The sequence below is a fragment of the Anopheles coustani genome, chromosome 3, assembly GCF_943734705.1.
Source record: "Anopheles coustani chromosome 3, idAnoCousDA_361_x.2, whole genome shotgun sequence".
Lineage (NCBI taxonomy): Eukaryota > Metazoa > Arthropoda > Insecta > Diptera > Culicidae > Anopheles > Anopheles coustani.
Genome location: NC_071288.1, coordinates 13396021 through 13540199, shown reverse-complemented (window position 1 = coordinate 13540199; position 144179 = coordinate 13396021). Strand labels below are relative to the sequence as shown.

The following is a 144179-nucleotide window of genomic DNA, read 5'->3' as shown; positions in this document are numbered from 1 at the left end:
TAGTCGTCCTTGGTACAACCGGGGCACACACAGCCACACGCACCCATACGCTCGGCGAGGGCAATTGAGTTCAGCGAGCGAATGTCACCGCGCCGCAAGGGATGTAACTTACCGCATTACGCTTAAGTAGAAAATAAATTACTTTTTTCATAATCGTTAAAGTCCGGGGCCGGGAGAAGGGACGTACGGGTCGCGCCGGTCGGCGTTATGCAGTAAAACTGTCATCCATCATCCGAAAACAAATATGTATCTAAAAATGTAATTTATATTTTTATTTGCACCCGTCGCTCTCGAGAGCCGGGGGCTAGGTGAAAGAAAAAAGCCGGCCAGACCGATTTGTTCGGGTCTTTTCGGTGGGATTTAGAAATGTGTGAAACGTGCGAAATGATCTGTGGCTGTGCCTGGTCTCTCTTTGTTAGTGTCATTGAAATGCATAGATTGGAAAACGACGAAACGGTCGGTTCGTGTTGGGTGTTTTTTAACCCCTCCGGCAAACAACAACCGAAGCGGGTTGTTCATAAGATGATGGCAAATAAACAGCTCACGATGATGGAGAAAATATATTCCTTGCCCTGCAGACGACAAAACACAATCGTAACGCTATTAAATGCTGATGAAGTTATGCTCCTTATTTTATGATATTGGCAATGAAACCGTCCATTTCATGTTTAGCACCATAGTGAATAAACAGAAAGAAATGATTTATGAAATAACCCGTTCGTTAAAAGGATACTAAATAAAATAATAAGGAAAACTATATAAACATATAAGAAACAATAGCACATGCGGGTAGTAATTATATGATAATAATAACATTCAATTTTTCTTGAATGATTGTTCTTTTTAGTCAAACATTGAGGAAAACTTGATTGTCAAATGAATTGTGTTCTTTCTAATAACACATCATTTTATTGTATTCATAGCAATTTGAATTAAGTGATATTTCTCTAAGGCGTCTTGAATTTGCTAGTATGGGATGTCTTAAGCGTTTCATCTGTATCGTTGTAGCGTTAGTCATACTTACAATTCTGCTAAAACATAACCATTTACTCTCAACCGTTCGTCGTAAAATCAATTATCACCTTCCAATTATCGAAGCGAGCTGCTCCGCGGGCATGTTTTGCGCAAACGAGAGGTGCTTCATAAAACGAGCAAAAAGGACGTCCAACGCATCCTCACCGTGGCGCAATTACCGATCGCGTTTTCCCCCCCTAGGAATGGACCGGCGACAATTAACACCGACGAGCGAAGGTCGTCCACATTCCCGCCCAACCCCGGGCACCAACCATTTTCATTTGCATTCGTGACGCTCACAAAACGACGGGTGTTTATTTTATTGCACTTTCATTCCGCCATTTACCACCCGCGGACCGACCGGTGGGGAAGCGGGGTCGGGGAAGGTGGTTTTTGGAAATCCGGGACGACGCTTGGGCAATCAAGTCGTCGGAGTGGATCGTTCACCCACAGCAAACCTCGCGCAAATGGAGCGGAGAGTAATCCTGTCGATTGATCGATTTTATTTTATTTCATTTTTTTCCCGCAGACAAAGATGGTGGAAAAACGAAAAGAAAACCCACCCTATATAAAGCAACGCCGGCATAAAGCGGTTATGAAAGGTGCCCGGCCAGATACGATGCCATCGGCCGGAACACGTAGTGCAGTAAAATTCAAATTTCCTGACTGCCATCTTCTGCCTTCCGGGATCGGATTTTTATTTCTTTCCTCCCCTTGATATTTTCACAAATCCCTCGGATCCGCTGGCGCCCTTTACAACCCCTCCGGATGCTGCTTTCCGGAGCCGAGGTACGGTCGAGATTGCGTCGCATCGAAATAAAAATGGAAGCCCGTCGAGGGACAAAGCGGGCCGGGCTGTGGAAAACAGGACCCGGGGGAATTTATTTGGGAGTTCCACGAACAATCAACTAAATTCGCTCGGAAACCCTAGGGGTCGGTTTGGTGCGATAATCGGTGCTACCAACCCTAGGCACCGGTTTGCTGGTGTATATGTGTGTGTGTTGGTGCAACGGGGTGGTGTGTGATTTGCATTATTCATGCCATTTGAACTAAGTGGCACAAACCAGTCCCTGGAGGCAACACCGGCACGAGGAGGGATTTCGGGCGACAATCAAGCAAGCAAGAACGGGACGCTTGAATGTAATGGAGCGGTTTAATGTCGGCCAGATGGTTGCTAATCAGAACTCGGTTACGAGCACTGATAGGCGTAATCGATCATCATGGTAGCAGTCGGGTTCGGAACCCTTGTCCGCACCGTTGTTTTAGGGGTTGTTTTTTGCGCAAAACCTTCGTCCAAGTAGAGAAGGTAAATTGAGTCACCGAAGTGAGGAAGATAATCGATAGGTTGCTCAATCGTGGGCTTGAACAAAGTCCATGAGAGACATGTTGTATGACGAGGATGAGAAGAATTTTATCTTTAATTCAAGAGATTGATTTTTAATTCGAAATATACCATACAAGTTTCGATCATATTGTAGAATTAACTGTTTTTTTATCGTTTTATTGAGCACATCCCTATTACATATTCATCTTCATCATCTTAAAATGATGACGAAAACCAACCAACGTTTAAGAACAAATGCTAAATGTGCCGCTCTCCACACTAGCGACAAAATCTATGTTTTTTCTTGTTCTCTGTAGGTTTACCGTCAGTGAAGGAGATGCTGTTAACCCTTCCGAATTAAGTCGAAACGTTGGTGGATTTGATTTGCTTTAATTCTCCGCCGATCCGCGCGGCGTTTTTGGTCAGGCCCTGGATTTCCGTGTCAAAGGAAACAAGATCCGCTCTGAATGATAGCCCGGAACGAGGGAACAGGCGGAAGAATTCGTTACGAAACAATCTGCCTCCAGTGCCGGTCCGTTCTTGATGATCCTTCTGTTTTTCTGCCCAAGCACTCGCCGAAGACATCCATCCATCCGTCGTTTGCGTGGTTCGAAACGGGCGGCGATGGAAGCGGTGCAAGAAACCACACAAAACACCGCGGACATGTGTTCTTTCGCACTAATGTCCCCACCGCACGATGGAGCGAAGCCGGGATAAAAATCAAAAATTCATTTTTGGATTTCAGAAAAAAGAGACATGTTTTCTTAAACTACAAGATGAAACTAAGAAATGACCCAAAAACTAGAGCCTCTGCTCTTCCAGGTTCTGAGAAACAGCCTCTCAAAGTCAAGATTTGTGAAAATATTGCGTGAAAAATTGAAAAAAATCCATCAACTTTGAAGGTCTGTAACTCCTATAATAATGGTCGGAATCGGATTCCAAGCACAGTTTTGGAAAGGTTTATTATCAAGCTTTAAAATTATTGACAGTTTAAGCTAATTGAAATTGAATGTCACAAAATATTAAGCATTGTTTCGCAAAACTCCCGGAAAATTTTTCAATTTTCTGTTTTTAACCTTATGCCATCGCTAAGGATTGCGAAAGATTGTAATATGATGCATACCCACTTATAGCCTAGAATGTTTTGTAACAATAAATGATAGTTTTTTTTGCGCATACGCGCGCATCTTTACGTTATTCTGTACTTTAGATGTGAAGCTTATAGTTTATCAGCTACTAGGCGCCTCCATCATGCCATATGCAGCATCATGTGTGGTAAGAAATATGAATTCTCATTCAATGCATTCAAATTTGAAATTCTCATTCAATGAAAAATGTGAAGCAGGGTAGTGATTGAACATCACATAAAAGGGGAAAGACAAGCCAAGTCACTGGCAAAGAATGAAACTTGGTTTGGTTTGCTTTGAATGTATCAGGTCGCTTTTACTTGTTCTACAGCTCACAAACCCATTTTTTTATACCCAAAATTCCTCGGAATAATGTACCCTACACTAAAATAATAAATAATAATAAATGTACCCTACACTAACACTTTGTTCTGTTTGTACCCTTACCTGTAAAAGCCGTGAATTTTGGGTAGATATACCTGTCACTCTTTTTCTACCCTAATGGTAAAACGCCGCTAATTGTGGGTGGATAACTCATAGAAGTGAACACAAATATTTGATAATATTTGCTTTTGAAAACAATATACCCTAACCATACAGTAACAGCTAAGGTAGATGTTAAAATTTTGACCTTCGAACGGCATACCATAGCGGTATGCATTTGAAAAGATACATATATAACATACGTTCGTTTATAAAAACATCATTCAAGCTTTACCTTGAACAGCATAAACACCAATTGTCAGAAAGCTCCTTGGAGAACGAACAACGTTTTTTTAGTTTTCAAGTAAATAATCTATCTGAGATTGATTTAATAATTTCACGATGGGTTCCTTTATAATCAATGATATCATAAACGTTTTGAAAAACAATGCTTCTTGCAAGGAAAACATTGGGTATGCTTTACAGTTCATTGAAAGTAAAGTAAGCATCAAACCGTGTGATAAATTGAAAGTGACTAATAAGTTGATGATACTGGAAAAAAGTTTCAAGGCTAGATTGAAGAAATGTGCTAGAAACTCGAAGAATTTTCAAAAGGATTCGAAAATCTGGTTGAACAAACCATTTGACATTAGTGCCTATACGGAAAACAAAAGTCGTGGACGGCCAAAAAAAGAGTTTAATGATCTCTGCGTGAGGAATAAACGTCGAAGTGTGGCCAAAGAGACAGATATCAACGGCAATCTCGAAAAGGAATTATACTCAGTGAGGTTGTTAGCTTTTAAAGAAAAGCAGTTAAGGCTGATGAGTATGATAGACATGTTTTTGAAAAATCCTTCAAGTGTTATGCCAATGACAACCAAAAGTGATGTTTTAGTATCTGCCGAAGAAGCGTTGGCATGTTTTATAGACAATAGTTTCTCAAAATCCCAGTATAATGATTTGCATAAAGTATCAAAAAAAGTTTTTCCGTCATATTACCAAATCAACAAACTTAAAAAAACCTGCGCACCAAGTGAAGATTTTATTTCTATTAGTGAAACAAAAGCTGAAGTTAATCTACAAGAGTTGGTTAATCACACTGCGTGTAGAATAATTGAAATACAAAAGGCAGAAATCTTGCGACACCTTTCATCTTCTTTGTGTGATTCACTAAGCGTCGTATTATTGTGCTCGTGGGGCATTGACGGATCTAGTGGACACAGCATTTACAATCAACCGCTTCATGGTTCCGGAGAAAATACTGCATCAGACAGTGATTTATTAGTATCGGCATTAACGCCTATCCGTCTTTCGTTCATCAGTGACGATTCAGATATCATCTGGATAAACTTGATGCCTCAAAGTGTTAGGTTTTGCAGGCCAATTGTGATCGAGTTTGCGAAAGAGTCAAAAGAAAAAGTTTTACAAACAGTAGACGAAATCAAAAGCCAAATAACCAGGTTAGTTCCTTATACAATTCAGCTAAATGAAACAAGTAATGTGACGGTAAACTATTCATTTTACATGAGTTTAATTGATGGAAAAATTTTGGCATATTTAACGGACACTCTATCTATGCAAACATGTTGTATATGTGGTGCAAAACCAACCGAAATGAACAGTGTAGAGCACTTAGAAAATGGATTTATTCCAACTCCTGAGAATTTATCTTATGGAATATCTCCACTGCACTGTTGGATCAGATTTTTCGAATGCTTGCTTCACATTTCGTACAGAATTGAATTTAAAAAATGGAAGGTTACTAAAAATTTTAAAAGCATGTACAATGATCGAAAAAAAATTGTATTGGAAAAGATGTACAAGGAATTTGGTGTAAAAGTAGATGAACCAAGGCAAATGGGTGGAAATAGTACGACGGGAAATGTTTGTCGTCGGGCTTTTTCAAACATAGAAAAATTGAGCGATATTTTGCAAATAGAAACAGAACTCATAGAAAGGTTTCGAAATATTTTAATAGCCATCAACTGTTCACAGCCTTTAAATCCAAAAACTATTAGTCTATATTGCAAAGATACATACAAGTTTTACATACATCATTACAATTGGTACAAAATGCCTTCCACTGTCCATAAAGTTCTTGCGCATGTAGGTGAAATCATTGTAAATGCCCCAGCTCCATTGGGATCCTTAGGAGAGGAAGCAGCAGAAGGTAGAAATAAAATATACAGAAGGGATAGAAGAGAACACGCCCGTAAAATGTCACGAGAATTCAATATTAAAGACATTTTTATGAGAGCATTACAATCATCCGATCCATACATTTCAACAATATCTCTGGCTAAATCGTTGAAAAATAAAAAACAAATTCCATACCCAGACGCAGTAAAAACATTCTTCGTAGATTACAGCTCCTCAAATAGTAACAGTCCCTTGCCAATTCAAACCCAAGAAGATGATGGTACAAGTTCAGAATATTCAGATAGTAGCTCTTCGTTAGGAGACGTTATGTCCGCGTTAGATGCTTTGAATATCAATTATATTCCAGATGACAATATTTTGAATGGAAGTTTGTAGTAAATTTAGTTTGTTTTATATCAAACTTTAAAAAATCTTTAAGTTAGTATAAAAAAAAAATTAAAAAATAATGCACCCATAGAAAATTCCAAAAATATGAGGTTTTTGCAGCGCCACCTGGCGAGATTGTCCCGAAACATCATAATTTCGTGTAATATAATAGTATTACACGATATTACAATGAAAAAATTGCAAAACATTTGATTCTGAATTTTATCCCGGCAATTTGCTCTTTTCGCTCCATAGTGCACCGGCCCAAATAGACTTTCAAATTCGCTCATCATCCGGTTTCGCCGGCGAATCCACCGGAAAGGCGGACCGCCGTTGGCAGCCATAATTGAATAAAAACTTTTATTGTTCTCCACCCTGGACGATAACTGTAAACGAATATTATCCGGCCCCAGAAACGATCCACTTCCGCAGATGCGAAAGGAATGCCTTTGTCCGGGCTCGGAAAAATCCTTTAAATGGGCAAACACACATGTGGCGATTCAGTGCTGTTTTGCCCAATTTTTCTGTTTTTTACGGATTATTTTTTCGCCCTTCCGTCTGTTTGCTGTTCGCACCTTTGGCCGAAGTTATTTTTATTCCTTAAAGTTACACTTTTTAAGATAATCAAAACGGAAAACGGGGAAGGGATGGTGAGAAAATTGGGGGAAGGCATAAGGGTCCACCGGCCTGTCACTTTGACAGAAGGACACGTCCGTCATGTTTCCTTCCGATCATTTGATTCGTGTTTTGGATGTGTTGCTCGCGGTTTGTGGTTGCTTGGAGTGTTATTATATATAATTTGCCTTTTTCAAAATAATCCTCACAGTTGCTACATCGTACAAAAAGTATTTTGCACGCTATCAAAGACACATTTGTTCAAGAATTATTCACACTGTTGTGAAACCGACGAAGATCGCCCGAAAACAAGGCATCGAATGGTACGAACTATTTCCTCAATAATTCAGCAAACCTGTCGATGGCTTTAACACGAACGAACAAACCAAACTGTCGCGTGTTCCCAAAACAGAGGAATTAATTTATTCTCATTTTGGAAGAAATTATCACCAACCGTGGATTAAGGTGACCACGGGAACGTTAACGTGGCGAGCACACCATATGCCACTCGCTGTCCAGTCGAAACCCAGAACTTGGTGTGCTTGAATTTCAATCCTTCGAATTTCGTTCACCGTTGGATTTTGTTTTCCCACGAGCCAAAAAGCACGACAGGGACTTGCGCACGCCCACCTAGCTCGGGTCCTGTGAGATCCTGTTGGAGTGACATACGAAGTCGAGCGATAAATTACCGGGGGTAGGCCAGGACTGTGGACAAGCGCATGTACGTTGAGACAATGGCGGGATACAACGTCGATTGCATTGCTGGCAACAAGGACTTCCACTGCCAAGGGTCTCTTTCGCCGGGACACATGTTGCTTTCGGGACCTCTCGGGTGCCTCGTGAAATTGAAACCTCAGACCTCCCAGGCCGTCGGCTGGCCAACCGACTTGTTGACTAGTGTTTCCCTTCCCTCAGCACCCCCGAATCTGCCTATCGTTTGTCGTTCACTTCCATTCGAACGATTGCATCTATCCTGTGCGTGTGTGTGTGCGGTTGATGCAGCACTTTGTTTAGTGGCCTGCCTGTTGATTCAACAGCATTTCCTTAACAAAGCATGTTATGTTTCAATCTTTTCTGATTTTCATTTTTCACTGTTTCCTTTTTTTTTTTGGCCATTGCATGCACGCTGAACGAAGGCACCAATTTTACCTGTGTTTATGTAATGAATCGTTCGAGCTGCAATGGTTTTCATGGCATGTTGTTGTGGTTTTAAGTTTCAACCATTTCGGATTGGTAGGCTTTCGGGTGCGAACGTCCTACGCACAGCTCTCCGGGATCAAACGGTTGCCTTTTACAATCACTCCCTGCGTTAGGCCGAATGAGAACTAAATTAAATTGGCAGCTTCCGTCCGGGGAACAATACAAGCTTGTTAGAGGACGCTCGCCCTTGGACGCATGGATTGATGGAAGGGCTTACCTTCCACGGCGGGGTGGACAAATGGAACGGAACGTCACACACCCCAACAGGACGACATGATGGATCGCTTTCGGGCGTTGGGCTCCCGCAAAAGCCACACGGCCGTTCCCCAAAACGGCATCGTGGTGGTTATGGAAGCGTGTTATCCTCTGCACGACATCTGCAAACGAACACTGCTGGGGTGCGAATGGCTCCCGGGCGCTTCTTTAAATTGATCTAATTAGCTCGCATTAGCACCAGATGTTCGGCTCACGAAACTCCCTGTCGAAGTTCGGTTGGTTGGACCAAGTTTGGAACCGGCACTGATTGAGTGTATCGCTGTAGTTGGACAGTTTCCGGGAATCACTGAGGAAAATTTCCGGTTGCTCGGTTGATAATAGCAGATCCCGGAGTACCTTTTTCTGATCATTGTTGCTACTGTTCCGGTCGGGGAACGTGAAGATCTTCAAATTTAAAATCCTATTCATCTCTGTCAACTTCAAATTAAATAAAAATGGTTCCTGAGAGGATAAAGCCGAAAACATGATACTCGAATTATAGTTTTCTAGCAGTGAATAATTTTATTCAACTTCGATTTTAAAACCAACTAAGTATAAAACCAGGTTTTATAAAAATTAACTTGTAGACGGGCCTTGAGCTATAACTCAAAATGAACCGTACTGTATGGACATAAAGCAAGGTTAAAATAAAAATATAATGTCTAATTAATTTGCTTGATTTTTATAATAGCTGAACAGAACTGTAAAAAAAAGTACGTCGCTAGAGTCGTTTTAAAAGTTGAGAAGTTTAGACCTGAAAGGCCATTCTTTCGCTTTTTCTTCACTCGCAAAGTGTTGGTTTCTTTTTATACGTGTTTCTGACAAGATGCGTCTTGAAAGACCTCTTTATTTCGGAATGGCCTTGCATTATGGCAGACGACGAAAACTGGTGGTTGCGTGAATGATTTGTCCCTTAAGAAAAATCTTTTTCCTATGCACCAGTAAAGGTAGTTACAAAATCTAGGTGGTCTTAAACTAAAGTCAAGTGACCGCTACGAGACTCTCTGCCAAAGCCCTGCATTTGAGAATCTCTCAATTCCGTTAATTTTTGTAATATTCAAGATTTTACAATAAAATAGATCTGTACGCATGCATTACCGAAATTCCTTATTACTAGTGTATTGGTTGTAAATATATTTTCCTGCCATATACAAATGACCTATTCGGATTCAGAAATAATTTGTTTGGTGATCTTCATCATGGAAACGACCGAACCACAATTACGAGAGCGGAAACGAACCCAAGCTCAGCAAAAACGGTAATTGATTGTTTTTACATTTATGCACGGAATGCCGCGAAGCCGGGACCGCATCTTCGGACGATGGTCCCGACCGCATGCGACGGTGACACCACGATCGTGGCCATAAATTCAAACGCTTCCCTTCCGACACGCCAAGAGGACACCGCCAGATTGCGATCATTCGGGTTTTTAAAGAGGATTTATTTTTTGTTTCACCACACCACTCCGTCCCGCGGTCTCGCTCTTGGTTGCAATGTTCCCGCTTGTTTTTGATGTCGTCTCCCAAGTGTCTGGTGTGGCGAAAACAAAGGGTCCGCGCTGTCTACATCATCAGCAGAACATCAGTCACTATCACGCATCACGTCTGATTTCGTGATTTTTTGATCGTCTTTCTTTTCGCCTTTGCTCGCCGAAGACATCCCGATCCGTCTCACGGTGGGCCCGGATGAGGGGGCGGACTTTTCTTCCGTCCCTTCGATACAACCGGGCGGGAACGGAAGAACAAATGTTTAACAAATTCTTAACATTAATTCTATTGTTCTCGCACTAATGGATTCAAAATTATTGATTTTTTTGCTCCTAAGATCTGTCCTTCTCGCCTGCGCTCGTTTTACTTTGCTCACCTCACCTTCTCAATCCGTTTTACTCTTGCCCTCCTCAGGAACCAGGTTCTACAAATCATCGGGTTGTGGTTTTTGTTCGTTTGTATTCCACTGCCAAATGTACGTCCCCACCATCGAATCAACCATCAACGAAGCCGCCGCGGTACGCTTCATCACCGTCAGCATCAGCAGCACGTCAAAGGCTTGAAGGATTGCACCGGATGCTGACGAAAACGGGCGGGAGAGCACGCGTAGCGAAACGGCGACCCTTGCTTGCAATTCGCTTCATCTCTATTGTTGTCTTTAAGTGGCCGTCCAGTTTATGTGCATTTATTTTCGTTTCGGTCAAGATTATTTTCACAATGCTGAAAAGGAAAAGTTTGATTCGACACGAATAAACTTGTAATCAGCTGGTGAAACAAGTGTTTACTAGAATGTCGTTGTTTGGTTTAGTTTTCTAAACTATGAAACATTTTGTACAGAAGGCAAATTTAATTTAATAAATACAGTTACTTTCCATTTCCATTTCTTCATTATTTTTGTTTAATTATGCTACTTACTTGAATTATAACTTTCTTTTTGAAAGAGGCTTTCTGTTAAAGGTTAAATCAGACTTCTTCTTAATTTTGAGCATAATTTATTATCTATATCGTTAATTTCAATGACGTTATAGTATAACTTTTTAAGGTAAATATTGAATGCAGTTAAGTAAGTTTAAATGCAGACCTATCTTAGTTGTCTTAAAAAGATAAGTTTTAAATTTTTCCACTCGTAGGCTGCTCATGCCTTTATATGTTTTTGTACTGCTATCCTTCAACTGTATTTATACTATACTACATGTTCTCACGGACTGAGATGTACAAAATCCAGGCTTAGTTTAAGTTGTTTGAAACAAATGTGGATTGATGTTCGTCTGCAACTCAAATCTACGGGAGGCATTTATATTTAACGAGCTATAAGATTTCATTGAACCTGCTTCCAGAGGTCATTGTAATCGCATCTCATGCAAATGGGTCATTGAGGTAGCGATTGAAACACTCCTTAGTGCGACAGAGAATTGACAAAGATTAGCACTTGACATGCAACGGCAACCATTAAAAAGTGTGTATAAGGTAAAACGAAATGCATTGTCGTTTATCTGTTCACCTCGCCCCCCGTCGTTTCCCCAAATCGCCTGGTTCCAGAGACAACATCCTCCTTACCCTTAATCAGCGCAGTGAAGGCAACGGAAGGCTGATCTAGCGACTTTTCGCGCCCAGCCAAACGTCAGTCAGCCCCGCGAGTAGATGTTAATCGGCCTAATGGAACGAATTATGCTAAACTATCTGTCCCCCGTCCGCGGGCTAGAGAACCCGTCTGCCCATCTTCAGACAACGGGCGTCATCATCAACACCATTAAGTGCAACTTGATCAGCTCGCTCTGGTCGGAGTGTTTTCGCCATAAACGGATCGCGCGACTCCTTCTCGAGGGCGAAACGCGAGTGTGCTGTAAATCGCAACATCTCTTTCTGTCCTAACCTTCACCGGGTTGATGCAATCATGGTGCTGCTGGAGGAGCTGCAACGGTGCGATGGTGACGATCAGTGTAGCTGCCAATAGATTCGTCCTACGGACGAGGCTGCCAAGATGGACGCTGGCAATGATCACGTCAACGAACGCGACGCGTGCAACACGATACCGGTGCGTTCGGTGCGGTGGGCAGGAATGTGTATTATTCAGGGTGTAAATCCGATCCCATCTCTCCGGCCTAGAATGTTGCTTCGACGACAAGTGAGATGAATAAAACAATTAACAGAAAGACGAAGAAGTTACACGTCTTGATACGTCGCTGCATCGACGGACATGATTGAGTCAACTGCGTGGCTCACGCCGTCCTTTCCTTGATCGCTGGTCATTAGGATAGGGAGGAACAACACACAAACACACGTACACACACCAAAACTCCCATAATACCTCAACATATCTTCGATGAGCTCCTAATCACCAATTTATTCACACATTTCGTCCTTTTCAACAGTCGAAGGGAACGGGACCGAAGCCCGCCGTTCGTCGAGTCAAATAATTTTAATGAACCGTATCTATCATCCGGCAGTTAAGCCTATCGCGGTCCGCTGATGACTCTTTACACTGCCCAAAATAAAACTCACCCCGGTGCTCCGATGCCCGTGGGCAAGAAATATCGGGACCTTTCCGCTCCTAATTCCTTCGGGGCCTTTAACCGCTCATTTATATTTCTTTATTTCTTCGGCTCGCGAACGTCGCCCGCGAGGATTATGCAGGCGACTTACCGGCCTTCGCCGAGGGAGGCCGAGAGCAGATTTCAAAATATTTTCCACCCCTTGCCGCAAGCCGTAGGACCATTATTATTGTTCGAGCGGTAAAGACGCCCGGCGACGTCCGCTTCTGGCCACGGATAGGTACAGCCGTCATTTATCATGGCTGTTAATCATCGCCATTTTCTAATTATCTTCAATCCATTTGGAGGATTTTGGGGGATTCCTTATTTATTCTCTCTCTCTCTCTCTCTCTCTCTGCCTCGTGCATCGATCTAGCCCGATCGGACAACCTTAAGCCCCCTTGAAGCTGCAGGCTAAACCTTCACATTCCGTGCTCGATTGAGTCGTTTTATTCGCTTTTCGGATCGAACGGCGAAGAACATTATTTCGGACGTTTCTGTTGCAACAAACATACACCGAAGGCACCGCACAACGCCTCTCAATGGTGTGGTATCGATCGTTTTTTAAAATGAGGTTTAAATAATCGACCAACCTAGCAAAGACTGGAGGAAAGGCTGAAACGAAATGTGTCTTTATTTCGCTGATCGTAACAGCACTCTCGGAGGAACCATTAGATGAAATCAATGCTGGTATCAAATTACCACTTCCCGGCTCGACAAGGGGCTTTATTATTGCTGCGGCCCGGTAAATGATAAAACCCCTTGCATCAACAAAATAAAACCCTTCCGGGTGGAAACGCCGGAGCGGTCTTGTAATTTAGGCTCGAGTGGTTTGCAGAATCGGAATGCGTTTGGGTATCAATTTTCAACACCTCCCTTTGCGCAACCAGCGAAGGCCGATATCGATTAGAAAAGCTTCAGCTTCCTACCGTGCGGTTTAACGCCAATCGGCAATGTTTATTTTATGCTACCCGAGGTTTGGCAAGGTTTCAAACCGATTGGAATGAGCTTCTTTTGCTTCTCAGTATCCTCTCGGAATCGCTTCGGAGTTAAATAGGAAAAAACAAATTCCAACAAGCGCCACAGGGGACAGCGGAGGAAATCAAATTGGATTTGTTCTATTTATTGAAATGCCGAGATTTGGGCTGAAGAGGGAGCCACTCTGACGCTTGGATCGGTCCCCCCGGTTTTAAGCGTAGGCTCGAATTTCCGTAGCAATTTCGATCAAAAAAGGGCCGGCGAAATGGATTGTGCATGTGGTTTGTCAATTGATTCGGTTCGATGGTTCCCTGCTTCGTTTAACCTCCGAACAGTGTCCTGGCGATCAGGTCAAGGCTGTTCGAAACTCCATTAAGCTTCGCATTTGCAGCTCAGAGGAATTGAAATTGGTTTTTCCTAGCTTTTCGTTCTTAGGGAGAGTGACAAAATGGTTGACCGATTATTTGATTTTTATTGGAACCTTTTATTGATAAGGTGGCGAGCGTGGTAGCGGATGGAAACAAGATTTTAAAATACCCATAGGCAGCGGAATCACACTCCTGGGAACCATTGGATGGCGCTTACAGCAACATCCGATTGCCGTTAAATTGACCTGTCCAATTATATTTTTATCACCGTCAAATAATACAAACAAAACTCATGACTAAAAACTAAACTAGTTTCAAAACGTTTCAAATTTAGTGCAAACTTCCCCACTAGGACAGTTAAAATTTAAGATTAATCTAAATGGTGCAGTCTATTAATATAATAAAAACGTCAATCAGTTAATCATATAAAAATGCTGCAATCATGTTCAAATATCACATAGGAACTAGATAAATTTAGTGATAGAATTAAAAAACAGCAACGGAAACAAATGCAGCAGAAATAAACGAGTTGCTAAAGATAACACCAACCAAACAGTAAAAACAAAATGTTATTTTAAACACGCATCGGTTTCTTAAATCGCGATTTGAAGTCTGAAGAAGGAAACTCATTGTGGAAAGTTCAAAAACTTGAACCATGTAACGTAAACATTATCAGGCCTATGTATTTGACTAATTCATTCATAAAATAATGTTCACATCAAATAATCTATACCATTTCATTTCTAAAATAACTGCAATCGGCCTGAACTTATCTTGAGTTTGCTAACTTGTATGTGATTTTTAATATTTGATTTCCATAGTTAACCACTATGAAAAGTTTGGATAGTAATTATGATATTTGAAGGCAAGAAAGTAATAACGAAACAGTTTTTCACAGACACATAAACTTGTACAAATCACTCAATGGAATGGTTTCTTCGTAACGCAGCGTGCACGCGGGGCGAAGTGTCTGATATTGCATTTAAATTCTACCTGAATGGAGATCATAAAGTTTCCCCCGTCGCCAGCCCTTCCCCGTGGGATGAACGCACCGTCGATCGGTTCCGTCCCGGCTCACAATCAATCCATCCGATCGCATCGATTCATTAGCATATATCCCGCACCCAGCTTCTTCCTACCCATGGGCCGCCATTCACACCAAAATCTCACCTCGTTCCCGGGCGTCCTGTCGAGGTTCCGAGCATCCTCTTGGCCATTCAAATTAGGGCCTCCCTAAATCCGAAACAGATGTAATCGAGCGTGTAATTTCCGGTGTACCATTTCGGGCACCTCATAACTCGGCCTCGGCTCGAGCGCCCGCGTTGATGCTGCCGGATGATAGTGTCGAAACTTTGCCATCCATTTTCCTCCCCAGCCTCGTCCACCCGTCTACCCTCCACCCATCCCTGACAAGTGGATTGTGTTTGTTCATCAATTTCGTTTAACGCCTTATCTACGCCATTCGATCTTTATTATTCTTTCCGAGCGCGTTTCACCCCGGTTCCACCCCGGCTTCCCTCTGCGCACCCCTTCGCCGCGGACCACGACCGTGTCACGCTAGTTAATCAAAATGTTTTGATATCTGGGACTTTCTGGGACACCCGGGAACCCGGCACGGTCCGATCCGTGTCAAAACCGAGGCGAGCGGAAACGATCGGGAAGGCTATATTATTCCCTATTGGCGGGCGCTTCCGCTTCGGGCTTGACTTGGTTTTCTTTTGTTTGTTTTTTTTTTCAAGTTAAACTTTACAACGATCCGTTTTCTGGGACGGATTAGTCGATCGTAATACCCTCCCGTTTTCCCCCGAGCAAATGAAAAACAAACAACGAAAGCAATCGATCATCACGCGCTGATCACCTGATTGACGGTGGAGGTGAAAAGAACGGAATGGGGGAGGACCGTTAAAGCCTCCCGTGTGTCGGTTTGGTTCGTTTTTTGAAAATAAGGACCTCTTGCTTTTACGGAGGAACCAAACCCCGCGGGCAACAGTCCGTTCTGTTGATTATTGGTGCAATTAGCGGGTCGTCCCTTTCGGTGAAAGCAAGAAAGTATGGAAAAGTGCAAATGAACCCCCCGGAGATGAGGTAGGACTCCAGGGAGAAGTTTAAAAAAAAACACACACACACACACAATCTTCACATTCCTGCGGACAGCTCAATTGCGCTTGTTTGCTTGCGCTTGCGCGCCGTTCCACCGAAACCATAATCGAGCGTAGCTAATTTGACCCGAGCATAATTAATTACCGGTCGGCCGCCAGCCGGACCCGCGTTCTCGACGCCGTCGGTATCGAAATCTAACCAGAACGTCCCTGGACCACAATCCGTCCGTGGCGAGGACGGGCTGTGGGCGGAAGAGCTGATTGAATGAAGAAACAAACACACACGGGGGAACGCGCGGTGCTTGCTGATGGCCACTCACTCACCTCAGCAACCATTTAGCAGCGGAGCCCGCGAACGTTGGTCGATCGCCTGGCGCACACTCGGATGAAGGCATAAAAATTAGCTTAAATACCAAACAGCATCCGGGCAGATGGAAAGGGATGGATGTATGGGGGTGATGGGTGGGTAGCAGCAGCAGCAGCAGCAGCAGCGAGGGAGAAAAATTGAACGATCATTAATATTGAACGTGAGACTTAGGGAAGATTATAGGTACCGTACACGCGGGAAGAGACGAACAAGAAGAACGCGGAACGGAGCAACGCTACATTTAACAACATAATTTCCCTCGGTGCGGGATGGAGGCGGCGGAAGGAATTCGTAATGAAGATACTCTCCACTGATCAAAAAAAAAAGAGAATACCCTCAGACACACACACACACAACATAAATCCACATGAACGAACCCTCCATCCGGCGGGGTCTCGAAGAATAGTTTAAAACAAAGCCCACGGCGTCAGCCACGAAGCGCAGGAATCGAACATGTGAAGAAATAACACCAACCGAAATCGGACTCGAAAACTAGGCAAGAGATTAATGATCGCGGGTTCGTGGCCTAGCCGTGCGCCCAAATCAGTGCGCCGCTCCGAGCGCGTCCCGGGCTCCCCTTGGTCCGATGGCCCGAGGGGCTCGTTTTGTCTTCTCTCCTTATGCCCAACCCGTCCGGATCCGGACCGAAACGGAGCTACACTCATTTTGCTCAATGTTTTCTCACCCTAATGATCGTTTGATTGATGATCGTTTATTTATTTATTGTTATTAATTTCCTATCGATTTTACGCCCGCTGATCGCGTTAAACTCGATTTAATTGAGCGCAAAAGGAAACGGCTTGGACTCGGGCTCGGCCCGTGCGAGTCTGTTGTTTTGTAGAGATTTCGGGCCTTTCGAACCGGAATTTCCTGCCCAACCTTCCCCCCAAACCACCAACAACAAGGCGGACCACGCTTTCAAGCTCGAGGCCCGAGTGCGATCATTAATTTTTATTAATTCCTGAATGGCGCTGAACTAATCTTCAGTGTTCCGGCGAGCAGTGTGTGTTTTCTTTGCCACAACCTTTATTAATTTCCACTTCCCCGCCCCTGGCACCGGCAGGGGCAGGAAAGTTTCGCGCAGCAATGGAATCCCCGAATGGAATGGCGTTCTTCACTCGTCGAACGGTGCGAAACGCTGTCGGAGGTGGTATAATTCGGAGTGAAAATGAAGTTGTTACGTTCGATCGGGCTGGGAAAATGATCGGAAACCACTTTGGCATTTTGGCTGCGGTTCGGTAGTTTTTCCAGTCACGGTCGAAACCGGGCTAATGATCCATTTGAATTCATTATGATGGGAATCGTTTAAGGGGGAGACTGCAACAGCGCGAAATAGAAACTGGCGCTCCGAACGGGGCGTGATTGTGCAACATTTTGGAGGAATTTCATCGAACCGTTTTGATTTAATTCAATCGATTTCACTCCTGGTTGTCACTCGATTTCATAGAAAATTTTTCCCATTTTTGTGATTTCATAATTGAATATAAAATTAAAAAGCAGCTGCATTTTACCTTCTGCAGCAAGTAAAGCGAACCACGGAGCAGAATAATTCCATGATCCGCATCAATGCTAACCGACACCCGAAAACATTCCATACTTTCACGACAATAAGCTGGCAAATCAAACAAACAAACCACACGAACCGAACCGCTCCTAATCCCGATCCTCATCACCTTTGCTTGGGTTGCCAAAAGAACAACGGCATCATCGAAACGGGAGGCCAAACCAACAGCGAGGATGCAATCGAGGGCACGTATCAAATTAATAACGAGAAGATCGTTAGCCCGCTCGAAAACCCTTTCCGGTTCGAGAAAGGGGTTCGTGGGCTGCCGGGCGCACAAGTCACCCCGTGCCGTGATCGCCCGGTGCCTCGTTTTTTGGCGTTATATTATTGTTATACACGTTTTCCGGTAAGTTCTTGCTTTTGCCGCGGCTGCCTTTTCTACTCAGTGTTTTTTTCTCAATTCTCCATCCCACTTTGAAATGTACACCATCATAATTTTCCCTTTTGAAGGCTATTATTAATTTTGACAGATCGCTTTTCGACAGTGTGCTCCGGTTCCGATCCTCCCGCCCGCTGGGGTGCGTTAGCGAGATTTGTTGACTGGTCCGCGCCTGCATCTCGCGCTTCTACGACGTCGACGAGGATGATGATGGTGATGATGATGATGAAGATTCGTGAGTGAGAGGGGCTCCTCCAAAAGCGGGGCTAAAAGTGGCTCCATTTCGGTGCGAGGCTAAAGGCCGACCAATACCAGCACACACACACCCCGCGGTACAAAACCGTTTCAACGGAATGCTATTGCCCACAAAAGTGAAGGAAAGCACGCCTTTCTCGACGGTTTGTGCGTGGTTGGTATTGCGGGTTATTCGGGAGAAAAATACTCGGAGCTTATTATGCCCACCCTTCGGATGGTGTATGATCCTTTAAGGGTTATACACTCTTTTTCTTACGAGTTCGATTCGACAAAGCAATAAATGTTTCTTGTTTGCAAACAATCAAACAATCGATGCTATCTGATTCCAGCAGATTTGATGATGGTTGTTTTCAATCGAAATGAATAATATGGCAAAAATATACCCAACTCCGACGAATAAACAAGGTTTAATTAAAAAAAGTGAATCAATTATCTCGAGAAAAGCCCATCCAACCACCAGACCATTCACGCACCTTAATCCCACTTTTACCCATCATTTCCCGTGGCGAAGGATCGATGTCATGTGACGATCCGATCGATCAAGGACGAATCAACACGTTGCATCTACGCCAGCTTTCCTATCCTCCGAAATGTCAACACATTGCCTTCCATCACGGGAGGTTTCAGCGCCACACAGAAGTAGACGTGATCTCGTTTGGCAGTCAAATCGATCGCCCAAAAAATAAAAATAAAAACACACACACATGGACCTACGATCACCGATTGGATGGGAAATATTATGACAGCTGAGCTGAAGCGAACCCAACTGAAAACGGTGGTAGCCGAAAGTCGGGAGAAGAAATGTCATCACGGCTAATCCAAATTCATAACAAAGGATTAGAAATGGATACGGTGTTGTTGTACAGGCGAATAGGAGGCCGGAGCAGCGAGGAGGGCGAAGGACATGAACAGGCTGTGAAAGAAAACATCGTTCGAGACGATGATGGACACATGAGACACGGACCCAATCCTTGTGTTTGAATGACGTTTGCAAGGGGTCTTGGAAGGATCAGCCTCGGTGGACAGAAGTGCCATCGTTATGAGCTTAGAACTATCATCATCACTGCCATCACCACCACCACCACCACCACCACCGTTGCACCTACCCAAACCGAGCTTCCCAGAAGGCAATTCCGGCCTAATCCTGCCTGCCCTTTTTTCCTTTCTTTTTCATTTGCACTGATGAAGCCCATAATTGGCTGCGATTCATTCTCTCGGCTGCTATTCAGCTCATCTCTGCTAGGAGGGAAGGATTTTTGTGTTTTCTCTCCATGGAACACCAGAATCCGGGAACCATCCGCTCGGGGATCTTGATTTATGACATCAATCACCCATGCCTTGGTTTTTATATGTTGGCCATGTTATTTTCTGCTTTCTCCCGCCCGCCACGATTGCACGATCGTTCTAGGTGTAATCGAGCGGCTGCCCGAAACCGTAGCCCGATTTAATTTCCTAGCGCTACGATCGCCCCGCACCTGATCTGCGTCATCCGGCGGGACGCAAGCGGATACCCAGGCATTAGAACAGGAAGGTGTAAAAACAACAACCAAGGGGGAACGGGAAGCGAGGGGAGGGGAGGGCGCAAACAGAAATATGATCAGCGCAGTAGATATCACATTAATTTCCTAAAGCCAACCGGAGCCCCGGAGTTGAGCGCGTGAAGGAAAGAAATCTGTACCAAATTTGTAGCCATAAATTTGTAACCGGCTGGCGGACCACCATCTTCTCTCATTCTCTCTCCCTCCCCTCAAGAGTTGGGCCCCGGAAGAGTTGGGCCCCGTCCAGCTTTATAGGGGGACTCGTTTCTGGGGTCCTAAATGGTTGGAAACATCGGCATAAATTAATTCCAACGGCCCCAATTAAAACGCATTGTGTCATTCGCCTCATTATCGCTGATCGACAACTTTCGACAACAGGAACGCGAACGCTTAGTTCCTGCAAAATGAAGCGAACAACGAGAGCACCTTTGCTTACGCTATGCTGCCTATTGTAGGGTCGTTTCCCGTTCGCCCGAAGTGTCCCGAACCGATGCCGATAAATCGAGATAAACGGAAGGAATCCAACGGCCGGCAATGGACACTCCGGCACGCCATAATTAAGTCATCTTCTCCTAATTCCAATCAATTATTGGAACTAAATAACACACAAACAAATGTCTGCTCCGCGGGCCGGAGACCGTGGCGTTGGCTCTGGCGACAGTATCCCATAAGTATCACTTTACCAGCTAGTTGTGGTAGGACTCCGAAGTCCCCCCCTGCTTTCTGCCACTCCTTTGCCCGCCAGTGGTGGGAACAACGAAATTGGACGCAAAAGACCATAGTGATCGTTTGTCCCTTTTATTTCGAACACACCAAAATGACCCATAAAGAAAAGGAACAAATCTACATACAAGTGCGACACACGGGGGAGGGTGTGAGGAAGCAACCGGTGAGGTGGCAGCCCGGACATCCAACATATTCGACACGGGCGCGCTGATCTCGCCTAATCAGTGACAACACATAAATGTCGAATTATAATAATGCACATAAATTAGATGAGTCGCGCGCAGGACTCGACTTCCAGCGACCCGAAATGAAGTATAATAAAGAAATAACCGAGTGAAGAGGTGGAGAGGAAAAAAAACAACATCCACCAACGACACGATCTTTAACTCGTCGTCGAGGTGCTTGACTGGATTGGCTTTGGCGATTGGGCGTTTCGGTTGTTTTTTTCTTCCTGCCTCCTTTCTTTCTGTCTTTAGCTTCCTCGTGCCTTCGCTTCTCCTGTCGTTATTCAACCGATCAACCGATGATCACAACCTTTTCGTGATTTGGCCACATTCAGCAAACGCGCTGGGAACGCAACAGGCCACGGACGGGCCGGGGAAGGCGGGAAAGCCGGGGGGAAAAATAAACGACCACAAACAGGCGAGGAAACATCATAACTAATGTCTATGAGAAAATTAATAGGTTTATAATTGAATAAATTATTTCCACTATTTTATAGTCACACGAGAAGGATGGGAAGCGAACGCGCGCGATGCAGCAAAAACGGGACGGAAAGCGAAATCTGCCATCCGCAGAGCGCAGATCCACACTTCACGCACCATTCGGATTCCATTTGAAAGTTTGAGCCATTACGCTGCAGCAAAACTCGGTTATGGAAGGCTCGCTGGGAGCATGCAGCATTTGAAACGGATGGTGAAGAAAGCGGCTGGTGCGGAGAAAAATCAAATTAATTGAATGATGAGTTGATTGAAGCCGGAGAAACATTTACAGACAATATCGCAGCACTCGATGGCTACGACGAATGGCGCAACGATTTGCTTCCTCGGGGAATTTTATTTTTTCCATCGGGTTGGGAATCTCTTTCCGGAACCGTTGGACGCGTTACAGTTCGATCCGGTTTGTTCAAGTGGGCAACAGTGAGTATGTATCAATATGATACTTCGATCGTTAATTTTCTCCGTGAGAAAAAGGTGGTATTTCTTAGTCCAGTGTTATTAACAACCGTACTGTATTCACTTTGGCTGTAATTAAAAATATGGCATAACTGTAGCGTATAATATCGTTATAAACTAGAAAGTGTTCAAAGCAAATATCTAAGGGAAATTGGATATTATGTATGAAGAAAAACAAGTTGGAACAACTAGTTTACTAGCAACAGCGTTTAATTTTTGTCATCGATTTCAAATAACAAATCAACAAAATAAATTAGTTAAATTCATTTCAAAATGTAGAAGTTTTCTTCTGTAAACGGGAAATTACGGCAAAATCGGACTTTAAGGTTCATGATATATTAGCTAAGGTGGGAAAACAACAATTTACAACATGAATAAATGAGCATTTTTTGACATTAAAGAAAAATTACTCTCACTCTTTCGATTAAAATTATCAAAATAAATGTCAATGCAAAGAAAACTAGTCAAAACTTCCACGCTATGTGTAAAATAACAATCAGCCAAGTTCAAGACATTTCAAGGATTGATAATTCAATTATAACTGATAATAATTGTTTGTTTTTAAGGGAAACTATAAATAAATCCGTGTTCTCGCGTATATAATTCTAAACATTACGCGACATTATTCCTCACAGTGTGTGAATTTTCTCTTGCATACCTGTGCAACATTTTAGTTCCAATGCAAATTCCACCCTGTTCCCATAGGAATAATTCATTTCGTCAGTTTTGAGCCCAACCAACGATCTTAATAGTAATTTTATGCGAAATCAACGTTTGATGGTGTAGTCATATTTATGCCAAAATCAATGTTCCACCCAGCGTTACGATTCTAAGACCGCATCGACGTTGAATCACAAATCAGGCGGTTCGCTTTAAAGACCGATCCCCCCCTAGGGTTCTAATATGTTTCGCGGTTTCAGGCAGCCTACAAATGGCAATGTTGCTCCAAATCGCACCGAAGTACACCCCGCGTTCGATCTGCCTACCGATCCGGGCAGCGCCATCGATTCCGCCTTCGATGACCCGGTTCGGTTTAAGGGAGCGTTTGTCGTTTATGCTCCCGGCATCGGCTCAATGTGGAATAATTACGGTGCATTAAATTATAAACGATCGGTCCCGCACGGAATCAACAAGTGATCGCGTACTGCGGTGCGAGCGAGGTACAGCCAGCTCCGACGAAAGCCAGCGACGCTGTCCGCCCTTTTCGGGTCGATGGAAGAAAAAGGCTCCGGACAGGCCGTACCACAACTTGGTCATTTACCGGTGGTGGAGTATGTTTTGTTTTTAATATTCATCACCATTTAAACCCCCTCCCCCACACCAGCGTCCCAGCGGAGCTCAATCGAACTCGCATCAGGCGACGTTTAGTGTCGTTATTTGGAATTCATGATATGACATCCTAAGCGCGCGGCCACCGCCAGAGGGAAGCTGACCCCTTCGCTGCGGTTCGGTTTCACATTAATGGACGTGCGTTGAAATCACTTGTCCGGCGCGTCGAGTAGGCCAGCCAGTCTGCTACGCGCGCATTCGGGACGTGAACACCGTCCATCCGTCTGAGCTAAGGAAAAAAATTTCAGGTAAAAAAGTGTCATATTTTAAATGCCAGCTAATGTCCACTTTAAATCAGTATCGAGCGTCCCCGGCTGCCCACTCGGGTCCCGATGCCGTGAGAATGAGTAAATGACCGTCCGTCAGCCTGCCCCGTGACCGAAACCCGCGGGTACTTCAACTTTGTCACCGGCTTGAGTAGGAGTTTGAGACGGGAGGTGGACAACACAGGCACGAAGATAAAAAAGAAAACCTAACAACCAACAAAACCACCACTTTTCGCTCGTAAAACACCGGCCAACCTGTCCGCGAGGCGACTTAATCGGACCCGCTTGCGCACGCCCTTACCCTCCCTCGCCACAAAAAAAAAACGGTGCGCAATGGACGGATCCATTAAAACGGTCGAACATAAATCTTATGCTCGAGCAGTTGTTAACAATCGCTTAATTGTTTGTTTATGTTTATTTCGCGCGCTCCACTGTTGTGCCTTTTTTTTGTTGTTGCCCTCTTCCTCTGCTGCTCGCACATTGATGGTAATTGTGGAACCAATTCGAACGCAGCCAGAATTTTGTCGATTTCGAAGACGATCATCAAGACGAGACGAGACGAAAATTGCTCACGAGACGGCTCGATAAAAAATAACCCCTAATCGTATACGCTCCGTTGTCCCCCCCTCTGTAAAGGTACGGCAGTGGAATTGATAATTTTAAATTATGACCCCTCCCTCTTCTGGCTGCCCAGTGTTTAACCCCGCCCCGGAGAGGTTTCTCCTCGCTTCCGCTGTACTTCATTAAACAATCCATCAACCGGCAATTAAACAGAATGAAGTTGTTTTCGCTCCAACCTTGTTGTTGGATGCACTTTTAATTTGGATGCTTTGAAACCGCTGAACAAGCCGTGCTACCACGGCGCGCAGAGTGCGAGACGGTTTCAAATTCGTTCCCAACATTGCATTTCACACCATTACGCGGCTTGTAGCGGCGGACACCTCGTAGGACAATTTCTTGTGAATTTTTTGCCCAACCCTCGTTCCAGCACCCATCCAAGCCGGGATGAGAATGTTTTGCCACTTCCGCCCTCCCAGCCCCCTTCCCGGGAAAACGGACGTATCGGTTACCATAGTGCTGCGGGCTGATTCTCCTTTCTACTCCGTGTTTCGACTTCTCTTTCTCAGGCAGCAGCGCTAAAGATCACGGCTGTAAATTATGCCAAATTCTCCGGCGACGGTTTCGGCGCATGACGGAATTCTCGCTAATCTAGCATCAGATAAGCGGCGCAGGACGGACTGGTAGAACAAATTCATCAACCACGTCGTGCCATTTGCCCGGTGGACCGGGTGGACAAAGGTGAACTTAAGTTGCTGAAGAGGGGTAAGGAATCTGGTCGGTTGAGATTGCGGGAAAATGTTTTCTGAAGGTTTGGTCTGTTCGACAATTAATTTAAATAATCAAATATTGACAACACCGTTCTGCTATAAATTTAATTTAGAGAAGATTTATTAAATCATGTTGGCACGGGATGCTTATCCATCCAAAAATTTGTAAATTCCCAACAGTCACCCAACGTTGTCCACCAGAAATCATGCAACCGTCCCATAGTGTGTACAATACCATTTTAATAAAGCCATTTCCAACAAAGCACAACAATCAACACGGAGTCCGGCGCACTAACTAAACTAAACTGCAGCGTGCAGGGCCCGAAGGCAAAGCAATACCGGAGTTAACCTTTGCCATCCATCGTCGTCACCGCCTTCCACCCCACGCCTTCCGCCCGGGCAATGAAGTCGTCTACGGAAATTTGTCAACCTACGCTGCAGCATCCGGGGCACGTTTTCCCCCACCCTCTCTCTCTCTCTCTCTCTTTCCACGGCCGTGCGGGTGGATGAATGTTTTCGTTAGCTTAATTGTTATGTTTCCTTATCGTAATGGCTTAATCGCATTAAAATGATCGCCATTTTCGGTCGCGGGAATCTCGGGTTTCCGCCATCCCGGACGAGATTGTGCGATGTGAGTTGCTTTTTTTTGCCGTCCAGTGACACATTTGTGCAGGGGTTCGCCGCTTTTTTTCCTGGTTTCGTTCATTTTCATCCGTTAGTTTCGTTCCTTCTTCATTTATTTCTGTTCGATGAATTTCGCGTTCGTTCGGGGTAAAGGAGGGAGAGGGAAAGTGCAACCCAAAGCGCTGGTAATAAAACATACATCTCACGGCGCGAAACGAAAGTATGCAAAGCGAACTACCTTCTATGCCCCCACGCGAATCGCGATGCACCATGCACCGAGCTGCACCGTACCGAACCGAACTAAACTGCAGCGGCTCCCAAGCACGGTTCCGTTTTGCAGGCTGCGAACCTACGAAGCGAGCGAAAGGAGTAGGTAGAAGGAGAAAAAAAACCCACCCCCCGGTGGGACGCACAAGCGAAACTGCACCGCAAAAGGGGAAAACAATTTAATCATCTCTAATTTTCAATGTAATAAATTTTATACCCATTATCACGTCCATTCATTTAAAGCGAATTTCATCAATATGTACACAGCGTTGCGGGCTGCACTCGTGTACCCGGGTCGTGCCCGAGCAACACACATGTAAGGTGCACCCACTTCCCTCTTCTTTCTCCTCTTCCCGCTTGTCTTGGGTGGATGCACACGTTTGCAAATAATCGGCACCTAATGTTATAAACAAAACCTGCGCCCGATCGATCGGCCTTTCGTTTTGCATCGTTTGTCGCTTTTCGTCGGGGCGCATCGGAAGGTGCATCGAATGCAATTTAACCACATCATGTACACAGACACACACACATGCACACCAACAGACAGACAGACCGTGGGGGATCGAAAGCGGGGGATGGAAAGTGTGCGCCTTTCCGGATAAAACAGATATTACACTTGTAATAAATTATCGCCTTTCGTTCAACTGCCAGTTCGGTGTGCGAGTGCATTTATTTTAACCACCTTCGCGAGTTGCAGTACACACTCGTACCCTGCCTCGGCTCACCGACAGCCACGATAGGGTTTCGTTGTGTGTGTGGCGTGAAATTGTGCATGTTTTTCGCTGGAGACGAGGTTTATGTGCGAGCGAGTGAAACCACCAGCCGGATCTCCCCTCCTGCCCCTTTCTCTATGGTTCTCGACCTGTGGGGTGTCGAAAGGATCGTCCATTCGCCGAGCTGCTCCCGGTTCCCCCGAAGTGGGTAATTTATAATTCCTCATACGCAGCGGGGCAATCGCGAGTCGGACGGAATTTCTCCGTACGCGAATGATAACGCACCGCACGAGGAGGTGCAATCGGTCCATTTCGGTTGGCGTTGGTAATTTAATGTCTATCTTCTATCCTTACCTTTCTGCATTCGTCCACTTCACTCTAATGGCACCGTTTGATGATACCAAAGGAGTGAGCGCTCGTTGCGCAAATATACCCGCCAATAAATAATCTCGAGCTCGTTCGCGAATTTGCACTAATTTACAGCAACAGATTTATTCGCCGTCTGGGCGAAGGAATTGATGATCGGTTGCATTTTATTGCAAATGCACCGAACGGTGGTAGCTAGAGGAAAGTGGAGGAAAATGAACATATTTGATGTCAGCAAAAGGTGTTCGAACTAATTTCTAAACTCAATTTTCCAACCCAAAAAACATAATCAAAACATTTTCTTCTTCATATCATGTGGAAAAATAATCTTCTTTAAAACAGTAAAAAATACAACGGAAATATTTTTTATAAGCTTACTCATTCTCAAACACTAACCAAACAAACCATCGCTCAAGCCAATCAACGGGCCGTTTAACCGAGCCGGAATACTTGCACTCTTTCATTACGCATGCGCACAATATCCTTCCGCATGAATCATGTCCCTCCTCCCCTTGCAACCAACCGTTCGTGGCCATTCCGGAACCACAACCCACCCGCAGGGCGTGCGAGAGCAGCTCGGATGCATTCATAATAAGATATAAAATATCTATCTTAAATAGGTACGAAGTGGAAATAAAAAATGCCCGTAAATACCCGCGTCGTCGACGGGGTCCAAAACCCAGGCGTATGGTAACGCAACGCCAGCCCGTAAATGCCCCGAAAGAGGCGCTGATCAGGCAACGCTGGGATAAGGTATAATACAAAATTAATATGATGATTATTGCTGAGGCTAAAGGCGCAGAGACAGAGGCAGGAGAAATGTTTACTTACACCCCGGGGCGAGTTAATATAAATAAATGAATATATTTGGTCGATTCTCACCTCGGGACACCTCCGGGGCACTCGGGGGTTCGTTGTTTTCTTGCATTCCCAGTTTCCCACTCTCCACCTCCCATTACCCCCCTTTTCTCTCTCCTCCTTCGGTGGCTTGTCGCGGTCAGTTCCGTTTCGAACCGGAGCGAGTCCAGGCTTCCCGCCCTCGAGCGTACATTCGCAGCAGCATTAACGTTTCTACCGGTTACAAGAATGAAGCTGTACCGGTTTTTTCCGTTTTGTGCTTCTCAGTGCCAAACGCCCGGTCCGGCAGACCCTGCCGGCCGGGGAGAGTGAGAAAGTTTGTTTGATGGTGATTTTTGATGAGAAGCATGAACTTGTTTGCATATCGTAAAACTATCGGCCGATTTGCTTTCACGCGCCGCGCTGCGTCGTCCAGCGTCAGTCATTTGCGACTTTCGAAGCGAGTCCCCGAGGGATCGCCCGAGCGACGACGATAATGCGAAATGCGTTCGGTTTTGATGGCTCAATTTATTCGGCCGAATCGAGCCACGGAGATCGATGGGGATGAGCACGGAAAGCGAACCGAAAATGGTCGAATAACAAAACAAAATTATGTCTAACGAAGAACAAACCCACTTTCACCCCACTTTCCACCCTACGGCCGGAGGGGCGCAAAAGGATTCCCACGCACAGCGTCGGAAAAGTGGAGCGGTTGATGAACCGTCTTTGCGTTCCCTTGCGGGGCGCGATTCTGCGCCATTTTAATTACCTTCAGATCGATATTACACATTCGGGCGGTACCGGTCATCGAGGGGAGTTTCTGCTTGAGGCGTGCTTGTAAATTCTAGGCACAAATCGGGCTAAACGGTCCCCAGCATGTCAGGTGCGTTTCGGACCGCCTGCCGTTTGGCCGTTCCCATCGCTAAGAACCGTGTGAACTAGAAAACGTTCGCCGGCGGAACGGAGTTCCAAAGAATGGTTCTTTATTCCAACCACCGGCCACGAAAAATACTGGAAATTATTTTCACTCTTCGCTCGGAGGAAAGTAGCACACATCGCTATTAAGCCAATTACATTTTCAATTACCTGCACTATCTCTGTTTTGGGAAGGCAATCTTGGGCAGCAATTAGTAAATTTCAAACGAAACCAAGCATTATTTATCTCACGGAGCTAACGAGAGTAGCTGGGGAAAAATATTCACCTGTTAAAATTGTTCGTGACGCTGTAAGTGAGAGTGTTTAATAAGGGATTATTCATGGCATTTCATGGAAGTAAAAAATAACATCCATCGGTGGGAGATTTAGCTAGCAGAATAAATAACAATCTAATCACATTGTGCCCGTGTCAAGTTATTAGGTAATTTTCAAACCGTAGATACGTCCTCCACGGCTACATCGTTTCGATTCCATGTTGTTTCTCTGCTTCCCTCCACGCATCCCAAATTCCACCGCCATGCTTAAACTGTTTAGACAAGCCCGTGAAGCGTCTCGTAAAGCCAGCCGTTAACGTCTCAATTTCTTCTCTCTTCCATCGTCAGCCTGAGCCAGCCAGGCCCGACTTAGGACGACTTAGGCGTGCATCATTTGTCTTTTCTCCTGGTAACGCCGGGCCGGTACCGTAAATCGTCGGCCGAAACGGAACGGTTTTCGGTGGAGCCTGAAGCGGACGGTGGAGCGAGATGTGGGAAGGAAATGGAGGGCGAAGGCAGGGGCATAGCCGGTGAGCGATGGCGATGGGGAGGTGGGTTTTTAATGTCTTAATCAACCGCTGAAATCCATCAAGCTCAGTGACCGATTCCGAGCTCCGAGCTCCGGGCTCACTCCCGAAATAAAAACGCCACGGAACGGATCGGAGAACGGGTTTGTACCCTTCTCCCTCCCTCCACCCCATCCCAGGGGCCTCTCGTTGCAAACTGTCGACTCCCCCGAACCATCGTCCGGGATGGCGAAGTAATTAAGCTCATGTTTCGTGCCACGGGGGCCCCCGGATGAGATGATGGCCGTTTTTACGCCGCCATCGGTGCCACGTTTAACGAGCGTCCGCGGCCAGCCTAACCCGATTCGCTACGCGTCTGGTTTCGGGTGAGCCACACCAATTATAAAACCGGCCAACGCCGGCTGTAGCCGAACTGTGAATGTTGCTAGATCACATTTCATAGTGCGTCACGTTTTTTGACGTCCGTCCGCAGGGTTGGGCGTGTTCGTGGTTGTGTAGACAAATCATATCTGAAGCCCTAACGATACCTGCCTTACATGTCTTTTACTACTGATCTCTGATCAAGGGATGCAGCCCACGGGATGCTGCACCATTATCAGCGAATAGAAATCACACCTGAAGAGCAACCAAGCCAACACCCAGGAGGACTTTTTTGGAACTTCCACGAATTATTATCCGGTGGAAATCTTGGAAACAATCGCACTTCCTACACTCTTCAGTACAAGATGCAGACTCCCGGGGATACCAGTACGCATGAATCAATTATTCCGGACAACCAGGAAGCATCAATCTCGACGATACCTATCTCCCGGGGACTAGCACAACTCCATTCATGAATCGGCTCCAGTCCACCGACGGCAGGATACGGAAAGAATAATAAATTAATTCTTATTCAATTGCCAACGATTACGATCGCGGGTCCGAGAGGGAGAGTCCTTTTCCGAGCTCCGTAGATACATCTCTTGGAGTGCAGGGTGATTTAAGCCGTCACGGTAGCGGACAACGTCCCCGAGATCGTACACCGAGGGATCGCGTAACAGCAAAGCGATACTCATAACAATAACATTAATGACCAGCGAGAAACATGGCTTGAATAAAGCCTCGCTCTTAAAGTGTCTATTGCGCACCTTTGAATGGGACGCCCCATTCATGTGACCCAGCGCTTTCGGGCGAAGGTGTGTTGATGATGCGCTGCGAGCGTACCGCGTCTCTCGGTCCCAGTACCATTTGCGGGTATTTAAGTACGCAGCGTCCGCCTATCGTAGCTACAACCGTGTACTACTCAGGACCCACGTCTGGCGTATTCAGGGGAGGCTGTACTCCAATCCTCGGTCGTTCTGGCGGTTTGTTAACCAGCGCAGAGGTCAATCCCGTATCCCCTCCACCATGTCCTCGGGCAACCGCTCGGCTTCCTCACCCCAAGCGATCAGTAACCTGTTTGCTGAACATTTTGCTGGGCTTTTTGTCGACCCAGCGCAATCTACGGCGTCCCTCTCGTCAGGGGTGGCGAATGTACCGTGCGATGCAGTCAATATCGACGCCGTGGTCATTGATGTCCACTCGGTGACTGCTGCCCTCAACCAGCTGAAATGTTCCTATTCTCCTGGTCCTGACGGCATTCCTTCCTCGGTGCTGATCCAGGCCAGGGAAGCGTTCGCCCCCGTCCTTGCTCGGCTCTTCACTCGTTCGATCAGGGATGGGAGCTTTCCCACCATGTGGGCGTCTGCTTGGTTGGTTCCTAGGCATAAGGGTGGATGTCGTACGGCCATCCCTAACTACCGAGGCATTTCCCTCCTTTGTGCTGTCTCTAAAGTCCTCGAGTCTATTATCCACTCAGCCATCCTTCCTTGTGTTCTGCCTATCATCCCATCCGCCCAGCATGGTTTCATGCCTAGACGCTCCACTGTCACTAATCTCATGTCTTTGTTGCAAGACCTGTACCCGTGCCTGGCTTCTGGGGGGCAGGTCGATGTCATCTACACCGACTTCAAGGCGGCATTTGACTGCTTGCCCCACCAGTTGCTGCTGGCCAAACTCGAGCGGATGGGTTTTGGGGGGGCACTCCTGAGCTGGCTCCAGTCCTTCCTATCGGATCGGACGTACAGGGTCAGGGTCGGGAGGTCCCTCTCCGATCCGTTCATCGGCCTATCCGGTGTACCTCAGGGGAGCGTCCTGAGTCCTCTCCTTTTCACTCTTTTCATCTCGGATTGTGTCTGCGCCCTCCCACCAGAGGGCTGTTTGATGTACGCCGACGATGTCAAGTTCTATCTTCCTGTGTCCTCGTCTAGTGATCCCCTCTCTCTGCAAACCTTTGCAGATTCCTTCTCAGCTTGGTGCAACGCCAACGGTCTGGTGCTATGCGTGGCGAAGTGTTGTGTCATCTCTTTTGGTCGCTCTCCTGACAAATTGGTGCACAACTATCATCTCAGTGGCCTGCCCCTCCCCCGTGTGACTGTAGTCAAGGATCTGGGGGTGTGGCTGGACGATAGGCTGACATTCAGGTCGCACCTGGACTCAGTCGTCGAACGGGCCAACAGGCTGCTGGGACTCATCGCCCGCATGTCATCAGAAATTCGCGACCCCCTATGCCTGAAGGCGTTGTACTGCTGCTGGGTTCGACCCATCATCGACTATGCCTGCGTTGTCTGGTCACCCGCGGGCGTCACTGCGATGGATAGGTTGGAGGGTGTGCAGAGGAAATTCACGCGTCTTGCCGTTAGGCGATTCCTGAATGACCCCTCTGCTACCTTGCCTCCTTACCCGGTCCGGTGCCGTTTGCTGGGGCTGGTTAGCGTCAAGGACCGCCACTGCCACGCTCGCTCGTTGCTGATCGCTAACATCCTACATGGCCATATTGACTCTCCTGGCCTTCTCGCAGCCATTCCTTTCTACGTCCCGTCCTACAGGTTGCGAGTCCGTCCTCCTCTTCACATTCCTACACGCCGGACTCTGTTTGCCCAGAATGACCCATGGCTACGTGCATTGTCCGACTTTAACGCCGTCGGTCACCTGTTTGACCACCACATGTCCTTGGTCAGCTTCCGTTCTCGTCTCCTGTCCACCGTCTCCTAATCTTTTTTCGTTACCCCCATCCTGTTCCTGTTGTAACCCCTCTAGTCTGTGTTTATCCTTCTGTTAGCTTTTAAGTTGGACTTTGTATAGCCACACGGCGAACAATTTGATAATAAAAATAATAATAAAATAATAAATAATAATGATCCCTTTGACCCTTTTTGGAGGGTTTGATCGTTTTTGATCCTATTCCCCGGACGGTAAGCATCTCCTGCTCGAAATTGGAAATGATTATCGTCACAACGGACACGATACCCTCCTTTGGCCGCTCCCGGGCATCACAGCTAGATACGGACCCCTTGACTTTGACTAAACGAGGAAGTTCAGGTTCCCGTACACATAAACCTCCGCTAGGTTCTGTTTCTGGTGGGGCTTTCGCAGAAATGATTTGAAATTCAAACGAAGTCACCATTTAAAAGATGACAGCCCTCCTCAGCGCACGAAAAGGAAGCACGGTGAACACGAGCATAAACATAGAAACACACACGCGCGCGCGCACGGAAAACTGTCCCAAAAACGGTGTTGAAGCGCAGTTAAAATTATACCATCGTTTGTTGGACGGTGGATCTGTAGCTTGTGGTGTTCGTTTGTTTTTTTATTGTTATTCTCTCAAAGTTTCTCCACCTCGTCGCTTCCCAGAAAAAAGCAGGCCACAAAGTGTGACAAACAATAAAATTATGCACCTCCGACCGACGGTGCTCCCGCGCTCGTCCGCGCGCGAACGATGCTATCGGCTTCCCTCCATCACCCCCAAGACCGACCGACCGACCATTCGCGACCATTTAGCGTGCCGGGACAAAAAGGTGGCATATAACACGGTGACAATTAAGATCACTTCTGATGATAATGAAATGCGTTCCGTTTCGGTATTCCTGCCCCGTCGACTCCAAATTGTCTGATGAATGGCAGCGCTTCCCTGGTCCTCAGCGAGTGTTTGCGTTGGATGTAGGCAAACTTAGAACCCCATTTTGCTTAAAAGCGAGGACAAAAGGAGATGGAGAAGTGATATGTCCGACTGGTAGGTTTTGAATTCTTAGGCATAACGTAACGCCTAGCAGTGGGTAGCAATACATTTCATTAAATTTAAATGGATGGTAAGAGTTGTAATACCAATTTATTAGGTAAGTTGGAAAACATCCAATATAATCATAGTTTAACCAAAAATTTACTTGTGATTTCAAAGGAAGGACATGTTTAACAGCAAAGAATAAAAATATAAAACAAAATACAGTCAATAAAATTATCTTAAAGGTTGTAGTAGTTAAATACCCGTGTAATGTCGAATGTCAAAATTATTGTTTGTTTCCAGACTTGTAACGAATTCAATATTGTTTTCCTTCGTTATGAAAAAATATTTCATCGTTCCCGTTGTAGGATTACGAAGTACGATAAAATAGACTTGTGTGGGAAACAAGGGATAGTCCCACAAACGAGTTTACAGTTTAAAAAAAACCTACAATTCGTTCCAAGTGGTAACTCGTAAGGTGAATCGTAAAAAAAAGGCCAGCTTGTTGACTCCACTTATGCAGGTAGGGGCAAAATTCTTCACCCACCACACTCTGGGTGTTCCATTAATTTTGTTCATAATCTCCTTAAAAATGTCTAATGCCAGCAGCCTGAATGCTGCTTTCTTCGAATCGGTAGCAGCCATTAAACCGAAAACCCATTTCTCCAGCGTCCCGCCCCGTAACGAGCACCATGTCAGGGGAAAATTGTGCAATTTTCTAATTGCCTTCCGTCACCGTAAACGCCTCGACGTTCTTTTCAGCTTCTTGACAACCAACAACGGAGCCAACGCGATACGCGATGGGGGTGGTCCGAGCCACAGCCAAGAGTCATCTTGAGTGTAAAGAATTGAAAGGCAAAAAACATAAAAACCAAGTGGAGAAAAAACACGAGACGAACATACAAGGAAAAAAAAACACGTTGAAGTGAGAGATTAGCTTCTTGAATTTTTGCCTCTTGTCCCGTAAACGAGCGAGCAAGTGGTCTGCTGAGTGGCATTTAATGAGCAGGGCAAGCGGGCACTCGAGTGTTTTTTAAGAAATTGAAAGTAAACACTTGACTTACACGGGACAATGCATTCGGGCCCCGGTCCCTTCAGGGTGGAAAGAAAAGAAAAGACGGCCGGGCCGAACGAGTGGCCGACGGAGAAAGCCCATGAAAATGCATCCTTCAACGGTGCGTCTTTTTTGCGCTTCGAGGGCGTCTAAGCCGACCATTCGGGAGAAACCGAAATCGTTGAGAAAAACTGCAACCCGATGCGTGCGATCGGTGCTTTCCTATTTTCCTTTCAAGCAAGTCAAAGGACGAGAAAGGGATTGACTTTTTCTTTCTCCCCGTACTGCTTCGCTCCTCTCCGCCATCTCCCGGGGCGACTGCACCGAACCGGTAAATGGCGTTTACCGGGTTTTTTTCTTACACCGTCCCGGACCTCGAACCCGGACCCGTCTTAAAGTATATCATTATCTTCGCTGGCGATAATCCCTTCGCTCGCACGGAAAGGCTAGAAAGTCAAGCCAGTAGAGCGTTACCTTCTGCTTCGGTAGCAAATCCTGCCGCAAAAGGGAGGCGAACGGCTTTACCCGGTAGCTTCGATGGCCACCGGAGCGAGTCCTGGGAATGTCCCGCCACTGACCTTTCGGCTGGTTATGGCATATGGGCAATATGGTTGGTGCCTTTTTCGAACGACGGAGATGCAACGCATCGATCCATCGGTCGGTGTTCGAACGCAGCGTGATTTGTTTTTTCTGCCTTTTGCCTACTTACAGCCATAAGAAATTGGCTCATGCGATTAGAAGGACGCTTTGAGAAGGGTTCGTTGTCTTGTTCTGCGCCCGTTTCCGACCTTCCTGGTGTGTGTGTGTGTGTTGTATCCTGTGTTCGTTTTCGGCTTTGGGCGATTGATCGGTTGGTTGGGGGCGTCGTTTCGTTAGCTTCTTGATTAGATTACCACCGTAAGACCAGCAGAAATCCCCGGATTAGGGAAGGATCCCGGAAAGCCCGGGAAAGCTAGGCTTTCCGACCGTAGAGCTGACCATATATTGATGAGATTAGCACTATCTAAATAATTGTACAACAAAAGCTCCTCAAATTTTACATATGTGGAGGGGAATGGACGGAGCAAATAGAAGGAGATGTTTTCTTCAAAATGAAATTTTACCCATTTTATTTCCGAAAACCATAAGACAAGCGTCTCCTACATCGAGCTATACCAAGCAAGAGCTTTCTAGTGATCCGTTTTCAAAACCTCTACAGGGCTACTCGCTCGGGTCTTCGCCGTCCACTTCCAGGAATAAAAAGCAATCCCAAGCCCTCCGCAAACCGGCAGAATGAGATTAATTTAACTTTAATGGTAAACGGTTGTTGTTTTCTCCTCACTTCGATCATTTGCTGGCTCGCGATCACGCGATCATCAATTTGCGTTCAACTTTCAAATCAACAGCCCCCGTAGGGAAATCGTCCCGCCTACCTCTCCCCGGCTCCTGCTAAGCGGAGCGAAATCCTTGAACCACATATGACGCTGACTGCAGCGGCTGACTGGCGGACTGAGTGACTGCCAACTTCTGGAAGCTACGCTCGCGGCCAGTGCGCCATAATTCTACCCTCCGACGCGACTCCAGCCGGGCTTGGCCGGGGCTCGGGCTGGTTCGGACGAGCTGGCCACCGCACAAGAACCGATTCCTCCCGTCCGCTAAAGTTCATCATTGCCGTCAGCCGTTTTTCCCCGTCCGTTGGCTATAATTTCCATCAATCTTCTTCGGGCAGGCCGCGGCGTTCGCGGACGTGACCGTGCGGCAGTCCGATTTAACGTTAATTGTACACATTTTCCCGGTGTGGCCGGGTGATGTCCGCTTCCACGAACTGCATCCTATCGACGGGAGGGAAAAACAACACCCGGATTGTGCAGACAAAGACTTGACCACATTGAAATCCTTCAGCGATCGCAAGCTTCCGAATGGGACGAAATCAAGGCGGGTGCTGGGTGAGGGAAAACAAACCATTTTCTTGTGGCACTTGCAAGGCGTGTTCTACATCTCTTGCCGAAATACAATTCACTGCCTACAATGTTGCGAATGCTGCCCTCACGCACAGTGCCGGAAAGGAGCGTGTGTAAATGGAACTGTTTTAATGTCATGAAGAAAGCAAATCGACTTAAATTGCACACTCCACACTCCGTCGAGGTGAGCCGGGGAAGCCACATCACTTCGGCTTCGGCAGTACACACCGCAGCTGGTAATTATCTCCGGAATGCCCTTTAAGCCAGGGTGACTGCAGAGTTGCATGCAGAGAGAGTACCGCGGATACACTTAAGGATTGGTTTCTCGCTCGTTGAAACGGAATGCAAAACGCCGTACGTTCTGCAGCTCCCCGGCGTTCTTCCTTCATCTGACGGGGAAGCAGTTCAAACATCCGTTTTTCCTTCGCCAACGGTGGGGAAATTGCCCGGTCCCTGAAACGGGATGCGAGAGCGATCGTGAGTTTTCTAATGCCGCTGCATCCGGAGCGGATCGGCTTCGATCAGCACACGATCACTCACTCTAGCTGGCGTTCAAAGTGATTGAGTGAAAATTTAACACACTTTTCCCATCATTACCCGCCCCGAAGCCAAGCGTCACAAGCGTCACCACCACCTTTCGCCCGCTGGAAGGTGGATAAATGGTGGTCGGCGGTCCGTGATCTTGCCTACCGAAATCAAACCCCCCGACCAGCCGATCCATCGGTGATCGATCGAACGGGGATGCAATTTTGTAGCGTTGTTTTATGTACTAATTTAAATTTTTATTACACTTTCCTGTTCCGTACCAACTCGCAAGGCAAGCAAGCGAGCGAATGAGGAGCGAAACCAAACAACACCGCTTACGATCGGATTACATGAGAAGGATCAGCGGAAATGGGTGGGAGCAAATGAGCGGAGGGGGATGAAAATTACGGTCAACTAACTAACAACGGGTTCGATATTGCTCGGAGTTGCTCGCGATGCCAGCGAGCCATTTCATCTCACTCAAAGGGAAGCATTGATGATTCCAATAATCCTCAGCTAATCCGTAAGAGAACACTGTGGCGAAAACGGACGTGAAGAAAGTCAAAATATTATACACTTCTAAGTTATTTAAAAAAACTTGGGTTCCTGTCCACAATTTATTTGTAAATATTTAATCGTAACTAACGTTGTGCAATAATTAAAATAATTACTGTTGCTTTACATATCTATTAATTTTTTTTTTTTTTTTTATGTGGCACGACATCCCCTAGTGGGACAAGGCCTCTCTCCGAAGAGAGTTTGTGTGACCGAAAGACGGTATATTATAGATCGGTGGTCAGCCGTTCGTAATACCGGAGGGTGCCAGACTCGAGATTCGATCCCACACCTGTGGTGTGGTGTTTCCTCGCGCTACCGCTGCGCCATGGGCACCCCCCAATATCTATTAATTAGTTATTCAAAAGCCACTAGTTTTCTAATGCCATGGTTGTCTTGATAACATGAATTTACCACCACATGGCATTATGATTTAGGATTTTAAATAAAATTCTGTATTTTGTCAGTTAAATATTAAAACTCAATAGGTAAATTAGGTTAAAAAAGGGACAGTTTATTTGACCACATTTAGCGACGCCCTTGCCCACTTTCCTGTGCTTTGCCCGAGGCGATGGGAGTCCGTTAGTTAGTTGGAAGCAGAACTGTAACAGGCGCAAATGGCGCGGAAAACAATCATGTTTGTTAAAATCAATTTGTAAATAACAAGTTTACCTCCGTCACCGGCGGCATCGTCTTCGCGACCATCTCCACCCATCTCCCTGGCACAGAGTCTCCTTCCCCCCAAATATGCTTTTCCACCGACACCCAGATTCCCAGAACTACCAGCCGCCTTTCCCTCTCTCCTGCCAAAGACACTTGGTTCCCGATGCGCTGCGGTTGGAGTGATTTTGTTCGAGACCTACGTGGTTCTGGAAAATTTCTTCAACTAATCCCCAAGACACGTCTATCGCGCAGCAAATCACGATCGATAAATTATAGTGCGCGCGCGCTCAGTGCTTTCGCTTGCAGCAACCGTCCTTTTTCGATCGGGTTTTCCGCTCGCAAATCCCGCACCGAGAACGTCGTGCAGAAAGGCAACTCCAGTGCGCCTCTATCGACCGTATGTATCGGAGCAATCAGTAATAATTAGCAGTAATTTATATTATTTTGTTTGTTCTTTGTGTGCGCTCTTCAGTCTTGTAGATTGTAAAAGTTTCATGCGGTATCGGGTTTCCACAATATTAAAAAATATAGTAGTTATTGCAATAAAGGAACATTCTATAAGTTCTTAATATGATTCTCTTATATAACCGTTTTCCCACCTTTAAATTAATTCAAACGTTCAATTTGTTATCTTAATTTAACATTCGCCAGCGGTACATTTAAATGCGCTTCATGTCATGTTAAGCGTACATTGTGTCGTCCGCAATTAGGTATTCCAACATATGCTTTCGAAAATGCAACTTACCAGAGCCGGGCTAAATAAAATTATCTCCACATCGTAACCCGCATGTCTCATAAATACGTCTTCCCGTATGCTTACATATCGCCGCCTGCCGCCTATACGGTTTTCCACCCAGAGTCGGACCGCGCCGTCGCTTCCTAATCGTTCACATTTTGCCCGATTATTATGCACCGCGACGGCGTGCAGCACCGGTTCACCGGTGCACCGATGGGTCGTAAACTTGCCACAGAGTTGCCCTACCAGCAGTACATTTTTATGACAAACCAACTCGCCCAGGACCCAACATGACGGTCGGCCTCGTAAAGTTTGATCCTGCACTTCTCAAAAAAAAAAACAATTCTCCAAACGGGTTGCCCATCGACAAGTGGACAACCGATCTGTGTCGTTGTGGCGAGGAAAAAAGTGCACGAAAGGAGTTCTTGATGGAATTATTTGGGCAGTCAAAGGAACCCGCGCGGAAAGAAGTGTTTCCCACCGTAAATCGATCGATCGCATTTGGGCAGGCCGAACATTTTAATGCAGAATAAAAATACACACACACATAGTGCCCTGACAAATGAGTGGCGCATAAAATTTGCAACATTTGTGGGAATGCCATTCGCCAATCGTCGATAACCTAAAATGTTGGGTCAAACATTTGGCAACTTAATCAAACCAAAGAAATTCTGCGAAGAATCGCTGGGACGAAGTTCTGCTAAGCAAAAATCAAGGCTCGTAAAATGCGCCCAGTCGGGACACTTGCTGGAACCGAATCCACAGCTCAAACCCACGGCGTTAGCCTTTAATTAAATAATTCATATTCAGTCATAGTTTCGGTTCCGTTGCGCCAATTCCCAACGCCGGCCCGAAACCGGACCGATATAAAGCAGCAAGCGGCCGTAAATGTTTATGCATAATAAAACCAAATAACGTATTAAATTATGTGGAAAATTATAAAATTCGAGCCTGAATGAACATAAATCCGTTGCGGGCACACACACACGTCCGCCATGCCGGGGTGTGGGAAGCCGAATCGATCTCGTCTGATCTTTGCTTCGCACAGCCGTACCACTTGCTTCCCGAGCCGAAAGGAACCAACCCGAACGAAAACTTCCCTGCCGGGACGTTCACCCTAAACCGAGCGCAGGGGGCAAGTTTCCAGTTGGCGAGTCCGAAAGCGCTATTCAAATCACATCATTTTGAATTGATTATGCAGCATGAACTGTCAACACGATTCCGGACGAAAGCAGTCCAACCTGGAGGACTGGCAGGGCGAACACGCGGCTATCGATTACACCTGTTGCTGAGGGGGATGATGGAATTATTTTGATCGTGAGAATGGCCACTAGATGAGTCGCCGATTTGATCGAACGCTGACGGGACGATTGGCTCGTCAGGACGGCTTTCACTTGATTAATGTCTTCGTTTATTATAACAGCGATGCTTGACACTGTCGACATCTTTATCTCGTGTATTATTTATTTGTTATTAATTTGATTGTCTTCTTGTTTTTGTGAAGATGGATGTAGTTATTTTTCTTAGTTTGAATCTCTCTGAACAAGCTGACGGGCGGGTAGAAAGTGGTTAGATAATTAAAATGTATTTGCTTTTCGGTCACGAAAGTTTGACTCTAACTATTTCTCTGCAACGTAGTAAATTATTCCTCTTAAAGAAGAAACTTGAGACTCTGACGGACATGCAATTCTATTATCACAAACAATTAACTAAGAGAATGAATCGAAATAAGCAATTATTAAATTGATCCTGCTGTTGTCTTACCCCAGGCGGATCCTTGCATTCACTTGTAAAACATTTTCGATCACTAATTAAGCCGTAGCCTCGGCGTTCTGTCACAGTTTATTGGTCCGTGATCGGGTCCGCGACACAGCCAATTCCAACCGAAACGTGCGCAGCTCGCTTAGACACTAATAAGCTACCCCTTGTCAGTAATCAGATCGGTCCAGATACGATGCGTCCCTCGTCTTGTGGCTTCCGAGAAAATATCCGGAGGTGTAGAACGAAAGGCAAACTCTCAAAACAAAAGAACCAACAGCCAACCTCCTCCGCTAACTGTGGCAACGAACGCACGAACGAAATTCCGTTCCCGGTTTGGTTTGGGACAACAAGAGAAAATGTTAGAGATATCACACTGTTTTATGGTCGAATTTATACAAATTTATTGTGCATGGTTTTGGTGTTTTAAACCTTCCTCCGGCCTCCCTCCGGTCGTCGGTCGTTGATGCATCGTGCGCGCGCGCGTGCATACACAGAGACACACACACGAGTAACAGCAGCAACAGCAGCAGCACCCCGGGATGCTGAGCGGGTTGCTGTTGGGTGTTTGGATGCTACTCTTAACTGCTATAAAAACTGCTTCCATGGGGCGCACACATCGGGACGGCGGGTTCGCGATCCGCTTCCGTGAGAACCCTCGTCCAACACTTCACCAACGGGGCGAAGTGTAAAATTTCAAAGCACCACGACGAAGAGGAACACTGAAGAAACGAGACAACTCACTCTCTTAAACCTTTCCGGTGGAGCGGGGATGGTGGTACGGGGGACGCAAAACAAACTAGAAGTGTTGTTTTTACCTCTTCGGAACATGTTTAGTGCGGGAACAGCGTGTCCTAACGAGCCGACCGGTGGGATGCCGTGGCCGACATTCGATGGCCGCGCAAGTTCGATGTTTTTATTACTACCCTTTCTCACCCTCGCTCCCACTGCCCCGAAAGCGTCACTTGCCAGAACGTCCAGTTCCGAAACATATATTTTTTTATATTGAGCTTATTTTAATTTGCCCAAAATGAATCGCTCATTAAAGAGCGCCGATAAATGATTCGAACGTTCCTGGGGATCGTTGGGGCAGGAACGCGGACGCCTCGGTTTCAGATAAAATGATCCAAATTAGCCTGCTTCCCGTCTATCATCCTGTTCCCCCTCCCCCTCGGTGCCCGTTTGAAGGCATCTACCGGTGGGGGGTGACGGAAGGAACAGGGACATAATCAAACCGAACATGCGTTCCCACAGTTTTGATGGACTATAAGCGACAGAACCGGCCCGTTTACAGCCGCACCAGTCCCGGCCGGTGTCCGGTGAGATTATTCAAATTGTTCCTCCCGTCATAAATACGGCATTCTTTCAATTTACGGACCGATTCGAATTGCGAGCGGATTGTTCGTTTCGTATTAAAATGAAATAAATTTCAAGCCGTAAAAGCTAATAAGGTTTCGTGTCAATTTCCAAGGAGTAATGAGGATAAGCAAGAAAGATAATCGATCCATTAATTAAATAAGGCAAAGAAATTTGCATTAAAAACATTTCGTTGGTAACAAGTTGACTGATTCATTCTAAAACTAGTTAAAATGTATTGACTCTGCGAATCTGAAACTACAGTTCATAAAATGTCTTCTTCAATAGACATATTCGTAGGATTGTCAAAAATTGACATTTGAAAGACATTATTAAGCAAAACAGTATCCGGCCAACTAATTATAAATAACAGTACGTATTTTAATGTAATGTAAGGAAATGTTACGTTCAAAACAAATTTATAAAATAAAAGAGAAAACAATATTTTTTTCGTGGCACAAAAAATGTTGAGTCTTCTGATATTCGAGAGTTTCGATGAACTAAAATCATGTAGCTTTTGAGACTCCTTTCTCATAAGTCCGCCAGTACTAAACATTGTCCATGCTCAAAAGTGCTTAAGAGAGTATTCACTACTTTAAAAACAAATAAAATCGAATATTTGTCATCAACACTTTGGTATTGTTTTGCAAGGGCTCTAAACATTTATCACTCGATCATTCAAAACAGATTCCGAATAAATGACACCATATCAATTTTGCTGAACGACCGCTTTTTGCTATACTCCAATAAGATGAAAGCATCACGGAGACAAAAACAAGGAAGAATTTATATTATTAGTTTAGATCATCGGTCGTAGCTAAACTCATTGCTCAGATTGGACAATAACCAGGCACCAATCTCAGGTTCGACTCTCAGGAAGTGACTTAATAAACCATTGCCAAACCAGAGGGTTCGTCGCTTTGTTTTCCATTGTAGTGATCGCTTATAATAGGACCTCGATAAAGTGAAGAAAACGCGAACTCGCTTACTCCATAATATGGAACAACTCGACAGGCGCTATGTTCGCACCAGAGAGAACGATCGCAATTGTCACAAACCGGCACAACAGGAGCCAACGACGGCAACGAAATCGCAACAGACACAGGACCAAGGTGGCTGTTCTTCGCCTAGGAGCCTTGCTGACGAAGCGAAAGGCAACGCCATAATGGAGAATGATGACGGTCGTAAAGCCGTTATTAATTGTTCCTCCATGTGCGATCGATTGGACGCGCGAACTGTTCGAGCGAAGGAGGTGGAAGGAAACGAGTTACGACGCGTTAAAAAACTGTCCTGATTATGGGACATTTTGAAGTCGCAAATTGTCACTCCCGCGCTCCCTTCTGACCACTGGACCAAGGTTCGGAGGACTCATGAACCGTGCAACGAACGGCACTAAAATGTGTCATAAAAGCAGAAATTATAAGCTTCCACTGCTCGCGGTGTGAACGTATGACCTGGCCGGGACGGGATGCTGCCATCTTCGCCTTCCATTCGTTCGATATTTTCCCAGACCATCGTGAGTTCTATGTTTCCTCCATTCGGTCGTTAAACACCGTGACCATTGCAGGGAAGGGTAAAAGCCCAAAATCTGCCTCCTTCCGAACCAACAAACAAACCCACCCGGTAAACCTAGTGCACAAGCACGCACGCACGCACCGGGCTGGAGCCCTGCACCTATAATTTTCGATCTTTGATAAATCTAATTATAATGAAAGATTAGAAAATCTAATAACAGCCCACTCAATTAGCCGGGAAGATTAACGTTAAACATTTCAAATTAGACATCATTAAGTGTAATTTGCTGTTTATTGGTGCGAGCGTCTTGCGTTATAAGCTTGGCGTTTGCGAGAGTCACGGTGCCGGACCCGCGTCTGGGGCGGTGGGAATTCTAGAAGCGCCCTGCATTCTAATCCACGCCGAATCAGGTTGGCGCCGGATAGTTTTCGAAGCCCATTACCAGCGTCAGCAAATTGCGCGCCCCGATGTTTGGATGCTGCCCGGAGCATGGAGGTGACGGGAAGGTAAGAGAAGCGGGATAGGTTTGCCTGGTCGAAGCCTGCTCCCAAACGGAGCCACGGTCTTAAGGATGTATTCGATTAGACGATTCGAATCCGTAGCTCCGGTCCATCGTACCCCAAAAGAGGCATTTGACTTAATGCTGAGTTGCTGCGCGAGGAAAACAACAAAACAACCACCGAAAAAAAAACACACACACATCTCAACCCCGTTTGGTAACCCGGTAATTATTGGCGTTTTCTCCGGTTTTGATTTATATCGATATACGCCGTGCGTCGTGTGAGCTTCCTCAGCGGCACCGATCGCTCCGCCGGTAGTTCTCCGCCGAAATCCCCGCGACCAGATCGTTTGAAAATGGGGAGAAAAAATGTCTTTCCCGGACACAGTGGGAAATGGGCACAAACCGCTGAAAAAACAACACAGAACACCTAACGCGAGCAAAACGCAGCACTATTTACCACCGTCGATTATAGATGTTTATCTGCGATTAGGTAAATTACAGAAATTAGAGTGTGGTGTTTGGAGGGAAAAACGAGAAACACCCGGAATTGATTCAACGATGCCTGCGAGGTGCTTAAAATTATTCGTACTCAACGACAGAAAAAAAGCAAAATTTTTGGCAAGGAAAAAAAATTGGCTCTCCTAGAAATGAGCAATTTTATAAGCTGCCTCAAATAGAGTGACTCACGCCATTTTAAACGATGTGTGATACATTATTTGTACTTCATTATTCTGGGATTGTTTTTTTTTTCATTTGCCCCCAATTCTTTTCCTGAAATTATTGAGATAAAAAAAAAAGACAATAGCTTTATCCCGTATACAAACTCCGCTAACTGAGTGGTTCCATTAGACAGCACGATTGAGTGAAGCGAGCGCGAAAACGAGATACAATTTCGACCTTAAGCTTAGATAGCAATAGCGAAGGTGAACGAGCGAAGCGAGCGCGAAAGCGAGATGCACTGTGCTAACGCGTTAGGTTCCCCTACGCACTATGCTGTTGCTAAGGATACCAAATATGCAGGATGGAAGAGGAAATTTTCCTTGCGCTCTGATTGGTTCCACGAGCTGATGAATGTTGAACGATTTTTTGGTAATCGATGGTTACTTTGATGATCGATGGTTACTTTGCTAGAAAATAAAACAAAGCAAAGCGGAAATCTGCTACACAGTTTAATTCAAAGTTTGTAATAGGAAGAAAATGAAACTTTTTGATTTGGGGGATAATTTTTTCGTACATTGCAGTTACTCTTGGGAAAGGTGGTGTTGCAATGTGATGAAAATAACCAACTCAGAATAAAATCAACAATAAAACTACATCCATAAGGTTGGGCCCAGTAAATGGGCCTTTTATCGGGCCCTGTAAATGGGCCGTGTCACCGGGCACTGTAGCCGGGTCCAGTAACTGGATCCTGTAACTGGGGCGTGTAACCTGGCCGTGTTACCGGGCCACGTAAACGGGCCGTACTACCGGGCCCTGTAACCGGGACCTGTCAACGGGCCCTGCAAGCGGGCCGTGTTACCGGGCCCTGTAACCGGGTCATGTAACTGGGCCGTGTAACCGGGCACTGTAAACTGGCCCTGTAAACGGACCCACTTACCGGGCCCTGTAAACGGGCACTATAAACGGGAACTGTAGACGGGCCGTGTTACCGGGACCTGTCAACATGCCCCTTACTGAGCCCTGTAAACGGATCCTGTAAACGGGTCCTGTAAACGGGCCCTGTAAACGGGCCCAGTAACTGGGTCCTGTAACTGGGTCCTGTAACTGGGCCGTGTAACCGGGCCGTTTTACCTAGTCCACTCTAAAATTGCGCTTAAACGTAACGTTGGCATTAGATAGCAATAGCGAGAAGTGAGCGAGCGATGGGAGGGCGAAAGTGAGATGGACTGTGCTGACGCGTTAGGTTCCCCTTTACAGCGTAGAAATTTCCCCTTAACCGCTAGCCGGTTGCTAAGGGAAACCAAATACCGTATGCGTGATAATGTTTGCACCACCGTCTACCCCATTTACCGTATGCGTAATAATGTTTGCACCATCGTAGTAAAATAGTTCCCGTTTTCTCTGGGCATACAAAAGGAAATGAAACGTTTTTGTGATTTTGGTGACAATTTCGAATCGAACATTGCATTTACTCTTGGGAAAGGTGGCAACGAGATGAAAATAACCAACGCAGAATAAAATTAATAATAAAACTACTTCCATAAGGTTGGGCCCTGTAAACGGGCCGTATTACCGGGCCCTGAAAACGGGCCGTATTACCGGGCCGTGTTACCAGGCCATGTAACGGTGTCCTGTAAATTGGCCGGGTTACCTGGCTCTGTAAACGGGTCCTGTTAACGGGCCGGGTCACCGGGCCATGTAAATGGATTCTGCAACCGTGTCCTGTAAACGGGCCGTGTTACCGTGTCATGTTAACGGGTCATGTAAACGGGTCCTGTAAACGGGTCCTGTAAATGGGCAATGTAACCGGGCCATGTAAACGGGCCGTGTTACCGGGCCCTGCAAACGGGCCGTGTTACCGGGCCCTGTAACCGGGCCGTGTTACCGGGCCCTGTAACCGGGCCGTTTTACCGGGCCCTGTAACTGGGCCATGTAAACAGGACGTGTTACCGGGCCCTGTAAACGGGCCGTGTTACCGGGCCATGTAACCGGGCCCTGTAAACGGGCCCTGTAAACGAGCCCTGGTACCGGGCCCTGTAAACGAGCCCTGTAAACGGGTTCTGCAAGTGGGCCGTGTAACCGGGCCGTTTTACCTAGTCCACTCTAAAATTGCGCTTAAACGTAACGTTGGCATTAGATAGCAATAGCGAGAAGTGAGCGAGCGATGGGAGGGTGAAAGTGAGATGCACTGTGCTGACGCGTTAGGTTCCCCTTAACAGCGTAGAAATTTCCCCTTAACCGCTAGGCGGTTGCTAAGGGAAACCAAATACCGTATGCGTGATAATGTTTGCACCACCGTGTACCCCATTTACCGTATGCGTAATAATGTTTGCACCATCGTACAAAAATAGTTTCCGTTTTCTCTGGGCATACAAAAGGAAATGAAACGTTTTCGTGATTTTGGGGACAATTTCGAATCGAACATTGCATTTACTCTTGGGAAAGGTGGCAACGAGATGAAAATAACCAACGCAGAATAAAATTAATAATAAAACTACTTCCATAAGGTTGGGCCCAGTAAACGGGACTTTAACCGGGCCCTGTAAACGGGCCGTATTACCGGGCCCTGAAAACGGGCTGTGTTACCGGGCCGTGTTATCAGGCCATGTAACGGTGTCCTGTAAATTGGCCGGGTTACCTGGCTCTGTAAACGGGTCCTGTAAACGGGTCCTGTAAACGGGTCCTGTAAACGGGTCCTGTAAACGGGTCCTGTAAATGGGCAATGTAACCGGGCCCTGTAACCGGGCCGTGTTACCGGGCCCTGTAACCGGGCCGTTTTACCGGGCCCTGTAACCGGGCCATGTGAACGGGACGTGTAAACGGGCCATGTAAACGGGCTCTGTAGACGAGCCCTGGTACTGGGCCCTGTAAACGGGCCCTGTAAACGGGTTCTGCAAGTGGGCCGTGTAACCGGGCTGTTTTACCTAGTCCACTCTAAAATTACAGTTAGACGTAACGTTGGCATTAGATAGCAATAGCGAGAAGTGAGCGAGCGTTGGGAGGGCGAAAGTGAGATGGACTGTGCTGACGCGTTAGGTTCCCCTTTACAGCGTAGAAATTTCCCCTTAACCGCTAGCCGGTTGCTAAGGGAAACCAAATACCGTATGCGTAAAAATGTTTGCACCACCGTGTACCCCCATTTACCGTATGCGTAATAATGTTTGCACCATCGTACTGAAATAGTTTCCGTTTTCTCTGGGCATACAAAAGGAAATGAAACGTTTTCGTGATTTTGGGGACAATTTCGAATCGAACATTGCTTTTACTCTTGGGAAAGGTGGCAACGAGATGAAAATAACCAACGCAGACTAAAATTAATAATAAAACTTCATCCATAAGGTTGGGCCCAGTAAACGGGACGTATTACCGGGCCCTGAAAACGGGCCGTGTTACCGGGCCGTGTTACCAGGACATGTAACGGTGTCCTGTAAATTGGCCGGGTTACCTGGCTCTGTAAACGGGTCCTGTTAACGGGCAGTGTCACCGGGCCATGTAAATGGATTCTGCAACCGTGTCCTGTAAACGGGCCGTGTTACCGTGTCATGTAAACGGGTCATGTAAACGGGTCCTGTAAATGGGCAATGTAACCGAGCCATGTAAACGGGCCGTGTTACCGGGCCCTGCAAACGGGCCGTGTTACCGGGCCCTGTAAACGGGCTGTGTTACCGGGCCCTGTAAACGGGCCGTGTTACCGCCGTTTACCGGGCCCTGCAAACGGGCCGTGTTACCGGGCCATGTAACCGGGCCATGTAAACAGGCCCTGTAAACGGGCCCTGTAAACGGGTCCTGCAAGTGGGCCGTGTAACCGGGCCGTTTTACCTAGTCCACTCTAAAATTACTGTTACACCATGCCATGAGCTTAGATAGCAATAGCATTGAAAGCGAGTGAAGGGAGTGCGAAAGTGAGATGCAGACAATTTCGACAATTTCTACCTTGAGCTTAGATAGCAATAGCGAAGATGCCGAGCGAAGCGAGCGCCAAAGTAAGATGCACAATTTCTACGCGTCGAAATTTCCCCTAAGCGTCGAAATTTCCCCTTAACCGCTATTCTGTTGCTAAGGGAAACCAAATACCGTATGCGTGATAATGTTTGCACCACCGTGTATACCATACCGTATGCGTAATAATGTTTGCACCATCGTAGTAAAATAGTTCCCGTTTTCTCTGGGCATACAAAACGAAATGAAACGTTTTCGTGATTTTGGGGACAATTTCGAATCGAACATTGCATTTACTCTTGGGAAAGGTGGTTCTTCAACGTGATGAAAATAACCAACGCAGAATAAAAATAACCAACGCAAAATAAAACTACATCCATAAGGTTGGGCCCAGTAAACGGGCCTTTTACCGGGCCCTGCAAACGGGCCACGTAAGCGGGTCCTGTTAACGGGTCGTGACACCGGGCCATGTAAACGGGTCCTGTAAATGGGCAATTTAACCGGGCTCTGTAAACGGGCCGTGTTACCACCGTTTACCGAGCCCTGTAAACGGGCCGTGTTACCGGGCCATGTAAACGGGTCCTGTAAATTGTTCGTGTTACCGGGCCCTGTAACCGGAACCAGTCAACGGGCCGTGTTACCGGGCCCTGTAAACAGGCCGTGCTACCGGGCTCTGTAAACGAGCTGTGTTACTGGGCCCTGTAAAAGGGCCGTCTTACCGCCGTTTACCGGGCCCTGTAAATTGGCCGTGTTACAGGGCTCTGTAAACGGGCCGTGTTACCGGGCCCTGTAAACGGGCCGTGTTACCGGGCACTGTGACCGGGTCCAGTCAACGGGTCCTGTAAACGGGCCCTGTAAACGTGCACTGTAACCTGGCCCTGTAAACGGGCCGTGTTACCGGGCCCTGTAAACGGGCCGTGTTACCAGGACCTGCCAACGGGCCCTGGAACCGGGACCTGTAACTGGGCCGTGTAACCGGGCCGTTTTACCTAGTTAGTTCCAAAGATTAATGTTTTCAACTTCAAACAACCTCCCTTGCAAGCAACGGCTCCGCATAAACTTATCGAGATGATTTCCCCTCGATGGTCTGCGATAAGAGAGAATGAAGTTGTAAATAATGTCAAACACAAATCTCATCAACAAGGAATGTCTTTCTCGATCCTGTCGGTTTGTGGCGAAGCTGCCACTCCGGTTAGTAGATGCGAAGCCCATATAGTAGATTAATGTGTCAAATTTATAATACTCCTTCACTCCTTCCCCCAGCTGCGAACGGGCGCTCGACTTGGTCGGTTCTGTAATTGTCTGTTCCCGAAACGAACCGAACCAAACCGAGCAGTTCGTCCAAGCGGCCCGGCCGAGCCCTGAAAATATGGCTGTGGCTGGGGTCCCGATTGATTTATTATCCCTCTGATTGGGATGACATGTGACTTTGCGCTTCAAAAACGCGATTGATGGAACGCGCTGGACATTCAAATTACAATAAACCTGCGGGTGGACGGGGGACGTGGCCGGGACTCATCGACATTTTTGGAACTCGACGGCCGCGCGTACCGTGACAAATCATTCAATTAATTTTATTATTTAAAATTGGAAATGTGGTACCCTCGCTTTCGTTTCGGAGCGAGAAATTGAAACGATCGTATTGTGCGTCTTCGATTTATTTGGCTTTTCTTTCCAGCCCCGTCCTATCCCTCGGTGTGTGTGTGTGTGTATCAATGGGAGTCGTGAGCTTAATGTCGACGATCGAGCTTCGTGCACACACGTGATTTTGATACGATCAAGTGTGCATTTTCTTAATCATGATTGATCATCGTACGGAAATGGGCAGCGTTCGAGCGCACGGACCGGGGATGGAAAAGGGAGTCTTTTGCACCCATCAAACTGAAGTTGCTTTGCTTTATTATTTACACACATAATAATCATAAGTGACTCATGAATTGGCTGTCTTATCCATATTTGCTTTATCCTATGAATCAATGCTTTAATTATAGCTTTCTCAATAGCATTCCCTTAGATATGAAGCATTTATTTTCAGAAATCGGAGGAATCTTGATATATTCTATTTATCTAAATCCATCATTACGTCTACAAAAATTCAAACATACATGTGATAAGTATAGAAATAAAACTATAGCATTTTCTAATCGATAAGAGTATTCTACGGCCGGGACAAACCAAATATAGCCCGAAAGGGGAAATAAACAGAACAAACGTGGTACGAACGTCGTAAGCTCACGAGCGCTGACACCGAAAGAAGAAGGAAGGCGTGCACGTTTACAGATGAATAGACAACCGTTTCGGGCATTTATCATTTACTCGCGAAGACGACGGTTATACTTACCAGCCATAAATCATAAATAATTACACAGACCGGCTGAGCGCGATTAAAATGGTATTTAAACTAAACGAATAAATATTTGGCAACCGACGAAATCTTTGCAATTCGGTTGCAGGTTTTGCTGCGAGTGAAGAAGCAACATATCATTACACTTGTGGTCGAAAACCGGAGAGGTTTGGTTGAAAGTAGAGATTTAGACAAGAAGTTTCGCTTGAAATAATAAACTAGGAGAGATATTGATTACCAAGTATTTGTACCGAAGGAAGAAATAGTGAGTTTAATCAACTTAATATTCTTTCGTTAGTAGAAACCATCTGTAAGCTTGTTGTAAAACAACTCCAAGGACAAATACAAATGCTACATAACAAATAGAAGGCTTCCGCATATTCGCTGCCATTTTGCAAACCATTTTTCCAAATCAGTCCTTGGAAAGGTGTGCCACCGGGTTCGGCGTTGAAACCCGGAAAGGAGGGACCAAAAAAAAATGTGTCATGTAAATCCCATTAGCAACGGAGGCCAAAAGCGCTTGTGCAGTCAGGTTGTGCGGGCCACGGCTAAGCCGATTAGCATAATTGTATTAATATTTGTTCGACGGTAAAAAAAACACCGTTGATCTGCGAAAGAACAAACAAATGACCCTTGGTTGTTGGCCTCGCTTTGGGTGTTGGTGTCCGGGACCCCCTCTGGCCGCTCGGGATAAGCCGCCAGCAGCCTTTAGGTGACGCAGAAAATGGACACGAAGGAACGAAACACGATTGTCGCACGGCCGAGCCCTTCTCCGCGGGACAATCGAGCTGACAATAAGAGAAGATAATCTACTGACTCCGCCCTCCGGCCGTATACCTTCGTCCGGAGATGATCTCTACCGATGATCTTTACCGACACTACCTGGACCTCGGGGCTGGGCCAGCGTTTGTGACACGGCTATCACTGACCGGTGCTGCCGTTGCTCGTCGTTCTAATGCTAATATGCCTTCCGAAGGCAACGGGGGTGGACAACTCGCTTGCATTCGCAGTCACCGCAAAATGACCCACTGCTGTTAACAGATAATGAGTCCTACCGCAAATTTCAAATTCGGAGGCCGTATCCGTAACCTTCAAATTAGCCAGCTTTCCCTCGAGCCACTCTTCCGGTGCGGGTATCGCCATGAAAGGCTAATAATCACCGAAATTGTCCCGAAGGAGAAAATTCAAATTGATTTACAACCCGGCTAACTAGGGTCCCGGCCGATCGTACACCCCGAATTCGATGATGAAGATGATGACGGTGGCCGACGACAATGCGCATAACGCCTCCAAGCCGAAAGCCTTGCGAGCTACGAGTTGCGGCTGACCGGCGGTGGAAACCCGCGCATGTTCGCCGCAGGATCGCGCAGGAAAGGTGAAGGAAAACCCGGGAATCACACCATGAAATTGATCATGCACGGGACCAAACAAAACATTAACAAATACCAGCGGAGGAGTGGCAGCAAGGAGGGTAGCGAAGCAGCCAACAGCACGAAAAGAAAATAAAGTTGTTCTCGGTTGAACTTATTTCTTAATAATGACAGTCTGCTTTGTAATATGATAAATGAGCTGGAGATCGTTTGGGCTCGATAGTTAGTTAACCCGCTCGGGTTGGAGTTTTTTTCACCCCGTTTTTTTTCGATGGTCACCTTTTTGGAAGGTTCATATTAATTTGTTTGTTCGAACCCAACTCCGTGCCGGCCGGAGGAAAAAGACCAAAACATCCGATGACCCGGCGAGCAGCATTAAAAAACCGAACGAGACTGAAAAAGATGGTTGATTTGGTTGGTTTTAGTCATTCGTATTACGCCCGTGTTTTTTTTCTTTCTTTCTTCTTCCATCGACCTCATAATGCATTTTCTGGTGGTGCTAGTTTCCAACCTTTAGATGCTAATCGATCGCGTTATTATTGCGCTGGCAAGTTTTGGCCGTGTTTTTGCCCTCGCTGACCATCTGGTACCGGAACAGAGCCGGGCGAACGAGCGGCGTGAAGCAGCGCAGGCTACCTTATGCACGACCAGATTAATGTACATCCCACAAAGGACAGTGTGAGACATAAATCTTAAACAGTGGGTTAAACTGTAGAAGAAGGCCAAATTAACCAAGTGCAGTAAAAAAGCATGAAAGTCACAAAACAAGGGAAATATAGGCGATCGTGGATGAGATGATCTCGAGTTCTTCAGAACTTTGTCGGTTTGAAATTATGTATATTGATAAGAACCTATAATCTTCCATTCCATCGGACTTGTAAATGATTTGACCAATTTGAACGATTATGATGACATAATCGCACTGGTAATAATTATATTTAATTATTTGAAACAGCTTCATTGCACACCTTTAAAAGCTACACGTATCAAATATACAAATATTTATGTACATATGCACGTTGTTCAAAGAAGATGAAGCCGAACGACTGGATTTGGTGCACAATTTGTGGCGAGACTATTCGACACCTCCAAAAGCACTGTCGAAATTAATCCTTTTAGATAAGTGATGATTAAATTGCGATTTTCAAGCAGGTGGATTAAATCTGAGATGAAAATCAAGTTAACGTCTCTCACGAACAACCGATCAATCGGAATAAATATAATGTTATCTTGGTTACAAACAAATACTATTGAACGACTGTCCAAATGTGAACTTATTTTTATATCACTTAAATTACACAATTTTAAGGTAAACTGTGAGGAACCCTTCCTGTTATTCACCAACGACACGCTTGCGTGAATGAATATAAAATCCGCAGAGAAAATGATACAAATTAGACCAAATTAAATATCATTCCCATGCTCTTCCTGGAACAGATCCTAATACGCCACGATTGCTTCCTTACCTGAGCGAGCGATGATCGAGCTCAGCAACCCACATTAGATTGCCGACCGTAGAAAAGTAACCTTCAATTTTGTGCACCACGCATTAGCGTGCGAACAAAAACCCTCCGCCCCGATCGGCCTCCCTGGCGGTCTGTCTCTGGCATGGCCAATTTCGAGAAGTCATTCCGTCGGCCAAACCGTGGCGCACGCGAAACCGACTTCATAGCTCTGGCTGGAATTAATATAATTTTCCTATTGGACCGTAATTGATTGCCGATGTTGTGGGACGAAAATAAAACATGAAAGCTGACTGGTCGAAGGCATCGGTCGATCGAGCCGAAAACAAAAAGCTAAACGTCATCGCACGGATGAGTCACTATCCACCCGGGCCAAACGGCCCATCGGAAAGTAATGGAATTTAAATTGCTCCATTCAGTCCACATTGGCCATTTGGCACCGGCGGGGAAAGGGGCAGACGCCGTCTTGGCGGTAGGTACTTACTGTGTTTTGTTTCGGTATAATTATTGTTCCTGGAAGTTGCTGCCTCCGAGGCTGCCCGCTTGCCATAAAGCTAATCTACCCCCTTGAGTTCGGCTTCCCCTCGCGGGCATCGTGGACCCTCGATGTTGGATGTGGGCTTTCGTTCCGGGAACCGCGAAACTCGGGGCAGCCCAACGACACCGGTGGACCCGTGGAGAATGAATAAACTGCCCCTACGGTCTGATGGTGTCAAGTGATAAGATCCATTCTATTTTCGCTCACCGTGTGGACAAAATGACAGAATAACACAGTGTTGAACATAGAATTGCTCAGTGAACACGGCTCTCAACGAACGTGAATATAAAGGGGATAAACCTTATCAACCACATGACAACCCAGCTGTAATGATATTTTTCCCTAAAAAGGGTAAAATTATATACGATAGTAGCTAAAATAAAATCAAAGTTCTCTTTTTGAAAACATGAATAAAAATGATGTACTTTTAAATAAAACATAATACATATTTTAACTCTTTGACAGCATAATGGCAATATCGAATTAAACAAGAAAAACAAATTCTCAAAAAACTTGTAACGAGGTTTGGTAAAGACTCTAACATTTTGCCTCTAACCTGTAAAATCATTCATATTTATACAACATACCCGATGGCTATTATTTAGAATCACCCTGTAGAACGTAGCTAACGCGTACCGATTTCACACGCTTAACGCAAGGAGCGGCAGCAACCGAAAAACTATGAATTCACATTAGTTTATAGTTTTTCCGGGAATCGAACAGCACATTCTCCAAATAGCCCATCCTAGCGCAACGGTGGAAGGCGGAAGGCGCACGGTTATTAGCATTTGACGGTCGCCCTATAAAACACCCCGCAGAACAGTGGCGTGGCACGGTACGCATGAGAAGTAGCCACAAATTGTTCCCGTGATGCCGCCGCCTCTGCTCAAAATGGGCCAACTCCTTCCCGCTGCCCGAGGAGCAGCGTGAAAGCTTACGGAGCAGCCACGAAGCGAATGCGTTCAACGATTCAACACTTTTATTTCAGTGCACCAACGAATGCAGTGGTTGCTGCAGCCCACGGCAAATGCATTCCTCCAATTTAATGTGCTAAATTTTAACGCACTCCACGCCACAGATTCGGACACGTACGAACCCTACGTCCCGGCTTAAGCGATGAGTTATGAAGTGTTGATTATACAACGTATTATAATTGACTTTCCTTCCAGCATCCCAACTCGCCCGCCATAACCGGACGGTTTTCACTTCACCGTTTCATCGTAACCGTTTATCACCAAGAGACCCTTTTTCACATCTTTTGGTCTTGTTTTTGGCCCTTTTTCCTCCTTGACGACCACTTCCTCCCGGGACGGTAGTAGTTCCGAGGCGGTGAGGAAAAATATTTAAGTTTCACATTAAATCACCAATATTTATTTATTGGAAACGTTATTAATATTTCGCCCTTCGACCGACCCCTCCCTCCCGGTGGTAACTAGTTTATTTTACCCTCTTAATTTACACATCGTCCGCCCGATCGATCGATGGTGTCTCTGGTGTCCGTGCTTTCGCAGTCCACTTCTCAATTCCTTCTGGTGTACAAAATAAGCTTCCACCAAAAAAAAAAAAACGAGACCTGAACCTACGCCCTTTTTCGCCCTCTTAACTGACCCGCGTCAAAGGAAGTAGTAAATTTTGGGGTGATCGAAAATGAACCCCCGAGAGCGGCCGAAATAATGTTCCCCTTGTTGGCGAGCCCCATCCCAGCATCTGGCCAACGAACGATGGCGAGAGCCCCGAAACAACAAGGCCCATGGCCCCCATGTCGTTATTTCGCGCTGTTTTTCTGTTTCGTTGTTCATCTCTCCGCTTCCGTGTCCTTACCATTTGTCTCTGCGTGCTCCAGGATGAGTTGTTGGGTCCGTTCAGCGCCTCAGCGTTTTGGTTTGTTATCCACTGTATTTTTACTTTTTCGCGTGTTTTTTGTTTCGTTTTTGGTTTTTGTTTTACGCTTGCCCCCATCCATCCATGTATTGTTATTTTCGCAACATAAGCACCAGTCGGTTAGGGGCTGGTGTAAATTGCCTTATTGGGCGAATTAATTATAACAAGAGCATCAATTTTCGATTCTAAATTACAGGCTCTTAGCGAGGTAATTTTCGAACCAGCGCGCTCTCCCGTTGGCGTGCAGGCTGTTTTCATTTTCATTTTTTTTTCTTGCTACCTTCCCGTCCCCTCCGAACCACTCCTGGGGATACCGACCGGTGTATGGACCCCATTTGGGCCCAAAGTCGCCGTCTCCTTGCGGCATTTCCCGAGCATCCCCCGGCCCTGTTCCACACTGCATGAAGAGAACAAAATTGATTTTTACCTGCCGTCTGCTGTACAGCGGAGGAAAACGGAGCCGAATCCCTCCTTGTGGTCCAAGGAGTAAGCTGCGAAAGGATAAGAACCGGGCACCGAGTGTTGAGCACATTTCGCACTAATTCGAGTGCTTCGACGTTGAAGAGCGTCGTCCGGTGCCGGGCCTAATTATAGGTGTTTGCGGTATGCATCTATCTACACTTTTTTCTGTTGTTTTCCACCAATATACCGCCACGTTTCCCGCTGAATTAAGGTATTCTTTATTTGATATTTTATTATTGAATCTAAATATACACTTAGCAAAAGTCGTTCAAAACAGTTTGTTCGGCTTGGAAATATTCCCTAAGTACGATAAAAGGATATACAAATTATATCGAAACACAATAAAAAAAAACATTGGAATTGTACAGTTTATAGTATTTACATCGTTTTATTTACAGTGTAAAACATTGTGCTTCGCGGAATTACGGAATTTTACTACTTCACTTCAATCAGTGATGGCGTCGCAAATGGTGTCTTGCTTTATTTCATTTATGTTACAAATTATGTCCGCTGGATAGAAGCCACCAACATAACCACAACAGTTGAATAAATACATAGGATACTGAGCACATACCAAGATAGACTACGATTCTACGCAAGTCGTTTGGTTTTTGGCACTCCACCTGAATCTTCTTTTCACCAATACCGATTTGGCACGTCATGTTTGCTTGTCTCAGGGAAGGTTCTCGTAATTGCCATTACGTCTAATTAACTGTGTTCTCTGGTGTTCCCTGTCTTCTCCTTCGTCTCGTATTTGTCACCGAACCACTGTTTTCCACCATTTAAGTCCCTTTGATTAACTCACAATACACTTATCAACAGAAAGGAACTTAGATCGCCACAGTCACTGACTGTTTGTTTGTACAGGACATTGTTCTCATCCTCCAGGGAGCGACGTGAAATCGAAAGGATAAGATTTTCCATCGGAAAAATGCTCCATTACCCTTCTTAATTCCCAAAGAAAGCGCCTTTCCTTGCGAGAGGTTTCCGCTCGTTTCGATTTATCCACGATTATGGTCGTCCTCGCCGTGGTCGTCGTCGTCGTCTTCGCCCCCGCTGGGACACTCGTCATCCATCTCCATGTCGATTAGCTCGTCCTCCTCGTCGTCGTCCTCGTAGGTGCCTCCGGGGCTGCCGGGACTGCGCGTTCCTCCGCCACTGCCGTCACCGTTCCCGCCCGACTTTGCATCCTCCTCCTGCTGCATGCGCTTGTGTTTGGTGCGCCGGTTCTGGAACCACACTTTCACCTACGGGAAAGAAGGCAAAGCCACCAGTCAAATAGCGTTATAATTCGATAAATCACTTCGCTTGCTGCACGGACCATTAAATTTGCTTAACCGAGCCACGTGCCCACGAAAGCGGGGACCAAACTCCGGGGGAAATGGAGCGTTTAAGAGGAAAATATAATGTCACTAACCCCCTTTGTTAGTATTAATCCCATCCAAATATGTTCTACTAGTTACTCCGGGTAATTTATTTCACTTGAACTTCGTTTATTTCATGCAGAGTAGTAAAATATTTGTGATTGGCAGATGTTATTCAAACAGCAACAGTATTATTGAAATTAAAAATGTTTAATTTGCTGTGTTTGACTGTTTTTTTTTAAAATGACTATTCTGCAATCTAAAATCTTACTTAATGTCTTACCAATCGGTTTCAGGTAATTAGAAGGCGTAAAGTTAAATCGAATCTCAATCCTCCTCAAAATCGGTCATGCAAAATCAATCTACTTGGAAATTAATCCTCCGCATAATCATCTTCCATTGTTCCGCCCTACACTGTAGCCGAACCCTTCGGTGCGTAAACTTTCAACCACTTTAGTCTCTCCTCCTACTGCGCGCTTGACCTCGTTTTCTCTCCCCTTCCATCCGGAACTTCCCCTACACAACACGGATCGTGTGCAATTGGGAATTGATACGCATTTTATTAACTGCTAACTACCTTATCCTCCATTTTATTACTCGCCCGATAATGGCTGCTCCGGCAAAACGACACGGAAGCGTCGGTTCATCATCAGCGCGGCCCCCTCTCGGTTCGTGAAACCACGCCACGGTACGGCGAGGCGGATGTGCCGAAGAAAACCACTTGCCAACTTAATGTTATTTCAGCATCCCTTATAACCCTCGTCGTCGTCATCGTCGACGTCCCTGACGACAAGCACATCAGAGCGGGCTTCAGATCTTCGGCTGGCCCGGTTGATTATGGGGGAGTTTACGCGGTTTTTCATATTTTCCTTGCCGCATTGCATCGAGCCACGTTGTCTCGGCGCACGCTCGTTGCTCGAAGCTGGCCCCATTCCACCGTCACACTTTCGCCCCGCAGCAGGATTCGTGGCAGATTGCGAATATTTGTTCAACAAAGTGCTAACAATTTATTTTCCCTCCACTACGCCGAGGGTTGTTCCGGTGTGCCGACCCTAGGCGGTATAATCGAGAAGGAAAACCGATACCAGAGCAACAACAAGAAGAGAAAAAAAAACACACTCAAACGTCGAATCGAAAAAGGGCCGAAACGAAACGACATTGAGAGGGCTGGGGTGAGTGGCAAATCCCCCTTCGCCCGTACGTGATCAAATTTTCGAGCCAATCCAATAAAATGGAGGGAAAATTGCCTTCATCATCCACCTCGGTGCCTTTTTCAAAGCTCGCTCAACGCTATTCGCTAACGAGTTTGAGCTGTATCGAGTGCTTCTGTGTGTGTGTGTTTATGTTTACAAGTATATTGTGTTCTTTTCAACTCCAGCCACAAGGATCATCCTTTGGTGACGATGCAGATGAGACGACGGAGTCGCCTAAAGGAAGCTCCTTTATACGAGCACCACAATCAAACGTGCACCACCAGGGAACGGTAGGTTCGACATAAAATGGAAAACTAGTTTGCAAACACACCCGACTCGAGTGTGGCATCGTATTTTCTCGCCTCTGATTTCAATTTTCTCGCGTCCTTTCGGGGACATGATTTGAGTGCCCGGTGTTTCTTGGAAGTAAACAATAAACTGTACGATTAGTTTAAGATGAAGTTCATGCCTCTTCTATTCTTTCCATAATCTTTATCCTGAAAATCATTTTCATGTGTCCTTTTTGAAACATCTAAAACTGTTAAAACGTATAAAATTAAATAAAAACAAAATAAATTCCTTGTAAAAACAGTTCACAAACAACCGGTGGCGTTGTTAATCCTGACAAATTTCCCCCCATATTGATCCCGTTTTGATAGCTTTCATAGACGTTCCAACCTATCATCATCTCCCGACGCCTCGAAGATTCGACCAACCGTTTGGATACGTCCCCGGATTCAAGTACCCTCTCTCAGCCCTTATGTACAACACATTTTCCCCCCAACTTACCTGCGTTTCGGTGAGACTGAGCGCTTGCGCCAGAGTTTTCCTTTCCGCACCGACCACGTAGTGGTTGTTCTCGAAGGCGTGCTCCAGCTTCAGCAGCTGCGATGGGGAAAAGGCCGTCCGCACTCGCTTCGGTTTTCGAAATGGCAGCAGGTAGTCTGCGAATAGGAAAACATTATCAATTACAAGGCCTGTTTGTTTGTGTTTTGCGAAAGTATTGTTTAATATATTGATGGAAGTGATGGAAAACGCGTTTTCTCGAATGTTTCAAAAAGTGTTACCACCAGCGCAATCGAGGCTAATGTGACCGGACGGGCGCCTCTACGTCGTCGAGGATGCTGCATTCCAGAAGGACCATTTCAAAAGTTTCCTTCTCGTCCCGCCCAGCCCTCCCTTAGATGCTCCCTTGAAGGGGCCGTGCCGTTCTCGTTAGAACTTGGCAACGTGATTGCGTTTCGACACAGCGAACAAAACGGTCCTCGAGGGGGCCCACTCCTGGCTCTTCCCGGCTTTCCCCTGGCCCTGCCCGGCGTCCACCGCGGTGAAACTGACAGAAGGTAATTTGCCTGATAATTCTCACCGGCCGCCGGGGGCCACTGTCAGCTGTCCCGGGAATGCGAGCGCGCATGGAAATACGTGCGCTCTCTTACGCTCCCCTTATTCTATCCTTCATGACGTTTTTTGTTCTCCGTTTTTCCCCGTTCAACCCGCCCAGCGCACAAACACACCAGAGACCGGAACCGGGACCCGGACAGGAATGCTCCGAAATGCGTGCGGCGATAATAACGTTTTCACGATTTTCTACGCTTGCCTCCATTATGTCCTAATGTTTATGAGGAGTTTACTTTGGCCGCGATGTGATAATTTACTAACAAGCTGATTTGATGGACGTCAGGACGAACGCGAACGCTCTGCAAAGGCCCTGTCGGACACGTAGTGGAGAAGTGGTAGGGCAAGGAAAGGGGGAAGGGGAGCTCGATCCCACCCCGTTCCCTTTTCCCGTTGACGGTTTGCGTGCACAATTTGATTTGAGTAGCGGAAAAAGGTTCGTGCTCGCCTTGGGGCCTTCTGCTTCGGACGACGTAGAGAAAGGAATTCGAAGTGGTAACTATTTCTCTTTGATTTTTTGACTGAAACCGTACGAATAAATTTAGCCAGAAAGATCATCGGGTCTCATCAATCTTGATTTGGCTTTACATTGCGCCCGTTTTACGATGCAACCGCCTGAAGAAAAGGAATTTGAGTAGAGAGTTTGAAAGATTGTTTTAAATAAATCCGTAGACAATATGAAATTGTTTTGCATGTTAAATTGAAAGTTCTACTAACTCACTCAATTTATAAATAATTTCTATAGCAGTACTAAATAATTTGTGAATATGAAGTGAACTTTATCAGTAAAATTTGCAAACGTCTCGGAAGAGATAAGCAAGAATCGCATCGAAATTAAAAAGAAATTACGCAAAAATCAATCATCCCAAAATACGATGCTGGAACAAAACTCGTTCCACCCAATCATCTCCTCCTGCGTTCGGGGAAAAATTAACGAATTTGAAGGCAATCAACATCGCCACCAGAATCGCTACCAGATCGGAGCCCGGTTTCCCGCCGGCATGATTGCCACCGGTCGGTCCATTGTGATCGGTTTTTCGAGTTCGACGGTCCTTTTTATTCTGCATATTTCATGTTGTCCCCCCGCCCGGCTCGACACGACTCAACCGAGGCTCCCCCGGGACGTCGTCGGTTCGACCCACGGCCGAGCCACGGTCTGCCTATAAAACACAATATAATTAAATAATTACACATCATTATGGTGCATGCATTTGCATCCACACACACACACACACACACACACGCGCGGGTGCAGCAGTAGCGAGCAGCAATGAAAAGAGAAGCCCTTTTTTAAATGAGGCCCACTAGCACCACCACCACTACCAGTACAGGCTCTATATGGGTGCTTGTCCATCCGGTTAGGGCATGATGGGTGCACCGCAGCCGCTCGCGCGCTGTGCACTGAAATGATGAAAACGAGAAAAGAATTGGTCTTTAATAAACAGTTTCTTAATCGGTTTCCTATCATTGCGCCCAGGAGCAGGGCGGCGCACCGGGGCAGGGGCACCCCGGGAGGGGGCGGGAGGACGAAGGAGGACTAATTTATCGCAAAACCGTTAATGATCTCGAGGGCGTAGGGTGAAGCGATGGCGGGGTGTCTGATGGTTGCTCCCGACATCGACCCATTCTCCACCGAAGCCGCCGCTCGTTGCACATGCACATGCAATGTTTTTTTCTCCTTCCCCCTTTCCCGCTCGCTCTCGTTCCCTCTCATTTGCGTCTTTTTTGCGTGCCAATCGGCCGATGTGTCACCCGGAGCGACTCCATCATGTGGCACATTACTTGCCCATCGAGCAACATCATCATCATCATCGTCGTCGTCGTCGTCGTCGTCGTCGTCGTCGTTTTCTTCGCGTTCGTAGTGGTGGCGGTTATTATTACCGACCCCGGCCACTAGCAGCCAGTGCGAAGTGCGACCGGAGTACCGGCCAATCACATGCTGGTTTTATGTGCAATATTTTATAAACTTGTCACTTTGCTTGTCAAGCCTAATGAGTTTTAATAAATAGTTAATCTACTAATTGGCACTAAACGCAAGCGTTAAATAAAGTAGAAGTCAGGGGAGAGCGTAAAAAAAAAGGAAATCAACAACACTCCTGCGCCGCCCGAGCCCGAGCGCAGTGCGGTGGCTGTTGATTACGCACCCAGGCTCTAATCAGGCCTGGCCAGAGAGTCATTGGGCCGGGGACACCAACCGACGGAGCGACCGGTTTGCGGAGCGATCGATCACCGACGCATTAGCTGCCGCAAGATCAAACAGCGAGATAGAGAGTTGCTGCACAAACGGATGCCAATTGCAGGCGTCAGGACGAGGCTGTGGAGACTTGTAATTATTGAAAGAAAATTTCCCGTCACTGTTGGGTGTTACTTGCAATCGTTTCGTAACGCTTCTCGGATATGGATTTTCAAACTAATTGACCTGATTTTCTGAGGTACAACACAAACTTTTGTTATTTGTTCAACAAGCGTACAGTTTTGTTTGCAAAGAGTCTTAAATCTTTAAAATATGTACTGTTTAACATACCGAATTACAGCACCCACACAAGTCTATGTAAACAAACAAAACTAGTAGAGTTTAAGTAGTTTGCATACGAAATATTGTTCAAAATTACCCTATTCTGAGCGGATAATATTCAATTTTTAGCAACCAGGGCAAGCAACAAAATGTTTTATGTTGAAAAATTCAATCAAGTTTATTTTCCATTCACCATAAATACACAATTCAACATAAATAAATCCGTGATAAGCTTTTGTTGTAAGTTTTTTATTGTAGCAAAGTAAATGTTTTTATTATGTTAATTGGAAATTACAAAATTAATGGTTCCGAAATTATAATTCAGATATGTGATATAATCTGAGCAATGACTCTATGCAGACGAAATGCGAAAAGGAGTACCAAAGAGAGTAAATTTATTTAAATTGAAATCAATGTTCTGTAGCATTCGTAAACCTTCCTTTTACCAAAACATTGTATTTACGTTGTTACTTTTAGATAAGTTCTGTTTTTCCCCAAATAAAGAAACTGTTGGAAATCATTCCTTTCACATATAACATCTTTTTCAAACATAACTTTGTGTCGTTTTCGGTGGCGAAATTCATCGCCGGACGAAGCTGTACATTTGCCGCATTAGCCAAAATCCATAATACCGACATAAATATAAACAATCCAGCACGCGAAAGCTCCCAACAACGGGCTGCACTGTGTATACTAGCCCCACCCAAAAAAAGGCCCAGAAAATGAATCCAACACCAACTCGAACCCTTTCCAGCAGGCAGCTGAAACATTCTACGAGGGCCCTGTCAGGGCTATCAACAAACGGTGTTCCAATTGAAATGCCAAATCAGGTTTGCGCGTCGCCGTCAACGCAAATCGATCGTCAAAACGCTAAATATATTCGCGCAGTCTCGAACGGCAAAACCGGCAACCCCCGAACCCCCGGAAGCACGGCTGGGGTTCGGGTGGGATTGCGGCGATTTCCGTGTACAAATAAAACCATCGAATTGCACCACCGAGCTGGAGGACCTTCCTGCCCACTTCCGAAAACGGTGCCCGTTGCTCGTTGGGCGGCGAAAAGAAACAAACTCGAAACCTGACAGAACTTCACTAGTTTGTGATTAATGGCTTTATAATTGAACACTAAAAGGCCAACGGAAAAAAAGCGGTGGCGGAGGAGCAGGAGGTGTGCTGCTGGTGCATCATATCAACGTCACTACCGGCCCGGGTGATCGATCAGGTCACCCACATTGCGAACCAACGTGCCAGAGGGGGCAGGAGTACTTCGTTGGTTGTTTGGCGGAATATAGGTTTGCCAATTGCGGAGAGATAAAAATCGGCGGATTCGCAAACTTCCAAACGAACTTCAAATGTGGTCGACGGAAACGTTCCAAAGATGATGGTGATGGATAAGCGCTAATGTCACACTGACAGCTGCACGAGCTGAGACTATCGGAATCCAGCCTCTAATGAGGCTATCGCGAGCCAACCTTCGAAAACGGCAACGAATTGTGGCAACATTGTCATTTCCCCCGCTTCAAACGGAAGTGCCCCACGCGGGGTGCATATTATCACGCTGCATCTGTTTTTAAACTTTTCGCCCAAACCTAGCGTTTAATATCGCATTAGTTGATCGACATCGCAGAACCGCAGTGCGGTGCATCAACATCGAACGGAGGCGAGGAAAAACGCACTGCAGTTCGATCGAGCACGCGGGAAAACTGCAACAAAAAAGGCGCCAACGTGACACGGCGACCGATGAGTGTGTGTGTGTGTGCCTTTGCTTGTGTGCGTGGGGCAGGACAATTGGTGGTTGATTGTTCCCATCGGTTGCAGGAACCGCGAACACATCGTGGCCGATCTTCGGGCCGCGTGTAAAGTGTTCAACAATTGATTCCAATTATTTCCCGGCTGCCAAATCAACCCCGTCCTCCGCAAGCCGAGCGAATTAATTCGCAAACATTCACACACAAGCAGCCAAATTGAAGGCCCACCGGACGGCGTCGGGGCAGTTGGTTTTTTTTCCCCCGCTTGGGGAATGCAACAGGAGTGCAAAACCCTTCGCCCGATCAAACCCCGTAATTCCCGGTTGGTAGTAAGCAAACAACCCGGGCAACCTTTTTCGCAGGCGGCCGCGGCAACTTCCTTCCCCGGTGCCCCCCTCCTGGTTCGTGCGCCTTTCGCATCAGTTTTTCGCGCACTAAATTGATCGCCGGCGGGGTTTAAAAAACCGCGGCGAAGAAAAGCACCGACCGACCGAGCAAATGGCGAAAATTGGCCAAAGGTGGAGGGACGGTGGCATCGAAGCAGGCGACGCAAAGGGGGGGCATCGGATCGGATCGGGATCGTATTAATGGCGGTGTAATTATAGCATGTGCAGTACAGCGCGGGCTCTCCCGATCAACATCCGTGCCCGACCCCGAGGGCGATCATTTTGCTTCGATTGTCCATCATTTTGATAATGGCGTTCCTCTGGCGCGCTGACGTACGTGCGTTACACCGCCAGGACACGGCGCTCGTTCGCGCGGGTTTTTAATGAGTGCCCGGGGCGAACGCCATGTGCGTGTGTGCGTGTGCACCTTCTTTCCCGATCGGCCGGGTTTTTCGATCGGAGTCTTCCCCGGTTCGCTCACCTTAACGATGCTTAATTTGATTGATTTCGGTGCATAATGTGCACTAATCGTGATGCACATTACATGCACACCCGGTGCATACGGTCTCGCGCGGTCCCGAGTGGTGATCCGTTTCGGCGGCTTCATCGATCCGTGCTGTTATTTTGTTTTCCACCCGGACCCGCGTGGTCGGGAAGAATAAATAATCTATGTTTAAATTAACTGCCAACTATGTGCGGTGCAATCAAAAGGCATGTGTGAGCTCATTCGAGCGGGCTTCAAATTAATTCAGTAGATCACTCACTGAGCCGACTTTTTGTGTTTTTGTTTCATGCTGCTTCAGGATTTTCTTTACTCATTATGGTCGATGTAAATAGATTGGCAACAGGTTAGTACTTTTATAACATAAACGTTGATGAAATTGCACAGCGAAAAGTTGGTTTGTTCACAACCGTTCAATCCATCTTGCAGTACGAGCAGGCTTAAGCTGTAACGCCTTATCTACGAGATTCTAAAATATTCATAAAACCAACGGAATATCGATGAGTTTCGATAAGAAGAGCCTAGTCACTTCCAGATTGTATACCATTAAAAAAGATTCACTAAAGCGTGTACAGCAACTCCATGACGTTACAAAAAGAAAAATTATTCACCACACGCAGCTCACGTAATCCGCAAGATCCGCGCAAAATGTAGCGTTTAATTAAATTATCTCTAATTTGGTGGCAATTAAGAGCAATGAAGATAAACGAAAATAATTACAGCGCTCTGGCAGCGCTGCATCGAAGCCCGAACGGGTGCATTCCGCAAGAAGCGTGTTATGTGTGTCAGAGCACAAGGCAGCAAAGCACATACTCCAACCGTGGTGGTTAGCTGTGGCTGCCTTTTTGTTGAGCAAAAACAAAAAATCACGTCTTTGATCACGAGAAGATCACGATCAATTGCGGGCACAAAAAGCTCCCTCCCTCCGTGCTAGAGCCCCCCTCTTTTCGAGTGCCCTTGCTCCAATCAACCCAATCAACATGCGGGCGATGGCGTGGCTAGCCGGCTTAATTATGATACTAATGAATTTGTTGTCTCGCTACCACAGTTAGCCGTTGCGCGAACGGATACGATGTTTATTCGCGCTTTCTTGCGCTCCAAATCTGCCTCCTCGCTTCTCCGCATCCTTCGAACCCTGGCCAACGTGGGGTCTGCAAAATTGATTTAATAATAATATGCACACACCAACCGTTGACCCCATTCGGCCACCGTCACGATCACGAGCACAAGCATCACTACCATTATCAATTGTTTTTCCTATTTGCATTCCCCAAGTCAGTGACGATGGCGTGTGGTTTGTTTCCCCTCGTGCAGATAAAGAACTCACCCCTTTCTGGCCCCGATTCTGATTGCTCTAACGTCGTCCATTTCGCGACCAGAAATTTATTTCATTACCCTACCGGACAATGTACCATTAGCGCAGGAGGGGTGCGAGCCCCGATGCCAGAATGGAGCTAAACATTTCGTAATGAGATCTCGTTGGGTGGATAAATAAAATGCACAAGCAAACACACACCGGCAAAATGCTGATTCGACCCTAATTAACCGTATCCGAGAAGGGAGAAGGAAAACTGCACGGTACGGTTAATTTAGACTGCCGGATAGAGTATTTATGCTGTCGAACGCGACGTCCTGCTACCGCCCGATGCAACGTCAGCTTCTTATCGAGATCAAGATAGTCGATCTCGGAACGGGTATCGAACTAACAAACAGACAAATAAACAAAAGTAACCGTTCGACAGAAGTCAAAAAAGATTCCACAGGTCCAAAAACTGGTTCAGCTGGATTTCCTTCGGTTACGATAATTGATACCCGAAACCACGGTCACGGGAGATGGGGCCGATTATTAAGCGCGCACAAAACAACCGGGATGAATATGGAGCGCGCAGATGCAATCGGACGTCATAAATTGCCAATCAAAATGGTACCAAATTGATTGCTCGACGCAGACGTGAGCCGCGAGTGGGGGAAAGGGGGACAAAGTGCAGCTGATGGCCAGTGACGAGCGCGTGTATGATGATTAGAAATGCAGGCAGCTCATTACATGCTCGGTGTACGTTGCATGAACGCTCCAATAAGCCAAATAAGTGATTATACTGACGTTGTTTCGTTTATCTCTCATTAGTTATTTTATTTGAAAGAAATGTTTCATTTTTTTTATCGGCAAGGTACGGATCATTGGCAAATTGGTGTATGTAAACAAAAGTTGGTTGATGTTTCTTAATTCAAGTAAGGAACATTATAAAAAGGGATAATTTTTATCCCACACGCCAAAGTATTTAATAAATTCACACAGTAAATGTATGGAACACTTTTAAAAATTTATAGAAAACGGCCGTAAGTTGGAAATTCTTAAAAAATAAATTAATTTGAAAACCGCAAGAATGTAGCAAACATTTCCAACAAAGCTCGTTTTTGGCTTCAATTAATTTATTTACGTTTTAATAAAACTTATAACGGCCAAAACTGCCACCATGTCTTCAAAAGCACAAAAAAAATATCCTCCCACATTCTTTAATATACTTAATTGATAATTTATTTGTCTCAAACTTGTTGTATTTCTTTTGTGTAATGTTTCCCTTAGAAACCAATTTTAGAATGATTGATTTTTACCCATAAAGTATTTGATATCTCGAACAAATATTGCTGTGCAACAAAACTGTTTACCACCATTTTGAGGAAACGCCCCCGAACGCAAGCAACTTAATCCCGGGAAAAACAGGTTCCCTCCCAGGTTTTGGTGCACCTTATAACATTAAATCAAACTATTAATTCCCTTTCATCAAAGCTCAAACACCTGTCCTTATAAGAAAATGAAACCACCTGTCCTCAAAACGTCTTTGAACGGAGAAGAAAATCACCAATCACCAATTTGATTAGGTGAAATATTTTCCACCTCTCAACGATTTCCAGTGGGCGGAGAAGCTATCTTTCAATGGTCAGAATCACATTCTCGTGGCTGGCATTTTGTGGGACGTATTATGCCTTCAACGTCTAGCAAAACAACACAAGCTGATCGCAATCGTTTCCCCCCGGGCCCCTTTCCCCCGAGCCAGACGATCCCTGTCGGGCTGCATATCTGTTCCCAAAGAAACAACATAAGCATTGCGTGTTAGTTAACACTCTTCCTGACGGAGAAGGGACGTGCCAAGGGGAGGAAAAAGGGAAGCAGGTCCCAGCTGGGGTCTCATCGGCCGATGGACTCATCGACTCCTTTTAACGCACACACGTACCGAGGCACCAAGCACGCACAAACGACACGACAACCGAGCACGCGATCTCCGGGCGCGAAATAAGAAAATAAGATCTCACTAATCATTTTTATTGTGAGCTGGGCACCCGCGCGATAAATGTGTTATGGATTTTAAACGCTAGAATCTGTTGCATTCGGGACCGGAATGCACTTCCTCGCCGGCCAATTTAGGGGTCCTTTTAATGTACTAAATCGTCAAACTGCTTTAAGCCCCGCGGAGCCTCAGTCGTGGGTGCCCGGAAGGCGCAAAAGGGAGTAGCAGTTAAGACAACAAAGGAAAAATTTCAAGCCAAAACGAAATGCAACAGTATTTTTTATGTTTGTTATTTTCCTTTTTCATGCCATTCGACCCCACGAGGATGAGCAATGGAGAATGGAACGTGGCGTAGATTATCTTTATTTATATACGCACTGATATATGAAAACACCTTTGGGAGTTGTACATTTATCCCGAACCGCTCCTCTTCCCCCCGTTTCGGTTCACCCTATTGTCTTTTGCTTGCAGTTCTGTTTCTCCTCCGTCCTGCGACGGACAGAGGGTCCTTTTCCGAACGATGTAAACTAATTAATTATTGTCGGCTGCTCGTTCGTACACTCGTTTGTGCATTTAGTTCGCTCGTTGTGGTTTGTTTTATTTCTTTTTGTGTTCCTTCTCTTCCGTGGTTTTGTTTTAAGTTTCTCCCGTTGTTGTCGGTTTCGTTTCCCTTTCCGTTTGGATGCGGCGCAGGGAGAGTTTCATTCGTCGATTCACATTGAGGGGGAAAACGACAACGGTGGGAAGGAATTAAACAAATGTGATGGCGAATGGAAGAGACAGCAAGGCGAACATGAACGGCTCCTTTCCGCGATCGGTGGTCGGAACAACGCGGCGGAAAACCCGCTCGATTGTGGGGGAAATTTATTTTTCTCACTTTTCGATGAGGAATTAGCTGCTGAAAGTTCGAGCGCGGACTTAACTACGCGTCCGAGGGCGAACTGCATTCGCCGGCAGGCAAATTGGTTCATATACTGCCCTTGTCGTCGATCCTCATACCCTGCCCTTCTTGCATCGAGTGGCCGCTCAGGGGAGGACAACCATTTCGTCGCGCGTTAATAGCTACTGTCAATTATGCATGTCACACACCAGCGCACGGTTGCACCGAAGGTACACCTACACCATTGCCCACCCCGGACTCTGTCCAGCCAGCTCGTTTCCCCTCACGATCCTCACCCTCCCCGAAGGGTTTTTGATTCATTTCGTGTGGTGTCAGACGACATCAAAACACATGCATCCGAAGACATCGCTGGGGCCAACACGTTGACGACGATGATGATGATCGTGATGATCATGACGGCGAGTAAGACGGCGACGGTAACGACAAACCCAAAACTCCCTGGTTTACGTCTGGCCCACGGATTGATCCACTAATTGGAATTCTCGTACGCACCGAGACGCATTACAACACTTAAGCCGGGCCAGCAGTTTAAGCAAACGAGATCCGCGTTTTGCAGGGTAACGCTTCGTGTGCTGGACTTCTTTCTCCAACGGCGAATAAATGTGCGAACGTGCCCAGACCTGCCGGTGGTGTTGAAGGATTTGTGCTACGCAGTTTGGCACGACACCTTATGCCACAGTAATTACGCTGCGTTGGACAGTTTAAATATGCCTCTGTTTCAACTTCAAATTTTTACATATGTGTAAATCAAATTGAAGTGACAATTGCTATTTGACCAAATTGTAACAAAAAAAAAAGTTATTAAAATTTAAATTTCAATGTACAATTATTTAGAATAAGTTCAATGAAATTAAAGCTACGTTTGAAAACAAAATTTATTCAAAAAATTTGTAAGGGAACCGTTAATCATATTGTTAAATATTTATTGAAGCAGCTTTTATATTGTTATAATAAGAAATATTGTTAATAATAAGCTTTAAACCTGGATTTCAATAGGAATGATTCAAAACTCTTAAAATATACTTTCATATTTCAACAACTGTTGATACATTTTGTTTGTTTTCAAAATATTAAACCAATTTGTATCTAAGTATAGGGGTTTTAATCTTATTCACCTTCCATGTTAACATCCTTGTTTTTCTATCGCATTTTATTCAAAGCACAGACAAGCGCTTCGTCGTGCGATCGGTTCTCGTTTCACTCTCTTTAAAATTGAAACAAATTTGCATTGTAGTCAGGTACGCGGTGGGCAATATTGATTTATTATTTGCACAAAACACAGCAAACATGGCGGGCGAAAGAGGAGCGGAATGCCCGAATACCTCCACGTCCCATCCAAATGGAACAATAATGTGCAAGCCGTTGTGTTAATCAAAGTCGCTGGCGGTGCGAAAACGAGGGCACGACCCGGGCGGCCCGACCTCGGCATCGGTTAGGAAAATCAACAAACTACTGTAGGTCAGGAGCGTCGTTATCGAGCGGTGGAAAATCTGCACCACTTTTTCCACCCCTTCGCGCCTTACATCTTGAATAGTTCGCCGGGGTTGTTATCGGTAGCGGTGCAGTGGTGTTGGTGCATGTTTCCCGCGCGAGATCACCCACCCGGTTACTTTCGTCACCCTCGGCCGACATGAGATAATCTCACATCCCACACCGTCTTTACAAAAGGCTAAGTGAAGTTAATTCCCAACTTTCGCCGGCACTAACCGGTCGTCTCGCCCGTCTGTATGGTAATGTAGAACCCTCGCCGTCCGCCTTTCGCCTTTCGCCTTTCGCCAGGGCGGTCCGAAACTAGGCGAAGATTTATGGAATTTTAAATGGGATGAAATGAGAACAAACCTTGTACCCGGGCGACTCTCGTTACACGCTCAATTATTGACTTTCGGGCGACTAATTCTACATCGTGCATTCTGCTGCCTTTCTTTGCCCGTTTTCCCGAAAGGTTGAATTAGTTATTCGTCCCATTCGAACGGTGTAGTGTTGCGTGTGAGCTCTCCACTCGTCGGCTGTCACTTGAGACCGACAAGAACACACACGAGACATGCACCAAAAAAAACCCTCCGAAAAAAAACCCTCCTTTCTCATGCTTTCTTTCAACCGCTTATCGTCTCGGTGGTCTCCCGCCCGAGAATACAGATGTTCCTGATCATCGCGCTCATAAGCATATACGATGTATCACTTCGTGCATGCGTCTGCTCATGGCATGTGCATGTATCTGCTCCTAAAATCGGACCAATTAGTTTGTCACAAACTAAAAAAACGCCGACCGTTGAAAGGAACGATCGTCGGTTCAGGTCTGGCACTTTATTTTTCAATTTTTAAACATGCCCAAAAAACAGTCCAGCACAAGCAGAGGCGTCGAGAACGCGACGCAAGATTCGGTTGACATACCGATACCGAGCTGGTGCGTGAAGGCTACCGAAATGGACACACCAAAAGAGGACGCTTTCTTTGATGGTTCCGAACGGGACGCCCAATTTGAAGAGCCACCGTGGCCACCGGCGTCTTTTTATTTTGCAACTGGAAACCGAAAAGGAAATGCCCGGGAAAGCATCTATCGTTCGGGGAAGAGAGAGGCTCAGCAGGCGACCGGGTGTCTGCATTGGCCACTGGAAACACATGCAAGAAAGTGTGAGATGCGTAACGAATCGAACTTCCGCTCTCCGGTGAAAGAATCTATCGAATTGCAGAAAGGACTAGAAAAAACGATTCGCTACAGTGTTGTAAGTTGAAGGCAAGCGGGTTGTAGTTATGCAATCTTTGAAATTTCAAGGACTATGTTTCTTGTTGTTGTGTTTTTACTTCTGTTTGTAAGGATTCTACAAAACTTCAAACAGTTTTTGATTGCTTCAACTGGTTTTACTTTTGTAAAACGATTGTTTATATTATTATTTTTTAAATATGTGATGACATTATCAAGGAATCTAAGTTTATTCTCAAAAAATACTGTAAGGAAATTTAAGAGTAATGAAACTGTATAAAACAATATGTGAACAAAAGTAATACCGTGTAACGTATTCGCTAAAGTTACGAAATACTAAAGGGATTCTAATTTGCTGATGTTTTTAACATTAAAAAAATATTTCTATAGTTGACTATAAGATTTAGCTAAAGTAGATCATTTTATGAAATTTAACAAACATAAAATAGCTAATCAATAATAGGTAATGGGTCTTCTCTTTGACTAGAGCGACACGAACAACAAATTAATTTTTCGTTCACTTCTTTCCAATTGACCCTATGATGAAGTGTTCAAAAACTTCTGACCAACAATACAACATCATTAAATTCTATATACTCTACAATGGCCGCCACTGCGGTATTCTTAGGCTTCAAAAGCTTCTCCTCAATTCCCCCACCCTAACAGTTTCCTTCCGGAATAATTCCAACCGAAGCTGGGCACAATCTGTACCAGTGCAAAGCGAAGCGGCTGTGAGATGCGACGAACAATGTGTGCCCCTGTGGTGTCAATCAAAGTGAGACCATCAGATACCGCATTCGGAAGCGCTTTTCGCTTTTCCGAGGGTTGCATCGCTTCTTCATTCGAGACACCCAGGACCGGCCAAACGAACCATCTGCGTCACTCTGGTTGACTTTGATGTTGATTTTCTCACATTAAACCGGGGGAAAATGTTTTCCCGCCCGTCCGGACGCATTATCGCTCGTGATCGTGGTGCGTCTCTGGTGCGGCTTCGATCTATCACTCAATTAGAAGAACAAGAGAGAAAGAAAAAAAACCCACGGAAAAGTAAATAATCATTGTGACCGTGTGCATTTTAACCCCTCGAACCGTCCGTGGCTTGACGCGTTAATCCGTGCTAATAAACAAACGGCTGGGGTTCTATTTTTTTACACCATTGGTCTTATCTGTTTGTCATCCATTTTATCTAGCATCCGAACGGAGATGGGAATTGGCGTGATCGGATCGGATAAGTGAGTCCGTGTTGCGCCCTGGAAGTTCTACGAGGGTGAGAATCAAAGCCACCCTATGCCGATATGGGATCGTATCGGGTGCGAAATAATAATATTTATTTTAAATTTGTGCACCCCTCCGTGTATTGAAGTTGAGTTTGTAAACGATCCAACTTGCTTGTTTGAAAGTGCAAATAATTTAACGAGTGGCGTGTTTTAGATTTCGTTTCGAATGGAATTTTTCTCAACTGTTCTTGAAACCAATTTTTACAATGAAGAAAAAGCTTTTCCTCGAGTTGATTCAATGCTTTTAATGAATTTTAATATTCTCTCAAATTACCCACAAGTTTATTGATGTTTAGTTAAACATCAATGATCTTGTCTTTAAATAATCGTACAGCAAAACATTCAGTTAGTTTCGAATAATTTAAACTATAAAAAGATCATGTTGCTCCCCAACCAGTTTTTAAGCACAGAGTATTTATATTTAACCTGGAAAAAATCAAGTTAGATCTTGATTGAATAAAAATGTAAAATATTGATGTTTCTATTTTTGCTAACAGAATATTCAAAGATCTATCCACAAGATACTGTACTTACTTCCGGGAAACCGGGGCGGGAAGACGTTACGTCCGTGTCGGCTCAGCAGCCACGGGTAGAGCGGGTAACTGTCGCGCGGAATGTTGGCAGGATGGTGATGGTGGTGGCCGTGCAGATGCGCCGGATGGCCATGGAACCCGCCAGGGCCGTGGGCTTGAACGTGGGCGAGATGGGCGGCGGCCGCCTGAAACTGGGCCGCCAACAAGTGCTGATTGTGGGCCGCCTGAACCGCCAGCTCGGCCGCACTGCCTCCCATCGGGAACGGTCGGACCAGCCCGGCCGGAACACCCGGCACCATGATGGGCCCTCGCGTCGGAGGAGACACCGACCGGCGATGGTTCCGCGCCGGTTCCGGCGAGAGACACGTTTGGCCCGCGGGTGGACTTCGACTAGAATTGCTGCTCAGATCTATCGTCCGAAGGGACCGCGAGTGAGGGCTCTGATTATCGTCCGGGGTCCTCCGCGGCGACTGCACGGCAACACCACGGACATGCGGATCGAGTGGAGACGTCCCGGAGATACCGGAACCTCGAGGTACCCGTTGGAACTCGCGCTGATGCTGTGGAAACGACCCGTACGGCCGATGGAGGAAACTGTCACTCCCGTTTGGAGCTTGGCCTCGGAAGAAGTGTGATTGCTGTTCGGCCGCCGGGAAGTGACCTTCGCCCAGTGGACTCAACGGTTGCTCGGCGGACGATTCGCTGTTGGGGGAGAAGGGTGGCGGCGTTGGCGACGGGGCTTTCGGGGGCCGCCGGTTCTGGCCACCACCGACGATCGACTCGATGCTGAAGCCGATGCGAGGTTTCTGTGTAGGCAGCGCCATGACGATCGTCGTCCCGGCTGCCATAGGCATGCCCGGAAAAGAGGCACCGGATGTTGCTTCACTTTTCCGTTTTTAACTCAGATCCACCTGAGGTGTGGATTTATTATAAATTTCAACCACATAATGTCAGTCGCATTTTTCACGCGGTTCACTGAAAAGCCTTCGAACGTCACTCACACATCGCCTTATCTTGTCCAGTCTAACCTTTCCTCAGCCGTACACATTTCGGCAAAAGTAAAAAATCACGGAAATCACATTCAATCACAACACATTTGACGAGTTGTGTCACTCATTTTGGCGTAAAATTTAGAGCTTTTCCGGGGGTTCCATTCGGGCACACAGCATGTACCAATCACTCGCACTTCGAACGGCACATCTTCTCGACCCACGGGGAGGCCGTTTTTCTTCCCATATAAACACCGCTAAGCAACGGCGCGCCGCACGTCACGCAACACGAAGCGCAACCATTTGCGCGTCTTTATGGCTTATGATCTTGTTTTTCGGCAGTGGCACATCAAAAATCATCATGCACCGCTGAACGCTGAAGGGAGGCGATCGATACACGCAAAAAATAAACCAACAAACAAACACACACACACACACGAGCACAGCGGAATTGGAGCCGACAAACGGTGAGGTGTTAGTACCAGCAACGGAACGGAACAGTCCCGGACCGACGGTGGCGAAGAAGCTCGCCTGGGAAATCCCTTGCCACGACAGCCTCACGACGTCATCGGGCCAGCATCGGATCACACAAAAACCAGCCCCGGACGGATCAATCCTTTCGCCCAGTTTGCCTCTCGCTCGCACGCACCTTTCCACCGCCGGAAAAAGGGTTCACGTTCACGCACGCCAATGGCGCTCCATATCCCGCCACGTCCGGGCGCACAATAAAAAGGTGAGTGTTTTTGTTTTTTCTACGCTTCCCTCTCTCTGTTTCGCACCACTACCAGGGGAGCGCACGGCACCGCACGAACACACTGCTGAACAGTAATCTTTCGCCGATTGTCCTGGCAAGTCCGTGCCGTTCGCTGTCTCGCACATTCTCTCTCCCTTTCGCTCTATTTAATAACACCAACCAACATAGCGCCAGTTGCCACGGTAACGTAACACCGCTAACTAACACCATTCACGAATAATGAAATATCATTAGCGCCTCCAAGGGTGCCTTCCTTGCTGCTCAAGTTTCCCCATTTTCCCTCAACCCCCTGGCGAACGGCCACAGAAAAGCTCCAAATCCCCACCAACACAGACTCGCGGACTAAAACGCGTGCCCGAGCTCCCCTTTTTTCCGAGCAGGGTGCCTCTTGAAGGCTTTCGCGCCCGAACATGTTCACGTTCGAATTCCCCTCCGAAAGAAAATCGCATCAACACGAAGAGGCGAAAAAGCAGGCGAACGTTTGTTCGAAACGGGGCGGAGCTTCACCGTTCGGGGTGATAATGTTTTGTCAGTTTTGGTTCTTCGAAAAGCGGGTGGAAGAGAGGGGGCTTTGTGGGTGAACGGGCATGTAAACAATGAAGTAAAAGGGGGGCAACGCGGCATCCGCCATTGGTCGCTACCGCCATCGTGTTATGTGCCTATGTGTGTTCCTCATGATGCTGTGAAAGGGTGGATGAAAACCGCAAGGGGAGAGGTTCCGGGGGGTAGAAAGGGGAGCAATGCTCAATTCACAACAGCTGCAAACCGTGGTTCCCGAGAGCTACCCGTCCCCACACCCGTCCGGGATGGATCTTGTCCCATCTTGATCCAGGAAGGAAACCGGACGGTCCGAGGGTCGGGAGGAGTCCCTGGCCCGAGTTTTGCTCGCTTAACAAATGGGAGGTTTTTCTTGCGCCTCGGCCATAATGGCATATATTTACTTTATTTATTATATATTATTAGAAGCTTGTTAAAAGTTCATTCTATAATTGCTTGCTATGTTATTTGGTGTTTTATTTTCGTTATTATCGCCATTTGCTCTTTGGGGCGCAGCTTCTCGCCAGCCAGGGTCGTGGCGGGCTCTGCAGGGGTGGTAGGAGGGCTGAGAACAGGCTGAATCTGATTACGGTTTGCCACGGCACAAAAACAGGACTCCGGGAGAGAACTGAACCGAAGCGACAGTAGTGACCGAAGCATTGGCGTGCAAATGGCGGATTGTTTCCTTTCTCCCCCGGCCGAAGGATGCGCCCGGACGGGTCACAAGGGAAACGAGTGTATGGTTGTGTGTATGTGCAAAGTGAAATTGCTTGCTGATTTGTTTTCTAGTGGAATTTGCCTGGTTTTTTTTTTGTTTTGCTCACTTTTCACTTCGCCTTCCGGACTATCATTAATTGTATTTTTCCCCCCACTGCCCGATACTGATTGCGTTGGCCATTTTGTTTCCATTTTCCACGTTGGCTGGCGGCGGACTGTTGGTCCACCCAGGGCAGGATGGTACGTGTAAAATATTGTTGTTGGGCAAACAGATCAAAACAGTGCTGGACGCAAGTTATGGTTTGCAATTAGGAGACAATCGCACCGTTTCGTTTCGCTTTTCCATTGTCCATTCCAGCTCGTTCGTGGGGCAGCAAACTTTTTAACCCGATTATTGATTTGTCAGAACGAGGGTAATGATGTAGGCGAAGCGTGATTTTAAGGGCTTTAAGAGAAGCACTGGGTAATCAGCGCAGCAGCACCATAATTATGACTTATGTTGTAGAAGACAATCAACAGAGTCCTAGGCACGTCTAGTTCGTAGAGTTTTATTTATCGTTCTTTTAAATTAGACCGAACGCTAATGATTCTTCACAAGATTGACTCACTGAGTGTTCTTTTAAATTATCCTTCTTTAGATCTCTTCTACAAAAGACTTTTTTATTCATGTCCTTTGAATCGTAGGTTCAAATTTACCTGTGATAAAAGATGTTATGTCTTGAACGACTGTAGAGTTGCGATACATTGGCATATGTAGCAAAAATATCGGTAAACTAATGTTTATTTAATTTGAAAGACTTTACATTTACAGTTTGTCATTTCAGCCAAATAGCGATGCACATTAAGCTTGAACATTATTTTAAAAAGTGAAAGAATCTTACGCTTATGAATATCTCGACGAGAAAAAATAAGAATCCTTGAAAAGCTATGAACAAATTATATCGTTATTACTTTGATTGAACGTAATTGAGGGTTCGCTTTTTATATTTTTCAGAAACCCGTTTATCTATTTCCATTTATTGGATTTTTTTTTCAATTCAACCTTTTGACCAAATTTAACTTTTGAAGTGTGTTAAATTCTACCATTTGTTAAGAAATCACTTTTTAGCAAAGTCCATTTTTCGTTAAATGTTTAAACCTATCTTATTAAACGGTTGAGCAAAATTGAAACATACCACTTCCCTCATCTCCAATGTATTAGACATTCTTGTTCACTTCAAATATACCCCTCAAAATGTTCTTGTACCTATGGTGTTAGATTTTTAGGTTGAAGACCCCGATGAATCAAGATCTTCATTTTATGAGCATAGAAACAGTAAACATGAAGGATCTGGGATGAACATTTTACAAACAGAATGTGTTTAGGGACAATTTAGCAATCATTCGCTGCGCAATTCGTACGACCCGAATCCGATGCATTGCCCATGGTTCCCACATGTCTGCAAACATTCCCATGCTTCCCATTGCACACGCCGTTAAAAAGACTGTCGACCCATGTCACCAACTGTCTGCGAACGCCACAGTCACAATGTCTGCTACACGAGTACCCAGAATGTCTCCCAGAAATCGTCAGGTAATCGAAGCTTCGCCGATACGTTCTCAAGTCATGGCTTTACAAACGAAACAGGTACCTTCGTCCCGAAGCTGCGATGCCTTCACGGAAATCTACCTCATTAGAGCCGCTTCACACCTTTCCCAATAATGAATAACAAACAAGTACGTCCTCCAGCCGGGACCGACGAATGTCCTTTCTCGAACCATAAAACAAGACATCGAAGCACCTTTCTCTGGCGCGAGGACCTTCCGTGAAAAACGATCGGTCGGATCGGTTCGATAGGATCGAAGCCAGTGCCTGATGAACAACCCCCCACCGGGGCTGTTTGTGTGTCCAGCACGCAACAGGCCACTCCAGGCCTGCGTTCGGTTCGATCAATTATTTTATTAATCGACAACCTGTTGCTATGCAGCACTGAAACACTGCTAGAGGTACATCCTGCGACCGATCCTGGGCATGTAACGGAGGTTAAAAAAAGAAGGACCCTGCAAGGCGGACGGACAACAACTATTACTTCACACCACGGGCAAACACCCCGGGGGTGTTCGGGAAGGAAATTATGATCCAACGTTAACGTATATATCAACCACCCGATGTTAAGGCTGACACATTCTTTATTGTTACCATTTTTCTCCTATTTATATCGCAACCCAAGCGTATGAGTGTCCTGCCCTGTTGCTTGCTAGCCCCGTTTTATATTTTAGCGCCATGCGTCTCGAAGCCACGAAGAATGCAACTCCCGCTGGTGCGAGGATTCCTATTAAAGGTTTGATAGCTTCGGTTCAAGGAATTAAAACACGTCCTTTTCTAGGTGGAAGTGCCATTTCGAAATGGAAAATTAAACGAAGGCACGCATCAGGCTAGTTGGTTGAAATCGAATTAAGATTTATGGATGGAAGGATCCTTGTAAAGGAATGTCTCTTAATAAAGATTCGCCGCAACGATTTTACACACTTTTCTTTAAAATTTTATTGTTTACCATTGTAAAGCAAACATTCGCTCATAAATTTTTGATTGTTAGCCTTTTCCACTCATCATTCCGGGTTTCTGTTTGTTTTATTCTTTTAATTAGAACTTAGGGATTTTCTAAACTCTTAGGTGGTAAAGTACACCATCTGAAAAAAGCTTGTTCCCTGATGCATACATCTTCTTAATGTTATACAGACTAAACAAGCAAATCACAACTGTTTATGTTTAAATTAAGTGTTGTTTTCTTTATTTTCATATCTTTTCAATCGTATCGATAGTCAATGGAATACATTGATGGAACGCTGATTTTGCCTTCTTACAAATTTAGTTAGTATCCATACACAACAAAAAAACCTAACAAGTAAATTTTGCCTAATTCAATCTGTTACTAATTGATATGTTAAATAAACATTGATATTTTCAACACATAGATTATTTTCATGTTATCTAAAGCGATCTTCGTCAATACGAAATCAATCCATCAATAGATAGTTTTCTCACACTCTAAAGACTTGCAACTTTCTCCATCGAGCATCTGGAACGCTCGATTAGGGATGAATTGCGATTGTCTTCTGCCCGAAAATAGTTTTCCCCCGAAAACAAGCATTCCATTCCACCGTTAACAAATGGGCCATGCTTGTTGTTCGATGGGCTTACACCCGCCCGGCTACACTTTAACAAGATTTCTCTCACCGATCGTTGTCGATCGTTCCCGTTTTTCCCCCCGCGTGTTTCGGATGTGCGCGTTTATCATTTACCTCACTCGCCCTCTCGCTCTCTCCTCCAGAATTGCGTCCAGCCGCAGTGAACGATAATTAAAACATCACACGATTTTCGTTTCATTTTTTTCTCATTTGCTTCTCTGGCCCCTCGGACATCGTCGAACGAACGACTCTTGCTCCTGGGCTCGACGAAGGAGCGAATAAATCAACGCCATCGACCATCGGCGCGGATCCCCGGGATGGACGGACGGATTCGGCAGGACGGACGCAAACGAAATGAAATATGTATGATGAGCCATGATGTCGGAGCATGAGCCCGCTGTGGAGGTGACCAGCATGAACCGCCCGAACAACAGCACATTACGGGGCGCACACCGCTCGGCTGGTTCGGGGCTCCGGGAGAAGGGATGCGCCCTGCCAACAGGTCATTCCGGGCGCTTCGTCCTGGCGGAATGCCGAAATGAACCGAAATGTTTCACGATGATTTACCTTCATTGCCCTCCCGCTGATCCAGTTTTTCGGAGGGGAACGGGGAAGGGCCGTAGCTGGGTGATGGGTGTCCAACGGGCGGTGTTCAGTGGTGTGGCAAATATTTGTTTAAGCCCCCGGGACGGCCAGCAACGCGGGGCGAACCTACTCCGGTGCGAATCGCCGATACATTAGCATTAGACGGTAAATTTGGGCAGAGAAAATTAAATCCTCCCTGAAACCAACAAGCAGTGAATGGGCCCACTCCGAGCACTCTCCCTATCCCCCCCTGGTTTCCTCTAGACATGGTCGCGCCAACGGGTCTCTCTACGAGGGGCAAGCAAACGTGTGTTCCCGGAGGAAGATGGCGCGAGGGCATCGGTTATAAAAAGCGCTCCACATCATAATTGAGACGTTGCGCTGGAATGGCCACATTTTCACACCGAACGACTTCGGTGCTGCAGTCGTGACAGCTGGAAATCTGTGTGTTTTCTGCAAATCTGGCCCGTTCCATCTGGGGCTCCGTGGGGGAGGGTTCTCTGTTGCTCACGATTTCGTCAAAAACGAAGGCAACGTCACGTCGTTTGCACGAAACCACAATGGCACAATGGACCTTCGATGAAGGGGTTTTCCGAACCCGAGACCGATATCAATTTAAATTTGAAAACAAATATTAGAGCCTACCGAAACACATACACCAACACACATATACACATTTTTGGTATCAATCTTTTTTTGCAACGAAGATGCGACACCAATTTCGAAGAAAGTATGTTTGAACTCATGCTATATTACTATAGGTTTGTTGAGCAGTGGAGAACCTTATTTATTTATTAACATTATTGAACACCGAAAAACTAAACATCTTCATTGCAGAGGGGTAGTTTTAAAGGAAAAGCCAGCAAATTTTGTAAAAGATCATTTAATTCATCATTCATCATTCATCTAAACAGGGCCAAAGATTGTACCAGTGCATAATATACCAAATGATGAAACAAATTAAAAAGGACAACATAGGCATTAAGAATTTAAGAGGCAGAAAGAGTTCAATAAACAAAACTTATAGAAATCAATGTTAAACAATAACAGTTGGATAGGAATAGGTAAAAGAACTTTTTTAAATTTAACTGTTGTTGCAAATTAATTGTAAATTGGTTAACGATGTTGAACCTAAAAATCTAAAAACAATTTGTACAATAAATCACTTTAATAAGCTCGGAATTAGGTATACTATTTTTATTATTAGAAGCAACTCCATCAAAGAACCGGGCTATTTCACATTAACCTTTGAACAAGTACGTCCGTTCTGAAGTCGCATACATTTCTCACGAATTTTCAACCTTAAACAACAAATTGAGACCAAAAAAAAAACAAGCCCATGGTAAACTGCTCCAAAATAGCTCATTTGTCAACCGAACAGACAAAAACAAACCACCCTCCCCGGTACCGCTCGGCGACAAAACCCTGCGTGTAAAACATTTCGGACATTAAACCAGCGCACAGCGCGTGCTTTATTAAAATTAAATGATGGTCGCAGGAAAAAAATACGATTCTTTAATGTTTCTCTACCCGCCGGGGGTGGCCACCATCCGGGAAACGGATTCCGGTTGGACAGCAACAGCAAAACAACAAACAAGAAGAAAAAATAAAACCAACAAGAAGCAAACAACCTGCCCCGATGCGTGGAGTAGAAATCCATCAACGGGAGGCAAGTTAATCAGCATAATTTAGTCTCTCATTAAGTTTCATGTGTCGGATTTTCTTATCTAAATTTGATAATAATTTTATTGTTATTTTATTACCACTCTCGGTGTCGCTCGGTGCGTCTTTTCCGGTCCAGCACGACCGGTCCGCAGTGGACGGGGATGGCCATAGGATGCGGACCGTAAGGAGTTTTGGACCGTTTGTTCGTTCACGTCCCTTCTCGGCTGCAATCTTGGCACTGCACGTCGTCGGGTAGAACCGAAAACCTTGCACGACGGATCGACGGATTCCGATGCCGACTCCCGAGATCAACCGGATCGAAGTTATCAGAAAAGGTTGGATGAAACTGAAACAAACGGGTCGGGATGAAGGAGGGGAAACTATAGAACCTTCCACACGGCGGCATCCTTCTTCGGCCGACAAAACAATCGCCACGGAACCGAATTTTAAAGCCACCACAACAGGGCCCTTATCAGGCGGCCCATTCGCGAGTGTCAGGGCCAAAGGCAGTTGTTGTTGTATTTTTTTTTTTTTTTTGTTATTTGAATTCGATCCGTCCCTCCGGCGGGTCCGGAAGTGGGCCCCGGGCCGGGAGCTGGGTCGTAAAACTTCGAAACCGGGCGCGCTTTTATGGCTTGTTGCGCTTTCGACGTTAGAAGTTTGTTCGCTGGGGATGACGATTTCGCTCGGGAATGTGTTTGGCTGGCTGTGTGTATGTGTGTGTCAGCCCTTCCGCTGCTGCGACCCCAGACCCAGATGGGATTTTATGGGATTTTTATCAATTTCTTGGGTGCGTATGTTGTGGCGATCCCGTGCTGGAAAATATGTGAACGTAGCCCATCATTAGTTAATTAGGCCGCGAGGCACAGCGGACCTAAGTGTCCTCCATACGATGACCAAAGTGGACGGGTGAGAAGCAGAGAATGGGGGGGGAGGTCATTCGGGGAAGTTACCCATACCGGGCCCCAGCCTGTCGCATTCGTCGTCTGACTGTTTGCACGCGCGATCATGAGAATCGACATAATTAACCGTGAGTTTAATGTCTCTGTCTTCGCGGAAACCGATCTAACCGACGCTGATAAGACGCTTGGGCAGGTTTTATGTGCGTTTGTGTGTGTGTGTGTGTTTTTTTTTTTGTAAGTTTCTCTTCTACCCGTCAAGGATGAAATTCCGTCCGTCAGCGAGCGAACGCAAACGCCATTCCAACTCCTGGCGAATGCCGCGGGTTGATTAGTTGGCGCTGGCTTCGGTTGGGAACGCTACGACGGAAAAATGGCTTAATTTAAGCACGAAACCGGTAACGCTTCCACTAATTTGCTCGAAGTCGCGAGAAAAATCCCCCCACAGCCCCACCAACCACTCCACACTTGGTCGGCGGCCAGTTGGAGCGGCGTTCAATTAACGTTCGTAAAGTGTGAGCCAATGGACACGTACGGCGCGGTGTTTCAGGTGAAGACATCTTGTGTTGCCGTGTTCTCTCGCGGTTCCATTTTCATTCCATCCAACCGGACACCCGGGGGCAGGTAATTGCGACCACTCCGAAAGGTGCCAATGGCCAACTTCGGGGCACTGGGAAGCGGATGAGAAGTTGCTGTAGTTTATGCTTCCGACCGCGCTTTAACTAGCACTAGCGAAGTGCTAGTAGAATTGCTAGTAGTAGTAGTAGTACGTCCATCGCCCTGCTGGGCCTTCTAATTAGGCAGATGGGCTTGATGGCTTTGATGAAGTTACTTTACTTCGGCCCTCGCCACTACTCGCAGAAACCCCTTCCGTCCTGGAGCTACCGTGGAGCTTAGAAATTGGTGTTTGCGTACCGCTTTGGAGATAATTGAGCCATGGGAACTGGTAGCTTTTTTCCGTCCTCACTTTTCTTGCTAACCATTAGCCACGTTACTCAGGCGCACATTAGCCACCAAATGTAGGAATGATTTTTTCTTTCCTAGCTGCGTGAAGAAATCGTACGTTTTGGGTAGCGGGAAATGTGCAAAATACTGAGTAGAGGCTAAGAAGGTTTCGTTAAAGGCGCTTTGGGAAAACGTTGGGAAATGATACTCGGTAATTGCTTCCTGCTTCACTAGAAATCATGGTCCATTTTGTTGAGGTTCTGGTTTGGTGTAGGGCAGTTATGCATGACAGTAATTGTTAAAAATTTCCAGATTTCAAAAATGATTTGTACTACTTTTTGAAAATATGAAAATTGTTATGAAGCAAGAAAGAATAAGGACGGTGAATATTTATCAATCTGAAGCCAAGCAAGGCTCTGCCAGATAGACGATTTTCCTGCCTGCCAGATAGACGAAGCCTTGAAACAGCTGTATCATTGTAAACCATTTTTTTTTACTTAAAAACGTTGAATAAGTATTAAAAAACAGACAAGCATTGTATTGAATCGACGTGCTGATAACTATGTCCGGTGATGAAAAACAATGCAAATAAGAAATAGTTGAAAATATTTTCTTTAAGAAACAATACTATTTAAATCAAAGAATAGTTCATTATCTCAAGCACTTGTAATGCAAATAATTAATTCGGCGAGCCTGTAGTACGAAAACAGTACAATAAACTCAATTTATTTCATTACAACATCCAGATTTCAAAACGTAGTCTGTTTTGAGGGAATGAAATAAATCACTTTCATGAATTCAACCTAACAATTCTCGGTTATTGTGCTCCTTTTGCCACAAAAGCTAACATCATGAGCTACTGGTACATGAAAACTCGCCTCAAATAATGAAAGATGTTCAGCAATAGCGTGCAATGCATCGTCTAATTAATGACCTGCTTCCGAAAAGAAGTGGAAACAAGCGTGAAGGATATATTTTTCCCGGAAAACGAGCTGCAACATTCTTCTGCTTGCGATCCTTCAGTCGTTCCGTTTGAAAGTTGAAGTAATAACAAAGTTGTCAGCCAACATGTTGCATTGAAGGCGCCTTCTCTTCCCTGGAAATGGTTTGCCTTTTGCAGTGGGTTTCATTTTTGTTTCTGCGAGTGAAGAAAATCACACCGAGGGTAAATTCTTTGCCATCGCTACTGAAAGCGAACAACATTCAAATGGTTTTACGAAAGAACAAACGTATTTTCAATTGTTAAAAGATCTCGGGATGAGAATGATCCTTCGCTCATTAACGCGCCATCCGTTGATCTTCCCGGCACCGGGTAATCTTCCGAAAGGTCATTACTTTGGTTCATCAGTTGTTCATTTTTGGCCTCCTTCATCACGAAATGAGCTGTAAATGCATATTTCAACGGATGCAACACTCCATCAACCGGGAAGAACCGAAAAACCGTACGATGCGAAAAACGAAACGGATCGCGAACTCGAGAAAACAAATATTTGGTTGCAAATAAACCCACGACCCTGTTTTCCTGGTTTTAAGTAGAGCGACCGCTGGCGTACTCGACCTTTTTGGGGGCATTTTTCTTCTGCTGCCCCCCATCCATCAGTCCCGTCCAGCAGCATCAAAACCACCACCATCATCATCATCATCAACATTATTACTCGGCTCGCCGTCAAGTGAAGCGTGATGAGATCACACGGAAATGGAAGGCGGTCGAGTTGTTTGGGATCTCGATCAAGCTTGGGCTTTATTTTTACACTCAATTACCGCTCGGTACACGCTTGTTATTTACGGGTCCCTGGCAAAGGCTCTGGAAATTACAATCACTTAGAGTTTTTGGAGGAAAATTATGGTCTCGAACAACTTCCCGCGCGATCAGTTTCCATTCCCAATAGGTATATGCTCTCAATGTGTAAGATGTAAGAAGTTACGCCTTTTACCATCAGAGTGTCGAAGAAAAGGTGAACCAGAAGATCATGGTACAACATCATCCTGGAAGGCTTCACGCTGTCTCTCGCCTTACCTTCGCACATGTGTTCGAGTTCCGGAGTGCTCGAGGAATCGAAACGTCCTCCGCCCAGCTCATAAATATTTCATGTTAACGCGCTGATTTATTTGCTAATAAGGCAAAGTTTATGCCCATGATGTTTTAATTAATAAGTGGTAAATGTGTGTAACTTCATTCCTCCTCGCTCCTGCTACAACCAGCGTTTGGCCTTAGGAACACAAAATCCTTGGAGCGAAATATACGAGCAAAAGATGGCAGAAGAAATGAGACAGTTGATTGTTTATGTTTCCGGGACGTGTTCAAATCGGCCAAGTCACGCAATCCCTGTCCTCCATTAACGATCAATCAGCGAGGCAACGATTGCGTCCGGAGCCTAGCGAAACTTTATCAACATGATTGGTCATTAAGGCGCGCCATCGTAATTTTGATAAATATTTTAACTTCTTGCCTACTTGCGTCGGCTTTCAATGTTCAGGCCCACTTCTATGAGCCAAGGTTCGTTCCACTCGAGGGATTTCAGCGGAGCGTTGAGTTCAGTTTCGTTGAGCCCCAGCCCGAGCTTAAATCTTTATCACCCTGGCGCCACTTTGACATCATTTATCCAATTACTTTCAAACGACACACTCAGCCCGTTGTGGCCCCTGGCGCGTCGCGGGGAGAAGGTCCGGGTGAGGGTGTTAATTTTTAAGCAACAAAGATATTCCAGGAAGCCCCATACATGACCGATTGGGGCGAGAAACCTCACTAGGGCGTGCATGGGAATTATTGCCCACATATGGTTGCTCTCGAAACATCAAACGCGTTCGGTGGCGCCGGGGAGTTTTTCGGGGACGAATATTCGTCGTCCCGGGCGCCACCTCAACGCCTTCCCTGTTCGTGCGGTAATTGTTGGTTAAGGTTCGACGATTAAATACTGGCAGTTTGGCCCGTTCTTCCCTCCGGAAAGAACGTTCTTCCCTCCGGTGCTGGGGGGAAGAGGATTTAGAACGGGACCCCAAGGACTTTGGCCGCAGACACTCGATACGGTTCTACCGAAGAAAGCAAATGGTAATGATTTACAATCTTCCGAGTCGCCCGCTAAGCGTGTCCCTTTCACTCATCAATCCCGGAATGGCGCTTGCTTCTGAAACGATCCCTACCACACCAGGATGGCACCAGCAAATGGTCCGGTTTGTTCTTGATGGGTTTCTCGCTTGTGCCGTTTTATTGGCCCGAGCAATCGTACGTCCGTGTACGCATTTTGCGATTGCGTAATTGTGGATGGATGTGTTTAAAAAGGCCACAAACATGACGCCACCAACCCCGTGCTGAGTGGCATTCAACAAGATTAAAACGTTCCGTTCCGTAACGGTTTGAGCTTGTTGATCTTTCGACTCGTAACGCTCGCTTTAAACCCGATTACTGCCAGCGGAATGTTTCGGCATGGGAAATTAACGAACGCCACGATCGAGGCGACCAGCATGTACATTCCACCCGTAATCTGTTCGAACGGTGACCTATGCGACTACTTAACTTTGATTGGATCAATTTCACGTTATTAAATTAGAGTTCAAACAGGGTAGGGTATTTTTCATTTTTATCTCTTTCTGTTGCTTGATTAAATTACCTTGGAAAGTTGCCTTACCACCTTTTATAAGCTAGTCATTACAATTCATTGGACATCTCTAACCACACATCTTGCCTCACTGTTCTTTCACATTCATGAAACTCTGCCTTTCCGTCACCATTATCCCGACCCCTAACCAGTCGCTCCGTCGCATGACAAAACCCCACTAATTACGACAAGGACCCTTTCCGAGAAAGAAAACGCCGTCCGAACGATCAATCTGGCCTTCACATTTCCGCGAACATTTCCATTTCTTAACACGCACAAATTTGGTAAGTTGTGCGCGCGAAAAAAAAAACATCCAAAACGAATAAATGATTAAATTGCCCGACCTAAACGGCGACGTGGCGCGAAACCGCGGCGTGGCCCCCGGGAGCCCGAACGAAGGAGGACTAATTAATTGTGCTTATCATCGAACGGCATCACAGACGGCCCAGGGACCGACAAACGCACACGCTTTGTAAGGCACGATTAATTCCCGTCATTTTCACTCGCGGGCGCAAGCATTACCACCGACAGCATTCATAAAAACATACATTAATTAAACGAATAAAGACAATTATCGTCTAAATCAATCTCGCAGGTCTGTTTTTCGGTGCCTTCATCGCACCTCGTTTCGAGAAAGTGTGTTTATGTGTGTGTGTGTGTGCCTGTTTTTATTTCGGTGGATTAGCGTACACTTTGATAAGATTACGTCAGCGCATGAAAAAAGGTTTCGTGACGAGTTTCGGGAAACATAAAATTAGTCAACCAAGGATTTGGGGAAGAAAATTGCAAATAGAGTAAATAGAAAAGCCAGACAATAAATTGGGTTGCTAAAAAGAAAAGTTGTGAGCAAAATCAATGTCTACAACAAACCTTATTTCTCTTATTGCATCAACGCTGAAAACGATGGCTGCGAAGGATCAAAGTGGTCGAAAGAGTGTTGAATTTCCGTTTACATTATCCGGCTGATGGAAATTTCTAAAGGTTCTTAGAACCACAATCCTTTTGAAACGATATAAATGGACGCTTTATTTCCCAATTTAAAAGAGCTACTCCACTACTGTGGCTTATAATGACAGCCCGTTGTCCTGCAGCACGCAATACAAACAGGCAGTTTGGAAAAATCTACACCAAATGACACAAGACCCATTTCAGCAGCCTCCTTCTGTTTTTCTGAACTGCTCCGAGGTTCACCTCGCACATTTTCAGGTAATTACGAGGCGAAAAAGAAAAGCCACAGCCACGGAATGGAGTGTACGAACGTCAGCCTCAATTATGTACTTCCATCGAGCGAACGAGCGGTTTGCTGGTGTTGGTTACGTTCACCATATTGAACCGCCACCGAGAGGGGCGGAGTCAACGAAATCTGTTTTGTTTCCTCTACCAATAGCTGCCTCCTTTTCCCGCTCGCTGTGTGAGCAGCTGGTGGCGAATCAGAGCCTTTCAAAAACCACCCTTCACCAGGTGGTTCGCAACCACGTTTGCTTAACCACCCCACACACACACATACTCATAGAGTGTGTCGAAGCGATTTCACAGAAAAACCATTGAAACCTTTCAAAATAATCATTAAATTATGTTTAATGGAACAACCGGTGTTAATTCGAGGCATCCGCTGCAACCCCCCGTTTTCGAACAACCGATGTTCGAAGAAAGAAGAGAGAAAAAAGGAATCCGGAAAAGTGCCACCGGATGGTGGAGGGGATGAAAAGCATGCACTGCTAACAATAAGGCGTGAAGGAGACACAAAATCGATCGGAATCGCCACATTGGGGAAGAAAGAGAGAGAGCTGGACCTCGAAGCGGAGAAGGAGTCCAGGGTGGAGAAAAAAACCTGAACACACAACACGAACGGCGAGCAGGTTTTCATTCCGAGTCGAACGTTCGCTGCGTGCAGATCGGTTGTCGTTTGTTCGTCGTCATCGACGCGTTTCACCTTTTGTGGATTGTGATCTTCCGCTGTGTCCGTTGGTGTTTTGGTCTAGCGCTAACGCCTCCACTGGAATTGTGTGCGTTTTTCTTCGTCTTCTGACTAGTAGGAGGGCTTTTCCGACCCCATCCTCAAAACCGGACGAGCGTATTTTTCCACCCGAGTGTTCGATTGATTGATCCGTGAGAGATCGATGTGCGAAAGTGGTTGTCCGTGATCGTTGTTGTGATTGGCAAGTGTTTCATCCGATCGATGTGACGTTTGAAGCGAGAAGAATAGAGCGAAATAAGAAGAAGGAGTAAAAAACGGTGTTACATTTCGAAAAATTGTTTCCAACGAGTTCGAACTGCCAGTTGTGTCAGTAGTGATTGTGTGAAGTTTCCGAAGGTGCAGATGCCAAGTGATGGTTGTTTAGAGCAACGCAGAATCGAATCGCAACGAGCAGTAGAACGGTCGCTAGTCGGAAGACTCTCTGCTTTGCGCCGAGTGTTGTCGAAGACAAAATTGAGCCGAAAACGAGTGCCAGCTTCATGATCGACACGTGCCGCACGGAGGAGAAGGTGTTCAAGATTGCACCAAGCAGCTACAGGATGCCGACGCTGCAGCCCCGGATCGGCTTCAGCATCGACTCGATCGTGGGCAACACCACGCCGAAGTCGCCCCCGTCGCCGCCAGCCTCGCACACCGCCTCCAGCAAGCCGGATGGCGGAAGTGCCGGCGGCGGAGGCCAACCGATGCTGCACCTGCTGCCCCAGCGGTCCCCCAGCCCGCTCGGTACCTCCACCGAGAGCTACTCGGTGCGCCTGAACCGCCTCCAGAGCCTCTCGCCCCCGCATAACTACAGCATCACCCGGCTCCCCGAGAGTCCGCAGAGTCTGGAGGGAAGCCACGCAAGCGTCCGCTCCCTGGAGGCCCTTCAGTCGCGCCTGTCGCCCCCCGTGGCCCTCCCGTCCGGCCCGATCTCTCTGAAGCGTCCCCGTAGTCCCTCGCCACCGGCGTCCCCGCCGGCACCTCCGCCAGGATCGTCCGCGGGAATGCTAGGGCATGGCGGTCCAGCACCTCCACCGTCCCACCCGCCGTCGGTGGGGCCCATCGTCGTTCCCGGCCTGCCGCCCGGTCTCGTGCGACCCTTCCCCGTCAGCCCCTCGTCGCATCCGGGCCCCCCACAGCACCCGTCCACCGGCGGCCCGCCTCCACCAGCGCCATCCGAGCTCAAGGGTCTCCCACCGTTCCTGCACACGCCGGAAATGGTCCAAGCCGCCCACAACCAGCACTTCCTGGCGGCCCAGTTCCAGGCGGCCGCCCTCGCCCACGCCCAGGCCGGCCAGCCGTTTCCACCGCATCCGGCTGCCGCCCACCTGCACAACCCCAACCTGCCCCCGCGCGACAGCTACCCGCTTTACCCGTGGCTCCTGAGCCGCCACGGACGCGGCGTGTTCCCCATCGGCTTCCCTGGCAGTAAGTACTCCGCAAACTACTTCCTATCGGCAACAAGACAAGAAAAAGCAGGCGTCAAAATCGAACTTGGGGCGCGTTTAATGGGTAGTTTAGCGGCCGGACATTGGGACCTAATATCGATCGCGATCACGATCTTTCCAATCAACAAGCGCATCCCAAGTGGTGTCTTTCGAGCACCCTTTTTACCCTTCCGTCGGCAACACACGGAACAAGGAGGGAGCTTTCGAGAGGTTGTTCGTCTTTGTTTAAGTAGCCCAAAGTTTACCCCTCGGAGCCCAAGAAAGGAGCACTCCCGACGGGGCGTCGACACAAATCTGGATGGGTTTTAATTGGAATTCCCATCACCGAGACGTCGTTACTCTCTCCTTCTCTTTCGCTCGTGCCGCAACAAAAGTGAAGTTCTTGGAGGAAAGAAAGGACGATGCTGGAAGGAGCTGTCCTACTGGGACCGTAAAAAAACAACAGCAGAAGAATAACCACACTCAAAACAAGGCGATCTATTCTTTTCCAAATTCTCGGAATCGGACACTCCGGATCGTAATGGGTTCCCTTTTGCTTTCTCGGCAACCTTTCTTCGCCTGGATCGTAAAAGATCGTAAGGCAAACGTCATTCCCATTTCTTATCGCTTGTTGTTGTGTGTTTTTTTTTCTTTAACTTTTTTGCGCGCGAGGAACTCCTGCCGATGGATCGTAAAATGATGACTCTGATCTAATTAGAGCGCACAGACAGATACACACACACACGTATTCAAACACACAGACACCTGTGGCGTGGTCGACGGTTTTATTGTGACCCGCTTTCTAATAAAGTTGACGATCAGCTTCGTCTCGTCGGGGTGCTTTCTTCGGAGTGCTATAAAGCTACGCCACGGTTGTGCGTGTGTGTGTAACCCTGTTTTATTACACAACAACCCCGGCCCATATAAACGATCCCGAGCCGATGTGGTGCTCACTGTCAAAGCCATAAAAATGTTACATTCGAAAGGCTTCCAAAATGTCGCATGGGAACATGAACTAGCGCGATATGATCGTTTATGGTCGGGGAGAAAAATGTCAATAATAACATGAAACCCATCAGCACAAAACTTCTCGTCACAAGACTTCTCTACTCGACTCGAGTGCAAGGATCGGACGGTAGCTGCAAATCTTCGGACAGTGTTTGGAACACAAGCGGAACGAGGTGTTTCCTCGCCGAACGGTGGCGTTGAGATTAAACAATCTGCTCCGATTGAACGGGATCATGTTTTATCGAGCGTGCAAACGTTTGGCAGCTTCCGATGGGAAAGATGTTTTCCTTCTTCCCTTCGCTCCCTCCGTGGAGTGTCCGAACGGGCGTGTTCCTGGTTTTGCATTTTGGTGCAAAAACCTGCCATTCGGAAGTGTTTCCCGGTGCGCCCGGGCAGGCCGTTAATAAAAGCTCATTTATCGCTAATTTATCACCTTTCGCAACAGCCGTAGCCCCCGCGAGGTTCGCGCCGAGTCGGTAGAGCGAAAGAATCGAGGAATGCGGGGAAGGAAAAAGATGATTAACACAACCAACCCGGGTGCATCGCGAATGCCACGAGCTTCGGGCTGGATTGCGCCATCCTGATGGCCGTTTCGTTCCAATCGATGATTGCCGATCGAGCTTTTGCCTTTCCGATTCCGTGGGGAGTAGGAGGGGGAAATGAGGGAAGAAGTGCGATGGGCGGCTGGTTTCGTGCCTCCCGCTGCTCACAACTTCATAATTTCGTCGGAGGCTGGGGCAATAAATCGAATTCCGGAATTTATACGCATTTTAACGACTACGTCGCAGGCGGATAATTTATGCCTGTTGGTACGTTCCGGTGTTCTGGTTTTTTTTTTCTTGTTCCTTATCACCTTATGTTTCTTTCTCTCTGTGTCGATACACTTTTGTTTTGTTTATGACACATTGTGTTTTTATTTTACGTGCTTTTTCAACACATACCTTTTCCCGTTTCCGAGATGCTTCCGATGTGTCTTCCCTGGGGCCTGTTAGTTTTGCATTGTTGTACACTACAGCCTGCCATTTCCCGCGACGAGGCGCCTTTTTCACTCTCCCCACCTTTCCCTGTACGCAAATTCGGTCCCAACGAGGTATGTTCGGAGCTTGTACGGAATTTTAAGTACGCAATTACATACGCGTCAGTATGTAACCCGCGTTGGTCTGCACGGAAAGGAAAGTGTTGGCAGGAGAGAACACAAAATCGTTGGATAGAACGGAAAAGGTGGTGGTGTGTAAGAAATTCATAAAGTGCAGCACAACTTCCCTCTTGAGTGGCATTGACATATCCTTTGCTCGGTAAAAAGGGAAACAAAATGCCATCAAAAAATGCTCCCGGATCGCAACAGGGCCTACGGAAAGCGGCCCAGGACGGTAAATTATCACATCGCACCCAAAGTAAACTCGTAAACATTAGGACATAATGGAGGTAGCGGGTTGTGAAATTCGTGCCAATGTTATTAGACACCCCCTTCAGGCATTTCGTTCCGGCTTTTCTTTTCTTTATTTTTTCCCCGTTTTATTCTTCTCCCCCCGAACCAAATAGATGTTCGTGTTGCCACCGTTTAACACACACAGACATACACATACACCGGACGTAGGACTCCTTGGAATGTAAAAAAAGGGAAAATAAATATTACCAACTCCAGAGTGACATCGCGCCTCCGAATGAAACCTCGGAAAGCATGCTACGGACATTTGTTTTGGTGGGACCTCAAAATTGCAAACCCACCCGTTGCCGGTCCTTTGCTTTCGGTGGCCCTTTGGGGTCCTCCGTTTGGGATTTAAATGCCACACTTTGCTCGCGGGCACCAGAAAAGGAACCCGTCGGAGAAACTCGCCAATTTTTGGAGCTTGTGCGTGCAAATTATCTGCCCGCAAAAGCCCTTGCGGGCGTGTTGGGCGGTGGCGAGAAAATTTGGACAATGATTTCACTCAGCATTATACTTAGCACTGGCAACAGGGTTCATAAATAATAAGGGTTGAACATATTTTCGTGCGCGATGAAAGGTTGGCGAGTGGAACGAAATTTCCACCGTACGGGAACGCATTTAGAATGTTTTGTTTTTTTTACACACGAAATGAAAATGACATGCCACTTGCACCTTCGGTTCTTTCGCTCCCGAACCAACACCGGGAGGAATGGAAACACATTTTCATCGCGAAAAGCTGTGAAACAAAACGAGTTGATACACACACACAAACACACCAGCTACCCTCTTCCCATTCTCCTCGCCGAGCCCTTCTGATCAAGCCATTAATTTATGGCGATGAAAATAAATTAATGAGATGTTTATAGCTGATATCGTCTCCAAAAGCGATGGATCGCCGTATATTTTCCTGCCTCCTTACAACGTTTTATGTGCTTTTTTTTGCTGCTTCTCGTCGGGCCCCGATGGTACAAAAAGTCAACATAGTGCGAGGAGAGACAACAATAGTAGAGACAGGCGGAAGAAAAAAGATCCATTCGCTTCCAAGAAGAATCGCCCGATTTCGATCAAAAAACCCCTTCAGCCCCTCAGGTTCGGAGCTGGGTTTCTTTCTTATTCCCTCCCATTCGTGGATTGGGGATGGAAATATGATCGGATTCGCCGTCTCTCACCCTCCTTCGCCTTCCCCTTACCCGGTGAGACAACCCGTTTGATCGTTGGACGAGCCCAGCTTAACCGATTCGCAAGATCGTCTTCATTCATAATTACACACTCGATCGTTGCCGTTGCGAAGATGAGGATGAGGGTTCGGCAAAGATGGGCAAACGGCGGAGGCAGGAAAAGACAGAAATCTTCTCACCCAATCGAGGAATAAAAATCAGCATTTTGCGATTTTTACGAGCGTCCAGCGCTCGGCGGGAACGACTGCCTGAGAGTCACACGGACTATCAGCTCGATCAGCTCGGGGGCCTTGATTCGTGTGGATGATCTTCATGATCATCAACGTGCGAGCACCTGTACAATTAACAAATTGACACACACACACAGACACATATACATGCACACGCGCTTTCGTGAGCCACTTTGGTCGTTAATTAATTATGCACTAATTTAGGTCCACCTTTAATGCCGCTCGAACAGGCGGCCCTTTCTCGCCGGGCTTCACTTTCCATGCGTCTAATTGCTTGTTTTCAGAAGCGTTTATACGTGTATGTGCACAAATGTATGTACCACCTTGTGCCGCCCCTCACCGTCATCACGTGGAAAATGGTGCAGCTTTAGCCGTTTCGGTTTTGCTGATTTTCTTTCACCGCATTTCATTTCATCCATCAACCGTTTCCGTTTGAATTGCGTTAGTCCAGCGAAAAACATCGCAACCCGCTGACGAGGCCCACCAGGTGAACGCGGGCGGGTGGCGCCTGCGCCACACAAACATGCGCCTTCAAAACGCACGTTTTTCATTGCGAACGAATGCAAAATTAACAAAACAGTCATAATAATAATACAAGGCATTTGACCGGGCTGGTGGTTGGCGAGGGAAGGAACTGCACCGAAACGCCGCCGCGCCGCAAGATAAAGGATGATGAAATATTCATTTGCGCCAAAGTGTGCGCGTCCGGCTACACGCCCCCGGACATGGGTAACGTGTTGACGAGGACGAACGCACGTTCAAAGAGGCGGTACGGAGAAAGACAAGCGGGAAAGAAGGCAACGAAAAAAAAAAAACGGAACAACACAATCAAACAACAGTAAGAAAATGGAAAGGAAACAATATAAAAAAGGCAACTATCAAAACGATGGCAGATAAGGCCGATGCCAAGGGAAGAATGGGTGGAAAAGATTGAACAACAACAAACAAAAAACAACGAGATGAACAGTAACAACGGCATATATAACAGCAACAAAAAAACAATAATATTATATGAATTTTAAATGGAAAAAAGATCTTATCTCGGCCCCGTGCCGATCATCGAGTGAAGTAAACATCAAACGCGTGTGTAGATACACACGGGCACACACGCACAAACGGGACGCAATCAATCCTATCAAAATCGGTTCATGTTCAGCTGAACGTTTTATGCAACCTTGCACGGCGTCCGAGAGGAATCCATCCAAAGCGACCGTTAGGCATGTTGGTGGATTATTCTTTGAAAATCAATCATCTCGTTCGCTGCTAATTAACCTGACATCTATGCGTTAAATATGAGCCCGCGCTACATGATCGTTTATTTTTTTAGTCCAAAGAAAAACATCAAATCCACTGCATGCCCACGAGTGAATTGCAGTCGGGGTTTTGTTCCCCCTCGATGGGCAATTGGTGGAGTTACTGGGCGCGAATCAAGTGTGAATTGATTTGAACATGGTTGGCCAGTAAACTAGCCCCTCACAAAACGATCCATTTTTACCACCCCAACTGCCATAAGAGGGTTGGCATGAGCATGAGCTTTTCCAATTCACAAACAGGTCCTCCGCAGGAAGACTTCCCAGGGGAAGGGCGAGCAGCGGAACGGGGAATTGGAGTGTCGAGCAAATAAAATTGTACCCATTTAAGACTCGCCCATTGGGTGTGCTGTTGAGTGCTTGTGTCTGTGTGCTGTTGAGTTGAAGCGCGGTGGAATTGAATTATCTAAATTAACTTAATTTTCAACTTCTCGCCTATTTCTTCCACTCGATTCGATTTATCTACCATTAAATGCAAGGAGGGCGAGCGGTGGAGGAACGAACAAGCACACACACACACACACAGAAACTCGCGACCCCATCGGAACCGCCCTCCCGCTGGTGGGGTGCGATCGTGGTGAAAAAGGCACCCGCAACCCCGCGTGATCCCTTTTTTTCTTTCTCACCGAGTTCTAGCGAACGTTTGGATGGTGCCAAGGTTTGGGGGTGGAAGGGGGCGGTGCGTATCGAGTGTCGGAGCGTGACAAGTGGTGCCCGGTGGATGTCCGCGGCCACTAGCTCACACACACGGACACCCATACACTGGCAAAAAAAAAAACAAAAAACACACAACAGCTCGAAAGGTGATCGCGTCGTGGTGATACGATTATTTTTAATTGAATTACACGCCAGCATTGGTCGCCCCGTGGTCACACCGTGTCGTTGTATGGGTTGAGGACCGGCGCTGACTGGTGCGTTGGAAGTAATGTTTTATTTTTTCTCCACCCCACCCCACCCCTGCCACCCAACTGGACACCACCATTCAACCGTCGGCCATTCGTTGGACCACCATTTGTTTTTCTTCTTCGCCCACCGAAAACACAACACGGAGGGTGGAAGCGAGGTGGAAATGCTTTCGCGCCTCAACGGGTAGCCCACCTGGAAGGAGGATGAGGGAGGGGAGGAACTCGTGGCTTTCCATAAGCCGATGCAAAAATGTATTAATTAGTGTGCTCGGAGTTGATTAAAAGGTAATTACGCTACCATCCCCTAGGGTGAGGAGGCGGTGAAAAAGCTGGAGGTACCCTCAACCCAAACACACACACACACACACACACGTCAAGCACTTGTGCCGGTCTAGCCCACCAGATCGACTTCTTCGAAGGCGCGTTAAAGTCGAGGGTCGTGTTGATTGCTTTTTAATTGCGGCCAACCCGGGCCCAACTACTGCTAGACACCATCGATCGAGTTTTAAAAGGTCCTCCACCGGAACCCTCGGGCTGGCGTTTGTACACTTGAGCTGCAACACCCGGGACTGTGTGTGTGTGTGTGTGCGCGCGATTATTTGCACCGGATCCCAACGATAAGGAGGACACGGGGGGCAATTTAATAAAGCAATGTTTAGCTAAACTGACGGAGGGTTAAATCTCCGCCTTCCATTCCCGATCCCATCCGCTCGAACGCTGTTGTGTTTCGCTAAAATAGTGCACTCCTGCAGTTGGCTGCACTTGCACTTATCTGATGTACTCATCGCATCATTTGCGCCGTAATGGGTTTGCAGGGATTCGGTTGCCTTCGCTCCGTCACACCCTCGACGTCGGGTTTTCCCCGTTTTCCGCGGCGGTTCGGTGAAATTATCGTTCAATTGGACTTCCATTAAAAAATCATTTACACATGCGATAAACATACCCGGTGCGTAGATGCACCGGGCACACATACACACACACACACGCAGACGTCCGTTTCCGCGATGTTTCGCTTTGTTTCGTTCGCGTTTCGTTTCGCACCGGTTTTTCTTGCTTTTTGTCCGATTTCTCAAGTGGGTCCCTTCACCACCAGTCAGAACTCCCACAGCCTGCTGGTATCCTTGTTGTGACGCGCAACCTAAACTCACACACGCACTCACAGCGAAGGGGTGGTTTACACACGTTCGCGCTGGAATTAGTGCGTTCGCGGGGCGTTGATGCATCGGGCGTTGAAGTTTTCGTTGGAGCCGTGAAAGAGGAGTCAATAACGATGCGGGAGCGACGGAGGACAACCACCACCACCACCAACGACAATAACAACAACAACAACGTGCCCGAACGAGTGCGAACAACGGAGTGCAATATATTTGCCATAATGATATATAATTATTTAATTACACGTACGAACATCACCCCATGACATGGTGGAAGGGCAGCTTAGCGAGGTAGAGGGAGGGAAAGTCGAAGAGAGGCGGTGGGGGAAGGGAGGTTGTTGGAGGGCAGGGAGATGGCTTTACCAGGCCGGCCTGCCACCAGGAGTGGCCATCGTTGCCGCCAACTTGCTGCAGTATGTTTATGGCAAAAAGGTACAAATATTTAACACCGATTACAAACGCTCTTCGTTCTCGCACACAAACACACACACTGACAGGGAGAAGGGAAACGGGAGGGGGTATTGGAGGTGGTCCAGTTTGTTCCACGTCGTTGCATTTTGGGGGGCAATTTTCCTTCGTTTAACGGCGGCGTTTTGAGGCAAAAAACAAAAACCAGTCTCACACACTTGCGTGAAAAGACGAAAACGCACAAAATCGTCCTCTTTGTTGGTTATTTTTTGTTCATTACGGGAACATTCACAAACTTTACAGTTTTTCGGGGAACAGGAGAACATGTATGTGTGATAATCCCCCGCAGAATTGGAAAGGCAGTTGCAAAGCAGTGTATCTTCTTATATTAGTGATCGATATTAGTCGCCTCATCCAGCTACTTAGCGTCGACTTGTTTCCCCTAACCTTATGTCACTGTTCTAATAATTTTCTTTTCCTTCTCTTTTTCACCGTTTTTCCCCCGCAGACTACCTCATCCCGTTCCGCAAGTCGAAGCGCGTCCGGACGGCCTTCTCGCCCTCGCAGCTGCTCAAGCTGGAGCACGCGTTCGAGAGCAACCACTACGTGGTCGGTGCGGAGCGGAAACAGCTCGCCCAGAACCTGAACCTCTCCGAGACGCAGGTAATTAGTGTGCACACCTTACCCTCTTACCCTTAGGGCCTCCTCTTCTACGTCCTTTTGATGTTGGCTCACGCTGGCAGCATTCTTAGCCAGAGCTACTGTCGCGCCTTGGCGTGGAAGCCCCACTTTTACGAAAAAATATGGAATATACCTAAATCGGCTTTACTTTGATCCGGAGCTCCAAAGGCTGAAGGAAACATAACATACTTATACCAAATCTTGCCGGTCTCTAGCGTTTCTGGGAGTCCTCCACTCCCGGCGCCGTTACTGTCTGGGAGCTTCATCAGTAACCTCCCACAACGCTGTGCACGCCGGTGTCGCCGTAGTAAATGAGATTAAATTACAATAATATCCCCATTTCATTCATAATTACCTTACATCCAGTCTGTGGCCGCAGCCAGGAACCGAAAGCCCTTGACTTCCAAGTTGTGTTGGTAGTTGGTGGTGCTCTCGATCATACGGTTGGCTTACTGCTCGATCACACGGTTCGGTTGTACACCTGAAGCGTGAAGTGTGAAACAACGCCCAATTGTCACGAACGCAGTTTGGACAGCGTGTCATGTTACAACTGCTCCAAACAAAGTTGAGTTGAGGGCGATCAAGTTTGAAACAAGCCGCCAACGTTTGCGGAACGTGTGATCCTTCCTGCGATCGAATGCCCAATTCCTACTCCTACAATCCTTGATACTTTCTCCCCTTGAGACATATTTCACGGTATTTAATCGCTCCCTTTTCCCTTCTTGGTCTTCCCCCAGGTGAAGGTGTGGTTCCAGAATCGGCGCACCAAGCATAAGCGCATGCAGCAGGAGGAGGGAGGCTCCGGCTCGGGCAAGTCGACCGACGGGGATCAGCAGAATCGGTCCACGTCCAGCCCGGCCGGTAGCTGCGAGGACGAGGACGACGAGGACGAGTTCATCGACATGGACGACTGCCCGAGCGACGAAGAGAACATGCACCACAACGGTTGAACTTCGAGCGTCCGGTAGCAGCGGAAGGATCTAAGGGTGGACAGTAGTCGCCAGTGCCAAATGTTTCGCACCCCTAGAGTCCTCGCCCGAGTTTTGCCGAGCAGATTGTTGCAATGGTACCAGTGATTTGTGTATTTCGTTAGTTTTTCGTTTCGATAAAAATTAATCTGAACCATATTTTGATGAAGTTGTAATATATCCGGAACAAAAAAGGAAACCAAGAAAGGTTAAGATTTGTTTTAGATCCAAAATGTCAAGCTAAAATGTGTAAAAACGTTATTCTAAATCAGGAAATTCGTAGAGGAAGATGCAAGGAAACCCACTGGAACGTTGGGTGAACGATAGTATTATTTGCGTTTTCTTTTGTTTTACTCGAACTGTACCGGTACTAGCATAAGTGAACCACTACCATTACCAGCAGCTTGCGTTTGTTTTAATTGTACATAAACCGTAGCGGAAAGCGGTGTACCGTTCGTTCGTTTTTTTTCTCCATAAGTCATAGCAAGATCGCATACGATAGCTGTTCAAAACAAAACCCAAACTGATCACGACGAGGCTACCTACAGGTGTTTAAGTCCGAAGGAGAACGAAAGAGTTACGAGGGGAAAGAGTGTAGGAAAAGGATTGTAGTAGTTGTTTTAAGCAGCGAAGACGAGCTGCCGTTTCTTGTGTTCCTGCCAATTGAAATCGCCAATTGGAAAGGGCGCGGTTTGAAGGGGCACGTCGGCAAAGTTGTAAATAATCAGATTATTTAATTTAAAACACACCCCTAACACAGACTAAGGCCTAGCGGATAAGGTGCGGATGTGCATGAGCAAAAATCAGCTGTAATCGATAAATAAAAATAACGTCAAACATTACACGAAGCTCGCGTTTACGATGGATGGGAGGGAGATTTTTTTATTTCTTTCGTGGGGAAAAAGGCTTTTCTCTTTCAACAAGTAATCGGTTGAACGGTGGAAGAAAACACGCATTTAATGGATGAGAGATTTAAATAATTGAATAACACACGATGAAAAACAAGATGATTTACATCAACCATCGACAAGCTATTTCACTTAAAAATTCAAAAAAGCAGCTTGTAATAAGGTTATAAGGGAGGAGTGTACAGGAGGCCTTATTTTGCCAACCGAGGGGGGAGAAAATGCAGGAAATAGTCAATTGAATTTCACTCAACTCGCACCGTGGCGTTTGCGGGAAAGCAATTTTCAAAAATTTGCCTCGTTTTGAAACATTTATTTATTGGTACGCATAGCATTTTCTCTTTTCCCGATTTTTTCCCTCTTGTTCCCTCACCTCAGCACCATAATCACCAGCCGGCCAACACCAATGCTCACCGTGCACTCACACGACAGCTCGCGAAATGCACTTTGAAGTCATTAGTACCGATCGACACCGTCACGAGGAGTGGGGAGTTTCGCCATCAAGGGCCTTCCGGGGGTAGGACAAAACAGCAGAGAGGCGTGTTTGTGCGTGTGTTTGTCGAAATGAAAAGGCAGCGGCGAGGAGAGTGGTTGCGAGAAAATGGTGAACACCGTTTTGTGCGTTTAAAAGAGCATTTCATCAGCAAACGAGCCTGGCGAATGATGGGCCGCTTAAACGGGCTACCGTTCAATTTGGCAGTGTAAAGAAACCATCCATCCCAACCAATGCCGCGAGCATGTCGCAATGGCGCTGCCCCGCAGGCCGGGTCGAGGGGCGGAAAAGAGTTCTTCCAACGGCGGGGAGGGGAATGTTTTTGCGCCTCCAGCACTCCTAAACGAGATCTCATTTTGCTGATGCCCGATTATCGTCAAGTACGCAAAAAGCGATTACCAACACGCACCACTTTTTTAAGTATCTCTAATCATCGACACTCGCATTCGGTGGTGGAAAGATTTGTGCAGGCCGCTCGTTCGCTTACGTGCGCTTGTATTTTTCCCTTCGCTGGTAGGTTCGCTCCCTAACGCGCATTCCGCGGCGCAGAAAGAAAAAAAAGGATGCTCTTTTCCAACAACGCGCAGAAAACGCGATCCGACGCTGCCAAACGGTGGTGGCCGGTGGGGAAGGGATCGGCGGTGGTGGGGAAGGAAAAACTATTTGAGCTTATTTTCCTTCATTATCCACACTTGTTTATAATTTGCGCCGTGGAAAGAGGACGCCAGGAGGCGAAAGGAAGGGTGCAGCAGTAGAAAAAAACCGTCAAATCGTTTCAACGAAACTGTTCCGTTGAGCCGAAGGATGCGGAGCTGTGGGGAGTTGTTGAACAAATTTTTCGAAAATTGAACAACCAACAGAAATCACTTGTTGAGGCACGACGGCACTTTTCGTCCTGGGTGGACCCGGTGGAAAACAGGGCAACCGATAAGGCCTGCGGGCCCCTTTGGGTTTCGTTTTCCTTTCGATGCCTCAAACGCCGTCCTCCAAAAGTACACCGTGGATTTCGACTTTGGTTAGGTTGGTTTCTCTTGCAATTCTAAAGGAAACTGTGTGGTGCTGGTACAGTTTAAAACTGCACAGTGCCGCACACGTGAACTCTTCCTCAAAGTATGTTCATTGTTTGACACGCAGCGCTGTTGGAACACGGTGTGCGAGAAGCTGGACATATTTGAATGAATAAATATTTATCATTACTTGTTCTTCGAGAAAACCAATTATTCTGAATCAATTTTTTTTATCTGTATCTTTTATGTGAAAGATCACATTCGAAGTACACAAATTATTTTATCCTGTCAGTATTTTCGTTTTATCATATAAGATTTTTCAAATCTTAGACTTTTAAAAATTATCTCCTGTTTTCTGATGCAGATACAGATTGGTTAATGAAAAATGAAAGATGAAAATTAAAATAAAAATTCTAAAGCTTATTTTATTGAATAGCAACACATTAACGAGATTTTAGAAGTTTATTTATTTTATTGTTTTGATATTAAATTCTTCATAAAGACCCAGTTTTTATCTGTAAATGTAAAAAAGAGGCGTTTAAAAGACTACAAAAATTACACACTGAAAGAGATTATTGTGCAGCATTGCATGCATGCCAAAAAACCAACGTTACCCATTGATTTGAATAGCTTTTTTACTTTGTAACAATTAATAATTCTTTGACATTCTTTCTTCAGACACTAAGTCCTTCATATGGTGTTGCAGGATTTTGATTTCCAACTTATATTTCCAATTTGGATTTTGGACTGTTGAATTGAACCGCAAAAGACAAATAAATTTAAATTTTGAACAATTATTCTCATTTCTAATCTATCTATAAAATTGATATATTTTCATCTGATTTGTTAGGCAATTCTATAATATTCTTGTTGTTTTTACTAACCTTAGAATTCCCACTGTTCGGTTGGACGGTAAACAAGAACCAGAAGTTTCCTCCGAGCCAAAATCTCGTTCAATTTATCCATCATTTCTCGCTTCTAACGCCAACATTCCGAATGGGCCGAAAAGTTTTCATAAATGCGTACGCCGTTTTCAGCATCCATCCTTCATCCAGCACAAACAACATAATTATACGTTATAAAGTATGCGAGATTATACGTAATATACAAGTGATAATCATACAGTTCTCGCTCGGTTCTGTTCCCGGGAGAACTGTGTTTTACTTTTCTTTTCCTTTGCCTTCGTGTTCCGTCCATTTGGGCGAAGGTTCGTGCGCCAACGCTAATCGTGCAATCGTCATCATCTTTAGGGGCTTTTCGGTTTCGGCCGCCATTCGAATCCTCCGGCTAATGCCTGCCCCTGAACCCGGATCGGTGGCCGATCCGTCCGCGCCTGTTGACGTTTCTGTCCCCCGTTGTTACCATTTCCCAAGTGCAGGGAACGCGAGCGATGAACGGGGAAGGGCATTCTGACAGTATATGACTTGTTTTTGGTACTCGCTTTAATTAACGAGACACATCAACGCATTTCACTTTGGCCGTTGCTTCTCCGGCCGGTTTCCGGCTGGACGCCCGGTAGGGCTATGATGGATTGCATATACCCCCGGAACCAGGACGAGCCCGTTTTCGGCTGGCTACCGGTCGCTCGGCCGAAAATCGATCCACCGATCGATCATTGCCGTCATCATCACAGCTCGGCGTGCCTGGCGTCCTATCCTGTCGATCGTCGTCATCGTTGATTACCTGCCGAACACGACCGCGGGCCATCCACACACAATTTAACCTAATTAAGGCCGATATTGTGCGCGAAAGTATCGTCCCTGTCTCTTTCTCTCCCCTTATGTTTCCTTCGCGATGGACTTGCAAACATGTTGGCCGTCCACGTGTAGCTGTTGCAGAAATTAACTGCCGCTCGGCGATGGACGTTCGACGACAGGCCAAATGCCGTCCGCCTGAAATCAAAGCACAATGCAACATAATCGATGGGAAAAACGGTATCCGCACCACCGGCCGTCAAAAGTCAATTGAAACTGAGCAGCACACACACACACACACTCAAGCAAATGCCGAAGCATTCCTGTTGCACTTAATTACTTGCTCATTATCGACCGGCTGAAAAGCTGTGGCCGAAAAGCGACGAAAACTGACCCAGAAACCCGGACTGGACGATCCCCGGGGGTGCGTTGTCTATGCAACGGCCATCCTGCTGCGTCGGCATGGTCGTTTCCCCGAGGCCAATAATAGACCACTCGATGGCATAACGTTAAAATAGCGAGCGTGTGTTTGCGAATAATGGACCGAAGTAAATTAACTTTTGTCAGGTTGCGAAGGAAACGGGCGGCCTCGTCGCCTTTCGGATGCCGTGGGAAGAAACCTGCCGAAAGTTTGCCCGCCCCGTTGCACCACCGCTTTCCCTCGTTGCAGCCGCTCTGTTACATGTTGGCAGAATGTAGTCGAATGTGTGTTGGTGTGTGGAATGCATTTCCAATCCCATCGTAATCGGTTATGCTCGATCCCTGGGCGAGCCTCTTGTGACCATTCTGTTTTTCCACCCCGAATCTGGGTGGATCTGACAATCATTTCTCAGCCTTCTTTAGCTTCTGCTCGTTTCCTTTCGATAGCGTATCCTCTTTCGTTTGATGGGTGTCCTTGAAGAGGGTGTTGAATAGGAGCATGTTATTAAGTCTTGGAACCGTTTTAAGAAACAGAAGTCATGCTGGTAATAGTCAATGTCTTTATAAACTTTTTTTTTCTGTTCCTAATGCTGAATGCGATCAATTTTAACACACATCCACAATTACATTTTATTCTCATTGATGGCTTATGCATGACATAAATTAAACATATTACCTACCCAATAAACAGGCAACATCTTAAACCTTTAAAAACCCTATACCTCATTACAGTTTACCCTGTCCTGATGTTAAAACATGATGTGCACCAAAGGCTTAGCATGTTAATCAAAAGATTCTACCATATTTAAAATCGGTTATGCTTTGAACAATCACCCTGCCAGTTTTCCCAACGAATGTCCTTAATTTTGGCAATAAAAAACCCCGTAAGCGGTCGTATACTTCGTGATCGACCCGGCCCGGGAAAATCCACGCCACCGCTTTCCCCGAGTGTAAAACCACAATGATGATGAGTCTATTGCCGCACCGTACAATTATCATAATCGTTTTACATCCTCCGACGCGCCCAATCGTGCACCGAGCGGGGAAAAACTGCTCCGCCATGTGTCACGCTGTGCGCAAGATTGTCACCCAGGATTCGTGTCGGTGACGTGCTTTCCCCAAAAGCCCAGCGAACAGGCAACACCCCGGACGGAAGCCACTCGGTGGGAGGATCCGACCGATTATATCCTCTTATTGTCTTATCCCCTATCGCAAACCGCACCCTCCGGACTGTGGTCCTTTTTTCACTGGCCATTTTCTCCCCGTTGCCGACCGGCGGGCAACAAAGGCTGGGTATCCTTTCTACCCCGATGCGTTCGGTGCCGACACCTTTCGACAATGTTTGTCGATTTTACGCTTCATCTTGGAATTTTTAATGCAATTAGGGAAAGTAGATTAAAAGGCAGCATTGTCGGCCGTCAACAGGACACTGACACACGGTGCGATGGCATATGCGAAAGGGCCCTGTGAAGGTATCGGCTAGAAAGGTGCCTACCTCAACCGGTTACCCCGACTCGACGGGACGGGCCATTCGATGCCGCGAATGGGACGTAGCTACATTTAATAAGATTTTGCTGGATTTTCTCAACTGCCCAATTGTGCGCAGATAGGATTAGAAACTTATCGCCCGAAAGTCCGGAGAAGGATTGGTTCACCCGGTTCCCGAGGTTTCCTTCAAGCCAACCATTGTATTGTCTTGAGAAAATGATTTTTTCGCATCAACGCACCATCCCTACATGGCAGCGAAATATGCGGCTCAGGAAATAATTTCCATTCTCTTATGATAATTTATGACTTTTAACTGCTGCTCAATGTGGGATCGGATTCGTTCGTTTTAAATGCTCCAAAAAGTAATCCATTTGACTTTGTTTTCTCAAATTTCTTATTTTGCTTTCATGGCCTTTTCGCAAATCCAAGTAAATCATATGATCATACTTTGATAACTAAATAAAAATGTTTTAGTTTTTTTTAAATGTCACTCCTTTTCCGTCCAAGCAATAAAAACTTGGAGGATAGTGAAACAAAACGGAAATTGTGGAACTAATCGATTTTAGCCTGCACTTTCTTATGCAGCGATGGGACCTATGCTAGTTGCGTACTCCGCTCAAGCTGCTGTACCAGGATTTTAATATCAACTGCTACGATTCTGATTTCAACTGTCAAAGTTATAATAAACATGATCGCGTTATAAAATCAACAGATGCAGTAGGAATATCATGCACTGCTGTTAGAAAAAATGCTGCTGCTGTTGTAATATCATCTTAAAATCCCTGTAAGTTGAGCCTTCCAGGTTTAACGTCTTTTATTTTTAAAGTCAGGTTATTCCGTGCCAAAGGTACGGTAATGTTGAACAGTTTGACTTATCGAATCAGAAACATGACATTTGTCAGTTGATCGCAAGTGACGCAAAGAGTACACAAAATATTGTGTATTGCACCTTGTACTTCATTAACCTTGGTGCAATCCGAACGTCATTTGTCGACAAATCTAGTGATGAAACAGTCGAATCGCAGTAGGGATTCGAGTCCGGTCTGGGACTTCGGTCTGGGACTCGGATCCGTTTTTGAGGTTCGTCCGGATTTAGGATTTTACCAGAAATCCAAATAACATGCTAGTCATTTCTTGTTCTCTTTAAAAATATACAGAAATGAGAAACACACAATCAAATCTGATTCGAGCCCCAAAACAAATCAAATCCCAAGCGAATCAAATCTGATCCGAATCCGTCAAATGGGATCCAATCTTTTAGCGTCCGTATAGTGATCGATCTTCGAATCTACCGAATTCCGATTCTGCCAACACTAATCGTAACTCCCTAAATAATTGTAGCTGCGTTCCAGCGGAAAGAAAACAAAGGCTTCTACCAGAAGCGGAAACGAAAGTCAATACGCAATTCCACTGCACAGCGAGTGTAGGTATCTTTTGGCGAAAACGGTGTAACGGAGCAAAGCTTGCATTTGGTTGTTCGTAAAAAGGTGGTGCCTATTAAGTGAAGGAAGAGCGTTTTGCACTTTCAAAACACACATACACGTCAATAGGGGTACGATGATTCAAGCGTTCTGTGCAGTAATGGCGTGAAATTCTTTTGTCTGCTGTTGCCCGTCGCGAGTAAACACTTATCGCCATCGACGGAACGCCTTCCGGATTTTGGATTCTCGTGCACGGTTTCGGAAAATCGAAAGCACCATTACGTCCCCCGTGTCGCTGGGTGGACGGGCGCGGTGAAGCAGAGATAAGCGAAACACAGTGGTGGCCATCGTCTTCTACGTCGTCGCCCCGCGTAGCTAATGGTTTTAATTTTTTTCCCTGTGTGTCTTGTCTGCCGTATCGTTGGCTGGATTTAGTTACTTCTTGCTGTACGAGACACTCGTGTAAGCGATCCGTGCGGGTCATGGACATTTTGGTTGCTGCTTTTCGCAAGTAAACCCTCAAGTGCGTGTCCGTGTGTTTGTGTGCTAATTGACCAGAAACGGTAAATTGCGTTTTGTTTAAAACGTTGCGCGAATATTCGGTCCATGTTGGCAGGAAATTCTACGCTTCGCATGTAGACTTCGGTGATCATTCTTTGGAAGCATGATTGCTACATGATGGCTACCAGAGGCTAGTGAAACAAAGCAAATCGTGCATATCATCATACCTGCGAATGATGACGTAAAGTGTCCCACAGTAGTATGTCACCTGCCATAATATGGTTTCCCGACATCGGCGCATCGCACTTCGTACCGTCGTGTCCCTTCCGCGTGCGTTGCAATATGGAACCTGCTAGAACAGCTTGGCCGAGGGAAAACAAAAACAAAAACCATCCTCGCTCGCCAAGTGAAACAAGTGGCAATCATCTGTGCTGACCCTCTCTCCAATGTGCGGAAAAAGCATAATCAATCGCAAAGTGCGCATTGGCGTCCTTGTGAATTTGGTTTCTACGTCTTTATCTATCCAAGAAACCCGTGCCATCGTCCGTTGCCAATATCTGTGTCTCGCTAGCAAATTGCACTCTTTGTTGTGTGGCTGTTAATCCTTGAACTGGTAGCAGCCATTTACTTTGTGTGTTGCTAAGTTCAGCGAGCGGTCGTGTTGCGAGTGAATCATTCCACTTTTCCATTTTATGACGACCAAGTTGTTTAGCGAATACAAATTGTTGACATATCGTCACACTTGATTCTACGACGGTGGTCCGAGTTGGCGGTGTCGATAAATCAGTATGAAAACGAGGGGGAACGTAAGGTACTGCAGGGAAGGGCCGTTATCGGTTAATAAGATTTTTTCCTTCCAGCGGGCATGTAAAAACCAGCATGATGCATTTCATTCAATATACACCATAAATTCTTCGCCACCACGATCGGTTCAATGGACCTAGACTGCGCCGTTTTGATGAGGTTTTTGGGACGACGGAGAGAACGATCCGACCCGGATGACGATGAATGCACTCGAGTATTGGTAGCCTGCAGGGAATGATTCACTGATAACCAATTATCACAAACTTAGGCCGAGGGTAAAGGGCGTCTCGTTTCGGTTTGCCTTTTTTCAACCCCTGGTCATGATCATCCGTTCTTATGAGTAACAGATTCTTTCAGTCAATTGTTACATGAATCTTTTTTTTACTTTTTTCGCTTCCCGGCGGAAGAGAGCGCCATTATGAGCCACGGGAATGCGTTTAAAATAGACGAAGAACGAACTTGTAATCGTAATCTTTACAAACCGAAACGTGAACCATACATTGGAATGGGACGATGATAATGGGCGTCATGTTAAAAAAAAAGTACGTGCCACGTCGTCTTGATGGTTAAAACTTAAATAGAACCACGTGCTTAAAATTTAAATGGGGCTTCCAAGAAATATTCCATATCTTAGTGCTATCCAAGCACTGTCCTGTGGGGCCTTCTTATCAGTGCATCCGTTTGCCATTGGTGACAGTAGCACCGTTGTATGCACCACTTTTTTCCCCCCGATTGACATGCAATTGCTCATCGCTGTTTCAGAGCAAATCGCTTACACGGCGTCTTTCACGTGTTTCGCCGCAATCAGTATTGATTTACATATTTTGTTTTGCCTGTGTTTGCATTGTCCTACTTACAGATTAACCCACAACTGCACGCCCAAAGCCGAGGGACAAAGGAAAACTAATTTGTATTAAAACAGAAAACAATTCAAGCAACCCGTCGAAGATGGCCACCAGGAAAAAGGCGCTGCTGAAAGTGATCGTCCTCGGCGACAGCAGCGTTGGAAAGACGTCGCTCATGAACCAGTACGTAAACAAGCGTTTCTCGAACCAATACAAGGCAACGATCGGTGCCGACTTCCTGACGAAGGAAGTGGTGATCGATGAGCGGGTTGTGACGATGCAGGTATGTCCCTGACGGAGTGTGTAGCGGAGGTTCGTTGTTCGATCACCAATTTGCACTATTTCCCTTTCGCCAGATTTGGGACACTGCCGGCCAGGAACGATTCCAATCGCTCGGTGTAGCCTTCTATCGTGGGGCGGATTGCTGTGTGCTAGTGTACGACACGACTGCACCGAACACGTTCAAAAATCTCGAGTCCTGGCGCGATGAGTTCTTAATACAGGCTAGCCCGCGCGACCCGGAACACTTCCCGTTCCTTGTGCTGGGCAACAAAGTGGATCTGGAAAATCGTGCTGTAAGTAAACACATGAACACGCAGCTAGGCGAAGGGAGATTTGTTTATCTAATCACGATTGCTTCCTCCCCCTCCTTGACCCACATTCGTAGGTTTCTACGAAGCGTGCCCAGCAGTGGTGCACGTCGAAGAACGACATACCATACTTTGAAACTTCGGCCAAGGAAGGCATCAATGTCGATCTGGCGTTCCAAACTATCGCCAAAAACGCAATAGCCCAAGAAACGGAGGTACGCGCGCAGAGGTTGAGATAAACAAAACAAAAACACCAAACTAACTGTCGGCATTCGTGTTTGTTTTTTCCAGGTTGACGATTTTAACTTCCCAGACCAGATCACCCTGACTCCGACCAACCGGCAACGAAGCGGGGACAACTGCAACTGCTAATATTATCGAACTAGTAAAATTGACCGCCCCCCTTCTTCTGACACAGTCCACATAAGCGACCACATTGACGTATGCGGCGCCAGCAACAGTACTAGCAACAGTAGCTGCAGTTCCAGCAACAGCGACAGCAGCAAAAGCAGCCTAAGCGACAGTAGCAGCAATCAAGTAAGCATCGCTAACGATCGTGCGACGATAGACAAAATACTTCCCAGATGAAAAAGATCGACCTTTAGCAATGGTAACCGTGGCAGACAAGATCAGACGAGCTGTTTACTAATTGGTGCGCGTGTGTGCTGTGTAAGCTGATCAAAATAGAGGAGGAAATAGTGCGCAAAATGCAAAATGTCCAGAAAAAACGTGTGTCCGTCGTAAACCGTTCGCGGGTTAAGGTGTTTGTTGGCGTATTTCCCAGCGCTTGTTCATTTCCCCACACTAGCGTGTAAATGGTAAACTACAGTTTCAGGAGTGACGTACAGCTGCTCTACGGGAACTTTTGATAAAATTCTTCTCTGTCGGATGTGTGTTGGAGAAAACGGTGACGGCAACTATCAGAGGCTGCAAACATAAATTTAGCCATTGGATATTATTTTGATTCGATTTTGTTATACACGCAACACATACACACGGAGCTCTAAAATGAAATACTAAGGAGAGAGAGAAAAAAAAAAACATTACAACCCAGTTGCTTTGGCGAAATCGCATTGCGTAACAACATTTGACAAAGCATTCATCAATGGAACGCGTTTGGCAGTAATTTAATCAGGACAGTCACAAGGTGGAAGAGTTATGCTTCGCTTTTAGGCACATATTGCAACATGTTGATAAGAAGAAAAAACAGTGAAAATAAATATAATCAACATTCATCTACGTCGGAATGGCATATTGCTTCCCAATGGGGGGCTGCATTGGTATCGATATACGATTCCCGAAGGCGATGGAAGAATGTGAAATGTCACAAAAGCAACGCATGAAGGGAAGAAACAATTGTCATCCAGTATCGAAACAACATGAAATTACAATCGTTGCACAGCTAGGACAAGAGAGTTAATTCAAGAGGATCAGCTAACGATAAAGGTGATGGTGAGAGGGCTCGAAGCGGGGGGAGCAAAAAAAGGGTAACCGACGCGGCAGAGGACGAAAATCTGTAGGAATAGTAATGCCCTTATTGATAATTCTATCGAACATTATACATAAACATATATATTAAAGAAAAAAAAAACAATTATATCTCATAGAGAGCAGAAGCAACATTAGTGGAATATTATAATTTTTTTATCTCGTCGGCTTGGTCGTACTTCTTAGGCAGCCTGCTAAAAGAAGTAACTGGCCTGGCGTCCCTTGTGTGTAAAAGGTTTGCAAAGCAGAAGATGTCTCAATTCTCTTGGACTGTGGCGTTAGTACTGTGATGCGAACTTTTTTTTAAAGCTTATTAACGGATTGGATGCGGGAATTTGCGTATTGTTTTTTTTTCATCTTACAGAAGAAAGTTCGGAGCGTTAGATTTAACAGTCTTATTAACAAAATCCATTCATTCTGTTACTCTCAACTCGAGCCACTGGGTTTCGCTCTTCGCGAAATTTTGCAAAAACCACCCACAACGCAGCCCGTTTGTAGCTTTGGACAGTTCCGATAGAGACGGGAAAATAGATTTGCACCACTTGAATTCGAAGTGCACCCGGGTGACAATTAGGTAAACGAACTAGAATCAAGATGCAATTAGAGTACGACATAACACTGGCGGATTGCGCATGAAGGAAGAATCCCCACAGTACCCCCAACGGGGAAGTGTGCCCCGCGCGTACGCGCACGCTCTTTCCTTTGGGAAGGGAAGGGAACCGGTGGAATCCGAGAAGCAAGCGAAAACACAAGCCCCTGAACATTCGTGAACTTTTAGCTATGGAAATATACGTGATCGTTACAAGGATAATGACTATGTGAGTGTGTGGCAGACAAAAAGTAAAACAATAAACCTTTATGATAAATGAAGAAAGTGTGAGATGTTCGATGCTGATGACCAAATATGTTCTTTTGCAAACTTTAAAGCAATTAGAAAAATTACATAAAAAACCAGATAAAAAGCTAAAGCTTGTAGACAACCAATCGGGTGTGTGTCTTCGCTAGATCGCAGTATACTGCGACGCACTCTATTGTTCGGTATCGTAAGCTCCAGGGTGGGGTTTTGACATTTCAGAAGAAAAAAAGTCGCGAGCACATCGTTGGTGCCTGGAAAATAGTGTTTTATTGAATGCTCAGACTTGCGAAATTACGTTCTGCTGCGTGATGGAGGAAGCCAAGTTGGTCAGTTTGCTGGGCAGCATACAAAAATCGAACGACAAGAACGTTATCTACCGCAATCTGGTCACCATCCGCACGCACTTTGTGACGTCGGAAGGGGGTATACGATTGCTGTCGACGACCGATGGAATCAAGGTGCTGGTCGGCCTGCTCAGCAAACCCTACGAAAAGGTCATCGAAGTGGTCCTGAGCATCCTGGGAAACTGCTGCACACGGAAGGAATGCTGCAAACAGGTGCGTTTCTACGAGAAAACAGTTTTTCCACACTTCCCCTGGAGGGGGTGGTGTGATGGGTGTTGAGGAGCGCAGTTGGTGTGCAAAGGAGACAGTGCGCAGTGAGCGAGATAGCGAGAGCAGCGTTTTGACTAATCGATTCGATTCTTGACTTTTTTTTTCGTTGCAGGCATTCGATTACGGTATACTGAGTCCGTTGATTTCGATCATTTCCAACATTCCGAATCCCAGCATCCAGTGTCGGGGGTGCCGGCTGCTGGGCAACCTGGCCCAGCATGAACCGATCAGCTACAAGATTGCGCGTGACAATGGGAACACGGCGTATGCGCTCAGCTCGATTCTAACCGAGTCGGATAACATGGCTGTGCTGATAATGGTGATCCGTGCGATCCGACAGCTTTGGCGTGAAAAATCGCTCCGGATGACCCTGATGGAGCAGGGGTGTATTGGAAAAATTGTCCAAATTCTTATACGTTACGCCCAGATCGAATCCGATGCGGATCCATTACTGAGCAGCGAACGATCGTCGGGTGGCAGCCCACCTGGCAGCAGCGGTAAGGACGAGGAGGAAAAGGTTGTGCTGAAGCACTGGCACGCACCGGACCGGATGGTGACGAAGGAGAAGTTTAATAACATCGTACGCAACATGGAACACAGCCAGCTGTGCGATATCGTCGGCTATCAGGTGATACAGAACTACCGCTGGAAGGATCGGCCCGATTTCAGGCTGCCCGAGTCGGACGAAACGATCAAACTGTTCGAGAGCGTACTGAAGTGTCTACAGATGATCACCACCACGGTGATGCTGCAGGTGGTGGAGGAAATCTACGGCGGAACCGGAACGGGGCTGGACTGTCTGGTGTACCTTTGCGGAGAAACGAGTCCCTTCCGGGCGCTCTCGTTGAAGGTGGTTTCAAATTTGGCCGCTAACCCGGATGCAATTGATCGATTGACGGCGTGCGGTGTGATAAAAATGGCTGCCGATTTGATAATGTACGCCAGTTTAGGTAAGTAGGGACGAAGTCGGGAGAGTTGCTATGGGAACTTATGTGCTGATTGTTGGGTTTTCTTTTTTATTTGTAGATGAGTCGGAGAAGCGATACTGTATCAACATGATGTGCTTGCTCACCAAGGAAGCCTGTAATCGGGGGCACATTCGAAGGAGCGGTGCCCTGCAGGCATTTATGAAGATTGCCAAACAATCGCACGAAAAGCGCGAACAGGCGATGATACTATACGCACTGTACCAGTACCGATTCGACAGTCTTAGCAACGAAATCCTTCTGAGCAACGGCCTGGTGAGCTTTCTAGTTCGAATCTTAAACGGAATCATTGACGAGAAGGAGGTGACCCATATACGGCACGACGAACAAGACAAACAGCAAAGCAACCCCAGTGTATTCAGCAAGCGCCGATCAAATTCAGCCAAGGCCGGGAAGATGCGACGTAGCGATCTTTTGTTCCACTACAAAAGTGGCAACGGGTACCAGCAGCATCAACAACATCAACATCGGGCAGCGAAACTGTCCAAGCTCGATCCTTACTGCTCCGCACCGGAATCTCCGGACAGTGGGAGCAGTGGGTACGCCAGTACCAGCTACGGTACAGTCCGAAGCCCAGCGACAAGTGTCGAATCAAGTCCACCACGGGACGAAGCGTTCGAGGACGATACGGAAATCTACTCCCCAGTCTGTAGCGACCACGAGCAGGAGGATGACACGCGCGGCGATACAACGGCGGAGCGAACGAGACCACCGGCAAATCAGATCGATGCTGGCGGCGATCTTCCCTTTGCCGGAGAGGGAAACGAAGAGGACGAGGGCGATGGGCTGGACGGGACGGAAGAAATGAAAGACTTCGACATCGTTTCCTATCTTATCGAGGACAGTTCCAACGCCAAGTGGCTGGATACGGTCGAGGAGCGGGAACTGCTGGAGGAGGAATCGGTAAGCTCCGGGCTGCGACCGTCCAGGTGCGGAACGTCGGACGTTTGTATCGATGATAATGAAATGTTCAAGATTGAGCTGGAAATCGCCACCGCCAAAACGTTCGAAAAGTATCCGATGCAGCCGACGTTGACGTTGCTCTGGTCGGTGTCGAAGTCTTTCCCCGCGGTGGAGTTTGTCCAAACGAGCACGCTCGAGACGTTGCTGAAGATTTGCAAACACGCGAAGAAACCGCGCGGTCGTGCGTTTCAAACGCTGGCCAATATTTTGAAGCATGTCAAGCACTTTCTGCCCTTGCTGAAGCAGGACTTTGTGTTTCGGTTGCACGAGATGAAACTGCCATACCCGGCGCATGGTGCACGCTGTTGGAGTTGCGATGAGATGCGAACGGCCTGTAACGACCTGATGACGCTTTTCGGTTCGGTCGGCGAGACAGGCTACGGACAGGGGGAGATTGCGCACATACTGCGAACGGGTGAGCGGGATCTGAAGCTGCGCGTTTCGATCATAGTGCTGTTCGTCGTGCGGGACACGCGCCTACTACATAAGCTGCTCTTCGACATGAAGGTGCTCGAAACGGTGATAGACTTTATCCTGGACGAGGTGGGCGGTGCAACTTGTTCGGCATCGCCGGACGAGCAGCAGGTGCGCCTGCGTGGCATTGCCTGTTCAGCGATAACGCAGCTGGCACAGAATTTGTCCATCTACGGCGAGGAAGAGGACACCGGAACGCCAAGCGAGAAGCTCGAGGCGAAAGAATTCGACAACACGCTCACGATCTGCGATGAATCGCCTGCCAGCGCGGACGAGCGGGTCACGTTTCGGGTGCGAAGCACTCCGGCCGGACCGGAAGAGCTGGTGCTCGTCAGCAAAGCGCTGCTCATGGAAGGAAGCGAGGTGTTCCGGCGAATGTTCGAGGCGGACCATTTCATCGAGTCGGTCAACAACGAGGTGCACCTGCGCGAGCCGATCAGCGCCGATGGGTTGCGATACTTTTTCTACCTCATTCGGCTGCAAACGGTCAACAAGCTGACCGGCATGGCACCTCCGCCGAAGGTGATCGAGGCGAGTCTGGACGCGCTCAGTCTCGCACAGAAGTATCTCCTGCCGGCCGTGGAACGGTCCGTGCTAAACATCGTCAAGACGCTCCTGAACGACGACTGCGTGCTGAACGTGTTCGAGTGGTCGCTGAAGAACTACAACCAGGAGTTGCTGGTCGCTTCGACGTACTACTTCCTCTATTCGGACATCAGCGGTTCGGCTAAGTGTAAGCTGTACCGGGCGGCTAATCGGTCGTCCTATCGGGACGACTGGCGACGGCTGCTGACCGAAACGATCCTGTTTCGGCTTCAGCCGAACGCGGAACTCTAGCTCCCGTGATTTCCGCCTCTCCCCCGATTCCCATAAGGCTGTGACCAACGATGGCATCTGAGCGACTTTTGTTACAAGTTGTACGCGCAATGCATTAGATTTTCTATTGTTTTATCCTTTTTTACTTTATCGAAAATTGTCTTAATATTCAACAAACATTCCATTTCAACAACGTGACAAGCGATGGAAAAATTGTTTTCATAAATCAATTATGGTTTTTTTGTTATTCATTTTGCGAGGAATACAACAACATACTGCCCAGCTTTTCTTTTTGTATCTCTCCAAAAACGACGCTTGGAAGCTCTCCTATTAGTTCTTTTTACGTGAGCAAAGGTGTATTTGAGACAATGTAAAGTAGGCCCTGGAAAGGGGAACAGGCTTCTTTTTAATAGAAATAAACTGCCCCACGTTAGATGTTATGTAAACGAGTGGTTGTCGATTATTTTATTTTAAAATCCCGAAGGATAATTGGTGTTTTATCACAATTTAGGTGCGCTTCATAACTTTTCACCCGGAGGCGGCACGTACTGATTGTTCATCCGGTGGCCGTACTCGAACGATATTCGCAGATCACCGAAACCGCTGCGCGGTAGAACACCTCCGATCCATTCGAGGGAAAAATTATACACCCGCTCCGGGTCTGGTTCGTGTTTGTACCGGCCTATTTTGATGTATGTACTATAGCACTGTGCGCGTACCGGTCGACCTTTAGTTTCCGGCATATCTTCCGGTGGATCCATCTCGACGAAACGTTCGTCGGCGGAACGTGCGAAATTTTTCTCGAAGGCAAGCGCTATCCGATCGGTACGAAACACATGCAACAGGCTTTTGTGGTGAGTGAATCGGAACAGCTGTGTGTGTTGCTCGGTTGCCCCAGCGGTTAATTCAGGACCCTCCTCCGGGGACGACGTTTTCTCTGGTTGGCGCAAACGATGTCCAACGGAGAAACGAGCCCGAAGGCAGCGGAAGAAATCTTCGTGAATACGAAACGTTTGTGCCTCTGGTTTGCCGTTCGTGTTGTAATCGATGATTGCATTCAGTTGCTCGATTACAGACTCCAGCCAGTGGGTGAACGATAGATGGCAAAGCGTTGCCTCGTACGCCGGAACGGATGTAGTTTTCCTGGAAGTTTCGTCTGGTTCACTACTCCGGTGGCGTTGCAGACGATTGAATATAATCCCGTTCGATTCCAGTGCTTTCATCAGCTTGCGGACGTTGTAGCTACCGCGCGTTAGTTTTTCCTTTTCCACGCGGCCACCTTGGCGAAGGGCCGCCTTTTTTGCCGTAACTTCGATCAGCTTTTCTTTTTTCCCTTCCTTTGGTTCGACCTCCGTGGACAGATTATCGAATACACCGGCAGGAAGCAGCATACTTTCGTCGCACTCAATGTCCGACGGACAGAAATCGATGCGGTCGGTGAGATCAAACTCATCCATCAGCTCGATCTGGCAGTCCATTAATTGCAGGCTTTCCGCATTGGCCGTTATCACGTCCGGGCTGCACCGCTCGGTCGCCGGTGGGTCGATCATCGTATCCCCAATCGCCAGTTCGAATACCGGTCCGTCGGTCGGCATGTCCATCAGGGAGTCGAGTGAAATCAAGCCGGGTTGTACGTCGACATCATCGCTGAACAATTCCATCATCGTTGGGTTGAGAATGCAATCGATCATTTCAACACTTTGACCCACAACTGGAAGCTGATCGTTCAATATGTGTGCTTCTACTGGGGGAACCGCTTCGTAGGTGCAACGGAGATCGTGATCCGATGGTACGGGTACTGGCTCTTGTCCTACAAACTGCCTAAGCAATGGTAGCCATCGATCATCGGGATTCTCTGCGGCGCTCATCAGGCCAGCAACAACTGCCAGTATATGCCAACAGGCATCAGGAGACGTCTTGTGCTGGTGCCCATCCGATCGACAGTCGCAGTGGAACTGGGTATATTTTAGATTCTTCTTCTGTGCTGCTACGTGACGCAAGCCGAACGAAGATTGCAAACGACCCACAGCGAAAAGGTCATTCCCCAGGCGTTGCACCAATGGCACGTTACATAGCGTTTCCTTTTCCCAAAGGATTCGTTTTTCCTCCTCGGGGATTAGTAGCATATCCACTGTAGCCCGTTTAAGAGGTAAAGTACTGGCAATAGTTTTGCAACCACTTACATGTTGTTTGATCAATTCTTTCTCGTCTGATTGAATGCTGATACTGGCCAATCCCGATGTAATCGATGCCACAGTGATCGTTCCATCCGGTTGGGTGTCTTTTTTGATAAAATATCGGACACCCGTTCGAAGGTGAACGCTGTACAAATGGGCATAATTTGGAAGCAGCTGCACAGCACTTGCCGGTTGCGTTGGGAGCACCTTTCTATCGCGAATGGTATCATCGCGCAACTTTTGCTGGCAGGATCGATTTTTGCACCTTGTAGCCCGATTCCCGTTGAACGTTTCGCATCGTGGGCATTTTCTTATGCCTCGTAAATTGCTTCTGTAGTCCAGCTTGATGGACATGATCGCGAAAAGCAGCTTTACCACACGAATTGTTTTGATACAATAACATCAGCTGAAGTTTGCCGTCAAGGTGGATGATCAACCCTGCTGTAAACAATTTTTTTCCCAATTCGTACATTCGGATTGGTTTATCTTTTTTAAATGATAAAATACCTTCGCAAAACTTATATTTGGTAATATTTGCAACGAGAGGAACTAACAGGCTTAAAACTCTTCTGTTCTAGTTCTTTAACCCTAGAATCCAAATTGGGGTCATTTTGACCCCAACGCAATTTTCGATTTTAATATCTCGAAAACGGCTGAATATTTTTACAAAAAAAAATAAGGCTTTTCTTAAAATCCAAAGCTATATCTAAAAAAAAAATTTCAGACTTTTCTGTTCGACCAGTTCCGAGAACCAACTTGATTATACCTAGAATGCTTTTTAGGGGTCATTTGACCCCTACTTGTAAAACGCTATAACTTCACTATTTTTGATGATTTTTCAAATCCGTAAACTGTTACTTTTTAGTATATTTGTTGATTATCTTTTGGCGTTTTTGGTTTTTCGATGCATTTCTTCATAATTCCGCAAGCACGGTGTATAGCAAAAACGTTTGAAATTGCGTTTTTTCAGCTTTTATTCATTCAAAATCTTTGAATTAAATCTAGAAAAAAAGGTTGCGCTAGAAAGTTAGTATGTTGAGCAACATTTCAAAAATAAAATCATATTTTTGCCATAACAAATGACTCCATAAATTGGCCGCAAAGATTAAAAATAACGCCAATTCCCATAGTAACGTATCGCGCATAACGCTTCGAAACGCTCGCGTACGGAATAACGGAACAAAGCGCAGAACGGAAACTTCCTATGGAAAATGTTAAAATCCACATCTTTAAGATCAATTTGTGGCGTTATTTGTTAATTTAAAAATATGATATTATTTTTCAAAGGTGGCCTAATATATCAACATCATAGCGCACACTTTTTTTTTCTAAATTTACATGATACATTTTGTAGGGTACGGCCTACTCCGGAACTTGTAGGGTTTCGTTAAATTCAAAATTCCTAACTGTTCAGAACCTTGTAGAGTTCTGTGGCCTACCTTTAGGCGTCGCAATATCGTACATTCTGCCACCTTAAAATTGAATAATTTTAACTGTTTGCTTTTGGTAATACACACAGCTTTACCAATGGCCTAGTCACTGTACTTCCCTTACTTGTACGCAATGTAAAGACACGCGCTTTGCCATCCTTTCCAGGATGCTCCTCGGTTACGCGTGCTAATGGCCAACACGCCGAAGGCACATTATCTTCCTTAATTATAACTAACGTTCCTGGCGTTACTGTGGTTGTACCTTCCTTTGTCCATTTAGAACGCGCCTGCAGTTGTTGTAAATACTCCTTCTGCCAACGGTTCCAAAAGTGCTGGCGAAGTTGTTGAACATGACGCCAGTGGTTCAACCGGTTTTCGGCTTCGTACAGCAAGCAGTGGTCCGGAACAAGCTGTAGGTTCGTTCCAACCAGGAAATGTCCAGGAGTGAGTGCTGTCATATCGTGTGGGTCATCTGACATCGATGTTATAGGTCGGGAGTTGACACAGCATTCTATCTCGTCCAGCAGCGTAGACATGTCCTCATACGAAAGTGATGTCGTTCCTAAAACGCGCACTAGGTGGTACTTCATGGTTTTGACGGCGGCTTCCCACAGTCCACCGAAGTGAGGAGCTCTTGGTGGGATGAACTTCCATGAAATTTTGCGTTCTAGTGTCCAAGCTTGAACGCTCTGCTGGTGTTCAGTTGTACGCAACAGCTTGTACAACTCGTTCAGCTTGTTTGCTGCTCCCTTGAAGTTCGTCGCGTTGTCCGAGTGTAACTCCAATGGCAAACCACGACGAGACACAAACCGTCGTAATGCTGCTATAAATGCTTCCGTTGTCAGGTTTGACACCAGCTCGATGTGTACGGCACGGGTGGTGAAGCATACAAATATGGCGACGTATGCCTTCACGGGCGCCGCCCGTCGGTGGCCACCTTTCAGGAACACTGGACCACAGTAGTCAACACCGGTGATCGAAAAAGGAGGGGCCGGTGTTACTCGGACAGCCGGCAGGTCAGCCATGATAGTTGCTGACGATGATGGTCGGGCGCGGAAGCAGGTGTGGCACTGGTGAAATACCTTCCGGGCGAGATTTCGGCCACTTGTAATCCAGAAGCGTTGTCTGCACGTGTTTAGCATCAGAGTCGGTCCCGCGTGAAGTAACTGTTTATGAAAATGTTCCATCAGCAGACGAGCGAATGGATGGCTGGCCGGAACAACTAGTGGATGCTTCACATCCTCCGCTAGCGATGAGTTGGATAAACGTCCTCCAACTCGGATGATTCCGTCAGCTCCCAGTTGCGGATGTAGCCATTTGAGCGGGGACGACGCAGGAACGGGTTTGTTTTGCTGCAAGGCCTTGATTTCTTGCTGCAGGTGGTCTCGTTGAGCCAAGCGGCACAGCACTTCTTCTGCATCCGTCAAGTCCTTCGTCGTCAGGCCGGGGTTCTCGTACGCCCGGCGTTTGGTGCATCGGTTCCAATACTGAACCCAGTACGCCGTCATCCGTCTGAGCTTCGAGTACGATGAGAAAAGCGTAAAGATGCGATGAGCTGGCAGCTCAATGGCAGCGCATGCCACAACTGCTACTCGCTGCTCTGCTTGCACTGAAGGATCTGGTGTCGCAAGCAATGGTGGAGGCCATTGATCTTCTGGCAGGCTCATCCAGGAAGGACCCTGCCACCATAGAGTACTGGAGAGGAGATCTTTGCCCAAACATCCTCTCGAAGCAAGGTCAGCCGGGTTGTCGACTCCTGCGATGTGACGCCACGTGCAACCTTCCGTCAATTGTTGCACCTGCGATACCCGGTTGGCAACATATGGCTTCCAGGAGTTTGGTGATGCTCGCAGCCAATGTACCACAGTCATGGAGTCTGTCCAGAAAACTGCCAGAGATCCTGGGTTTACCGCAGTCCTTACTCGGTCGAATAGCAAGCTGGCCAACTGTGCTGCGCACAGTTCAAGCCGAGCGATAGAGTGCTTGCTATTGAGGGGCGTCACTTTGGTTTTTGAGGCGAAGAGCTCCATTGTGCCATGTCCCTGGGCATCGCAACTACGGATGTAGCAGCATGCTCCATATCCTTTCTCTGAAGCATCGCAGAAGACGTGGTATTGGATGGTGGTCACTGAAGATCTAATGGCGACTCGCGGAATGCTGATGTTGTGAAGGTAATGCAGTTGCTCAAGAAAGTTGAGCCATTCTGTTCGTAGCTGCAGCGGAAGTTCAGCATCCCATCCCCAGGGTTGTTGGTTGACGTGTTTCAGAGTCCATACACGTTGAAGAAGTTGCTTGGCAACCGCCTTCACTGGGTCAACAAACCCCACCGGATCGTAGATCTTCCCAATGGTGGACAATACCTTGCGTTTGGTCGCATCTTCGATGACCTCCGGGGCTTGGACTTTGAAGCGCAGAGTGTCCGCTGACGTATCCCATATGATTCCAAGTGTTGCCAACGATCCGTCGTCATCGTCGTTGGGATATGGGCTGGATGCTCGGCTTTGTTGGTCCACATGATGCAACACCGCTTCCTCGTTTGATGCCCATTTCCGCAGCTCAAATCCACCTTTGGCAAACAGTTGTTCGGTTTGCTGTTGCAAGGTTTGAGCAGCCTCGAGTGAATCAGCTCCAGACACAAAGTCATCCACGTAAAAGTCAGCGAACCGAGCTGCTGCTATTGGAAACTCGCTCCCATGATCCAATACTGTTTGTTGCAGAGATCTCACCGCAAGGAATGGTGCAGATGCGGTTCCATAAGTTACAGTATTCAGCTCATATTCTTCGATGGGATCATGGGACGAAGCTCGCCACAGAATGCGCTGTAGGGCGCGATCGCTGGGATGTACCCATACTTGGCGGTACATTTTTGCCACATCTCCTGTCAGTGCAATTTGATGAGTTCTGAATCGCATCAGGATCGATGTAGCATCTTGTTGAATTGTTGGTCCGATCATCAGCGTATCATTCAACGACACTCCTGTCGATGACTTGCTGGATGCGTCGAACACAACCCGACACTTCGTGGTGGTGCTGTCGGCCTTAAAAACAGGATGGTGTGGGAGGTAGAATGTTTCCCGACTATCAACTGCTGCTGCCACCTTTGTCATGTGGCCTAAGCGGAGGTATTCGGCCATGAACTCCACGTATGCCTTTTTTGTTTCGGGTTCTCGCTGCATACGTCTCTCGATAGCCAGAAACCGATGGAGGGCGATCGTCCGCGAGTCACCTAGTTTCCCGATCATGTCAGACTTTCTCGGAAGTCGGACGACATATCGGCCGGCTTCGTCTCTGCTTGTAGTGGCCGCGTAGTGGTCCTCACAGGCTCTCTCCTCGATACTCCAACTAGGGAGACTGCCTACGTCTTCTATTGCGAAGAATTTCCGCATCATCGTAGTCAGCTCGTTGGTGTGTACGGCGACTGAACACACAACTGGCAGCGACTGCTCTGCTATCTGGGCTGTGCCACTTACAACCCACCCAAATGCTGTTTCTTGGAGTGACGGCATACCTTCTCCAAGTGAGATGCGTCCGGTTTTTAAAAGCTCGTAGAAGCACGCCGCACCCAGGATGATATCGATTCCACCAGGCTTGTGGAATGTTGGGTCAGCCAAGACGCAGGTTGCTGGAATCGTCCACTGGCTGTGGTGTATACGATGGGCCGGCACATCTGCTGACAGCTTGGGCAGTACCAGCATCTCCAGCGACGTCGAAAACGATGAACAGCGCGACTGGATGGTGGCTCGTACTGATGACTTTACGTTCGTCGCTTGGCTGCCACCAATCCCCGACAGCGGAATGCTCACCGACTTCCGAGGTAGGTTTAAGAATTGCGCCAACCTTCCCGTAATGAAGTTGGACTGTGCTCCACTGTCCAAGAGAGCCCTTGCAGCATGGTTCTTCCCTGCGCTGTCAGTGATGTACAACATGACGGTTGACAGCAACACTGTGGATGGTATCGCTGTGTGAAGCGATATTGTAGCTGTACGGTGTTCTGCTGCAGATGTTGGCTGTTCGTGGCGGATCTCGCTGGCGGAACTAGTCCCTTCGTCGTGGAGCAAGGTGTGATGTTTTTGCTGGCATCGACGACACGTCCACTTCGAGGGGCACCTTTTGTTGAGATGACCAGCTCCGAAACAGTTGAAACAACGTTTCCAACTTCGGAGCTTGTCCCGTTTGTCTGGTAGCGATAGTGCTATGAAATCCGCGCACTTGCTGAGCATATGGTGACCCAGGCACATCACACACGTTGCGGTCGATGATGGAGTAACGGTCGACGTGAACGCTTTAGTAGGAGCCGGCTTTGGACGAGATGGTTTGTCCGTATTGCCTGCTGCGCAGCTCTCCAACACTTCACATTGTCGCGTGATGTAGTCGAACGTACGGAACAAATCCGGAAACTCGCCGTGCTGCAATGTAAGCTCCCATGCCTTACGAGTGCTGGAGTCCATACACGACGCGAGGATGTGGGTGATGATGAGGTTGCTGGTTTCATCAATGTTCTTCTCTAAGAACTGCAACCCATCAACGTGACCCTTACACGTTTCTACTAGTGATCGAAGTTCGCTGGCTGATTCGCGTTGCACGGGTTTAAGTTGCAGTAACCCAGCAATGTGCTTGTCGACGATTGCTCTCGGGTTCGCGAACCGCTTTTCTAGCACCTCCCAGGCACTCTTGTAGTTGTTGCTGCTCACCATTGCTGCGTTAATTATCCCTGCTGCCTTTCCGGTGAGTGCCTTGTTCAGGTGGTGTAACTTTGCTGCATCCGAAACAGGTGTCCTTCCCATGATGTCGAGGAACATGGCCTTGAATTTGGGCCACTCTTCGTAGCGTCCGTCAAAGGTTGGCATCGGGACACTGAGGTGATGCGCTGCCGAAGTTACCGGAGCTGCTGACGGTGTTGGTGTTTCGTCCAGCTGTGCCTCCAGAATGGCTGTGCAGGTGGTGTGGATCTTCCGGAAGGCATCGTCGGCGTCCATGTCGATTTCGAGGTCATCTGGCAGGAGATCTATGATGTGCTGCATAATCCTGCCGTGGGTGCCTTGAAGTTCCCGTAATGTGCGTAAGTGCACCCGCGCAGTGGCCGGAGGGAGTTTGTTGTTGGTGATGTCCGGCTGAAGCTGTGATAGTTGACGATAGGCCAGCTTCATTTTGGCCCGCAACACGGCCAACTCGCGATCCCCTGGCGATGACGTCGACGGTTTTGGTGACACGTGCTGTGGTGTTGTTTCCGTCACGTGGTCACTCGCGCACTGTTGTACGTTGGCTTCCGTAGCCTCTTGGTCGGAATTATCACTCCCATCATGTTCTGGTGGCGGGGAGTGCATCACTTTATTCCTGCGTGTGTTCATTGTGTCACTTCTGACTAGTCTTTTGCACTTTTCACTTTTTCACTTCACTGTTTTGTCAGCGTCGACTGCTACGACACTCTGGACTGGTACTCACAATCACGCTGAGTAAACTTCTCGTGGCGATGAGACGCTGGACGGTACCACCGAAGGAAACTCACACCTTGAGTTATCTTCCCGTGAGGCCCCGATGCGCACTGGATCGGCCTCGTGTGGTGTCCGTGGTCTGCCACCGATGGAAAATCAACCCGTCCGGTTGATACACGATTCCTGTATACGCTGGGTTGAACAAACGCTGGGCACGAAGCGCTGGACTGATCCACTGAAGAGAACTCCCGACTTGGGTTCTCTCCCCTTGAGGCACCGATGCGCACTGGATCGGCCTCGTGTGGTGTCCGTGGTCTGCCACCGATGTTCAATCAACCCGTCCGGTTGACGAAAGTTCCTCTTCCGACGACGAATGTATGAAATAATCTGCGCACGATAGGTTCGTTGCGCCGATCCGGTTCGAAGGACCAAAATGTAGGGTACGGCCTACTCCGGAACTTGTAGGGTTTCGTTAAATTCAAAATTCCTAACTGTTCAGAACCTTGTAGAGTTCTGTGGCCTACCTTTAGGCGTCGCAATATCGTACACATTTTGAAAGAATAAAAGTTGAAAAGGATTAAAATTCGACTAATATCAATCTTTTTTTATATACACCGAGCCAGCGGAATGGTGAAGTGGTACATCAAAAAATTAAAAACACCAAAAGATAGTCAATAAATATACTAAAACGTAACAGTTTACGGATTTGAAAAATCTTCAAAAATAGTGAAGTTATAGCGTTTTCAAAAAAGGGTTCAAATTGCCCCCAAAAAAGCATTCGGGCAAGTTTCCAAAGCAATGTATTCTAGTGTTAATGTGGGAGTCGATTTGAATTTGAATCCGGGTTGAACCCATTTGAGTCAGGTTGAATCTGGGTTGAATCCTGTTGAATCCGGTTGAATCCGGTGTAAACTGCTCGTTGTTTGGGTCGCTTTAGGACGTTTTTAGAACGATTGCTCGAAATCACTAAGCGGGATCCTTACCGAGAGACTACATTAAGCGTACCATACCCAAAACCTGGCACGGTCTAGTGACGATGGTGCGCTCGAAAGTGCTCGATGAGGTGCTCGACTTTTCATATTGGTTAGAACTTGTCGAGCAGTTATCAGTTAATTTGCGAAGAGCACCTCCAAAAAGTTAATGGATAGAAAAAGCATTATAATTTAAAATTATGTTGGAATTATTTTTTCAAATCATAATCACGCTAGGCAGCTCGTCCTGGCAAATGCAGGACGTTTTCGAGCAATCGTGCTACTTCGTCCTATTTCCCATATGAATTCTCCAGTAGTGTTATGTCAAGTCATGAAATGTCATTTTACTCTGGACGACTTCACCTTCTAATTTGGATAGTAATCACTTTGATCGTACGATGCGCCGCAGCTGTCATAAGCGGACAGTTGCACGGAACGGTACGGTTTTTCGGTCGGTTCCGGCGACTCTTCCTAAAGCGGGGTTTCATCCACGCGTTTCCAAATTCCACCCCCCTTGCGGTCGATGCAAATTGCTGTGTTGCAGAAGCCGAAAAGTGTGGTGTACAAACGGCGTCCAGTAAGTGCAAAAACGTGCTTCCACTTCATCCCACACACGAGTTGCACGGGGGCAACACTGCATCCATTGGCGGAACTGCCCCTCCCGGTGGAACAAAGTTCTACGTCGTCAGGTCGCGCTTGCACACCACATTTCATTATTGATCGCCGTGGAATCCAAGTGAAGGAAAACATAGGCTTTCTAGGGAACGTGCCCGGAGTGTAATCAACAGTCAATCCACTTACTTTGTAGGAAATTTCGCTCCAACGCCCCGAAAGTAGAAAGCTGGTGATCATCCGTTTCGGGCCGGCCGGACGAAAGTAACACGGGCAAAATTTCGAGGCGCCACACCGCACACCGTATGTTTATGGAGTGAGCTCATCGACGGCCGCCAGCCAGAGTGTGTTGGTATGCGACGGACGTCAGTGCATTGATGCGCCAAGAATCGGTCAGGTGTGCTGCAAGTGTCACTCGTGGCCCATTTTATCGATTCACCAACTGATCCACGGAGAAAAAAACATCTCGGTTAACGACGCGTTGCCAGCGACCATCCTTCCATTACAAGTGACTGTGAATCACGCGTTCTTATTTTCATTAGCATTTAAGCAGGCTGCGGGTTTCCAGCATTTTCAGTGTTTTATTTTCTTTCAGTTCCAACAGCATTCGTTCGAGATTTGAAGCCCAAAGCTGTGGGTAAACAAGGGGTGGTTGGGATTCTGCGGACAAATTCCTTCCTTCGCGGGAGGTACAGTGCATTTGTTCATCATTCTCGCTCGTTAAGTTGTGCAAAAGCATTATTCATTTCCACGCCGCCTACATTGTGAATTGTGATGTTTCTGTCCTCGCTTCTCGCCGTATCTCTGTGACACATGGTCACGCGGATGACGATACCGAGGGAAGTGTTGTAAAACCGCAGGGTAGCTATAATAATCACCCCGTTCGACTCGTTCTAGCGCATGATAATCAAGTGATAAACAACATCGATACTAGGCAAGATAGTAAAAAACCCACTTCTTCGGAAGAAAAGTCACAGCGTGTGCAGTGAAATCGAAGTGAATAGTGAAACGGATTTGAGGTTCGACCGAGTTCCCACGGCTCTCGGGATCAACAGCAGCACGCCAACATGGAGATATTTCGGGCCGTGTCGGATACGTTCTGGTCGACGAAAGTATGGCTTCCGCCGAACATCACCTGGGAGGACATCCGGCCAGGGGTGCGGGACGACGTGAGCTACGCCGACTACCGGCATCTGATCTATCCGATCCCGATCGCAGCTGTCATCCTGCTGCTGCGCAACGTCGTTGAACGGTACGTAGAGGGGTGGAAGGGTTGTAGAGGGGATAAAAGCATTATGGAATTATGGAGCCCACATGATACGCTTCCACGCTCCACGCGGGCGTTCTGTCTGTTGTTGGTTAGAAAAAAACAAATGCGCTCATACAACAACACCCGCCGCGCACACATAACCTCAATCGAACGATGATACCGTTTTCTCGACTAGCGCAAAGTGGATGCGCGCGTTCGCCGCGCAGCATAACCCGTGCCCGCGAAATTCGGTCCGGAATGTTTTTGCGCTGTGGAACGTCGCTCTCTCGCGTCGTCGTGTCCATTACGGGAAAACGGTTACGCCCTTATAACTTCCCGAAACGGGAGAAATCGAAAAAGAAACCCATTCATTCGGTCCATCTGGAGGAGAGGAGTCGAATGATCACTGCAGAGACGCACATCATCTTATTGCTGGAAGATTCGTTCAAGCGCGGCATAGAAGTGGCCACTCGGTACGAAAGGAAGGGAGTGCATGGTCTTATATATTTCTATTTTTCTTTTCTACCCCACTCGCCCATTATCGTCCGCAAGTTTTACTCCTACCAAACCTCTGTATTTCAAGCGATAACCTTTTTCCTGGTCCGTGGGTTTCAAATGACCGTACCTATTTTCCGTTCACCATATTCTTTCCCGTGTGAGCCTTCGCTTAACGATGCAGAGGGAACTACGCGGGGAATTTTGTTATTGATTATTTTTGGGAATGTCTTCGGAATGGAGGTGACATTCGGGCGGCATGCAAACGGTGAACCAGACACCGGTCCGGTCTTTTAACACCGACGCTCACGTGCATGTTGGAACGGGGTTTGGCAGAGGGAAGGTACGAGGAGTGTTTGGCCAGCGGAAGAGTTATTGTTGGTGGTGCTTTACCGGATGGTTAGGGCAAGTTACCTATAGCCCTTAAGTAGTGAATTTGCTTTATACAATTATTTCTGAAATATGTTTTAATTCCCAAACAATTTCAGAAAGAACCAATCTTCATTGAATATTAGAAAAAAATTGAAAAATGCCGGACATATCATATATATTAAGACTTGAGCTGCTGGACATGCAGACATATGCAGGCGGAACAGAGTTTTGGTATACTAGATTTCTATGGAACAAAATACTTTATTGAAGCTTATGCTGGTTAGATCACGGCCCAGTAGCATAAGGGTTACATAGCGACAACGGTCCCTGGCCAGTTTCTTGGGTCTTTCCGAGTTTTGTAAACCAAATAGAGTTGAACGTGTAGCTATTACTCAGGAGAAAAAGGACCATTTGCTTTTCGATAGCACGAGGTTGTACTGTCCTCCTCCCTAGCTTGACTCCACCCAAGCTAGTAGTCAGAGTTTGACCCATTGACACGCCAAGTAAGTTTTCGGTTAATAGGATTAATCATGATTTACGGTCCGATGTGCCTATTAGACACGCTCAATCGATGAGTTGGGAGCGCCGTAAATGCTAGTTTTATTGCATTATTTTGCTCGTCCGTTTTTCCATAGAACTGATGGTTGTTTGCTTTTCAGTTTGACCCTTTTAACATCCTGATTCCTGCGTGCTGTAAATCCCTATAGAATCGCTTGGAAACGACCGTCACGAAATACACACATTTAAAATTGTTCATTCGAAAAATGTAACCAGTTGAAAAATGTGGTGACCAACGAACGCACGAATAATATTCGCTACGAAAGCATGATCCGGGCAAATTATAACGTTGACGATAAGAATCGGTTGACTTCGACCTCCAATGGTTCATTATCACCCAGCTACACCGCCGTGACTCGTTCAACGTCCAACGAAAAACCGACGCGACCCCGGTGGACACGGACTTGCGGAGCTTCAGACCCCGGCGAGGACTTAGCAGCCACCGGGTGATAGTGGGTAATCTAATCGAACCCCGCATGCCAAACGTTGCAAAATATGCTGCCCAACAAGCTGAATATACACGGAAACACAAGGCCGGCCGAGCCGGGAAGGGAGGAAGTGGCGAAGGTTCGGGCCTGTCGTTATGCAATGATTAATCCTCGATGATGAATCGTCATGGTCATAAAAACACACACTAACATATGACGGCAGTTGTTTAAACAAACAAAACGAAAAACAATCGTACGATTGATCTCAATTTTGGTATCGCGAACAAATGTCGATCATGATTTTTTTTCGTATTCAACAAATTCGAGGTAATAGAGAACCGTAATCAGGCTTGATCGGAATCATGACTAACACATTCCTATGCTGCGGGGGACTTCTTTTGAAAACAGGTGAATCACCCGCACTCGGTGTCGTGGTGTTGTGCGTACGCCAACGATTATTGTGCCGGTTCTCAACGACGGATTCCCTGAAGTAATCAGACAAATTGTGTTTGTAGTAAATTTATGTTAACTTATATATTATTTTAATACGATAAACTTGACTTATTACTTGACAGTTTATTTTTCATTTAATATGCAAGAAGAAGAATTCAAAAATTAGTCGAATTCTTTCAAATATTTCTTATCTTCCATCTGCCTTTCTCAGCGATACGAGCAGTAGATTGCCTCATAAGCTGATACCATTATATTAGGACTTGGTCTTATTTCTGTTTAATTTAGTATGAGTGCAGAAATGACTTTCAAATAGACCGACCAGAACAATTGCATTCCCAGCACTCGCCAATGACCTTCTGAAAAACTATTATCATTCCGTTTCGCCGGGTGCGAACACTTCAGGAAAACTGAGAGGAAAAATGATAGAGGAATATAAAATGCACTTCAAACGGACCGTTAACTGGTACTTCACCGACGAACCTTTGGCTACGGCGCTGATTTCCGTTATCGATAACGCGTCACCAGAATGACGTACCGCATCGCGCGCAGTCGGGGAAGCCTTAGTCATCGCCCGCGGTAGAAGGTTTTTTTTGGGATCAAACGTCGTAACCATAAGTCACTTTTGATAATTTTTTCCTTTTTCAAAAATACATTCCTTTTTGATAACGTTACACCAAGTTGGGAACAGAGTACTACACCGGATGAAAGTGATTTCACATTGTGTTCTTTCCTACCCAATTGTACCGGTTCTTCGTTTTCGTTAGATGGATAACTTTGAAAACATTCTTCCCATTTTTCTTCCCTTAATTTCCTGCAATTTTTGGAATGTTTTTTAGTAGCACTCGAAACGATAATCGGTTGTGTTTTTCCTTTTCTTTTTTGCTCGTATTCATCATCAACAGCGCTTGTACGCTCTTATCGCTTGCGTACTTGCCTTTTCTGGGGCACTATTATCTACCTATTTCCCTCGCCTCGTATCAGCTTATCACCTGGTGGTGTGGGTCCTGTGAGAGTTGGGTCATTTTGTTGAGCAGGCACAATGTGTATACCATTTTTCGGTAGCGTGCCTTCTTCATGTATGATGCATGTACTGTTATTGTCAACAGTATTTACACTCTGTAGCTTTTAGACTAATTTCTAATTCGTTTTCCTAAGCGTATAGACGTTATGTTTCAAATTGCACCACTCTCGAGGCCTTATTTAGATCCCCCAAATTGATGGGCCAAAAGAGCACGCTGCCTTAACGCAAATTTTTGTTGAGTCATTCGTGAAGTGGTTAATTTTTGTGTGTTCTCATGCATGTTCGTTCACTTTCGCCCAAATGATTCGGCGACTTTGGGTTCTTTTTGGTGGACCAGCAAAGCGAAGGTGTGGTGTGCGCCCTTGGTGACACTGCTAACACAAATGGCAACGGTTGGCCGTTGTGCGTATTATCTGAAGATATAAACATTGCTTAAATCCAGGCCTTTTTTCCAACCATCGACTTGCGATAATGCAGCAACGATAAGCGACGCACCGCGTGTTGTGTGTGGCGGGAATTTTGGGGAAGGCTTCCTAGGGTTGGGTAGAAAAAAACGGTACAATATCGTCACGATTTTCTTCGCTAATGCTTGCGTTGATGCACTCGGACTCCCTTGGCGATGATGAGGCATCACGCCACATTTCGCGCTGTCTACAGTTTCGTCCAGGTTTCGGGCGGGGGTGTAGCTAATCCTTCAAAGCGCCATTTGGACCAACGGCTGGCTAGACTTCCTCGGGTGTGATTCAAGTGCACCCGTGGCTGGGTTAGCACGTGGGGGCGTTCAAATCACCCTGATAAGCCGAAAGCGACTCATGAGTTTTGACTGTCGGAAGACTTTCGCGAGGAGGTTCGCATGATTGAATTTCAATTTTTTTTTCCGAACTCGCCCTAAGTTGGTTTAACTTGGACAATTCGGCGGGTCCCTTCAGCTTTACCTTCATCGATAAGTTATCGTGGACAACAAAGTCATTCTACCGATAGTCGCATTTCCTCCGGTTTGGAATTCGAACCCTTGCTTCTCTCGGTGCCCGGAGAGATGTGACCGCCGTAACACGGACCATTGCCATCCGTTATCGTTGGCTTGGAATGACTGGTGGAGGCCAACGGGTGAACCATTGCATATCAATATAAATCGGTTCTTCTTCCCTCAACACACCCCGCTGGCGTGGGTTTATTTATGTGGGGTGCGGGTTAGGGTGCTCGACGAGATTATTGACGAAAATTGGGGTCATGTATTTTGTAATAAGTGTGCACACATACATTACATGTGTACCTACATACAGACCGACGAGTATACACCATAGGGTATGATTTGCGTGAATAGTTATTGAATAGATTGAACTCATCACCCAATAGATCATGAATGGGAATAATTCTATTGTGTGTCGAGCAGTTTCTAGTTAAATCAGATGCGCTGTAAAAAATATCACCAATACTGTAACTCAACACTGTGAAGTATTATTTAAAATCATTTAGAAAGGGACCAATTAAATTTGGTCAGTTATGTTGACTCCTGTTGCTGCTAAAATTAATTGAAAATGATTTTTTGTTATATCCGGTGAAATGTTGTGCAGTCTCTATAATATTTTCCTAGTTCAGTTCAAACGCTAATATTATAAAATTTTGACTAAATATTTAGATTCCATGCTTTCTTCCAAGTACTTATTTTAGTTTCGAAGGGAAACCTTTGGGAATTTATTATTTTATTTTTATTTTTTTTATTATTTTTTTTCTAAAAGCGTTCGCTATGAGTAATCACGATGATTGTAGCGATGAACAAACGGGTGATTGAAGGCACTCTGGCATGATAAGAAATAATCAATTGTCCTCATAATAATAAGTTTGAATAATTTTGACTTTTGGCAATTCACGCTTCCGACGCTCTATTGAATCGAAACTAATGAATTATGTTTGGTATATGGTAAACGCAAGATAACAGACTACAACGACTCATCTTTTCTGTTTCGTTCCTTCTCCTTCCAGATTCTGGATTGCCCCGGTTGGCAAAGCGATAGGAATCAAGAGCACCGGACCAAAGCCCCCGAAACCAAATGCGGTCCTGGAAGCGGCCTACAACGTCAACAGTCGGCTCAATCACAAAACGGTAGGCAATCGGAGCAGCGAAAAGGATGGGTAACGGGCCGTTAGTGGTGCGGACACCACTCCGGTCGGTCGTTGGGGCCAAAGTGTTGCTGCTGCTTGGGCGAATGTAAACATCACCGCTCTTGCCAGGTTAATGAATATTAAACCAGCCGACCTTTCAGTGTCGGAGCGGAACGTTGCTAAAAAAAACCCCTGCACGTGTGAAAAACTATCAAAGAAGAACAAACTTCGGGGATCTAGGTTGGGTGTCGCCTGGGTCAAACCGACCCAGTCCGGAGCGAAAATCGAAGCGTCCCTCTACGCTCCCAATTCCATGCGTACTCCTCGTGCTGGGCGCGATAGCAAAGCAATCGGAAAGACGAACGGCACGTCGACGTCGACGTCGAATGAATCACTCAAGCGCAGCTCGTCCGACCGGAAGTGATAAGCCGGCGCACATGGCCTCCACTCTCGGCCACCTTTTACCTTTTTTTTTTGACGTCCCACTCTGGCCTTTTCTATCTGTCAGTCAGTTCGAGTGTGTGTGTGTGTGTGTGTGTGTGTTTTAGGTGAGATTAAAGATTGAAGACAAGAAATTGCTCCGGATTTCCGGACCGGAGAATGACACCGAATCACCAAACGCCACACACTCTGGACTCTTTCAGCTGGAATTGTTTTTCACTGGATGATAATATTGATAGCAACGTATGCATGCAACGGGGTGGAGTTATTACGGTGCACCGTGGCGGTGTTGAATATCCATTAAAAACGCGGCCAGAAAGTGATCGTTATTGGGGGCTTTTCGGGCTTGATGGGATTGCAACAAACGCGGACGAAAAAGGAAAATAATAACTCTAGAGTGCAACAATAATTACTACCTATCACGAACGACACACCAGCCAAACCCTGGTCGGTCCAGTTGATGCGATGGATGCGATACTAGAATACACTGTTTTCGTCCGGTAATACCCTTTTTTTCTAGTGCTGGTTGGAGGAATTGGCTGCCGGCGTGTGGACACCGTGAGGTGACCGTCTGTCAGAAGCACCTGGCCACAACATACAATAAAAAGAACACCTATGCTATGCCGCGCCCCCTCCACGAGTGCGACAATCGATTGGACTTCCAAAACACGCCAAACAACCTGATACCCCCTGGGGGTCGGATTTGATGGAACAGCACAACGGCATGTCGCGACGGTGCCAAACCGGCGGTGTACGGTAGTGTGTCCACCACTATCGCAAGATCTAAAGCACTACGTCATTTGTCCACTACGACACGACGAGTAACGAAACGGCGGGCGACTCATTACGGCAAAATGGGTAATGCTCTAATGCTGGCTCGGTTCTAACCCCTTTTGTTGTTGATGACCAGTCGATAAGAGCGGGCGGGGGCACGCGTTGGCACGAGCTATGTTTACCCTCCGGTTCGAGCGACCACACTCCGATGCCGCGCGAAGCCCATTTCCATTTATTCATGACACCTTCACCTTTCACCACCAGCGCGGCAGCGTCTTGCTCGTTCCAAGTTTCGCCATCCGTTTTTGTAAGTCCTTATTTACTTGCTTGGCACGAGTGTTCCGCTAGGGGGACGCCAAAGCTTAATGGATTATGCCTTGGCTAAAATCCAAATTTAATATGCAAAAGAGAGATATGTATGTTTTACACTTTGCAAACATTGATTAACGAATGGTTTTTTTATATGAATGTGTGTTATGTTTGTTATGTTTAACGAATTTGCCCTTGCACTCGATGAGTTTCGATGCGAACAAAGATTAGGAAACCTCTCTTTTGGCTCCTTTTTTTGGAAATTCCATTCAAGCCAAAGTTTGGTAGAATTGTAAAAAAGAAAGAGCGCCTCACAACCCGATGGATTCCGGTCGGTAACGAGGATGGTCGTATGAATTTAACTCAATTAACAAACACGCCGGTTCCTTCGCACACGGTCAAGTTCGGGAGTCCGCAAACTTTTCATCTTCGCCATCCCTGACCCAGCGACGTAAGGCGAGCGGGGTGGAAGTTTAAATTGGAACTGTCGGATCGTTCTCTAGCGGGCGTAAAATATTGAATAATTCATTTTAATTAGACGATCACAAGTGACTAACCATGGCGACGCTGTACCGCATCGTACGAGAACTGATTTTTCTTCTTCCATTTTAGCGCTAAGATGGATCCCAATTCTGAACATTAGATGATGGCAGTTGCATCGAAATGAACGGCGAGTGCATTGATTAGATGCCGTAAGCACGACGATCCATCACAGGAATGACGATCCACCACAAGAATATTCTACGATCGTACGATCTTCATAAGCCTCACTTCCTTTCGAATCGCCTGGATACTTTCGCGTCCAGCACCGGAACCATGGTGGCGAGGTAGTTAAATGCTGGTCAATTGGAAGTCCAGTTCCTTCCTCCCACTTACGCCCACAAGTAGCAATTGCATGGCATAAACTACTATAGGAAGCCAAAGGTAGACATGTACAGCCAGTAAGGTTCTTTCCAAATCAAACCAACCTCGAGCGATTGTATGGGCATCCATGGTGTGTCTCCATCCCGGCTCCCCATTTGGGCGTCCGGCCACTGGTGGTAAAAAACAAAACACCCATCACCAGAACCTCCTTTAACTTTTGCATTCCGCGACAAACAACCCGCGGGGACAACGGCTGTGCCGGTGGAAAGGAGTGGAACTTACGTCGATGGAATATTTAATCTCGTGCTACCAGTGAAGAGACCAGTGTGTGAGTCCACGTTCATCCGCGGATGGTGTGTTGGTTTTACAGTCGTTGCCACCTAGCTTTGCTTCTAACCCACCGATTACTAGATGAAGCGCATCAACTTTTGTCCCTCAGACATCTGGTTTTGAACTAACTCACACACTTATGCCGCTAACTCATTAGCTTTTGTCTCGTGTTCATCTGGTTTTTACAAGAATATAAAGATGAAGGTTATTGTTATTACTAACAATTAAAGGATAAAGTGGTTCCCAAGATGGAAATTTTGTAAAATTATTCACAAATTATAGTTTTGTAATTTTAAAAATATACTGCAACGATTTTTTTTTTGGGTAAAAATAAATGGTAATTAACACAAATTAGTTTGAAAGCATCAATTCCTATTAAATTTTCTAATTCCTATTTTATTCTATTCATTTCGACTAGAGACAAAAGTACATGACGAAGAGACAAAAACAGATGTCTGCTTTCGTGATAACGCTAGACGGCAACGACTGTGGCTTTTCTAGACAACCCGAATCCCCGGTGCAGGAGGGGTGCGATTTTTGAAGGGCATGGTGCCGGTTCGTTGCCATCCCACTCCCCTACCCCATCTTCGCACGTGCCCACTACGCTGTGCTTTCGGGTGATAATGAACGATTGAAGTGAACTTTACCAAGTGACACCCATGCTTGCGGACGAACTGCAATGATGGAGTGTTTGCGAATCCCGATGCTTAGGTGGTCGTATGATCGCTAGTAGATGCTGCCGGTACCGGCAGCCAACAGCCGGTCTTTAGTTAGAGGAGATTATGTAAGCAAACCTTGCGCACGACACACACCCGTTGCAAGAGATCGTTCTGTGACCGTGTTATCGCCGCGACACGCAGTCAAAATGCATTCACTTAAGCCGAAGGATAAACAACAGCACACACTGTCGACACGTTCTAAAGTGAGGGGGAAAAAAATCCCCACTTTGCAAATGGGATGAATTATTTGCTGGAATTCGGTTGAACAAACGTCAAGCGTATTGTGGCACCAAAAGATTGCGTTCGTACAGAAAACCTTTTTCGTTTCGATAGGAATTTTCGTCTCGCTAGAGCAGACAAAGGGCAAACAATTTGATTACGCACATCGAAAGGTTCCAGCGGGTGCCCATCATGAATATTAAACGCGGGTGCGTTGGTTTGAGTTTGTAGGAAATCTTACGAGCGAAGAACGTGCCTCATTGAGCACTTGGTATGGAATGGGAAATTCGGGTCAACTATCGTCAACCCGTGAAGTTACTTCTATCATCGGTTTTCACTGTAGTGATTTTACTTTATTTTTTTTTTCATCCGACGAGGTTAGAGGGAAATTGTGGGACATCCGGCGTAGAGAAGATGGCCACCGTAAAGTTTTATTTCCAATTGGTTGGGTTTTTTGTTGTTGTGCATGTTGGATTATTCAAACCTTTTTTTTCTAGACAAACAAAGTTGAACATTGCCCAAACATCAAACGTTAGATTATTAATGCAACCAAGGTCAATATTACTTTGGAGCACCCGTTGCATCCCCGATGCCACGCTTGCCTTTCGTGCACCACTTGAAATCCGTTACAAACACGTAACTGTTTATTATCAATCTGCTAAACGGTGCTCGTGGCCGCTTCCAACAGACGCAAACGCACGCAGACCGTGTTCGAGCGAAGGTTTCGAACCATCGGAATACGCCTCTGAAACAAAACACTTGCTTGCGATACGCATTTCCCGTCGGGGCTTTCCTTCCCTCGATCTTTCGTTCTTCGTCGGAGAAAAGATTTTCCCAGTCGATAATATTTCATAACTTTGGCGCTTAAGATCCGCCACGACCGTGCTCGTCGACTTGGTGGAACGGGAGAAGGAAAGTCTTCGCTATTGAATCATCACCACTTGTTGCTCCATGCTCCGTTCGTTCGGATCTTTGGTGGTGCGATCGGCGTCGTTTGTTATCGATCGTGCCCCGAGAGACGTGCCGATGGTCTTATTTGAGTAAAGCGGTGGGTGATTTAAATTGCCCCATCCGGCGGGGCAGCCAACAACAGCAAAGAATTTTGTAGCGCCAAGTGTTTATTTAGGTCTTTTCATTTGCGGAAAAATCTCCCGTCATGCAACCGTTGCGGTTCTTGGTTTGATCGTACATAATGGTTGGTTTTATTACTTACTACTACACCCTGGCCGTACCGTAGGATGGCGCTCCTGGAATGGCTGAAAGGGAAAGTGAACCCGATGTGAAAGGCGGTGGAGAATCGGGGCGGGAATCCCACAAGACGACGACGTGCCCGAGGGAGCAAAAACATGCCATTTAATGAGGTCACATCGGTCGTAAACCCCGATGGAAACATGGAAATGCCGAGTGGATGTACTAAAATCGCCCTAGGTCTTGCACAATGTTACAATGGTGGGCAAGAGCGGATCAGTTCTAGGTCGCGTGGTAGTGAGAAGCGCTACTAGGGAGGATATAAAATTGTTTTTTGCAATGATTTCTACTATAGTCTGAATTTGTAACAATTATTACAGCTTAGTTCGTACCAAAGATCCCCAATTATAATCTAGTGTACTTGATTTCTCATTTTTCAAAATAATTTTAACTAACTAAATGTTTGCTCGATATTGAAAGTCATTTTGGCCAGCAATGTCAGGCCACCACAGTTCCTGACGGAGTAAACAACAGCGTGTTGGACGTTAGTGTGTTAAGCCTGCATATTTTCACCTTGTATCTTTTCGGTAAAAGAAGTGCCAAGCCAGCCTGCTCACTAGTGGCCAATGAAGCCACACTAGTGATGAATCCGTACAAAACGAGGTTACAGATATGTTATACTTTCGTTAACATATGTTTTATTTTCACTAACGTATTCTTTTTTTATGGAAATTGGATGATTTGCCACTTATATTTTCAAAACAATTAACTGCTCGTAGTTGCTACTTCGATATGGCAACACTTAACACTTTGTTGACAGAGCCTGAGTATACTCGGGCTAGCTTGGCTTAACGTTGTGATGGCAAGACGAACATGTTCGTAGCAAGCGCACATGGTAGGTAGAGATTGGAGCAACTCTATACACGCATACTTTGATTGCGGCATATTTCTCCCAGAAAGTGCCTGTCAACAAAGTGTTAATTCTACTTGAAGAAAAAGACTTTGAACACATTTGACTCAAAGACTGGAACTGGAACTGGTTCATGTTGAATGACACTGTTTTCTCCCATCTCTCTCACCCGCTAGATCGTACGGATGATGAAGCAGGTGGACATGACCGAGCGGCAGATCGAGTACTGGTGGAGAAGGCGCCGGGCCCAGGACAAACCGACGACGCTGGTAAAGTTCTGCGAAACGTCCTGGCGGTGCATCTACTACACGTACAGCTTCATCTTCGGCTCGATCGTGATGTGGGACAAGCCGTGGCTCTGGGACATCAAGCAGTGCTGGTACGGCTACCCGCACCAGTCGGTGACGAACGACATCTGGTGGTACTACATGATCTCGATGGCCTTCTACTGGTCGCTGACCGCGTCGCAGTTCTACGACGTGAAGCGGAAAGACTTCCTGCAGATGTTCGCTCACCATATGATCACCATCCTGCTGATGGCGCTCAGCTGGGTGTGCAATCTGCACCGCGTTGGGTCGCTGGTGCTGCTGGTGCACGATTGTGCCGACATTTTCCTGGAGGTAGGAATGCGTGCGTGCGTGCGTGCGTGCATTCACGAGCGTATCCAAAGTTTTGCCTAAACGGGGTTATATATTGTTCCTCTTCTGTTTACCTAAACCAGTCCGCCAAGCTGACAAAGTACGCACAGTACCAGAAGGTGTGCGATACGCTCTTCGCCATCTTCACCGTCGTCTGGATCGTGACGAGACTGATGTTGTTCCCGCGCGTCATCTACAGCTCGTCGGTTGAGGCGCCACAGATTTTGCCCATGTTCCCGGCGTACTACATCTTTAACACGCTCCTGATACTGCTGCTGGTGCTGCACATCGGCTGGACCTATCTGATTATGCAGATCGTGATAAAGGCGATCAAATCGGGACAGGTACGTTAGGGCTCAACATCATCCTGCCTCCTTAGTACCGTTACGTTCAATGGCAACATATTGTTCCGTTTTCAGATGGAAGGTGACGTGCGGTCCAGCTCCAGTGAGGAAATCTCCGACAGCTCGGAAAACTCTCGTCCCATCGTATCGAACGGCGGTACGCCGAAAAAGCCGCACCCGCTGAGCAAGAACGGCACCACACCGCAAGCAAGTGCTTCCCCGAAGAAGAAACAGTAAAGCGATAATCCTACACTTGTTTCGCTAGTATCTGGCTACTCATCACCAAGAAGCGCATCACGAAGTGCAAATGCAACAGCAGCAGCAGCACCGGTAACAGCAGGAGAAGAATTTCTGCTCGCGGTCGGTCAACCAGAAAAAGACCACACAGTCACAGCCGGGAATCAAAATTACCAACCGAAGAGAACAATTTCGCTTCACAATTTGCCGCTTCTCCTCTGCGTGCCTGTCTGCCCACGGTTAACCTACAAACGGGACGGGGGACTGTTACCTTCACCCGTATTGACCACCACTCTGAAGCCCTTGCGTGTGTTTGCTAGTGCCGTCGGTTTTATCCGCTCCATTTGAATCGCGACTCCCTACCGGGGGCTGCACTACTGTGTGCTAAGCTCGAAGTTGTCACTCCCGAGGGTAGGTGGGTTTCTTCTTAGAGAATAGATATGTTGCGGAATTAGCTCCAAAAATAAGGCGCATATAAGGTAGACACGAAGCACAGGGCTTGTGCAGAAACCAGTTATAAATCATTATTATTTAGTTTGTGGATTCTTTTTTCTTTTTTGTTTGTTTCTATAACACACTAAACTTAAGCTATAGAAGATTTAGGGAGGGCGATCAATAAACACACAGAATTGCAGTCTTTGAGAATCCCTTGTTTTGGGAGGTGAAAATATCCATTGTAATGGGGATGGGCGAGGCGCTAGCGAGGAAATGATAAACTAGACGAAGGGATAATAACAGTCGAACAAAAACAAAAAAATAGGACGAAGACACACTTGATACAACAGAAGTACGACGCGCAGTTAGGGCAAAGATTATATTATCCGCAGAACGTATTAGGCGGGCGGAACGAACCATAGATAAGTATTTATTAGCTAAGGAAAAGAGTAAACAAATGGTGGAATAAAACTGAAACTTCATAAACAAAACTGAACAAACCATAAAATCCCCCTTGGGATGGTCCAACGAACGAGTCAATAGCTTTTTCTTAATACCGGTGTCGCATTTGTTGTCCCATTTGGAAGGAGGAAACGCTGAAAAAAAAACATTTGTATTTGTGTTGAAACAAACGCGGCCGCTTTTCGGAATACTCCGGTCATTTTGGGAGTATTGAAAATGATAAACTTTTCGACCGTCATTAGTTAAGTGCTTAGAACCCGCAAAAAGTTTGCTGATACGGGCGAACTCATACCGAACAAGACATTCCGTGTCTACATCTTCGTTTTACGCAAAAACATAAATAATATGTTGGTCGGATGATGAAAATTTTTTCTCAGTCATTTTGTTTTGTCACAAAGTAAAGTTGGTTGAAATTGATCGGTGAACGGTGAAAGGAATGTTTTAAACTCACGTTTTCAAACGACGGGGATCAGTTGGATAGTGAACCAAAATACATTATTATCAGCTTTAAGCTGTAGAATGATAATAAGCGCAAAGCTTCATCCCCAACGGATCCGATCGGGACGTGGTGCAGGTGGCTAAACTGGTTAACCTTAAATATAAACTGGTTGGAAGGAGGAAATCGGCTGCTGTTCATATGAATAATATAAATTAGAAATTAATACCACTCCACTTCTATAATGGCTGAAAAAGAAAACAAAAACATCTTTGGATGCCGACCGCGGGGGTTTCCAGTGAATATTTGATAAATTAATCCAGAACCTTGGTTTGCAATAGAACTTCTTTTCAATACAACTAAATTGAGAAAACTGTGATGTTGTAAATCACCATCTTTACCGATTTTTACCTCATTTTTCAAGGCATTCGCTTCCAATTCATACTCTTTATGTTCCCAGCGGGACAGAATTCACTTTTAGTTGCAATTGCCCGTCAGGTGTAGGATCTTGACCTAATTAAAATTTCCACCATCCCTTGTTAATCCCGAGTATAAACAAGCAAATTAATTTTGAACTCTCCAAAAATTAAATGTAAATGCGTATGGTAAGAGATCGAAAAACTGTTGTTCAGAAAAGAAGTGGGCTTAGCGGAAAAAGCGGCTTTTGAAAAGTCGCATTGCGATAGTGATAAGACATTAATTAAAAACAAACTAACGAAACGAGAGGAAAAAAAAGGAATAAATAATGCGATGTTGAAGGTAATCAAAAGCGTTGTAGAAAACAGATAAACAAGGGGTTGGGATTTTCTTTTATAAACTCTAGATAAACGACATTGAAGTACATTTACTACTATATAGTTCCGCTTGTGAGTGCCCGTACGTTCCGCACTCATCGAACGGTGGAGCATCTTTTTGCACAGCTCCCCAAACCAACAACCGCGGATTGCATTATCGAATGTGTATAGATTAAAGTTAGTATAACCCCATTGCCGCGATGTTTGCAGCGTGTTTGTGCTTAGTTTGTGGGGGTACTGTGCGTGGGGTTGGGGTGCTGTCGTTTGCGCCACAACCATAACCACGAGTGTATTTTTCGACGCATATATTCTCCTGTTGCATCCTATTGTTTTCTGTTTACATCTCGACGCGGGTTAACCGAAATGG

At 46.4% G+C, this 144179-nt stretch overlaps 7 protein-coding genes across 7 annotated transcripts; 4 read left to right on the top strand and 3 right to left on the bottom strand.

Moving 5' to 3' along the window:
- Positions 1–57738: 57738 nt before the first annotated feature.
- On the bottom strand, positions 57739–75390 carry LOC131261032 (homeotic protein empty spiracles-like). Its single transcript, XM_058262917.1, has 3 exons — positions 74538–75390; positions 60084–60238; positions 57739–57984 (listed from the first exon to the last, which is right to left on the bottom strand). The coding sequence occupies exons 1-3, from the start codon at positions 75388–75390 to the stop codon at positions 57739–57741; spliced, it is 1254 nt and encodes a 417-aa protein (XP_058118900.1).
- A 15458-nt stretch (positions 75391–90848) lies between these two features.
- LOC131258842 (homeotic protein empty spiracles-like) lies at positions 90849–101028 on the top strand. Its single transcript, XM_058260230.1, has 3 exons — positions 90849–91776; positions 99906–100060; positions 100816–101028. Exons 1-3 carry the CDS (start codon positions 90849–90851, stop codon positions 101026–101028), a joined length of 1296 nt encoding a protein of 431 aa, XP_058116213.1.
- Positions 101029–108352: 7324 nt separating this feature from the next.
- LOC131272173 (ras-related protein Rab-7a) lies at positions 108353–112830 on the top strand. The gene is made up of 5 exons (XM_058273824.1): positions 108353–108476; positions 110639–110907; positions 110981–111199; positions 111292–111429; positions 111506–112830. Exons 2-5 carry the CDS (start codon positions 110728–110730, stop codon positions 111584–111586), a joined length of 618 nt encoding a protein of 205 aa, XP_058129807.1. The 5' UTR covers positions 108353–108476; positions 110639–110727; the 3' UTR covers positions 111587–112830.
- Positions 112831–113779: 949 nt separating this feature from the next.
- Positions 113780–117595, top strand: LOC131272315 (uncharacterized). The gene is made up of 3 exons (XM_058274003.1): positions 113780–114115; positions 114285–115122; positions 115199–117595. Exons 1-3 carry the CDS (start codon positions 113867–113869, stop codon positions 117430–117432), a joined length of 3321 nt encoding a protein of 1106 aa, XP_058129986.1. The 5' UTR covers positions 113780–113866; the 3' UTR covers positions 117433–117595.
- A 255-nt stretch (positions 117596–117850) lies between these two features.
- On the bottom strand, positions 117851–119942 carry LOC131272316 (uncharacterized protein C2orf42 homolog). The gene has a single exon (XM_058274004.1). It carries the CDS (start codon positions 119940–119942, stop codon positions 117930–117932), a length of 2013 nt encoding a protein of 670 aa, XP_058129987.1. The 3' UTR covers positions 117851–117929.
- Positions 119943–120162: 220 nt separating this feature from the next.
- Positions 120163–126342, bottom strand: LOC131261028 (uncharacterized). The gene is made up of 2 exons (XM_058262912.1): positions 121143–126342; positions 120163–120176 (listed from the first exon to the last, which is right to left on the bottom strand). Exons 1-2 carry the CDS (start codon positions 126340–126342, stop codon positions 120163–120165), a joined length of 5214 nt encoding a protein of 1737 aa, XP_058118895.1.
- A 1510-nt stretch (positions 126343–127852) lies between these two features.
- Positions 127853–142422, top strand: LOC131260550 (ceramide synthase 5). Its single transcript, XM_058262303.1, has 6 exons — positions 127853–127998; positions 128931–129285; positions 134593–134713; positions 140643–141086; positions 141188–141448; positions 141524–142422. Exons 2-6 carry the CDS (start codon positions 129101–129103, stop codon positions 141683–141685), a joined length of 1173 nt encoding a protein of 390 aa, XP_058118286.1. The 5' UTR covers positions 127853–127998; positions 128931–129100; the 3' UTR covers positions 141686–142422.
- Positions 142423–144179: the final 1757 nt, after the last annotated feature.

Bases quoted from the DNA above. Each gene is read 5' to 3' on its own strand.
- LOC131261032 (XM_058262917.1), bottom strand. From the start codon at position 75,390: ATGCCTATGGCAGCCGGGACGACGATCGTCATGGCGCTGCCTACACAG. The intron at 60,239-74,537 runs GTAAGTACAGTA...TCCTATTCGCAG, and splicing joins CCCGCCCCGGTTTCCCGGAA to ACTACCTGCTGCCATTTCGA. The intron at 57,985-60,083 runs GTAAGTTGGGGG...TCTTTCCCGTAG, and splicing joins TCAGTCTCACCGAAACGCAG to GTGAAAGTGTGGTTCCAGAA.
- LOC131258842 (XM_058260230.1), top strand. From the start codon at position 90,849: ATGATCGACACGTGCCGCACGGAGGAGAAGGTGTTCAAGATTGCACCA. The intron at 91,777-99,905 runs GTAAGTACTCCG...TTTCCCCCGCAG, and splicing joins CCCCATCGGCTTCCCTGGCA to ACTACCTCATCCCGTTCCGC. The intron at 100,061-100,815 runs GTAATTAGTGTG...GTCTTCCCCCAG, and splicing joins TGAACCTCTCCGAGACGCAG to GTGAAGGTGTGGTTCCAGAA.
- LOC131272173 (XM_058273824.1), top strand. From the start codon at position 110,728: ATGGCCACCAGGAAAAAGGCGCTGCTGAAAGTGATCGTCCTCGGCGAC. The intron at 110,908-110,980 runs GTATGTCCCTGA...CCCTTTCGCCAG, and splicing joins AGCGGGTTGTGACGATGCAG to ATTTGGGACACTGCCGGCCA. The intron at 111,200-111,291 runs GTAAGTAAACAC...CCACATTCGTAG, and splicing joins TGGATCTGGAAAATCGTGCT to GTTTCTACGAAGCGTGCCCA.
- LOC131272315 (XM_058274003.1), top strand. From the start codon at position 113,867: ATGGAGGAAGCCAAGTTGGTCAGTTTGCTGGGCAGCATACAAAAATCG. The intron at 114,116-114,284 runs GTGCGTTTCTAC...TTTTCGTTGCAG, and splicing joins GGAAGGAATGCTGCAAACAG to GCATTCGATTACGGTATACT. The intron at 115,123-115,198 runs GTAAGTAGGGAC...TTTTATTTGTAG, and splicing joins GATAATGTACGCCAGTTTAG to ATGAGTCGGAGAAGCGATAC.
- LOC131272316 (XM_058274004.1), bottom strand. From the start codon at position 119,942: ATGTCCATCAAGCTGGACTACAGAAGCAATTTACGAGGCATAAGAAAA.
- LOC131261028 (XM_058262912.1), bottom strand. From the start codon at position 126,342: ATGCACTCCCCGCCACCAGAACATGATGGGAGTGATAATTCCGACCAA.
- LOC131260550 (XM_058262303.1), top strand. From the start codon at position 129,101: ATGGAGATATTTCGGGCCGTGTCGGATACGTTCTGGTCGACGAAAGTA. The intron at 129,286-134,592 runs GTACGTAGAGGG...TTCTCCTTCCAG, and splicing joins CTGCGCAACGTCGTTGAACG to ATTCTGGATTGCCCCGGTTG. The intron at 141,087-141,187 runs GTAGGAATGCGT...TACCTAAACCAG, and splicing joins GTGCCGACATTTTCCTGGAG to TCCGCCAAGCTGACAAAGTA.